The 142,907-nt window shown below is 46.7% G+C and overlaps 4 protein-coding genes and 1 pseudogene across 18 annotated transcripts in view; 3 read left to right on the forward strand and 2 right to left on the reverse strand.

Annotated features, from left to right (window-relative positions):
• The first annotated feature begins 12,690 nt into the window (after positions 1–12,690).
• ABCC8 (ATP binding cassette subfamily C member 8) lies at positions 12,691–89,411 on the forward strand. 7 transcript variants are annotated; one of them, XM_081061793.1, is made up of 39 exons: positions 12,691–12,974; positions 14,246–14,387; positions 18,716–18,837; positions 23,983–24,149; positions 25,749–25,991; positions 26,890–27,078; positions 34,182–34,346; positions 37,424–37,579; positions 41,654–41,788; positions 42,126–42,288; positions 52,449–52,489; positions 53,703–53,848; positions 56,084–56,189; positions 56,324–56,440; positions 56,817–56,892; positions 57,626–57,731; positions 66,964–66,999; positions 68,653–68,688; positions 69,421–69,519; positions 70,601–70,685; positions 71,369–71,449; positions 73,062–73,199; positions 74,632–74,757; positions 75,665–75,764; positions 75,994–76,235; positions 76,325–76,491; positions 77,584–77,653; positions 78,138–78,295; positions 80,829–80,921; positions 83,827–83,929; positions 84,461–84,574; positions 84,968–85,088; positions 85,238–85,368; positions 86,255–86,333; positions 86,540–86,648; positions 87,050–87,153; positions 87,946–88,079; positions 88,567–88,629; positions 89,169–89,411. In XM_081061793.1, the coding sequence occupies exons 1-39, from the start codon at positions 12,827–12,829 to the stop codon at positions 89,304–89,306; spliced, it is 4,749 nt and encodes a 1,582-aa protein (XP_080917919.1). In that variant the 5' UTR covers positions 12,691–12,826; the 3' UTR covers positions 89,307–89,411. The 7 variants fall into 7 exon arrangements, with proteins under 7 accessions (XP_080917919.1, XP_080917921.1, XP_080917920.1 ...); XM_081061795.1 differs by having other exon boundaries at positions 37,430–37,579; XM_081061794.1 differs by having other exon boundaries at positions 26,893–27,078.
• A 3,631-nt stretch (positions 89,412–93,042) lies between these two features.
• Positions 93,043–96,896, forward strand: KCNJ11 (potassium inwardly rectifying channel subfamily J member 11). 2 transcript variants are annotated; one of them, XM_081062803.1, is made up of 2 exons: positions 93,043–93,132; positions 94,149–96,896. In XM_081062803.1, the coding sequence occupies exon 2, from the start codon at positions 94,165–94,167 to the stop codon at positions 95,089–95,091; it is 927 nt and encodes a 308-aa protein (XP_080918929.1). In that variant the 5' UTR covers positions 93,043–93,132; positions 94,149–94,164; the 3' UTR covers positions 95,092–96,896. The 2 variants fall into 2 exon arrangements, with proteins under 2 accessions (XP_080918929.1, XP_080918928.1); XM_081062802.1 differs by lacking the exon at positions 93,043–93,132 and having other exon boundaries at positions 93,525–96,896.
• A 4,082-nt stretch (positions 96,897–100,978) lies between these two features.
• On the reverse strand, positions 100,979–114,842 carry NCR3LG1 (natural killer cell cytotoxicity receptor 3 ligand 1). Of its 2 annotated transcripts, none has more exons than XM_081062266.1 (5): positions 114,139–114,842; positions 112,055–112,402; positions 106,804–107,127; positions 105,211–105,295; positions 100,979–104,334 (listed from the first exon to the last, which is right to left on the reverse strand). In XM_081062266.1, the coding sequence occupies exons 1-5, from the start codon at positions 114,236–114,238 to the stop codon at positions 104,331–104,333; spliced, it is 861 nt and encodes a 286-aa protein (XP_080918392.1). In that variant the 5' UTR covers positions 114,239–114,842; the 3' UTR covers positions 100,979–104,330. The 2 variants fall into 2 exon arrangements, with proteins under 2 accessions (XP_080918392.1, XP_080918393.1); XM_081062267.1 differs by lacking the exon at positions 114,139–114,842 and adding an exon at positions 113,251–113,835.
• Positions 114,840–115,875, forward strand: LOC308503386 (etoposide-induced protein 2.4 homolog; annotated as a pseudogene). The gene has a single exon. The product of its transcript is annotated as an etoposide-induced protein 2.4 homolog (transcript).
• A 7,799-nt stretch (positions 115,876–123,674) lies between these two features.
• The window catches only part of NUCB2 (nucleobindin 2), a 39,976-nt gene continuing 20,743 nt past the window's right edge, over positions 123,675–142,907 (reverse strand). For 5 of the 6 annotated variants that reach the window (XM_081063859.1, XM_081063857.1, XM_081063856.1 and 2 more), the window contains 9 exons: positions 139,255–139,358; positions 136,744–136,929; positions 136,458–136,548; positions 135,831–135,889; positions 135,641–135,733; positions 134,522–134,611; positions 130,147–130,317; positions 129,768–129,855; positions 129,257–129,367 (listed from right to left, as the gene is read on the reverse strand). In XM_081063859.1, the coding sequence (XP_080919985.1) occupies positions 129,360–129,367; positions 129,768–129,855; positions 130,147–130,317; positions 134,522–134,611; positions 135,641–135,733; positions 135,831–135,889; positions 136,458–136,548; positions 136,744–136,929; positions 139,255–139,358 (890 nt within the window). In that variant the 3' untranslated portion in view covers positions 129,257–129,359. Of the gene's footprint in view, positions 125,223–129,256; positions 129,368–129,767; positions 129,856–130,146; positions 130,318–134,521; positions 134,612–135,640; positions 135,734–135,830; positions 135,890–136,457; positions 136,549–136,743; positions 136,930–139,254; positions 139,359–142,907 lie in introns of those variants that run through there. The other variant, XM_081063861.1, reaches the window with a different exon arrangement.

Below are 142,907 nucleotides of genomic sequence, written 5' to 3' on the forward strand. Positions count from 1 at the left end.
CAATTCTCAGTGGAACATCTCAGGTTCTAGGCTACTGGCCGAACAACTCTCCCCACAACTAATGTGCTGCTGTTCGGTGATGGTTACCTCCTCTTGTGACTTAACACATACTGCTGCTGAGGCTTTCAGCTTGTTGATGCCTGGAATCTCACCATTTGAAATTTATCTCCAGCTATTCTTAGTTCTCGGCACCTCAGGGTGAATGAGTTTATCAGTGCTTACCCAGACTTGCTGAGTGAGACAATAAAGAGGGCTCGGAGAGCCTGGTGAGAGGACAGGGGCAGGGATGGTGTGCCACTGGGCAGGGTGGGAAGAGGCAGTGAGGGGAGGCTGGGAATATATGTGCTGTAAGTCCTGAGCCATTAAGGTCACGTAGGGCTGGCAGGGTACAGGGGCTGCAGTGGGCTTCAGCTTCCTTTTTACGAGGCCTAACTCCCTCTTCATTATCATCAAGAAAATCAGTTCTCACATATTGGAAAGTTGTCCTGTGTTAAACCCAAAGTATATAGGTCGCCCCAGCAGACATTGGCATTAACCAGGTAAGAAGTGGAATGGTCCAGAGAATATGTATAAAGGTAAGGCCTATAGCAGTTCATGACCTTTTGTGGGGCGATAAGGGGAGCTGCTGAAGCCAGAGTCCACTGGGGGCCTGGGTCAGACATAGGAATCCTTCAGTACCAACACTGAGTATTCAAGACTGAAACCCACACAAGCAAAGGACAGCCCGTGTTCCACCCATTGGCTCCCACGCGGCATGGCAGACATCACTACTTTAATCCCAGAGCTTTCTCTAACCAGACAACCAGGCAGCCAGTAACAACTGATCAAATCTGGTGCTTCACATGAACCCTGCTTGCTACCTTTGTATCTAACTCCTATCACTGGGTATTCAGAAAATTTGAGGCCAAGCAAGGGGTGCCTTGTCCAGTGTCCCCCTAACTTGGTGTCAGAGCTGTCATTTCTATTGCACTACACAGTGGAAACAAAACCGGAAAAGGCTGCAAATTTAAGGTGCCCTTTGACTCTGAACTTTTTGCATTTTATCCCTTTCGTTGCAGTTGCTTCCCACACGGAGCCAGTCCCTGGTTTGCGGAGCTGGCCTTGAGCCTCTCAGTTCTATGTCTGGAAGTCGGGGACAAGGGCTGGTTGTACAGACTCTGTGCTGCAGACACAGCCCTTTTGGGCCTGTCCAGGGCTAGGACGCTGGTTCTTACCCGATTCCAGCCTAATTCCCAAGCCTGAAATTTGCATAAAAATCTGTTTGCAGAGTTGAACGCCCTTTTCTCCTCTTGTCCCTGCAGCGACCCTTCCCAGCTCCCTGGGGCCCACTCTGGCCATGCTCTGTGAGAACTGGAGGGTGTAGGCACGGCCCCCTGGGAAAGACAGGTGGGGTTGGTGCAGGGAGAGAGCAGAGGGCCTGAGGCCCTGTCACAGCTGTCCTCCTGGGGGCTGGAGGTTGCTGCCCAGGAGCCCACTCAGGGGCCTTGGCAGAAGTAAGAGTGCTACTAACTACTGGGTGTTTACTATGTGTCAAGCACTGTACTGAGCCCTAAACATGTAGTGACATTTAATCGTTACAAGATATTACTAAGAGGTAGACAATGTTATCTTCACAGAGGACGCTCAGGCACCAAGACTTAATATGCTCGAGCTTAAATAGATCGTAAGTGGCAGAGCCAAGGTAGACCTGGACGGGTGGCTCCAAGAGTTCGTACCATTACCCGCCATGCTATACTGCTTAGAGTAGACGAGCAAGACATGATGTATAGACTGTGATTTCAGAAGCACCAGAGGAAACTCCAGCTGTAAAATAACTCCTTTCCGCTTTATGGTATCCTTGCCGCTGCAGAGTGAACCAGCCAAACCCTGGCTCTCCTTGAAACTCTTCAACACCTCCCATGCTGTCCTCAGGACAGAGTCCAAACTCCACAGCCTGGCATCGAAAGTTCTCCATCACCTAACCCCTGACAGCTTCTCCAGCTGATCTCTTGCCAATCACTTCTTTCACTTCAGCCACACGGAACCCTGGTTTCCCGGCTGGCCATGCTCGATCACTTGTCTGTGTCTTTGCACATGTTCACTCTGCCCTGCCCTCCTCATGCTCACGTGAACTTCTACCCATCCTTCATGGCTCTGCTCAATTGTAAAAGGGGAATACTGGATCTGGCAATGAACGGGAGCTCAGTCAGTGTGAGCTGCTGCTCCCTCCTGAGATGGACCTTGGGGTTGTAAGTGACAGAAACCCAATTCAAAATGACCACATAAGTGAAAATTCAGGAGTATTTGATGTCAGGTCTAGCTGGATGTGAGTTAAAACAATGACATCTAGCATCTGTTCTGGCCATCTGTAATTGTTAGGAGGAGGGAGAGGGAAAGAGAGAGAGAGAGAGAGAGAGAGAGAGAGAGAGAGAGAGAGAGAGAGAGAGAGAGAGAGGGAGAAGAGAGAGAGAAAAGAGAGAGAGAGAATTTAAGGATTTGGGTCACACGATTGCAAAGCTTGGCAAGTCCAAAATCTGCAAGGCAGGCCAGCAGGCTGGAGACCCAGGAAGAGCCGATACTGCAGCTCAAGTCTGGAGGCAGTCTGGAGGCAGAATTCCCTCTTCCTCAGGGGACATCGGTCTTGTTTCTATTAAGTCCTTCAACTGATTGGATGAGGCCCACCCACATCGTGGAGCGTAATCTTTACACAAAGTCTACTAATTTAAATGTTAATTTTGTCTGAAAAATACCTTCACGGCAACAACCAGACATGTTTGACCAAATATGTGAGTGCCAGGACCTAGCCGAGTTAACACATCAAGTTACCCATCATGTCATCTCTTGGCTCTACCCATCTCAGGTTGACTTTAATTCTCAGTTGGGCTCTTCCCAGGTGATGCTAAGATGGCCTCCAGTATTCAAATTCTACCAGGTAGTGCTACCCCAGAGGGAAAAGCACACCTCTATCCTAAGAGTTCCTGATTAGCTTGACTTGAGGGGAAAGCCTCCTCCAACTGACCCATGTAGACCCACCAGCACCCCATGGATTGAGTGAAGGGAAAGGGTGGGTTCCAATAGGAAAACTGAGGTGCTGCTACAGAATAAGGAGAAATAGATCTGGGCTGGTCCATGAAAGACCTTGGTCCCCAAACACTGCCTCCCTCCCTTCTTTCCTTCTGTTCTTCCCTTTTCCTCTTCCTGTAATCTATTCTGGGAGGAACCTGGGGCTCAGGAGACCAGGGGCTAACTCCCTTAGCATGTAGGAACCTCATAAACTCTTAGCTGCTGATGCTGGCTGTGCAGCTACCATTTGAAAGGGGGACAAGAAATGCGGAAATGAGGGGTCTGCTATGACCACAGAACTCCCAGGGCTGAGATACAGAGGTTCCAATACTTGTTCCCCAAATATCCCGAGAAATGAAAACTGAAACCTGACCTTGGGCACATTCCTTAATCTCTATCTCTGTTTCTCCAACTATAAAAGGAATGTAAATAGTAACTACTTCCTTCATAGAATGGTGAGAATCTAAAAGAATATAGAAAAAGTGCTTAGAAACAGTTTTTTTATAGATGCTGTAGAAAGAGCAGCTTGGAGTCCATTTCACCCCTCAGGACGGGGCTTCCCAAAGGTGGGCTCAGAGGCTTCCCATACATACAACTATAGCAACTGGGGGAGCTGTCTCACCTCTCTGCATGTAAATGCATAAAGTCTTCCATGACACCTTCTCTTTCTAGGGAGCACTTGCTCCCCCAACAGGCCACCAGCTGAATGCTTGTGTGCATACACATGTGTATACAGGTTGGGTTTTAATATTCATCGTTATTAATTTTATTCTGAATGTGCATATGAGGTATTCCAGAACGAAGACAGATTTCTTATCAATTATCTTACAGTAAATGATAAGCACATCAGCCCCCCGCTCCCCTTCTCAATTGCGCCAGTCCTTTCCCCTGTGGTGATGCAAAGAAAACCAGATGGAAAAATCTCCTACCTGAATGGTGAGATACTCCGTAGGTGAGGTGTAGAAAACAATGGATTGTCTCCACTTACATACTCATACGTGGGAGAGACAGTCATCCTCCTCCCCTCCAGAAAGGGGATTAAAAACAACTTTGCTTCTTTGAGAAGGGATAGAAAGGATCGTGGATTCTCACCCTAAACTTTTGGAATGTGCACACCTAAGGAGATACAGAGCTCTAGTTTCCGTGGCACCTTAGAGCTTAACCTAGGGATCTGGTCCTGGTAGTAATACTATGGCCCTCTTCGGAAGATAAAAGAAGTCTTATTATCCTTTTTTAAAATTGTGGTAAAATACACATAGCAGAACATTTGCCTTCTTAACCATTTTCAGTACACAGGTCGGTGATATTAAGTATGTTCACATTATTGTGTAACCATCACTACCATCCATCTCCAGAACTCTATCACTCAGAATTGAAACTCTATATCCATTTAACACTAATTCCCCATACCCCCCACCCCCAGCCCTTGGCAAACACCATTCTACTTTCTGTCTCTATGAATTTGACTATTCTAGAGACCTTATATGAGTGGAATCATACAATTTTTGTCTTTTTTGATTGGTTTATTTCACTTAGCGCAATGTCCTCAAGGTTTATCAACACTGTAGCATGTGTCAGAATGTCCTTCCTTTTTAAGGCTGAATAATATTCCATTGCATGTATACACCACATTTTGTTTGTCCATTCATCTGTCAGTGGACACTTGGGTTGCTTCCACCTTTGTCTATTGTGAATAATGCTGCTCTGAACATAGGTGTACAGTTATCTTATCAAGATTCTGCTTTCAATTATTTTGGGCATACACCCACAAGTGGAATTGCTGGGTATGTTTTATAATCCTTTTGGATCAGAGCAATTATCTAGACAAATGGCTATATCATCTAGTTCTCATAGTACATAGAGGGCAAAATGCTTCTAGGGCAAGTGAAAGCAAAAATTCTCTATCGTTATATCTTCCACATTTCCAAGTCTCAGGAGTCTAGGGCTTTTTACAGGAGCTCTGAGAAATCCAAGGAAGTTTTATGGCCCCATAATCCATATGCTGGTCACAGGTGGGCAAATAACAGAGGTTCTCAGTGAGTATCACATGCGAGCGAAGAAGGCAGCCACCTCAGAGGAAGAACACTTTTCCCTCTCTGCCTACATGCCACCCAGCTGGCCACTCTGGCCACAGACTCTTCATGGGTCAAGGGCGACCCAGAGACCAGTGAGTCGACTCAGACTCTACTCTTCCAGTCCTATCACTCGCTTGACAGGTACCATGGAGCAAAATTCTGCCTGACATGACTCCAAACCCTCAGCAGAAGCCAACAGATACCCATCTGGCAGCCACCTCAGGCCTGCAGATCCTAACTCAGGGTCCACAGATGGACTTACAGAGGGTTTACAAACCCCAACATTTGAATCTCCTTTTGGAGAAGTGGTCCAAAGCTTTTATCAGATTTTCAAAAGTATCTCTAATCCAAAAGAGGTTACATCCACTCCCAGAAAAGGGTAACAACAACAAAAGCCTTACTAGTGAGCTATTGGGAACTCGCAAAAAATTAAACAGTGAGCTCCTTCGGTACAGGCCCTATCTTCACCACTGTATCTCCTGCACTTAGTAGGCTGCTTAGCACATAGTATGTGCTCATTAAAGATATGCCAACAAATGAATTATGAAGCATCTGTCAAAAGCAAAGAAAATACCCCTCAACGAGATAATGTAAGTCAATGAAAAAGTTGAATCCAATTTATAGATATCAATTTGTCACTTAGCTGAGCAAGTATATAGCTGTTATGTCCATAGGTAAACATTATCACTGATCAATTCATTCATTCATTGGTCCACTCAATCATTCACTTAACTTCAAATATTTATTGAAATTGAGCACCTACTCTGTGACACAACCAAAGGTACATGAGGCAGTCTCCGCCCTCAAGTGGCTCCCAGCCCAGTGCGGCAGACAGACCGGCAACTGAATCATCATGATACTGTGTGATAAGGCAACTGAATCATCATGATACTGGGTGATGAGGAAAGTGACAGGGACTGTATCAAATGCTGGGAGACCCAAGGGAGGGACTACGTTGTGGGAGGGTCAGGGATGGCTTCACCAAGGAAGTGACATTTGAGCCCAGTGCTGAGAAGCAGGTAGTCAGTGGGTGAGGGAGCCTGTTTTCAGCTTCCATTGCCAGGCACTGGGCACATACACAACAGTGTTTCCTAAGTGTGGATTGTCAAATGAATAGTGGCCGTCGATACGGGCAGCTCCTTAGCTAGAAATCTGAGCACACGAGCCACCCAGCAATTATTTCCCATGACTCCTCAGTGTACCCCATCCCAGCATCTGGAAGGTCTTATTCCAGCTTCCCCACCTTTACACACATTGATACCCCTTCCCAGCCATACAGTCTCTCCCCTTCTTCACTCGTACAGGTTGGGCCATCCCTCAACGCAACCTTTCCCCCTAAAGCATCCAGCAGACTCCCTCTCCAAACCCGCTCATCTTTTTCTTGAAAAATAAGTAAATGTACTTTATCTTGCTTTTCCAACCATACTGTAAGCCCCAGAGGGCAGGGACAATCTGTTATTATTCGCTATCAAGAGACGACCATGTAGTAGAGAGCCATGTTTCTCAAACTTGACGTACATCAGCACCGCCTGAAAGACTTGGTAAAATAGATTTCTGAACTCTACTCCAGGATTTCAGGTTTAGTCTGGGTGGGCCAGCGAATTTGCTGTTCTACAAATTCCCAGGTGATGCTACTTTTCTGGGGACCACACTTTAGAAGCACTGGTATGGGAAGCATGCAGGTGAACCTGGGTTTGTTTAGGCCATGCATCTCACTGGCTGTGTGTGCTGGGGTAAGTCCCTTAGCCTCTCTGGGCCTCAGCTTCCTAAGGACACAATAGTACTCACATTGCAGGGTTACAGGGGAACCCAGCTGGCACACAGTGGATACCCAATAAATGCCTGCTCATTGATTGGCTAATTGCCTCAGTTACAGATCTGGGTACCCATTAGCTGAGCCAGGTTATTTCTCTCAATTAGGGGAGCAAGCAACACCTCAAACACCCTCTTCTCCCACCCTCTCCTGCCATGGGATTGGACCAGCAGAGGAATTTGATTTGATTTCTCCAACTCCAATGGAAAAGGTGATGATTTTCTCCAAACCACTGGGTAAAAGGGGTCAAAAGGTACAAACTTCCAGCTATAATATAAAACGCTCTGGGGATGTTATGTATAGCCTGGTGGCAATAGCTAACAATACTTTATTGTATATTTGAAAGCTGCTGAGAGAGTAGATTTTCAGTTATCCCAAGAAAACAATTGTAACTATGTGAGATGATAGTTAACTAAACTTATCGTGGTGATCATTTCCCAATAAATACATGTATCAAATCATTATGTTGTATATCTTAAACTTATATAATGGATACGTCAATTATATCTCAATGAAGCTGGAAAAAATCAGTGTCGGGATTTCGGGCAAGAAGCCCTCAGCTGATTTGAAAATGGAAAAGCCTGACATGAGGTCTTTCTCACACAAATGAGGATCCATTCTTCCTCATATACAGTTGAGGATGAGGGAGATTGACTTACCCAAGGTCACAGCTGTTCAGCGCAGAGCTGGGACCTGAAGTTCCCCAGCGTAGAGTTTGGGTCCAGGCAGCCTCTGCCCAGGGGACAGGAACTGAGGGGCGGTGGGTGTGTGGAAGGCACCCCAGGTGGGGTTCAGCAGCACCTCACCTCACCTGGCCTCAGCCCCAGCTCGGGCAGAGCCCTCCAGGCCCAGACAGCTGAGGCCATGCTGTGCCTGCCAGAGGCACCTGTCAGAGGCCAGGCTGTTCCAGAGAGAGGTGTCCTCTTTCCAAGTCCAGATGGAGATTCTGCTGAGTGCGGCCTCAGGTGGGGAGAGCGGCAGGCCAGCGGGATCCTGCAGCGCTGGGTCAGACCACAAACTGAATCCGTGCAGCTGACATGCAATCATTTCCCTCTGTCACTAATGGGAGTTATCGCCAAAACAAATCACCACAGGGTCATTTGTGTGTCAGCTTCACCCACAGGGTGGGGCCCCAATGAGCAGGGCCTCCTCACTGAAGTCCTCCCATCTGGCCTCCTGACTGATGCCAGGGACCAATGCCACGCCTGGGGCTTTCCTTTGGTTTCTAACACAGAGAAAAGGCAAAATGCACAGATATGCTGGTTTCCCCAAAGGTCTGCTCTTTGGGGCCTGCACTCTCTCCTTAGGAGACAGTCTCGGAGGCATAAAAATCCTCAGTACACCCATCATCCCTTTGGGAAGTGGTTAGCAGCACAGGCTTTGTTGCCAGGCCTAACTGGTTTTACGTCCTTTCTCTACCAATTCCCAGCTGTGTGATCTTGGGAAAGAGCACTCCTCTGAGCCTCAGCTTTCTCTGCTACCAGTAATTACTCGGCAGAGTTACTCTGAGATTTAAAACAAGAAAGGCATATACTAAGCACTCAATAAATGATGGGGAAACAAAACAGAGAAAATCTTATTCTCTCCCCTTCCCCCATTTATAGTTTCAGAAGGAGAGCAGGTTTGAGGATGACCAGCAGCTTGGGAAGGGAAAAAGGGCATACTTGAGAAAGCCTGAGTGGGTATGCAAACTGGAGGTCCATGCTGAATTGCTTTGGGGAATAAAGGGCATGTTTTTCAAAAGAGACTGTGTGGAAAAAAGGAAGAGGAGATATAAGATAATACAAGGGAGAAGTCCTTTGGAGTAGAGAAATAGGAGGATTTTAGTAAGTTCCACCTTTCCACCTTCCTTGAAGAGTTCAGCAAAGCCTCCATTTTTAATCAATACACTGGGGAGTTGGATCTTTGGGGGATGAAATGAGAGGCTGAGTTTGACCTCAAGAGGTCTCAAGGATGTAGAGCATACAAGCCATGCATGGAGTCACCCTTCTGAATTATGTTACTGTAGTGGCGTTGTTCTTGGACCAAAAATTCAGTAGGCAGGAACAAGAACTTTATTTCATTTCTATTTTAAGCTCCCATTCCACCAGGCTGGCAGAAAATGTTAACATGGGCTTTCTTGGAGTCCTTCTCCACCTCCTCAGTTATGTGGTGTAAAGAGACTGGGAAAGGTCCACCTTGTTCCTGCATTTCCACCCATGTGAGTATGGCTGAGGGTCCCTTGCCTCTGTCAGTCTGGTGGCCCTGCCTTGGGGTAAGGGAATCTTTCTTCAAAATAGCCTTTGGGTGGATATTCGTGCACAATGTACAGCCTTTCCCTTGCTAGATGGCTATCCCTTCCCCACCCCCACACACAGACTGCAGTCAAGCAGGGAGGCTGGGCATAGGTTCCTGCTCTCAAGGACTTCTCTCTCCTCTTTCTTCCTCTGGACATAGGACAGGATGAAATGAAAGGGGAAATAACATTTCCCTCCTGGGAAAAGTTCCAGCCATGACATTTTGTCTATAACTCAATCCTCTCTTTTAGTGATTTTACAGTCTTCTAAGTGCCCTCCATGGACACAGGTTTTGGAACTTTCCACCTGGCCACAGTTGACACTCCTCTGCCTGAAAGGGGGCAGGGGTGGGAGAGGAGACATCTTTCTAAGTCAGTACGGAGGGCCCTACTTTATTTTCTGTACGTGTTGCACAGTATTCCATAGCATGGATAATACCATGAGTTTTGTTTTTGCTTTTAACTAGCCCACGATTGCTTGTGGTTATTGCAAGGGTTGATTTCTTGAAATATTAATCCCTTCTATTATGTTACATCACCATTATCATCCTGATGACCTTCTGCGCTATGGTCACTGATACACCTGGTCAGCCAGATAGAGACAGTGCCATAAAGCAGGTACATCATTTATGAAGCTCTGCAGCACGCCCTTGCCTGCACAAAAGAGGGGAGGGGCCCTGACTTAGGCCACACCCACCCAGTGGGCCAGACGTGGGAGGGAATCCAGGTCCCACAAATCCAAGCCAGGCTTTCCCTGCTGTCCGGAGGAAGGCTGAGAATTCTCAAACAGGAGTGAAAAACCAGCTCAGAGCAAGATCCTTGTACCTGCCCTTCTAGCACCCCGCGTCAGAAGCTAGGCATCACTGGAGGCAGGAAAACTCCCCTCAGAGACATTGGTAGTTCCGTGTCTATTTCTTTTGTAGAAACAAATGGTTTTCTGCAGCACAAGCTTGGCTATCTATGTCAGTATATTTATTGTCTACTTTATTTTCTGTACTTGTCTCCCTGTATTCAACAGGATAATACCACATTTGTGTGTTTGTTTTGTTTTCACCAGCCCCCTGTTGATGAACATTTGGGTTGTTTGCGAGATGACAATCCATGCTACAGATTACAATTCATGTCTTTTTGTGCGCCTGACTCCACACTTTTCAAAGTATGGTAACTCTGAGCTCCTCACAGGGGGCGGTGTGCTGGACATCCTCACTATAAAGCTAGGTGCACGGAAGGGTGGGATTTACTCGCAGTCACACAGTAGGTTTGTGCTAGAGATGACAAACGCAGTGTCCCTCTCCATCCTCCAGACCTAACAACACTCTCTTAATCCCATTGATGATCCCTTGAAAGTCCTTTACACTTGGGTCCAGCTTGGGTTGGACTGGGCTCTTTGTCTATTTCAAATGGCCTGGAAAAGGCAAGTGTGTTGGTAGTGCCAGGCACTTCACGCTGAGCGCTAAGGAAGGGAAGGGCCACTAGATAACCTTCACTGATGGAAGGGGTCCCCTGTGTGTGCCCCCCAGGGATGAAGTCGCTTGGACCTTCCTGGCTTACAAAGCACATTTAAACCTGTGATCTCATTTTAATCCTCTGGGGTCAGTATTACTATCTTCCCCATTTAGAAAGGAGGAAATGGAAGCATAGAAGGGTGACTTGTCCAACATCACACAACTAGTAGTGGATGGATGTTGGGGACTTGTTATTTAAAAACACATAAATTATTACTACTAAAAGGAGAAATAGCATTGCTGAAAGTGAAAAACTGAAATGGCAACATGGCAGAAAGTGAAAAAAATTCAGAAACAAACAAAAAACACCTAAAAAGAAACTTGTTAGGTAACTATGGGCATGCCATCTCACCACTCTGAACCTCAGTTGTCTCATTTTTTTACATAAAGAAATTTGCAACTCTGAGCTTCCCAGGCAGGCTTGTATTCAAACATACATATTCAATACGGCTGTAATCATAGGAAACACACAATTTTGTTTCTTCTTTTTTCACCTGATGATATCTCATAAGCTTTTCTCACTTGGCTGCATCAGCAATCCCCTTTTCAGCGGCTGCATTCACCAGATTAATTAACTCCTGCCTCTAGTGCTAAACATTTACTGCCACCAAGTTTTCCCTGTTTTGGCTAACGCTGCAGGAAACATCTTTCAGCTTTGGAGAGACTCCTGAAAGTCAGAGATTGTCTGAGGCCTTGAGACCCTGAGCTCCTGCTCTTCCCAGGCTGTTCACGCAACCCTACCTGCCCACTGCCCTAGTGTCAGGACCCCACAATGTCCTAAGAAGGCTCCAAGCCTGAAAGCAGCCTCAGAACAGGCTCAGAGAAGCTCAGAGAAACACTTGGTGTCCCCCCATTCCCTCCTGAGAACATGCATTTAGGTTCCATACCCCTAACACAGAAAACTCTTCTAAAAGCTAATCTGAACCCCCCTTTCTGTTCTTTCTTCAGAAGATGTAAATTTTGAGGGCCATGGACCTGTGAAATTCTCTCCAAAAAATATGGGAATGCATAACCGTTGTCTACAATTTCACAAGGTGCTCCAACTCCTTAAACTTGTCTGTGTCAGATTAAGAATATAGCCTAGGATGACATTCTCTCTTTCCACCCCTCCTGACTGCCTTCAATTGCTTCAGCTGGGTAGGGTTCCACAGGCAGCCTCTTTTTCAGCGTTGGGCCAGGACCCATTCCACCCATTCACCTGCCAGTCGCTGGGAGGTTTCAGTGTATTAGATGTATGCCTTAAGCAGAAGGGAAGAAGGGTGGGGATCTGAAGAGCTGGGTTCAAGTAATCCCCCCTTATTGGTGGTGAAACTTGGGGTCAGTCATGTAACCTCCCTGAGCCTCAGTTTTCTCATCAGCAAAGAGAGAGAGAGAGAGAGAGAGAGAGAGAGAGAGAGAGAGAGAAATTACAACATGCAAAAGTGTTCGAAGATTCGGTTTGTGAAAGCGGAGGATACGCTGTAAAGCACCTATGAGTGCCCCGCGCCTGGGACCACTTTTGAAAATATTCCAAGCACCCCCCCAAGTTAATGTTCTTCACTGCCTTTGTTATCCATATGGGGTAGGGACTAGCTCCACTCTGCCCCCACCAGAACCCTCCGATCTAACTACATCCACCCACGCGCCCCGCCCAGGTGAGCCCACACCTCAGACCCTGGGCAGTGAGCTCACATTCGAGACCCCGAACGCGCCCACTCGGGACCCATGCGAACCCTCCTCCTCTCTTCTGCACAGCCCCCCACCGTTCTACCCAGACTCGAGTGTGCCCACCCACTCAGCCTGCCTTCTTTATCCCAGCGCACGCGCTCAGCTGGGCACACACAAAGGGTCCCCGAGCACACCTGGGCGCGCGAGGCGCCACCGCGGGAACGCGGGCCCGGCGAGGCCCTGCCGGTCGGGCTACCGGCCGCCCCCGCCCCCCCCACGCCCCCCCCGGGGCCCCGCAGGTGGTGGAGAAGGGCGGGGTGAGGGGCACCCGTGCGCCGGCAGGGCGGGGCGGGGCCCGCGAGGTGGGGGCGCGGGAGCCTGACGGCCCGGCCCGGCAGCCGATCCGCGGGGGACAGAGGCGCGTGGATCAGCCGCAGCCGCGCCCGCGCCCGCGCCCGCCTGCGCCGCCATGCCCTTGGCCTTCTGCGGCAGCGAGAACCACTCGGCCGCCTACCGGGTGGACCAGGGCGTCCTCAACAACGGCTGCTTCGTGGACGCGCTCAACGTGGTGCCGCATGTCTTCCTGCTCTTCATCACTTTCCCCATCCTCTTCATCGGTGAGCTTGCGCGCGGGCAGTCGGAGCGGAGCGGAGCGGAGGGCAGAGGCACCCGGGGAGGAGGGGGCTCCGCGCCGCCGCTCGGTGTCCCTTTCCGGCCCCCGCGACTGCCGCTCGCCCTCCTCCCAGGGTCCCTGTTCTATGTACCCTGTAGTCCCCTCACTCCCCGGAGTTCCCTTGAACCCGCAGCAAACACAGAGGACGCCCCTGACTTAGGGTTCCCCCAAGTTTTGTCATCTCAGGGCCCGGCTGGAATGGAGAAAGGGGAAAGCAGAGCTTTCTGTACGCCCTGGAAAGGTCGGAAGGGGTCGGGCTGCACCCTCTTTGGAGCTGCGTAGGGAGCCGGGTCACCCCTCCCCCAAGGCACCCTCCCAGTCAGCCGCAACTGGGCCCCGGAGAGGTGCAGCCTGCGCCTCAGACGCGGGGATGGAACCCCTGTGTTTCCCTGGGGCTGAGTCACACAGTGGTCAGTAGCCCCTAACAATTACAGGGTCCCGCTGCCCTGGGCTAGGAGAGGCAGGAGCTAGGGATTTGGTCCCCTTCCCCTGCTACCCAATCCGGACTCCAGAGCGCAACTTCTCACGCTCCATGCAGAGCAGCCCCTGACTGTGGACGCCAGCGGCCCCCAGCGCCCCTGCTTGAAAGCCCTCTGCAAAGTTGGGTGCCACTGCCGGGACAATCGTGGGTACCACTTCACTGGGTCCCCTTCATCTTTCTTCAAGACTTTGAATTTCTCAAGCTGGCTAACTCTCCCCTCTCATAGGGTGTCCCCTACCTCCCCATAACGTGTTAATTCACTCTAAGAAAAAAAGCAAATCTTAAAATTCACATACAGATTTTGGGAAGAAAGGACAGATTGTTATAAAATTAAAAAGACAAGGATGCTGCAAAAGCAAAGAGTTGCTAGTTATTGACAAAAACAAGTAGAAATGGGATGGAAACATATGCAATATATGCGCATGTGTGTGTCAAAAATTATACCAGCATTTACACTTCTGTTCTCAAACAAATGGTTTGTTTTCGGAGACGTTGTTATACAAGAGATCAGCATATAAAATGGATACCTGCAAAGATGGTTCTGGGAAGGTCTAGGCTTCATGCTTGGACATTTATTTCATGTGTACCAGACGTGGGCATTTTCACGCACAAATGTTCAAATAGGTACACTTCTCACCGTCACCAAGGACCTAGTACCTAAGCACCCTCCCGGGGTTCATGCACTCTCCTCCCAGTGCACCAGCCATCTCCCCTCTTCCTGTCTCTCTTTCCAGGATGGGGCAGTCAGAGCTCCAAGGTACACATCCACCACAGCACGTGGCTCCACTTTCCTGGGCACGACCTGCGCTGGATCCTGACTTTCATGCTACTCTTCGTCCTGGTGTGTGAGATCGCGGAGGGCATCCTGTCTGATGGGTGAGTTGCCCTCTGAGAACGTAGGAGAGTGGATCTTGTCCAGGGTACTTCCTGAAAGGCTCAGGGAGACCCCCTCTAACCTGCTTTCCATGAGCCAGTATCATTTACTAATGAATTCTGCAACTGTTTACCCAACATCTCCTGTGTGCCAAGCTCTCTGTGCCAGGCACTGGACACAAGTGAGACCCAGGGACTGATGTCAGAGCAGCAGAGTGGAGGGAACCTGGATCTGCATGCCATGACCCAGAGAAATAACCCTAGAGCTTATTAGAGTGCCCTAACTCCTGTGGAAGATGCCCTGCCTCTTCGACAAGCTGCTGGAGTTCCCTTCTTGGGGAAAAAACAACTCTTGTTTAAGATCTTTCCTTGGTTCTCAATTGTATATAAAGTCCCAAGTCCTCAGCCTGGCATCCAGGGTCCTCACAATTAGCTCTTCCTGCCTGTAGGAACAAAGGCACCACCTAGAAAAGGGGGGGCGGGGGGGAATCAGTGCAGCAGGGCTGAAGCATGAATCACAACAGGGGAGTGAGGAGAGCAATGGAGGCCGAGACTTAGAAATTGGGTTAGGGGCATCTCCAGGAGGGCTTCAAATGCCAGGCTGAGTGTTTGGGTTGGATTTTACCAGCAGTTTGGAACAGAAGAGAGATGTAATCAGCACCGCACTTTTAGGTGAGACTCCTAGGCGGTGTCCAGGGCAGGGAGGCAGGAAGAGGCTGAAGGTAGTAACTGCACTTGGGAGGTGATTGCCATAGTCTAGGTGAAAGATAAAAGCAGCCGGAAATGGTGTGTCAGCAGTTAGGGTTGCAGAAGAGGAGGAGGTGAAGCAGCCATGTCACTAAGGAAGAATGAAAGAATCAGTAAGACTCTGCGACTGCTGGGGTGAGGGGGTGGAGGAGGGCGGGGGTATTTGGCTTAAATGTCTAAGGTCCAGCCCCTCTGAACTGGAATCAGACTATGTCCAGGCTCCACTCCTGCCAGGCCTGGCTCCTGCAGCTGGACAGTAGGGGAGTGGGATGCCCCAGCTCTCCACACACTCCCTCACCCTTCCACTCCCAACGTCCCTGCATCCTGGCTTCAGCAGTTATCTCTGCGATGACTGCTTGCCTTGGGACTCCTCCTGATTATCAAAGTCCCCAAACCAGCAAGAAGCCCAGAATGCATACTGCCACATAACTAACAGGTGACAATTCTCCTCCCACCCCCCATCCTCAACACCTCTTCCAGAGCATACAAATTCTAGAAAGGGGAGGATGCCTTGTGAGCCCCCAGGTTAGAAATACTCACTGGGTTATAATTAGCAAATGACAGAGAGGAAGACACTCTGTCTATGGGGAAGGTAGACCTGGATCTTCTGCCAGTGTTTCTGCTACCTACATACCAGCTGTGGGACTTTAGACAAGCTGTCCAGCTCACTTTCTCTACCTAGGAAATGAGCATCATAATCCCTGCCTTGCCTGCTTCACAGTTCTGAAGGGACTGAAATTAGGGCACAGAGGGTGCAGAGTGCGGAGTGGCAGAGCCCTGGGCAGATAGTACATTCCTAGACTGTGGGAGACTAAATCAGTCAAGTCGAACGAAGACTCCTTCCTGTGGCTCTCCAGCAGCCCCTCCTCTGTGGGCTGCACCTGTGTCCCAAACCTCTCCAGCTGAGTGCAAACTGCCATCTCCTCCCCAGCAGGCAGGTCAGCTCCTGAACTGGACACCTGTCACCTGGTCTTTCCTGGCCTCCATCTGTGGGCCCACACCCCTGGACAAGCAAGCATGAGGGAGGGGGAAGGGAGCAGAAGCTACAGACCCTGCCCTGTGGCACCCCAACCCACCCCTGCCTGGTTTGCAGACCACCCTGGAAATCTAGGGGACAGGTGGGAGTGGGGCTGGTTAAAGCAGTAGTCTTCAAACTCCAGTTTAGTTTAGGATTAATTAATCAAGGCATCTTTAACCTGAAGGGCTTCTTGCCTTCCTTTGGGTATTATTTCTGTATGTGATGCCCTGAAGTCAGAACAATCAGAGTGGTATAGGTTAATGAGGAAATATTTTTTAAAAAAATATAACTAGAATGTTTTCCCAGACCACCATACCCTGGATAAAGCCCATATATAATTTTTTGTTTACACTGTATGGCTGGGGTCCCAGACAGAAATAATAGTGATGACTTCTGGCATTTATTGAGTTAGGTAATTTCTTACCTAACTCAGTGCATATTATTCAGTAAAGCAGCCAAAACCTATTTTATGAAGTCATGTCATGAAATGTTTATTTCAATGATGGTTATTCCTCATCTTATTTCATTTTATAAAATGTTTATCATTTCTACCTTCAATTGCAAGAAAAAGAATTTATTTAAACTAGATATAACGTTTTAGATGTTACTTTAAAAATGTGTGAAACGGTATAGAATTTTTCAAAATTATTTCAAAGAGTACAGAGTCAAGACCCCTGGGCAGGGTGCTGATTGCTTCCAGCATCCCCACTAGTGACTCATTGCCTTTTCCTCCTGTATCAGTACTTTGCTGAGAATATCCACTAATCAAATATTAAAGAATATTGACATTTATGGTCTCATTTAACAAGAAATCTGGAGGTCGCCTTTTTCAGTTGGTATGGTGGTTTAGTGATGGCATCAGGGACCCAGCCTCTTCCCATCTTTCTACACCATCCTCTGCATGTCGGCCATATCTTCCCCCATGGTCACAAGATGGCTGCCCAGCTGCGGGTATCACTCAGGCAAGGGCAAAGGGGTCATGCTCCCATATACCTCTTCCTTATGCATGAGATCATCCTCTGCAAGCTTTCCTTTACATCCCAATTGTCCACAATTGGATAATATGACCACCCTTAGACTAATCACTGGCAAAGGGGTATGGAATTGCATGGCAGTTTGAACCAATCAGCATCCATTCCCTGGGGCTTGGTGCATTGCTACTGAAGCAAACTTGTGCAAGGAAGGAGAGGAGCATGCTATTTAGTGAACAGCTCACCCGGCACCCTCCACCATAATCCCACCAGACCACTTGGGGTTCCAACATGGCTCTCCTCAGAGCGATGGCTCTCCTGCTCCGTCTCTGTTGAACTCCTGCTCATCCTTCAAATTCCAGCCTAGTGCTGCCTCCTCTGTGAAGCTTTCCCTGGTTGCCCACCCCCTCCTATGTGTCCTCAGTCTTCTGTCCATCTACTGTATTGTTTCCCTAGACTGTCTGGTCAGATAGTTAAGTCTCAGCTTAGCTGCCCCCTCCCTACTGTCAGCTTCTCAAGGACAGGGACCCTTGGCATGCTGGATAGAAGGAACAGTGCAGGCAAGAGCAGCACTGAGACAGGAGGAGGCATCCCAGCAATGGAGGGAGTCCCAGTGTGGCTTCAGTAGAAAGAGCAAGCTGAGCAGTGCTAGAACAATGGTTTGAGGCCCCATCATTGGACCTTTGGTTCCAGGCTGTGGGTTTTGCTATCTACAGAAGGGAACCTTGGAAAGGTGTGATCAGGGCCAAGTAAGGTAAGATTCCTCACCAGTCGTGGGGAAGCCTGAAATCTGGGAGAGAGCTCTGGCTCCCCATGGGTATTATCAGCCGACCAGAGCTCATGCACCGAGGCCTCTGTAAGTCAAAGTGGGGAGTGGATGAGCTAGTATTGACTGCTTCCATCCCCATCCTGAGGGAGGAAACAAAGACAGTGACCTTGAGCTTGTTGCTTAACCTTTCTATGCCTCAGTTTCCTCAACCACAAAATGAAGAGACCGAGAGTACCGACTTCATGGGACTTTAGGAAGATGAAGTGAGCTAACATACGTCAGTGCTTCAAACAGTGCCTGGTACACTGTAAATGCTCGGTCAATATTGACGGTCAGCATCATTGCACCACCTGGGCAGGGGTGCCAATGCTGACTTATGCCATTCTTGTTAAATGGGACTGTCCCTAAGACAGTGGTGGCATACAGGCTCCTGTACTGCCCAGAGGTCCTCAGGGACAGAGACCCAGCTGTACTCACTCCCAAAGCAGTGGTTCCAGGCCAGAGCCTTTGCAGCTGCAACCAGCAAGGCTGGCTTCCCTATGCCATGTTCTGTAAGCGTGAACCTAGGGAGAGAAGGCCGTGAATCCCAAAGCCTGATCACCAAGCTCTCGAAGCATCTCTGTGTGAACTCCTGGGCCCCTAGTTAACAGGCATGTTTGGGGGTGCTGGGCAGAGTTGCCAACACATGGTGTGGAGCTGCGCATGTGTCCTGGAGGCCCCACTGTGTGCTGAGCCCGCAGCCCGAGGCCTGGGCGGCTCTTATGGGATATTCAGCACATCTACGTCCTGTCTCTCTCTCTGTCTCTGTCTCTTGCTCCCATCTCAGGGTGACTGAATCCCGCCATCTCCACCTATACATGCCGGCCGGGATGGCGTTCATGGCTGCTGTCACCTCCGTGGTCTACTATCACAACATTGAGACCTCCAACTTCCCCAAGCTGCTGATTGGTAGGGGAGGGGTAGAGGTGGGGAGGGGGGAGGGGAGGGATAGGTACCTCCATTCATTCCTTCCGATAATGTTTACTGAGGACTTCCTCTGCGCCAGGCACTCTTCTTAGTGCTAGAGGTTCAGAAGTAGAGAAGAAAAAAATCCCTGCCCCCGTGGACCATAGAGTCTGGTGGAGGAGACAGACAGGCAAAGTCAGTAGATAAACAAACAAACCAACAAGTAGCATGATGCAATGAAGAAAATAAAACCGGGTAACTGGTGGAGTGTGATGGCGATGTTGCTAACAGGAAAGAATGAGCATGCATATATTTGGGGGAAGAATGCTCCACGCAGCTGGAACAGCAAGTGCAAAGGCCTTCTGATAGGAACAGACTTGGCAAAGAGGCCATTGTGCGTGAACCAAATGAGCAAGGGGAAGAAGGATGAGATGAGGCCAGGGGCCAGGAGAGGAGCAACAAAATCTCCTAGGCATTGGGTCTGAGCGCCTGGGCAAATAGTGGTGTTGATAACTGACATGGCAAAGGAGTAGGAATTGGGGTGGAGTGGGGATCCAATTTTCTGTCTGCATGTCGAGTCTGGGGTGTCGCTGAGATGCAACTCAAACATCAAGTGGGCAGTTAAATAAATGAGTCAGACCTCCAGGAGGTCAGGGCTGTAGGTGGTGTCTAAAGCCTGAGCTTGGATGCAGTCACCCGGAGAGAGAAGAGAAAGGCCGCAGGACCAGAACCTGTATTTGCCAATATTTAGAGAGAATCAGTAAAGAATGCCAGCTTAGAGCTTCTGACACTGTATGGCTGGGGTCCCACACAGAAACACTAGTGATGACTTCCGGCATTTATTGAGCACGTACTGAGTGCCAGGCTCGGTGCTAACCTCCTTACGTGCATTATCTCACTTAATTCCCACAATCTCCCTATTGGTACTATTACTATCCCATTTTACAGATGTGGACACTGAAACTCAGGTTAAAAATATTAACAGTGGATACTTGTTTGGCACTTACTGTGTGTCAGATACTGTCCTAAGCACTTTACCTGTATTAACTCATTTGATCCTTACAAAAATGCTGTGAGGCAGGTACCATTATTATTTCCCTTCACAGGTCAGGAAACTGAGGCTCAGAGGTTAAGTGGCTTGCATTAGTCTGCCCGCTAGTCAAGGGCAGAACCAGGTTTACATCCCAGGAGTCTGGCAGCCCAGCAGGCTCTTAACCGTTTCTGAGACGGCACGTCTAAGGATCCTCAGGCTGTGTGCGGGCCAGAGTCGTAAACCCTCAGGTCTGCCTCTGCGTTGGGCTCAGTGTGCATGGCTAAGGACAGGCTGTTCATCTCGCTGTGGTCAGACTGTGATTTTTAGGAGTCACAGGCTCTACTTGACATCTGGAGTTTGGAATACTCTATACTAAGCCAGAGATAGTACAGTGTCATGAGGGGGCAGAGGGTGTTTCCTGAGCTAAGCACAGGTCTACCTTCCCAGATAAGGTGGGAACTGGGTTCCATGAAGATCATCCAGGTGATCCCTCTACCCCAGGGGCCCCATGTGAGTGTGGCTGGGGCACAAGGGGGCAGCAGGTGTGTAGATGTTAAATACAGGCTTCAGAGAGCCTCCCCACTCCGGTTTCTGAAGCAGCTTCTCATGCACAAAGAACCTCTCATTAACCACCAGGGTCACGATGACAGGTGCCCCCAGAAACATCCTGTCTGGGCATCTGGTGAGTTCATTTTCTCATTCTCCAGGAAGCACATAATGTTCTTTCCTTAAAGCACAAATTACTACCCAGGGATGGACCAGTCCTTCTCTAAGGAACAAAGACTAATGCCCTTTATTACCCTTTGATAGAATTTTGCTCTCCACAGAGCCAGAAGTGCTAGAACAGGGAAAAGAGAGGCTATACTTAATGAGCTGCAGGGATAGAGGGCAGTGATCGTGGGGGCATAGCTGGTCCTCTCAGGAGGCTACTGTCTGGTCACAGGTCTAGAGTCCCACGGAAAGGTGGACCACGATGCGGCTTACATTGTCTCACAAAATAACCTTGATTCTGGGGCCCCAGGTGAGATACAGGAAATGTTCTGTGAGAAAGTCATGTTTGAGCTACGAACTGAAGTATAGGTAGGAACTCACTAGGAGGAAAAAGAGAGGAGTGCTTCAGGAGAAGGAATAGCAGGTGCAAAGGCCCTGAGGCAAGAGAGGCAAAGCACATTGGGAAAGCTGGAAGAAAACCAGTGGCTGATGTGCGGAGGAGAAGGGAGCTGAACTTTGAAGGCTGGCGTGGCAGGTGGGGCTTGGACCAGTCAGGGCCTTGGATGCCACATCACCCACATGGGTCTTTATCCCAAGGGCAAGGGGAAACCATTGAGGATTGGGTTTTGTGTGTGAGTGTGTGAGTGTGGGGTAAAATATACATAAAATAAATTTTACCTTTTCAACCATTTTTAAGTACATAGCTCAGTGGAATTAAGTACATTTATAGTGTGCAACCATTACCACAATCCGTCTCCAAAATTTTTCATCTTCCCAAACTGAAGCTCTGTACCCATTAAACAGTGACTCCCATTACCCTCGCCCCCAACCCTTCACAGCCACCATTCTTTCTGTCTCTAGGAATCTGACTACTCTAGGTACTGCATATTAGTGGAATCATACACTATTTTGTCCTTTAGTGACTGATTCATTTAAGTTAGTATCATATCCTCAAAGGTCACCCATGTTTGCAGCATGTGTCGGTTCTTACTTCCTTTTTAAGGCTGAATAATATTCCATTGTGTGTATAGACCACATTTTGTTTGTCCGTTCATCTGTCTGTGGACACTCCAGTTGCTTCCACATTTGGCTATTGTGAATAAATAAAGCTGCTCCGAACAAGAGTGCGTTGAGCTCATAGTTGATCCAGTTGATTGCTTTGTGGAGGTTAGACTGGAGGAGGGGAAGCCACGAAAAGGCTCTCGAGATGGTCCAGGGGAGCCGTGATGGCATCCTGGACCCAGGTGGCCACCGGGACGGAAAGACGTGAATGGATTCAAGGTAGAGGGTAAAATAGACAGATACTGATCATGAGTAGAACATGGGGCTGAGGGAGAGAAAAGGGAGGGAAGAAGCAGGAGAAATGGGAATTCCAAGCTTAAGCCTCCTCAGCAGCCCCTGTTTCCTTTCGCCTTTTGTCAGTCAAGCATGAAACGTTGGCTGGGCTACTGTGTCTGGCAGCAGGCCGAGGGCTTTGCCCTCTAGGATGGGACTGTGGAAATAACTCTGGGCTTAGTCCTGGGTCCACCATGAACTCCCTGTGTGTCCTTAGATAAGACACTCGGGCTCTCAGAGCCTATTTCCCCGTCTGGACAGGAAGAGTAAATCCCTGCCTAAGTCACAGGGTTATTGTGGAGATCAGATCAGACCATGTCTGCTAAGAGTTAAAGGCAGGACCAGTGTGAGGTATATTGTCAAGTCTCTGTCCCAGTAGGTGACCATCACTAACCCAGGTGAGCCTGGGTTACAGTCTGTCTGGGGGAGTGTAGGTGTGGAGGCAGAGGGGTGGCCTCCAGCTGCGGGGTTCCTCATGACCTGGAGAGGTCCTAGCTGAGAGGACATCTTCCCAGTCCTGAGGGCTGGGACCAGAAAGCAGACGTTTCTGCCCTGTCCCAGTGCTCTCACCAGGGACCTGAGATAGAGGGCATTTGCCCCTTTCCGGGCAAGTTCAATGCCTCGACCTAGCTTCCAGCCCAGAGCCAGGCTGGGGCAGACCCCAGCTTTTGTCCCCAAAGATGCCCTGACATCCACATCCAGGCCCACCTAGGGACGGAGGGCAGGGTGAAGGTCTCCTTCCTCTCTGTGATTCCTCTAGAGAGAAACTCTAGGGGATTTGGGTTGACTTCATCTGCAGATGGCTCAAGGCGTGAGGGGGGAAGGAGCTGCCCGTGCTGAAAACCTAGATTTGCATCTTTGTCCAGCTCCTTGCTAGTTCTTTTTCTAAAGGGGGACTTAATGCTGTTTTGTCGTTGTTGCCAGCTGACAGTGGTTTATTAGTGGGTGATGGTGGTGGGAATTGAAAGGATAGACTTTACTGGTAGCTTCTGATGTTTACAATCCCAGGCCTGAAATCTAAAGATAATATAAATTAACAGCTGATGTCCAAAGAGCACTCACTGCATACCAGGCTCCCTGTGCTAATTACTTTCCATGCATTGCTCACCACACTTTAAGGTAGTACTACTATTATCCCCACTTTATGAATGAGGAAACTGAGGCCTAGATGGGTTAAATGATTTACCTAAGGCCACATAACTAGTAAGTCACAGGATCTGAGCCCAGGTTTATCTGGCTGCAGAGCGCAGCTCGAATCACTGTATACACTGCCTCACAGGTCTGTGACTCATTTCCGTGTATCCCCCAGGGCCTCTGGGAAGCATCATCATGCTGTAGTGGGCTCTGGACTGAGGGGCCAGGGACCTAGGCCCTCACCTTCTCTGTTCCTAGCTTGCTGTGACCTTGGGCAGGCCATCTCCTCTCTCTGGGCCTCAGTTTCCTCATCTATAAAATGAAAGGGCTGGGATGAAGGGCCATTAAGATATTCCCAGCTTGGAAATCCACAAGGAAGCCATTGTAGGTTGGAGCCCACGGGCAGCCCTGCCACTTAATAACTATGTGACCTTGGGTCAGTTACCTAATCTTTCTGAGTCTCGATTCCTTTGTTAAATTGAGTGTGTGACATTCTTCTTCCGTCACAAAGTTAATGTAAGGAAGAAATAAGATCGTATGTTTAAAGTGCTTACTTGGCCTAGCACCTACAGCTTAGTTAAATTCAAGAAATAATTTCCCTGTTTTTCTTCTTATTATTTAATTATAAAGGGTTGCCAGCTTGACTTCCGAGATAATGTTTTTGAGCATGCCTATCCTGAATGTTTCAATGTATGTACGGCATCTCACAACTGACATACTCATATAGTCACATACACGCCTCCCTTTACTCAGCAATGTGCACCCTTCCATCTGTACGACTTGCTTGTTCACACACACACCTCGTCTCTGACACACACATTTCCTTGTCTCTCTCCCACACTCTCACACGAGTGCACACACACACACACACACACACACACATAGGAATTGTGCGCACACGTCCTCTGTGTTCTCTCTCTGTCCCTCCTCGGCAGCCCTGCTAGTGTATTGGACCCTGGCCTTTATCACCAAGACCATCAAGTTTGTCAAGTTCTACGACCACAACATCGGCTTCTCGCAGCTGCGCTTCTGCCTCACGGGGCTGCTGGTGGTCCTGTACGGAATGCTGCTGCTGGTGGAGGTGAACGTCATCCGGGTGAGGGTAAGCAGGCCTCTCCTTGGCTGCCACCCGCCTGCCAGCCACCCGGGCCAGAGGGGGCTTGTGACCAGTGTCCTGCCCTGGGGCGTGGGCTGCCACCCTGCTTCTTAACCAAGCCCTAGAAGGAGTCAGCTTTTTCTACCTGACCCCCAAAGGAGAGTTGAGGCCAGTGGGAGAAGTTTAGGGAGAAATATTCCATCTGGCCCAGCGGCCCAGAGGGAGAGGAGGTGAAAGGATATGTTAGCCAAACTTACAGGATTCTGGGTTTAATCCCACAGAGAGAAAATAAAAGCTTTAGGTACTGGCTTCTCTGAGTTTCTTTGATTGGGGGCGGCTTGTGTTTTGTTTTAATGTATTCATTTAGTTGCATATCTACATGAAGAAGTAAATGCGGCTGCATACGTGTCTTTTGTTTTGTTGTTATTTTTGCTTGCCCCCTTTCCCTCTCGCAGGTTTCTACCCTCCTCCCCTGACCTTTTCCTCCCCAGATTAACAACCTAGTATGTGTTCTTCCATTCCTTATTTTTATTACTATAATACCATAAACTTGTATCTATTCGGGTTTTTTTTTTCCCTCAACATATGGGCATACCGTTTTTTCTCTCAATATTTGTTTTATAGGATCACATACACATTTTTGTGCATCTTGCTTTTCTCATCTGACAGATATCTCTTAGGACTCCCTCCAAGTCTGGTACGGCTAATTTAGTTTCCTTAATGGCTGCATAATATTCCATCATGTGGATGAGCCATAATTTATTTAGCTCTTACCCTATTGATGGGGATTCACTTTGTTGCCAAGTTTTTGCCTTCGCAAATAATGGTATATTAAACATACTTGTGTCTTTATGTATTGCTGCTCTTATTTCTATGGGAGAGAGTCCGAGGAGGGGAGTTGCTCATTCAAAGGGTCTGTGTATTTTAAGTTTTAATTAATGTTGCAGGTTGCCTTCCAGAAAAGCAGTAATCTACCAGCAACGAATTAGACAACCCTCCCTTCCTCCAGCCAGCAGTGGGGGTGATAGCCATTTCCAATTCGGGCCAGACTGATGAGTGTGAAATGCTACTTTAATTTGCATTCCTCTGACTCCTCTGCTTTTAGTTGATTTGCAGGGTACAAACGTCTTATACATTCCCTGCCTCAACTGACCCTCGTAGCACCCCTGTGATACAAGTACCATCCCCTTTTTAGATGAGGAAACATTTTAGATGAGATTTGTTCAAAAACACCTTGCTATTACATGGAGGACACAGGATTCGAACCCGGGTCTACATGGCTGTACATGAAACATGGCGGAGTCCTCAGATTTGTGGAGAAGAGGGTATATGGGAGATCTCTGCTCTTCCCCCACCCGACTGGAACACAACCCAATCCAGCCCCGGGCATTTAGAGCAAGCCTCAATGCAGAGTTACAAGTTAGGAGGCCTTAGTGCTGGTGGCCAAGCAGTTTTGATGTTTCTTTTCCTGGAAATAGGCCAACGATGGCCTCATCTGTTAGAGGCCAAGGGTGGGATGTCATAACCCCAGATCTTCACTGGGACAAACTGGAGAATGGCGAAATGTTGCACTTACCCATCCCCAGTGGCCTGTGTGCCCCACAGAGATACGTCTTCTTCAAGACGCCGAGGGAGGTGAAGCCCCCTGAGGACCTGCAGGACCTGGGGGTGCGCTTCCTGCAGCCCTTTGTGAACCTGCTGTCCAAAGGCACCTACTGGTGGATGAACGCCTTCATCAAGACGGCCCACAGGAAGCCCATTGATCTCCGCGCCATCGGCAAGCTGCCCATCGCCATGAGGGCGCTCACCAACTACCAGCGGCTCCGCGAGGCCTTCGATGCCCAAGCGGTCAGTGGGCACAGCCACATGGCCCGTTCCCTGCCCTCTGGTGGAGAGTCACAGATGGGGACCTCAGAGAGCATCGGGTCAAACCCCTGGTGGGACAGGCAGGGAAACTGAGGCCCAAGGTGGGAAGGAGCTTGCCCTAAGTCACACAGTGAACCTGGGACAAGTTCAGGACCAAAGAGTCATCAAGTTGTCACAGCTGCAATGGCTCTTAAGTCATTTGGTCTAACACCCTCATTGTCCAGGTGGGGAAACTGAGGCCCTGAGAAGGGAAGAGACCCCACTGAATTCCCCAGGCCCTGTGCTCACTCTTCTGGAGCTCAGTAACTGTAAAGGTGGGGATTTTCACCCGTTTTAGAGAGCAGGGTCCTTAGTAGCCTGATTCTTACAATAATTCTATGAGTTGGGCCAGGCAAAGATCTCCCTATATCACTGAGGAAGAAACTAAGGCGCCAAGAAAAGCCATGACCTCCCCAGAGCTTGCCCACAGCTAACAGGTGGCAGAGCTGCCCTGACTCCCAGTACAGTGCTCCTTTGCTGCCTCTGCCCTATCACGGTGGGGAAATACTGAGGCAGTTGCAGTGGCAGGTGGTAACAAGTGAGTATGGCCTATGTCACTCCCTCACTACAGTGCTATGCTCATCACATAGTCCCTGAGCAGCTCTGTGACTTCGATCAAGCTCCAGGCCTCAGTTTCCCCATCTGAACCATGTTGGCATTGGTAAGGCCCACCCAACCGTGCCCTTGGGCGCTCCATTTCATCCTGGAGTTCCCCTATTTGCAGTAGACGTGGCCACTGGGTGTCCCCAGGCAGCAGGAGCCAGGGGCTTCCTGGGATACCAGGCCCTGCTCTGAACGAGCCCTCAGCCACTCTGACCTGACTGTGGGTCTCTCTGGGCAGCAGAAGGACACGCAGAGCCCACAGGGGGCCCGGGCCATCTGGCAGGCACTCTGCCATTCCTTTGGGAGGCGCCTGGTCCTCAGCAGCACTTTCCGCATCTTGGCCGACCTGCTGGGCTTCGCGGGGCCTCTGTGCATCTTTGGAATCGTGGACCACCTTGGGAAGGAGAACGGCGTCTTCCAGCCCAAGGTAGGCCACCCAGGAGGAGAACAGGGCATCCTCTGGGAGGTTTTCTCTAGTGAGTGTGAATGTGCCAGAGACTGAAATGTGTGAGCTGTGGCTGCACTGGGGCAGTTCCTTACACACACACAAAGCCCTTGGCAATATCCCCCTCCAAAGATGCTCTGCATCCCGTCAAGAGAAACGCCAAGAGGTGAGCTTGTGCCCCGAGAGGATTTCTGGTGCCCTGCTCTCCTCTCCACACCATTACCACCATCGTACCTCTCCCAGTTATTTAGTCACTGAGAAAGTTGCAGGAAGTGCACTAGCCAGTGTCTAGGGCTTTTGTGTTGTATTGGCTTTTAGGTCCTGTCATCTTCATAGACTCTAAATACCTTTTCAGGGATCTGGCTTCCTCAGTTCTGTATATGCAAGCACTCCACATTCTACAGGGGCATCTTGGGGGTAGGGGACTGGGAAAGCTCCATGCACAGGGCTTTTTCTCCCCCCACTCCAAAATTCATTCAGAGCTGCCCCAGTTTTAATACATTGGACTTTTCATTAAAATGTCCTTTTCGAAAAGAGTTTCATGTCTTAAAAATACTTGAAACTCCCTGGACTAGATGATATCCACTGGCCTTTCCAGCTCTAAAGATGCTACAAACTGAAATTTGTTGGACAAAAGACACAGAAAAATCTTTCTGGGGGTTTATTTTCCCTGCTTGGGGCAATACCATCGACTCTGGGGTGGGGTAGGGTGGGGTACTTAATTCTCTCATCTGTTTCTTTGCTGCCACTTAGGTTTAGATGGTCACAAAATGGAAAACCTTTCATCTCTAATGAGACTCACAGTTTTATTTTCCCAGCAAGAACATCATTATAACCTTTTAACCACAAACAGGGAGTCCAAAAATGAGGCAGAGAATTACTAATTAGGGATCTTAGTAATTTATGATACTCCCTTGTGCAATGTTATCTATCTCATGGGCTTCAGAATCGCAGATAACATTTCATCCTCTGGAGGTTTATATGAATTTTTTTCCTGTGTTATAATTAATCAGCTGTGCACTTTTGGTCAGAAATACGAAACACTCCAAGTCCATTTGATTTATTCAGCAAACATTTCTTGAATCCTACTACTGTATGTGCCAGACCTGGGTTAGGCTGTGGGAATACGGAGGCAATGGTTAGGATAAGGACTATTCACAATAGTAACAACCACTTATTGACTGCTTAATACATGCCTGACTGTGTGCAGGAGTTACCCATGTGTTATCTCATTTAATCTCTGAAACAACCCTTTGGATAAGTTTTATTTGTTTGTACCAGTTTTATTGAGAAGTGATTCACATATCATATAGTTTATAAGGTAGGTACCTTTATTTCTGTTTTACAGATGAGGAATTAGAAGCCCAGAGAGGTTAAGTAACTTTCTATCGGTTCTCTCAGCTAGTTAGTGATAAAGTCAGCATTTGAACCCAAGTGTCTTTCACTCCATAGTCTTACACTTAACAATCATGATGCTAAATTGACTATTATTATTATTATCAAGCCATCACCTCTGGCTCCAAGGATTGTGATATCCAATGGAGGAGATAAAAATCTAAATAAGATATTTTTATATCATGTGTTACATACTACCCTTAGGTATATACAGAGAACTCTGGGAAGAGGAAGTGACTAACTCAGCCATGATAGGTTCGTACAGGAGAGGGTTATTTAAATGGGGCCTTAACAGACGAATAGTAGTTGACCGGGCTAAGATGGGCAGATTTCTTACTTAATCAAGTATGTGAGGACTCTTTTTGCTTATTTAGACATTGATGGCTTTTGAGGCCTTCTCTGGCTTTTGAGTCTGTGAACTTTACCTGGCCCAAAAAGAGAGGGGGAAAAGACCACTTCTTTTTTCCATAAGACTGTTCAACCTTTTAGCTTAAGTCTGACCATAAGTGATCCCAGAATACTCTACATTGGTAATCCCACCGCTTCATGGAGCCAGTTATTAATATTAGGAGGAAGTGACACAGGCTAGAGCCCTCATCTGCTGTCTGCATTGTCTTTTTCATATGTTTCCCAAAAATCTGTGGGATTCTCCTCAGGAGACAGCTCTGAGGCAGGATGTGCCAAAGAGATGTGAGAACAGCACTTAGAATATGTTAATTCCTCTGAATGTTAGCTTTGACTTCTCTTTTTATTTATACAACAACCCTGGGCTTTATTGCCTTCTCACTGGAATGCTCTTGTCCTAGTTACTTGTCAGCACGTAAATCCCCGAGACAGATGGCCCTGCCTCAGTGGCAGCAGGCCTTACCAGATTTAATATTTGTTCCTTGCGGCCCAAATACAATCAGCAAATTACAGACATAGAAACAAGAGTTGAAAGTAAATACAGTCTCTAATATCAGCAACAGAGAATCTTCACTCTTGCAGTTGCCTGGGATATGACTTAATTCTCATTTGGGCTTCTGGGCCCAGAAAATAGGAGAAAGAGGTCATTTATTGAGGTCATTTGGTTGATCCCCCTTCCTCGCAGCAGCTCTACCCCAGAGAGACAGGAGCTATTCTAGTCTACAAGGAGGGGAGGGCTCTAGCTGCACGTTGGTGTTTAACAAGCCTCTTGGTAAGAAAGACCTTCTTTCCACTCAGCCTGTATTTACCCAGCTTCAGGCGGCACAGGCAGGCACCACTGTTTACTTCATCGTCAGTGGCTGCCCTGTCCTCTCTTCCCATTCCAGGACACTGGCAGTTGGCAAGAATCATACCCCCTTGGCATCTGCAAGGACAAACATTTTTCATTTCTTTAATTATTGGAAGTGTCTCATGGCCTGCCAAATCATTGACTCTCCTGTCCCCCTGCCACTCCCCCAGAAAAAGCTGTGACCCAGGCTGGGCACAGCCCAGGATATATCTCTTCCCAGCCTCCAGCCCCGCCCTACCCCCACCCACAACCTTTCACGTGCCACTGACGCCACTGATCTGTCTGAAGGGTGATGAAATTGGAATCACAAAGAGCTGCAGGTGTCTGGAACCTGCCGGCGCTCCTCTAGGCTGTCGCTGAGCAGAGAAAGAAGGAACACTCTGAGTGTGATCTCAGGGCCAAAGCTTTGAACGGCCTCTGAATCTCAGCGGGAAAACGTGTGTAGGGTTGTGAATGTCTGTTTGTTTCTGAATGAGTTCTCCTGGGAACTGCTTATGATTCTGTATATGGATCCTTCTGTTTGTCCCTGTGTCTCTTGGTATGTCTTTTTCCATGTGTGTCCATGTCCCCACTTGGGTGCCTGTATTTGTGACTTTTCCTATGGGTGACTTTGTGAACGTGCATGTATTTCTGTGACTTTGTCATGTCAGTGAGGGGATTCGTCTCTTCATGACAACATCCTGGCAGCTTCTCTGGCCGGGCATGCCTCCCTTTACCTCACTAACCCCTTCTCAGCAACCAAGACTGAGCTCCAATTATGTCACCTCCTCCAGGAAGCCTTCCTCTGCTTGAATTAGATGCGCCGCCTCTGTGCTCCCATAATATCCTATGCTTGTACCATCAAAGCAGCCCTATCTCCTTACTGGACTTGACCCTTAGTCCCCTAAGACAAGAACCGCATTGTCCCACCTCTCTGAGCCCAGCTCCATGCCTGACACCCGGGACGCACAAGAGAAATGATTTTCAACAAATAATGCAGAAGTTAGCGTTTATTGAATGCTTACACTTACGCATTTTTTAAACCTGCACTGTTACATTGAATCTTCACAACAACTCCCTGAAGTAGAAACCCTTCATGGTCTCATTTTACAGTTGAGGAAACTGAGGCTTAGAGAAATTGAGCAGTGACCTAAGGACACCATGGCTAATATATAATGAGTCAGGGCTCTTCCTGAGATATAGGTGCCCTAAAGTCTAGGCGCTATAACACCATGTCAAATGGTTGTAGACAGATGAGTGGGTGGGTGTATCGGTTCATGCATGGTCAAAGATAGTCCTCATTCTTTTCACCCATGGCCATCCAGGTCTGGGACCTATGCGCAGTTCACCTTTTGGCCCCTGCCAAAATTGGAAGCAAGAGCCCAAGGGACCACCTCTCCTTTAAGCTCCAGAGAACAAGGGAAGGGAGTCTTTCCAGTCATACCTCTGGCCAGGGAGGGATATTGGGGGAGCAGAACTGTAGAATCAAGAGCTCAGGTCCTAGTTCTAGGAGCACCTCTGCCACAAACTCGCTTTATACTCCTCAGCAGTCACTTACATTCTGCAGGCCTTGCCTGGCTCAAGTGCAAAATGAGGAAATGTGTAATAATTTCTATAGGAAGTAGATAGGGGATGAAGATCATATGCATTGAGTAATTTAAAAAATACTTACTGAGCACAACTAGGAAATTCCTGGAAAAACAATTTCTTCCCTGAGAAATTATAGAAATATGAGATTAGGGCATCCGATCTTCCAAAGCATTTACCTTCCACCAAATGTCAAGTTGTAAGTCCTTGGACTTTTCTCTTCTGCCAGTGCCCTCCCACCCATTGACAGCTTCCCAGGGCCCTCTTCTCACTAGGCTTCACCCGGGCCTGCCATCCTTGGGCAGCACCCCAACCCTCTTTGGCTAATCTAGTCCCTCTCCTTATTCAAAACTTAACTATATGGACGCCATGCTTTTTAAGCTGTCTCCTTGAAAAGAGATGAGATAACGACCTAATAACTTATACCTGCAAGGAGATTTTTATTTTAACAGGTCACAAAATTGTTGATCCAAAGAAATAAAGTTTCTGACTCTAGGGTATATGTGTTGCAAGGGGAAAGGGTCAAGGCTTTGCCTTTAGAGCTGCAAAAAAAGAATCTGTTGCCTTGTTAAAAATGCACAAATATTGATGAATGTATTTAGCAAATACCATCCATAGCCTAACCAACATTTATGATCCATTGATTTTTCTAGCCCTCATTCTCCAGCCTATGTGTTTTCTGATCATTGTGACACAGCACACATGTGGCATTCCACGCTGCTCAAGAGCTTTCACGATGATCAATGTTCTTGGGTACACAGAATTCCCATGAGTATCGTGGTATACCTGACCATTTCCTATGGTTGGGCATTTACATGGATTTTTGCACTCTGTCCTGCTTTAATCCAAAGGTAAAACATCTTTGAATATGCAGCCATCTCCATGTTATATTATTTCCTTGGGGACGCATTTCCATGATGTACTTTGTTGCTTTAAAATAATGGACTCCATTCTCCAGAGCTGGGCCTCTGCCCAGGACAATAGAGCAGAATTCCAAGGCGAGTTAAACAGGACCAGGTTTTCCCAAGCCCTCATACATTCAGTTTTGACTCAGAACAAGCCAAATGAGCATGTTTCTGTCCCCGACAAGTCACAAGCTTATAGCTGACAGACTCAAGGTCAAAAGGCTGGATGTGGTCTAGGCCGTGGGTCTGGCGTAGAGTTTTGGCCATCACACAGGTTCATGTTCATATAGTCTCCCTGACCAGCATGTGGCCTGGGGCCAGCCACTTAGCTGTGCTGAAACTCCGTTTCCTCGTGTATAAAACTGGGCTAATACTGGTACCCTTCCCACTACGGTTCTATGAGGATAATGTTCTGCACCTGATAAATATTGTGTCCTCCCCTGGTTCCCCCGCAACACTGCAGCCTAATGTTAAGGTCCATTTTGCTGCTTCCAGCCCACTCTTACCCACTACCTTCTCCCTCGGGTACTTTGACAAATGACAAAGAGTTGGGGCCTTCAGGCCTCAGTCAGCCTTCATCTAAGAGTCCCGTGTGTGTCCCTCCATGGTCTCGCTGCTGTCCCCAAAAGGGAGAGACCGCTGTCCCATGGAGCAAGGGAGAGACAGTTGTAAGCAGGACTAGATCCACGGAGCACAGATGGCTGGTTTGCACGACCCTGTTGAACTGAGAGGCAAGATCTTTTCTCCCATCAGGAAGCCCTGTATCCAGGATTCAGGAATTTCTGACTCTAAGAAAAGGGCTCCACTCGGGCTCCTGCCCCCCTCAGCCTGACCATGGTCATGGACATGCCCTCAGCAACTTCTCCTCAGTTTATTCCCACCACTCTTTACCCTGCAGCAGCTCCCACACCTTTCCAAATAGCTTGCAGAGGTCAGGGCAGAGTCTCAGAAAGGGGAGAGTTCTGTCTTCATGGAAATATTGATGGGGCTCTGCTGGGGAGCCATGAACTTAATCAAGATCAAAATTTTCTTGGGAGCTCTTGATGCTGAATTTGGAAACAGTCATGATGCTGTTCCCTGATATCTTTAGCAACGAAGTCAAAATGTTTGTTTTTTCCCACTGCTTATCATCTGAGATCTTGCTGAAGGTGCAGCAAGGGAAACTTAAATTTAATAGGAGGTCCTGGGAGCCCACAAGTCTGGGAGGCTTGAGTCTGAAATCTTTTCAGTTTATTATAGGCTGATAGATGAGTTCCCGTCTCTCTCCCGGAAGCATTACAATGTCCTGTTTTCCACTGGTCTGTTCTGCCCAGAAATTACTACAGAGCAGGCTGTTGATGAGTGTGTGAGGAGTCCTCAGCTGATTCTGATTTTTTTTTAACTTTTATTTATTTTAAGTGTGTTTTTCCAGGACCCATCAGCTCCAAGTCAAGTGGTTGTTTCAACCTAGTTGTGGAGGGCGCAGCTCACAGTGGCCCAGGTGGGGATCAAACTGACAACCTTGTTGTTAAGAGCACTGCGCTCTAACCTACTGAGCTAACCAGCCCTCCCCCCACCCCCGATTCTGTTTTTATGGCAGAGAACACACATCGTGGGATTTGTTCTAGCACTCCTGGTGTTGGCTGCTCTGTGATTCGCTCTATTTATTCTCGTTCCATCCAGAGTGATCTCCCCTGAGCCTGGTGGCCACAATGCAGAAAGTCATGTTTATGAGCGTGAGGTTAGAACTGGGCTGCATTCTGTTCCCCTAGGAGGGATGATGAAGAGGGTATAGGCAGCCCTCCCTGTAATTGAAAGAATGTTTAGTTGGATTTATCAGTCTGATTTTTCACTCCTCAACAATTGCACAAGGCTTTGCAAGCATGAAGGGTCCTATAATAATGGCCGTTATGGCACAGTAAGGGGTATGAATGGTGGTCTTTGTGCTGCAATGACAGCCACCTCTGACCTTCTCTTTCCAACAGACACAATTTCTCGGGGTTTATTTTGTCTCATCCCAAGAGTTCCTTGCTAATGCCTACGTCTTAGCCGTGCTTCTGTTTCTTGCCCTCCTACTGCAAAGGACATTTCTGCAAGCATCCTACTATGTCGCCATTGAAACCGGAATTAACTTAAGAGGAGCAATGCAGGTACTTGGATGATTATTTTTTCACTTCATCATAAGAACCACATGACGTGTCCTCATGGGCACTCAAGAATAATGCTGCTGTGGCTTTATTTTTCTGTGTGGCTCTTTAACTGTGTTTCTGAAACAATGACCATTGACAAAGCAGTGTGGGATGGTGGAAAGCGCCTTGGATTGGACTTGGGAAAGGTAGTTCTAGCCCTGGTTCTGCCTTGGATTACACCCCAGATGTCAGCCCTTAGACCTCCGCATTTTCCAGCCTTGAATGGGACAGACATCACTAATCGATCACAGCACTCTTTCCTGCTGAATGCAAATGCAGCCTCAGGCTCCTTCTCTAGATACTGTTTCAGAGTTCTGCTGCCAGACAGTCTTCTTTGGGTGCACAACAGGAAACATGTTTGACAACCAGGACTGGAGAGAGCCTCTAAGACCTATAGGAGATCTTAAATACTGGGTCATAATGAGCGAGACCTTTCTGGTCTGATAGGTACCTTGGGTCTAGCTTCTTGCTCCTGCCTTCCACAGGTTCCTTCCTTCTCAGAGTCAGTTGGAAGGATGAGCAAAGTCAAGGAGGATTCAGGATGCCTTTACGCAAGGTAGTGATGAGAGTTGTCTAAGTCCCAGTGTTTTTATGAGAATTTTGGTTCAGCTGTTGGAGAGACCCAGTATAATCGTGGTATACATAGGACAGCAGTTTCTTTTTCACAGGGCTGGGATGGCAACTACACAATCATCAGAGACCTTGGTTCTTTCTGCAGTGTTGCTCTGCCAGTCTTCTCACAATTACTTTTGTCTTATGGTTTAAGATGACTATTGAAATTGCCACTGTTGTGTCTGCATTTAAACCAGCAGAAGAAAGATGGGCCAACAGGAGGGAATGCTGCCTTCTTTTAAAATCATAATACAGAAGTTGCACATATTCTCTTCTATGTCATTAATGAGAAATTCTCCACATGGCCCTACCTAGAGAGGTTAAAAGGTGTGTTCTTTATTCTTCACAGCCATATATACCCGCTGGAAATTCCTCTTGTGAAAAGGAGAGATTGGCTATTGGGGGACAACTCCAGATTTCACCGTATCCAGCAATTCCTCTGATGTCAGTAAAACACTAGGAGGTTGTGACTAGATCCCAAAGCCACCTCATTCTTCAGAAATGTTCCTCAGAATCATTAACATTGACTGGTCCTTGGGAGCCAGGATCAGGGGCTTTGCAGAAAAGGGACTGAGAGAAGAAGGGGACAGCCCAAGCTAGGGACAGTGTCAGGACCCAGACTCCGGTTGTCTTGGTGCACTACCTGTGTGTGTATGGATGGCACCCCCTAAAAATATGTAGTGCACAAGCTGTGCAACAGTACGTGACAACACTGCCCATCCTCAGTGGTTTTTTATTGAGAAAGCAGAGCCATTTCCTCAGGAATGTCATCAGGTGAGAATGATGGAAAGAGCCCAGGAAAATCCAAGACCCTCTAAGATTCATAGGGGCTCAGAACTAGGAAGAACCAAGCTATTGCTCAGTTCAGAAAACCTCTCTGAAAATCCCAGCCTCTTGCGCAGACCCCTCCAGTGACAGGCAGGCATGCACCACCACAAACAGCAGCCAATTTTTTAGTCAAACAATTTTGTAATTAAACCTACTTTCGATTTGTAAGTCATCTATAACTCGCACTCTGGCCCAGTATTTTCCAATTATACTAAAAGAGCGAAAAATGGTTTTTTAATGTATTAGCATGTAATTGTTTTTATCAAACTGTCTGAATCTTTTGCATTAATAAGAAAGAGTGATTCATATGCCACCAAAAGGAAATTCTAGCATTAATTATGGAAACGAATTAGAAACCTCTGTTTCAGAGATTTACAGAAAAGTATAGATAAAGGTCTGTGTCTTCGTGAGTTTGAGAATAATCACATTTCTTGCATGAAAAGTTATTAAGCAAAATTTTTGTATGATATATATATATATATACATATATATATATACATATACATATATATATTGACATACCAGCTATCGGATGGTTGTGTATTTCTAGTATCCTGAACTTTAACAATGCTTACTTTGGTAGATTCTATGTTCCTGCTTCACTAGGTTTATTATTCTTTGAAGACCAATTTCACATAACCTAGCATGTGCATGATTTGCCCAAAAATGTTATTGCCATTATTTTAAGCCTTATCTATGGTGTATATAAAATCACAAAAAGACATAGAATAGGTTTATGCTTTAAGCAAATCTGATCCAGAGAAAAGCCTGGGTTTACACAAAAGATGAATTAAGGGCTGGGAATTAGCCTTACAACAGAATGCATGATAAAATTTCATTTGAGAGCAGGCATCCCAAAGACTTTTAAGACAGGGAAGCATTTTAACTTTTTCAAGAGCACTGAAAATTGTCATCTTTCTGGGAGGTACAATCACTCTGCATGTAGAGTTTTTAGGTTCAGAGCTCATGGAGAGCCATTACTATGGTTGTTCCCATCTGCCTGGGGGGAGGCAGAGCAAGGTTCTCAGGATGGCTGGACTCTGGGATGCTGCTGGAGCTGATTGACACACATATGTCATATTTCACATAAGACGATCACAGTGTGAACCTTTGTTTTATTTCAAGGCTCAATTAAGACAGGACTTGGCCTCAGAGCATTCCCCTCCCCCGGTTGGAGATGGCCACACTAAAACAGATGGTTGCCTCACTCCATCATTTTTATGGCTCTGAAGTGTGCTCTCCCCTGGCCTCTGATAAATCAAGAACATGAAAATCTGCTTTTAAGATTTAAGAGCTAATTACGTCCTGTCCCCAAGGGAGAAGTCTTGCTTGTCTGAGAAGAGGCTTGCCATGCTGGCATGGATTCCTCACTTGAAATCTGCCTCTCTGATTTGTCTGACCTGTCATCAAAGCCCTTTATCTCTCCAAGCCTTAGTTACCTCGTTTGTGAAATGGGAACAATAATGCAGGGTTGCTCTGTGCTCCAAAGTGGGAATGTCTGAGAAGCCCTTGACACATAATAGACACATGGCGGGCATCTGGGGTGGTGTTAGGATGACAATCATGACAAATGTAGAACACTCTGTTCTCATTTCTAGACCAAGATTTACAATAAAATTATGCACCTGTCCACCTCCAACCTATCCATGGGAGAAATGACTGCTGGGCAGATCTGTAACCTGGTTGCCATTGACACCAATCAGCTGATGTGGTTTTTCTTCTTGTGCCCAAACCTCTGGGCTATGCCAGTACAGGTAAGGGACATTGCTTTGGTGGGGAGTTGGAGAGGGAACACAAAACCAGAATCTGCTGGTACATGCTCAGTGACTAAGAGTTCACCATCTTCCATTCCATGTCGGCCTGTATCTTCCACTCCCCTGGGGTCTCTGCGGGGAATACCCCTGGGTCCCTATACTGTCTCACACTCTGTAAATATCTAGCCATCTCTCTTGATGATCAGAAAAGACAGTGCCATTAAGACTTTTAAAATGCAGCTTAAACCTTAAAAACCTTTCCAAAAAAAACCACAACAGAATAATCATATGTGGAACACTTTTGCAGACATTAAAAATTATGTTGTAGCAAAGTGCTTAATTACATTGAAAAGTGTTCTGATATATTTTTAAGCAAAAAGTAAATTACAAAATAGTATGTGTAGTGTACTCCCTACTAAATTGGAACATGTGTGTGTGTGTGTGTGTGTGTGTGTGTGTGTGTGTGTGTGTGTGTATACAAATATATATATTTGCACAGGTTTACATAGAAGAAAGAACGGGAAGGTCCCAAGTGATTTTCATTTTCTTTATGCATTTCTAAATTCTCCAACAAGCATGTATTATTTTTGAAAATCAAAAGCATGATTGTTTTTAAAACCAAACAACCTTTGAGACTGGCTCTGAAGAAGATGCATTCTCCTCAGACAATTGTAGGGCACCCTACTATCCATGGTTTACCTGACTCCTGGCCTCAGCTGCCCCAGTTCTCATCTTCCACCAGGGAGTCTGTGTTTCCTGTCCTGTCCTGTAGCTTGGAATAAATCTTCACTCAGGTGCTCAGGCCAGAAGCGGAAATCCCAAACCCGCTCGCAGAGGGCCTGCAGGCTCCTGGGGGGGCTTTCTGGTCTAGAGGAAAGTGTCTGGACCTGGGTAAGACAAGCTGATTCAAATAACCTCTTTGAGCCTCAGTTTCCTCATCTATGAAATATGGATGGTTCCCACCCTCTGAACCCTTGTTTTATTTCAAGGCTCAATTAAGACAGGATGATTCAATTAGATGATGTAAATAAAGCGCTAAGAGAGTGCCGGCCACAGAATGGTCTGTGAATAAGTATATATCAGGTCCCTCTAACTTGCACGCTTATGTGAGTGAGAACTATACCATCCAGAATTTACTACTTCTTGGGGTTCACATTCCATAAAGCTTAATCTCAAGTGACTTTTGTTGGTTCTCCTTACCTGTAAAGCTTATATTTAAAAGACATTAAAGGGAAATAGGAGGAGAAGCTCGCATAGGAGGGCATCTAGACCAAAGACAAGTAGGGCAGAGAATCTGGTTGTCCTTTTTATAGGCTATCCCCCCTTACCACTTAGCCACCCCAGGCCCCTGATCCCCCCTCCACTCTGTCAAGATGGATCAGTGACTATGAAAGCTATAGCATAGTCTGGAGAGCTCATCTAATATAGTCACCAGCCTTTTATCTTTTCTGTTATGTCCCCTTGAACAACCTGTTTCAAAAGATTTTGTCTACCAAGCCTGCTGCATTATTGTCATTACTACTATTTATAATGTTTATTACACATGCACCAGTGTTAATAATGCGAATACTAAGTAATACCTAGTACGCCTTACCCTGTGTCTGGCTCTGCCCCAGCCTTTCTCTCACTTGCGAATTCTCACAACCTCTGTGGGGCGTGGGGGAACGTTTTAGCTCCACCAATGACTCACCTTTGCTTATTTATTATGAAGTGTTATTTGGTTTTCCTTTTTCAATTTCTCAAAGACTATATACCTTTGCCACTTACAGCTTTGATCAGCCCTCAAGACCCAGTGTTACCACCTGGAGTTAACATGATCCCTTTGACCTGGTCAGGATTATGTGTCCCTCCTGCTTGGCCACAAAGTGCAGGAAGCTTTTCATAATGTTGAAGTGAGCTCAGGAGCCCCATTCCTTTGTCCCCAAGGGCTCTCCCTGGTTGGTAATCATTTTTGGTCACATATACTTTTAAAAAAATAACGGTGTTATTGAGATACAATTCACCCATTTAAAATGTACAATTTAATAAGTTGTAGCATATTTACAGAGTTGTACAACCATCATCACAATTTTAGAACATTTTCATCACCCCAGACAGAAACCCATGTCCACTGGCAGTCACTCGTCATCGCCCCCTCCAGCCCTAGGCAACCACTGATCTACATATACTTTTGAAAATCGAATGAAACCTCCTCAGAAAAACAAATGAGCATTCACACATTTTGCCTACAATTTCAGGGCCTTTATGGGCCCCCTGAAGCTTATGGATACCATGTTAAGATATTCAGCCATAGTGGGGACCTCCGTGATTCCTCATACCGTAGGCACCGGAGGCCCAGAGAGGGCAAGGGCATACCCTGGGCCACACAGCAAGCGGGTAGCAGCTCCAAACCCAGGTATCTCCTTTCTCTGGTTCCCTGGTGACAGGGAGGCCTGTTTGTTTGTTTGTTTTTAAGAAAGAGGGTAAGCCACATTGTATTGTTCTCCAACTGTGTGCCGGGTACTAGTCTAGGTACTTGTTATATATGTTCATTTAATCTTCACAACAATCCTCCTAAGTGGGCAGTAAAAGCCCCGCTTTAAAGAAGCTAAGTCATGAAGAAGCTAAGACTCAGAGAAGTTAAGTAACTTGCCCAAGATTGCGTAGTTAGTGCGTGCGGAGACTGCGTTCCAATTCAGGGCTGCAGACTGCAGGAAGTGTCGGGAGGATCTCCTCCTTACTACACTGGGTTGCTTTCCTAACCTGTGAGTAGGAGATCAAACAGCTCTTTGATTCCCCATATTGCTCTGCACACTCAGAATCCCTGGTTTCTGGTATGTTCTCCTGTGGGGTACATTCAGACCCCTGCAGAAGAGAGTAGACAGAAGAGTCTGGGGAGCATGGGGTGGGTTAGGCAGAGTGTAAGGACAGCCTTTGCAGCAGCAGATGCTATATCCCCAGCTGCTGTCCCCAGAGCTGCGGGCACCTGGAGGCAGTGGGGCTGCGGGCTTCAGTCACCAGGCTGCCTGGTGGTGACCTGGAAGTGCTCTGGGAGCTCCTTGGTGTCCTGCTCAACCCTAGCTGCTGAACAACACCCTGATTGTGCCCATCTGAGGACAGCTAAGGAAGACTGGATGCCAGGGATAATTCTCCTGGAGGGTGATGATGGCTGGGCCCCCTAGGAGCAGCAGGGTCCTTCATCTCCTCATGTGCTCCTCTGCCCATCCGTGCCTGTATTTAACATCAGCTAAACACTGGGAGGCAGGTGGTGAACGGGTCACTTACCAGCCCCTAAGAACCTGCTGCTGCAGGAGGCATTCTGTCATTGCGAGAGATTACAGAGCCACCCACTGCTCTGTCCTTGAGATGGTGCAAGGAGCTTCATGCCAATTTGGTGTAGGGCTCACGGGGCACAGGGCCAACCCAAGCAGATGTTTTTTTCTAATTAAGAAAGATAGCACATTTGTTCTTCTAGAACAGTTTTGAAGGCAACCTGAGAAACTGTCATCTTGATGCTTTGGGGACTGGCAAGAGTAACTTAACCTTCTCATAAATATGCAGAAGCAGGCAGTCATTTACGTAAAGCTAGAAGCAGAGACTATCTTCCAGATTTACTGAAAAATGAAAGATGCCGGGAGCATACGAATGAACTCCCAGATCCTGGACTGGTCGTGTCTGGCGTGGATGCAGCAATTTTGCCCCTTTGCTATGTATCACTTTTTTTCAATAAGAGTGAAACGTCAACTTTGGTCACCAGGAAACAGAACAAACGGTGCTGTCACACTCACTGGGCAAACTCAGCTCTGAGACTTCCATCTGGAAAGTAGACTTGGGGAGAGTCGGCGCTTTAGCCAGCCTTGCAGATAAATGCAGTTGGTTTCCAGCTCAGAAATTCTCGGCTTGTGTGACAACCCATAATGTTAATCCTTTTTTCTGAAATTGTGTTGTCACACCTCCTCCTCGGCCCCCCAAGACAATTTAGAAACCTGGAACCAAGGCATGTCCCACTTTAAGAGGCTGGGGTGGGTATTGTCAATACCCTGGGCAGGGCAGCCACCAACTTCAAGGGGACTCATCCCCGTGACTCTCCTTCAGATCATCGTGGGTGTGATTCTCCTTTACTACATCCTTGGAGTCAGTGCCTTAATTGGGGCAGCTGTCATCATTCTGCTGGCCCCTGTCCAGTACTTCGTGGCCACCAAGCTCTCCCAGGCCCAGCGGAGCACCCTGGTAAGTGTCCCAGGTGTGCACCTGCGCCTTTTGCCCGTCCTTCCCCATGAGTCTGCCTGCTCCCTCGCCTCTCATCTGTCTCCTCACTCTTCCCTCAGATGCCACCAAATAGCCCCCACCACCCATCCACACTGTCATTGACTTTAATGACACTTTACCTGTCCAGGACTCAGTTTCTTTGTCTGTGAAATGGGGTTAATGGAGAAGTCAGGGGGCATCCCTGTGGGGACAGGAGCTGGGCATTGTCTGTGAAATGGTGAGAACATTGACTCAGCTCCTTCCTCTTGGGTGAGATGGGAGCAGAGGAAAGCCTTCTCTGACTCCATGACCCCTGCAGGAGTACTCTAATGAGAGGCTGAAGCAGACCAACGAGATGCTCCGTGGTATCAAGCTGCTCAAGCTGTACGCCTGGGAGAACATCTTCCGCGCGCGGGTGGAGATGACCCGCAAGAAGGAGATGACCAGCCTCAGGGCCTTCGCCATCTACACCTCCATCTCCAGTGAGTCCACCCCACCCAGCCAGCGCTGCGTGCTGCTGCCCCTGCGCCAGGATAGGGTATCAGGGCCTGGGAGGGGGTGGGGGTGGCAGAAGCCCTGGGCTTTGGGGTCATCCTCCAACTGTCTTGTGTAAGCAGAGCCCCCAGAAATCACAGTATCCTTCAGTCATTTGTCCAGAAAATGTGTATTGAGAGCGTGTTCTGTGAGCGGCCTCAGGATATTGTGATGAGAAAGAGAGATGGGGTCTTTGATATGTTATCGAGCTGATATGTTAGTGAGAGGCAGCAGGAAACTTAAGTAACAACAGTTTTGAATCTCCTAAGTGTGAGGAGACCGAGCTGCCACTGCCATGGGGAGGATACAAGGAAGCTTCCATTTATCTGGGGCCCTGAGAAGGAGCGTTTGCTTTAAACAATAGGAGCTCAAGTTTGAGGTCCTCACAGGTGTAGTTACACTAACTGAATTTACATCAATCAAGTGGTTTGGGAACCTGAAGCCCAGAAAATAGAGAGAGAAAAAAAAGAAAAAAGACCCAAACTGGTAAAGCTCCTAGGGTGGTCTCAGCAGATACATTTTCCAGAGAGCACAGGGTTCCTGTGGTGAACATTCCTGTTGAACAATGAGCCAATAATAAAGAAATTAAAATCCACCAGAGAAAACTGCACCACCAGAGTGAGTCAGCAAATGCAAAAAATAGGAGAATTACTCCCTCAGTACCTGGAGATGATAGAAATGGAGATGATAGTCTAAAATTAATATGCATAACCATAAAGAAAAAAGAAATCTTATCATTTGCAACAACATGGATGGATCTAGAGAACATTATGTTAAGTGAAATAAGTCAGAAAGAGAAAGACAAGTACCATATGATCTCACTTATATGTGGAATCCAAAGAAAAGAATATGTGTATGAACTAATCAGAAACAGTTTTGGGGACACAAAAAACCGAGAGTTGTTAGATGGGCGGGGGGGAGGGGGTTGGGGATGGAGGGAAGGGTAAAGGGATTGGGGGGCGGCTGGTGACCACAGGATGGCCTCAGGGTTTTTTGAGAATTACTTTGGGGAACTTATTCAATAGTGTTTGGGGATTTTGTTGGGTGTCCGATGGACATGTGTCCTGTTTGGGAGACCACCTCAGGGATGCTGTGGATGTCTGGTCATGGCATTGTACACCAGAGGCTGGACATTAATGAATGCCAACTATAATTTTATGTGTGTAATGTGATGGCTCGGTGTGAGGTCGGGGTGGTGGTGGATGGGGGGAGGGGGGTTCACGGTGTGAGGGATGTAAAAATAAAATAAAATAAAATAAAACTATAAAAAAGAAAAAAAGAAAAAGAAAGACAGAGGGTATATTGTGCTGTAAGACACACACTCAGGATTTTTAAAAGTGTAGTTTCACTTTAGAATCTTTATGACCTTTTTGGGATAGAGAAAATAAGTAAAATAAAGGCATCTTGTTTATAAGCCTCTTTTGAAAATAGGCTAAAGGAAGACTAATTAATATATTATAGAAGGATAGATTAGCCAACAAACACAGTATTGTCCAAGTTTCTTTGAGGATTTGAGAGAATAAAGGACTTTCCATGTGGTCTTGTAATGTAAGTATCTTGGAAGCTTTGATATGAAAAAAATTAAATAAAAATTTGCTAGTGGATGAGATGAAACGTAACAAAAGACAGAGCATAAATCTACAATTGTGAAAGAATCTGGTGGAATACATAACAAATATAACAGCCAGATCAGGGACACATGGAAAAGCAGGCAATATTACTGCATTTAGTGCTCAGAGGTGCTGTAGAAATAGAAACATATTTTCTAATCGGTGATATGAGTATTGCAATGGCTCTTTATCAGAACTATATCTTTTTTGCAATAAAAATCAGATTTACTAGTTGAAAAAAAAATAAAATGAAATTAATATGCATGAAATAATTAAAGAACTGAAGAAGGTATACAACCTACAAGGCAAACCAGGAAAGTATCAGGGGGGAAAGGAAAGCCAAAAGAACTCCTAGAAATTAAAATTTTAGTTATTTGAGATTAACTCAGTAGATAATAGTCCCCAGGTCAGAGTCAAAGCATATGGAGGTCATGTGATCGATGGAGTCCAGGCTCAGGGCTCAGGTTTACCTCTCCGTTGGTCTAGTGGTTCCATGGACCTTGCCCTGCCCCCCGCCCCGCCCCCGTGGTGGTTCCTGCCCAAGTGCATAATTGGGACGTGGATATTTAGCAGCTGGCAGACCTCACACTTGTTCCCTGACCTGTCCAGTTTAAGAGCCATTATGGTAGGAAGGGCCAAGAGGAAGTCCCCAGAGAGGAAAAACAAGGTGGAAACAACTCGGGGCACAGGTTGAATGAAATAACATAGCTGAAGAGAGAATTTATGAATTAAAAGATAGATCTGTGAAAAACACAGAATATGGCAAGGGAGGTAAATGGAAAATGTTTTCTCTAAATTGGGAGAACCGTTTTACAGATGGGAAAGTGAGGCCCAGAGCGGGGTGTCTTCCTGAGGTGAAGGCTCCTCAGGAAAAAGGCTCACGCTCCATCTCCAGAGTCTCTAACTCCCGGTCTTGAAACTGTTTTTCTCATGGAGCTGGAAACCTATGGGGGGTGAAGAAGACTTAGGACCCGATGAGGTACCATTTCCAGGCGAGTTTCTCTTAGTAGAAGAGAAATAACCTAGAATCGGCTCAGAAATGAATGAGAAACAAGGAAGGAAATAAGAAGAGATGGACCAGACTAACCACCTCCACTAGCTGAAATTGGAAGAGACACACCTGGGGGTGGCAGGTAGGGAGCCATCGTGGATGGTGTGCTGGAGGTGTCTCCAGATTGGCTCACAGACAGGGCGAGGATCCCTCAGGTAATTGGTGCGTTCCCTGTGTTCATTCTGCCCAGAGAGGGTCTGGTGTGGCCAGGCAGCCGCCATCCAACCCGAAGGTTCTCACAGGGCATGGCTTGCACTGAGCACCAGGCGTCTTGCCTCCCTGGGTCCAGCCAGACTCTGGTGCCCTGTGCCTCAAGCATGGACCCTGGTCCAGTCAGCGGTGGCCAGGCTATTCACCATATGCAGCACCAGGATTTTTCTGTGGAAAGTCCTGCTAGGATCTGATGTTTTCAGAAGGGAGCTGTGAGCATGGCGGGTAGCCACTGCTTCCTGGATTCCTTGCTAAGACACTTCATAGGACAGATGACACCTTGCTGGTCTCATCCCTTTCCCCTCATCCCTGACCCTGTGGCCTCGGACCCTCCGGCTAAGCACTCCGTAGGACAGCTAGGGAGCTCAGAAATTGGTGTCTGCAGACCCAAATCCTCTTCATCCTTCTCTCTGCCAACTCTGCCTGCCCCTGGGTTTGGTTGTGTTAACAGTAACCCCAAACTGTGTGTATAGCCCTCTGAGGTACAGACACCTGGCTTCCAGGCATGCGGGGGAACAGCTGCTGAGGTGGGAGAGGGCTTCCTGCCACAGCCAGGTGACTTCCTCTCCCAGCAACCACATGGCAGGGTCAGGGTGGGCAGGCTCACTACTGCTGCAGTTGGAAAGCAAGGAAATTGGGGCACTGGGTCCTCAAGATTCCCAGCAGCAAAGTAGGGGCAACCTTGAGTCATGTAGATGGGGGCAGATGGAAGCTGCTTTGCTTCTAGGCGGTGTATGAAGGCTTGACAATTAAGTTTGCGAACTTTCCACTGTGTAATTCCATGGTGGAAAGTTTGGGAACTTATTTGTCAGTATGCTCATTTCCTGCATTCCAAACTACAACCTGGGGTGTGTTTTCCTAGGTGAACATCATCACAAGATGCCTAGGTTCCAGGCTAGCCCACTGACACCTATCTAGTAGGTGTTCTTTGTCCCATGGGGCCCTCAGGAGACAAACCAAGGCTTTGTGAAGGGGCCAGGAGGACCTGGGGAAAGGAGACTCTGTTGTCAAGAGCTGGGGTGTCTCTGGAAGGAGTGAGGGGCTCTGGAGCCAAGAAGGGGTCTGCCCAGGGCCGCCCACCTGTCTAGGACTCAGCGACCTAGAAGAAGAAACAGAGCAGCGCAGGCTGGTCCCTGGAAAAGGCATGAGCGGGGAAGGGGAAAGGCCCTCACTCAGGGAGAGCTCTGAAAGCCACAAGCTGTTTGCTCAGTGTTGGCCCTCCCTGGGACGGGTTTCCTCGTGTTAGTCAGTGAGAGGGGGAGAGACAGGGTGGTGGGTGGAGGCACCTCCTGGCTGCAGGTATATGCATTGAGTGTGCTTTTCATTTATCTCCTCCTGGACTTCCTGCCTTCTGCTCTCTGTCACCAGGGATCAGGACACAGGTCATTAGGCTTGAGGTAATGGGACATCTTTTCTACTCACCCCTGGCGCCAGCCATGGGGTCCTGGCGCCAGCGAGGAGCCCTGGAGTCACATTTCCCGATGGAGCCCATCCTGGGGCTGCCTCCTGGGCTTGCAGTCTGTCATCCTACGCCAGGCAGTCAAACTATCGGTTACCCCCGACACTCTCTCTGACGGGCTCACTGTCAGCATCACTGAGAGCTCCTGTGTATAGAGCCCTGAGCTAGTGCAAGTGTGTGGGGGTGAGGCGTGGGGGTGGGAAGGAAATGGGGGAGTTTCCCTGCTATCAAAATCCAGAATCAAAGAAAAACAGATGTAAGTTACTTGGTGGGTATTGAGTGAGCCCAGCCCAGTGTGATCAGCCCCGTGCTAAGCACTGAGAAGGATACAGGAGACAGTAAGATGTGCTCCCCTTTCTCGAGGAGTTTATACTCTGCTGAATAGTCAGAGCTAACATACATAAAACAGTGTGGCAGGGAGCAGTAAACTGACTGCGCTTAATCCTCATATCACCTTTGTGAGATGTGTAGCTCTAGGGTCCCATTTTACAGCAGGGAAGACTGAGGCTTAGTGACGTGAAATAACTCACTGAGGTCCTCAACCAACAAAAGGCAGAGCACAGAGAAGAAGGAAGACCATGTGGACTGAGAGTTCATGCAGAGCTTCATACAAGAGGAGATTTGGGCCACACCTTGCAAGATGGGCAGGATTTCAATGAGTAAAGTAGGGGAAAAAACAAAGTGGGAAAAAGCTGGAGGGAGGTGCTGGGGCCATTCGCCTTAGAATCCTTACTTGCTTGCAGAAGCAGCATAACCCTAGGTACCCAGCCTGGCCATGTATTTGAGGACAAACTTTGCAGGAGTGACAAAGGGTTCCTAAGCTCTACCAGTCAACCAACCAGCCTGCTGCCCGTTCATTCAGTCCTTTGTGCAGCACCAATTTCAGAGCCTTCTCTTTGTGCTAACCTCCACTGAGGCCGTGGGGGTTAACGGGGAGGTAGGCATGGTCCTCAGCCTCACATCCTTGTGGGAGACCGTGCCATGAACAGTGGCCAAGGATATGGCCAGACCACGGGCTTAGTTCCAAGTGCCCCAATTTCTCTTTTGTGGTACTCACCGGGCCCCAGCTCTTTCATTTCTTTTGTTCACTTATTTAACAATTCTTTACTGAGCACCTGCTACGTGCCAGGACTTGTGCTAAGCCTGGGGACGCAGTGGTGAGAAGAAATATCGGTCCCTGCCTGCAGGTTGCTCACAGTCTAGTAGGGAAACCAGACATAAAACTGTGTCATGAGTGACAGGAACAAAAAGGATGTATTCTAGGCACCCATGAGAGTGGTACCCAGCGTAGTCTTAGGGGCGGTGGGTGTCAAGGAAGCTTTGTCAGAGGTGAGGCCCGTTGCTGATGCCTGAAGAATGGCTACAAGTTAACCAGATGAGGGGAAGAATGTTCCAGGCACATAGGCCTGGACGCGATAGGTGTTAGATTCAAACAGAGTTTGGTGAGGAGAGGGAAACAATCAGACGGGATCATACAGGACCTTGTGCCCTGTGTTCAGGCCCCTGGCTTTTCTCCTGAGGCAGGGGAGCCATGGAAGGAGTTGAAGTCAGGGGAAGATGTGTTTACCATCTCCTCCAGTGTTCTGGGGTCAGGGGTCTTCCCTCTTCCCCGTCTGATCTGAACCACAGACAGGTGGGCTCTCCTTGGATGAATGCGACTGACCTCACCACATCCTGCAAAACAAAACACGAACTCCAAAACCCAGCTTTGCCAAGGGTGGGGGTGGGAGGGTCAAGATGGTGCTGGTGAGACTAAAGCACAGGGCACCTCTTCTTCACAACCTAAGACTTGTGCTCCTTCTGTCCTCCTTGCTGGAGGCCCTGACTCGGAATAGCCAGTGTCAGGGGACAAGGTGACCTCCAGCCCTAACCCCCCTTCCTTCTCCAGGTTCCCTGACATTCTCCCTCAATATCTGCCCTTCCGTTGCTAGCTGGTGCAGCCACCCTGGGTTGCTGAGGCATATCCTGGCCTGCTTGGGCAGGGAGGTGTAGGAGAGAGAGCTGGGCAGGCTCATCAACTAAGGAGGCAGAAATCAGTGTGAATTGCAGGGCCTCCTGGGTGCTCCCAGCACTACCAGAGCCAGACACACCATCATCCTGCTTTCCTTCCCCCTCTGTTGACTTCAGAATGACACCCAGACTGAATGGGAAATAGCCCTGTGCACTTCGACAAACACTTGCCCCGTGGTGCAACCGGCAATTAGGTCTGGACTAAGAGCCTGTAGCTCTTGCTGGTGGAGGTACAAATGATTGGCATGTGGCTTCTGAAATATTTATCAATGCTTTGGAAATAGAAAGCTGCTGGTATTGTGGTGTGTGCTGGCACCCACAAGGCCAGGTAGCATTCCTGAAGCAAAGACAGCCCGGGGAGAGGACATCTGAGCCCAGTTTTGGTTTCTGTTGATTTGTGGTTTTGTTTCGTTCAGGAGGGGGTTAGGAAAGGCTGATACATTGTTCCTTACTGTACCCGCAGGACCCAGCCTCATGCCTAGAACAGAGAAGACCCTCAAAAATAATTTTTGACTGAATACTTCTTAAGGGATATTTTGAGGAGAGGATTAAAACAACACCTACCCACATCTCTACACCATTACAGAAAGGCTTTCGCTTTCAAAAGTAGGGCCTGTTAGGCCTGCCTGCATGCAACTAAACTTTTCCAAAACAGCATCACATTTACACATCATTGTGTCATTTTCTGCTTTCATTTAATGTTACTTAACAGGATTTCTTGCTCCCTAACATTCAAGATTTGTGCATTATCATGTTCTTTTTTTTTTTTTTTTTTTTTTTTTTTTGGCTTTCTTACATCAAATCAAGTGAGTCAGCCTATCCCATGTCAAAGTTGGAGAGAAATCCATTCTTGGTCATATTTTTTTTTTACCCCTCCATCACCTTTCACGTTTTACAGGGCTTTATGTGATTCAGGAAAATGGAGGCAAGGCAACATGTCTTCAACCTATGAGAGATGGGATGCCCAGCTCCCGACCCTCCTCATTAGGGTACAGGGGTGTCTGCTGAGCTCAGAGTGGTGCCAGAGCTTCCCCTGCCTCCCATTTCTGGCACTGACATCCCCAGTTCCAGCCATGACCCAGTGGGGTGATCTTGAGAGAGGCCTTTAAAACATAAGCAGCTGGTGATTCCGTTCCCCCATCCCCCACCCCAAAGGGGACCCAGAGCTCCCTGCACAAAGGCCATCCTTGCAGGAGAAGGTGAGGGAAATGGAAACTTTTATTTTCACGTTTTAGTGTCTCCATACAACAGCCAGAGCAGGGTGGAAATTAGTTATATCACATGTATTCCCCTTGTTACTGCATCAGCTTTGGAATATTCATTTCTAAATTTACTTATAGTTTTTGTCTCATGCCTCAAAGGAGTTCAGGCAGCTATAAGAATACAGACAACAAAATAGAAAAAATATAAATTAAAAAAAAAAAAAATCCCGACCAGGGATTGTATCAATTATCACATATTTCCTGACTGCAGAATCTCCCTGAGAGTTGATGTACCACATTTACTAAAACAGCCCCTCTTGTTGATTGTTGCCAGTTGATTTCGGTTCTGGTGGTTTTGTTGCTGTGGTTGTGGTTTTGTTTTACTGTGACAGTGCTACCACTAACACCATCCTGCCAAGGGATTTGTGCTTTTCTTGAGTGGTTAAGTATTCAAGATAAATTCCCAGGAGAGGGATTACAGGATCAGAAGTCCTAAACTTCGGCGTGACTAGCTACAAAGCACCAGAATGCTTTCCAAGCAGAGTTGTACCGATTTACAATCTAACTCCAAGCCTATTCTTTAGTGGGGGAGTTGAGCTCCAGATTGTATGGGAGAGGGCTTGGCCTGGGGCAGGGGGCCAAGGGGTGGTGCAGGTGCCTTCCCTTGCTTGAATCACTCCTCTTTGGTAATTGATGGGGTGGGCAGGGGAGGAACAGAATTAGGCCCCTGCCCTAGGGAACACTCTGGAATAACTGGCCCTGCAGGGGAGGGGCAAGGCTACCTGTGTTTAGAGCTATATGGTTGGTGATGGTCAAAGGCCCAGGCCTCCTAGGTGTCCTCATCCCCCTCATTCTCCCCAACCAGTGAGGCTGTACTGTGTCCTAAGTCCCAGATCTGGGTCCCTTCTACTGCAGGAAAACCCAATAATGCTTATAGCGCCCCTGCCAGAGGCTACGAGGCACTGCGGCATTGCAGTGGGCACCCGGAGACATGGCGCCCTCTTCAGGAAGGGAACTTAAAGCACCATCATGTGTGAGAGTGGTGTTGATAAAAAGCCCTGTGGTCAGAGAGATTAGCAGTGGCCCAAGAGCTCCAGCCGCATCTCCTCTGTGAGACTGGAAGCTCTGCAATGACAGGGTCTGCGTCCCCCCCGTCAGATTAGGAATCCACCAACTCCCTAGGGACGTGTTCCCTTTCTCCCAGGATATCAGGACCTTCTTGGGAGCATAGTTCGGTCTCCTTCCTCAAACCAGAAGCCCCTGAGGGCAGGGGCCATGTTTTTCACCCACTTGGGGGTTGACATCTCTGGCACACACTGTGTATGGACTAGTTGGTACAGGATTCTTGGAGTAAGTGGAAAGTCAGCTTCTTGGAATAATGTTGGCCATTTGGACTGTTTCGGAATGTCAGAGACTTGGCCTTTCATTAGGCAGGGGCCATGTGCTCAGGCTGTGCCCTTTGCCTCTGGCTCCTGGCTTGTTCTGCTTTCATTTGGCTAATTACAGAACCAGCCTCCTTTCTGGGCTGGCCTGGAAGAAGCTCCTGGAAAGAAGGAGGATGATATGGCAAGCTAAACGGTCATTGCTTACTCTAGAAGGGCTGCTCTCTCTGGAAGTCCAGAACCTCGTGACCAAACTTTAGGCATCTCACATGTTGGGCCAGAGGAGCAGTTACCTGTGGAGCGGGGCTAAGCAAGTAGCTAGTGAGGTATGATACTCAGGGAGCACTTAGGGCTCACAGAGCCTGTTCCCTACATTATCTTCTCTCCCCTCGGAGAGAGCCAGAATGTGCGAACAAGTAAGTACAAGTTTACAAACATCGGATGAAGAAACTGAGGCACAGAGAAAAGAAATGACCTGCCCAGGCTTATAGAACATATACCTAACAGGGATTCCACCCTTCTCTGACTTTAAGTGCAGCTCTCTTTTTTCTCTGGTGTCCCCGTGAAAGGTCTGAGGGCTACACTTTAAACAGAAGAAGAAGGGGACCTCTGTTGCAGCAAACCAATGCCCCACCTGGTATGGACTCTCAGCCTCAGAGCTAAGGGAGACCCTGTTTTAAGCCGTCCTTAGTCACTGATACTTCAGTGTGAATGAATTTGAAATCCTTCCCAAGAGCCATGGGAGATTAGGAAGCCTCAAAGCCTCTGAGAGAAACTAGCTGGGGGGGCGGGAGGGGACATAGAGACCAAAGGCAGAGGAAGGAGTAGGTGCCTGAGACACACAAGCTGTGGACCTCACAGCTGACCACAGGCAGCCAACTCTCCGATCCCTTCTCCCACTACTTTTTCATGGGCTTCTTTCACACTGTTCATCTGGAGCAGAATAGGAGCATTTAAATATTTATTTAAAGGCTTAAGTCTCAGACATAGGAAAAGAGTCCTGAGGGAAACAAGTAAAGAGCTGGAGGTGCCACAGGGCTAGGCTTCTGCCCTTACCTGCCCCAACCCCACACACAAGCTGCGGAAGGGACCCCACCGGCCGCACTGCCTCCAGGCCACTCTGAGCACCTTCATTTTTGGCTGTTTCATCCTCCCACTAAGCTTCCCCTGTGCTTCCTCCACAGTTTTCATGAACACGGCCATCCCCATTGCCGCCGTCCTCATCGTAAGTGTATCCTTCCTCCATCTCCTGGTGGGATGGGCAGGCAAGATGTCTGGAGGGAGAGGCCACCCAGGCTTTGGCCTCTCTGCACATGGACTTCATAAGATGGCTCAGCATTGAGGCTGAAAATTGGGCAATGGATTGAAAGTCAAACTACGAGGCGGGTCCCTCCCCCACTCCAAGCAGACAGGGGCCTCGGCCTCTGGGCCTGGAAGCCGTGAGGCTTAGTCTTTAAAGAAATTAAGCTTTCTTTTTAAAATAGCTATAAAACCTTTAATTTATAAAAGTGAAACATGTTTATTGCAGAAATGTTGGGAAATTCAGAAAGGACTGGCCAGAGAGAATTTAAATCACCCATAATCCCCTGGCAGCATTTTTAATGTGTTTCTTTCCAGTCTCTTTTTAAGGCACATAATGTGACCTTTTTACAAAAAGAGGATTGCGCTGCGCATGCAGTTTTGCAACCTGCCTTTTGAAATGTAAGCATATGGCCCAAACAATTCTCCACGTCATTAACAATTACAGTGGAGGTTTCGTAAAGAGATTTTGACCAAAGCCGTGTGTGAGCTCAGCTGTGGGGGCCAGGAGCGTGCCTCTACAGAAAACCCTGGGCCCTCACGAGCCCATGGCCCCTTCACCCAGGACTCCCATCCCTGAGTCTGTGATGGCTGCAGTTCTTTAAAAAGATGCATTTATTTCCCCTGGCGCCAGTGTCCCTGAACTGTGGCGAGTTCACAGCCCGTCAAGCATACTTGGGAATTCACTTTCGACATGATTTATTGTTCTGGTTCTGGCCTGGCTCTTCCAGGAACTCTGGGTAACACAGGCAGCTGAGCCAGCCAGGTAGTCGGGGGCAAGCACTGTGACCAGGTGGTTAGCAATTCTTGTATTTTCATGTTCCTGACTGAGGACTGCTGTCTGAGAAGGGGCAGAGCTGATCTAAGCTGAGAGCTCCTCCCTGCTCAGTCCTGGCAAGGAGGGGGCAGGACAAGGAGGGAGCAGCCCCCCACTCCCGCCCTCCAGCTTGAAGTCCTGAACACGCTGGGGGCATTGACATGAGATAACTGCGAGGATGGGACAGTGGTCTCTAACTGACAGGTCTCCTTGGGTCCCTTGTTCCAGACCTATTATTTCTCTCCCATGGGCTGAGGGTTTCCAGTGTGGGAGGGGCCCACGCTCTGAGTCACCCCTGTCTTACATATGCCTCTGTCCACAGACCTTCGTGGGCCACGTCAGCTTCTTCAAAGAGGCTGACTTCTCGCCCTCAGTGGCCTTTGCCTCCCTCTCCCTCTTCCACATCCTGGTCACGCCACTGTTCCTGCTGTCTAGTGTGGTCCGGTCTACCGTCAAAGCTCTGGTCAGGTGAGAAGAGGGCCCAGCAGGGCGCTGCATGGGCAGCTCACGTGGCGGCCCTAGGTCTTGCTCTAGTGACCACTGCAACCACACCTGTTTGGTCCCAGGACATGCCTCCCCATTGGTCTGGCCCTCACTGAGCTGGTTGTGGTTGGTCAGAGGGACATAGGCCACGTGTGGCTTCCCTCTGAACCATCCCTTGAGAAAAGACTAGCCAACTTGCTTGCCTACCTCCAAGGAGAGGGAACTCAATGTCACAACCTCCAAGATAACTCTGTAAAAAAAAAAAAAAAAAATCAAATATCGAGCCAAAATTGGTATATTTTTATAAATTCTACCCATTGGTCCTAGTTCCACCCTCCAGAGCCACCAAGAACGAGCACCTCCCCTTTCCCACAAGACAGCCCCTTGGATTTAAGAAGGTATCTACGGAATATTTGTCTTCCCCAGATTGAGCATCTCTTGCTCTTCCCACGGGTCCCAGAACCTTCACAGCCCCCATCAGCTTCTGCCACATGCCTACATATCCTATCCCCGAGTGGCCCATGGCTCTTACAGGCCCCCACTTCCGGGCTCTAGAGCCAAGTGGTGAGTCTGCCACTCTCCCAGAGGCATCACTCTCTTAGGAATAAAAGCCTGAAGGTAGAAGGCTGAGGCTTTAACTGGGGAATACCACAGCTGGCATGTGAAGATCTCCGTAGGCCTCTGAAATGGCTCTTGGAAAGCAATGGCCTGTCATATCTCTTGGGAGAGTTAGTTATGTCCTTTCCCATCACCAATGGGACAGTAATAAATGTCCTCCATACCCAAGCCCCGTCAGCCTTGAGGAAGGTGACACCCCTGTCTCATGGGACCCTTTAGGTACTAGGCAGCTGACAGGGAGGTTGAAATGAAGTAGCTGATAGAAGGAGTAACTTACATGTGGCGGCCCCAGGACTTGCTCTGGTGACCACTGCAACCACACCTGTCTGGTCCTAGGACACACCTCCCCATTGGTCTGGCAGCTCTGGCAGGGTTCAAGGATGGAAGAAGGCATAACTCAGCAAAACTGTTGTCAAGGGAATATCTACTCAGGGAGTAACAGGCCAGAAAAAAATCAATTCCCATTTCTAGGGTTGGCTGCGCTGACTCAGTTTTATTGGCCATAGCATTGTAACACCTAACGATCACATTTCCTTCCCCACAGCCACCCCAGCCCCCGTGATTCTGTGTAGAAACCACAGGTTCAAGATGCTGCACCTATTGGAAATCTCTCGTGCTGATGCAGAAGCATTTCCATATGCAGACTCTCTTAATCTCACTGTCACCAGAGTAGCTGAGGCCTACTTAAAGAGGGAGAACAGACTCCGGGCTAAAGGAGGGAGCAGGACACAAGGCCCGCTCCCCCTTCGCAGTCATTGGCTGTTGAGAGAGGGATGGGTCAAGGAGAGACGGGGGAACAAGGCAGGGGCAGGCTTCTCCTGGTCAGGGAAGAGAGGATCGTGCACAGAACAGAAACCGGGGACTGCAGCCCGTTTAGAGCCCAGACTGTTCTTGCCTTGAGAGTTGGAGGGCTTGTCTGGCTCCAGGCCTGTTGGACATTTAACAAAAGGGAGGAAACAATTTTCAAGCTTCCTCAGATAGCGTCCACACCCCCAGGGATGACAGAGAATGAACAGAAACTTCTGGAGCCTCCTCTGGGTCCATAGGGAAATTCTCTGGTGGGCAGGGCGTTGGGAATAATAACATGAGCTGGGAATAATAACACCTCCCCCACATCTCTCCCAGCAGGGTGAAATTATATGCTTATAAGGCATTTAACACAGTGTCTGGCTTATAGTACATGCTCAATAAATATACATTACCTACTGCTACTAACCAATCTTACTAACCTTAACTAACCTTAACACTGACCAACCTTAACTCTAACAGCAACTGGTAAAGCCCAACTCCAACCACCCTTCAGTCTAACCAACCTTAACATCAAATGAACTCTAAAACTAACCAAATCCACCATAATCCAGACCCCAATCTACTCTACTGACTGACTGACTGACAAATCAACCCTGACAAATCCTGGTAACGTCTATTGCCCCCACCACGGATGCCCCCTGGCTCTGTCCCCCTCCATTGGGGGCTGTGTAGGGGCTGTACCCCAGAACCTGGAACCTTCCCATCGCTGCTCTCTCAGGCTGTGCCCTCTCCCCTCTTCCCTCCCCTCTGCCCCTGGCAGGGGTGAGGGGTGTCTCTGTGCTTCCTCTGCAGTGTGCAAAAGCTGAGTGAGTTCCTGTCCAGCGCAGAGATCCGAGAGGAGCAGTGTGCGCCCCGAGAGCCTGTGCCCCAGGGCCAAGACAGCAAGTACCAGGCGGTGGTGAGTGGCCATCTTTCCCTCGCTATTCGGGCCCTGCTGCGTCCTGCCTCAGCTTTTCCTCACAGGAAAGGGGTCTCCCTTCGCTGAGGAGCTCCCAGCCCCATGGGCCCTCATCTCCTCCTAACTATCCCTAGCCCCTCAAGGTTGTGAACCGCAAGCGTGCAGCCCGGGACGACTGCCAGAGCCTCACGGGCCCACTGCAGAGGCTGGCCCCCAGTGCAGATGGGGATGCTGACAACTGTTGTGTCCACGTGAGTCCTAGACCCTGTACTCCATGTCTGGCCCCCCAGCAGCATGTCCAGGAGGGAGCTCAGCACCGGAAGGGCCAGAGACCTCTGCCCCAAGGTTACCCTGCCTGCCTGTAGGGTCCATAGGAGTCCTGGAGCCAGGGACACGTCTTCCATCTCCACCGAGTTGGGGGGGACCATAGCTGCCCTCTTGGGGAGGGAGCTTCAGTCAAGGGTCGGCCTGAGAAGGCTATTCTCCCACTCCTCTGCCTTGGAGGTGATCCAGGGACAGGAGTCGGTATTTTTTGGCCTTCTTGGGGAAGGGAGGCAAGAGCCTTTCCCACTGCGAATCCAGCTGCCTTTCTGTTCTCTTCCGGGTGGTGGTGTGTGGCTAATGCAGGTCATTGGAGGCTTCTTCACCTGGACCCCAGATGGACTCCCCACACTGTCCAACATCACTATCCGCATCCCCCGAGGTATGGCCCAGCTCACCCCTACCTCATGGTCTGGAGGGGCCCCCTCCAAGTCATGTCTGAAGAGCCCCCTCCCCATGTCCCACCAAATGACATGGAGAGAGAAGGAAAATCCAGCATTCACTGAAACCTGCTTTATGGGCACCCTTAGTGCGTACTCTGGCGTATGAACGCTAGAGAGAGGGCGGGCTTCATCCCTGAGGAGTCCCTGTGCCAGGTGGGAGTGCTGCCGCGAGGATAGGCAAGACAGGGGGGCTTGACGTCAAAACAGCGGTTGCAGAGTTTGGCCGCTTTACAAAAAGATCAGGCCTGAGTGGCCAGGGAAGGCTTTGTGGAAGAGGTGGGGGGTTTTGAGAATGAGCAGGCTCCCTTGGGCCATAAGGCAGGGTGGCCATTTTGGCAGGGGCAGCAGCATGAGCAAAGCATGGAAGGGGGTGGACGTGGGACCCAGGGAGGCATCACTGGGACCATGAGGAGTTGGGTTCACACTGGGGAGCAAAGGAAGGGAGAAACAAGTGCTTAGAAAGGGGGGGGGGTCAGTGATGAGGAAGGACCTGGGGAGCCAGAAGGAGAAAAGAGCTTTCCAGAAGGAAAGGCTCAAAGGGGGAAAGGACTCCCTGAGGATTCTAGGGAGGAGGAAAGCACTGGGCGGGGGATGGGGGGGGACAGCCTGTCTGTCCGTCTTTCTGGGCGGTGGTTGCTCAGACTTCCCATCTGTCGCCCTCCCTTCCTGCAGGCCAGCTGACCATGATTGTGGGACAAGTGGGCTGTGGCAAATCCTCACTCCTCCTTGCCACCCTGGGGGAAATGCAGAAGATCTCAGGGGCCGTCTTCTGGAACAGGTAATAAACACGTCCTCGGGGCTCAGTCAGTGGGGAGAGACTCACCGTGGGCAGGTGGATAGTCCTCCTTTCAATCCTACTGCTCAGTTGAGAATGTGTTGTGCGTGCTGCGTGCTCAGTGAGTACTCAGTAAATGCTGCTAGTTGTTATTCTCGCCATCGTTAGTACTTGCTAAACCTTTACTATGTGCCAGGCACTTTGCTGAGTCCTCTGCACGTGTAAGGCCATTTAATCCTTATGGCAGACAGCAAGGTGGGTGCTGTTCACAGTTCTCATTTTATAGAGGAGGGTTGAACTGTTTGCCCTAATTCACCCAGCTAATCAGTGGCAGAGCTGGAATTCAAACTCAGTTCTGTTTGACTCCAAAGCCCATGCTCGCTCAGTAGCACTGCCTCCCACTGTGGGGAACTGCAACACAAACATTGGTTTCCAGCTTAATCATCAACAAAGCTGGAAGAGACCATCCAGTGGGTGTTTTGTGGAGCCAAAAATAACCCAGATAAACATGGGTTTCTGGGGAAAGATCACTATCCTTAATTAAAGAGTCAGAACCCCAGACTCTATTATTTTTACCCGCCTATTTCCAAACAGCACTTGAAACTAGTTGAGAAAAGATATATAAAAAATAGAAGATGTTTTAAAAAGTAAGAAAAGAGGAACCAAGAAATGAAGAGGTTAGACAAGGTGTTCAGAAACGTGGGCAGAAGACGACTACTGCAGTCAAGACACAGGCTGGCTCGGAGCTCCGCAGTAGCCAAGGGAAAGAGGGACCTGATTGAGGATTGCAGAGCTTGTTCGGGAATAAAGGCTGTCGCCATTTCAGCAGAGGGCAAATTTTCCCCAGCAATCATTCCTAGGGGAAAATTATCATTTAAGGTGTCAGGTTTTTCATAAGCGTGAGTGTGGAACTGAGCAGAGAGAGAGAGTTTGAGCCCAGTATCTGAATACCTGCGTGTACCCCCATTTGCTGATTTTCCAAAATGTCCCTGAATGGTACACCCAATAGGTGGCATGTTTCCCTCCTCAGTGGGGCTATGGCTGGCAGACACTCTCCTTGGGTTTCCCATAAACTCAGTCTCTGGAGCCTTAATTCCATCGGGGACTGTGGTGTGTTTGGGGTCAGAGGGGTCTCTGCCTCCATTCCCCATCTTCTTTGGGAGTTTCTTAACACAGCCTGACTGGGAAAGTCCAGGCATTAGGTTTGAGGTCACGTTGCCAGTCGCTAATGGAGTGAGGAGCCCTTGCCTGTTGGCTGATAGTGTGTGTCTGTGATAGGAAGGCAGGAGCCCACAGTGAACTGTGAACTGAAAAAAGCAACCAGTTTTGATTGGGCACCGGCTATGGGCCAGGCCCTTTGCTCAGCGCATTGCAAGCATGATCTCATTGAGGCTTCCCACTAAACCTGCCACTGGGTATTTCCCCCCATTATACAGAAGTAGAAACTGGGGATAGAGAAGTCGGGTGACTTACAGGTCAGCATGTGGAGCTGGACCCAAGCCCAGGCTCTTTCCCTGGCTCCTGGCTGGTGTCCCATGGGTCCAGTCCCAGGAATTATTCTCCAAGGTCCATGCAGAGGGCAACTTGGATGCAGGCCCACTCTGAGGACAGGCCTTTTCTAGATGGGATTACAGAGCACAGAGGTGGGGGCTACCCATGGATTCCCCTGGCTGTGTCCCACTCCACGTGAGTCAAACCCCTCTGAGCCTGGTCCCTTTGCCACGCTTTCTTCATCTCGTCCCATCCCCTCCCCCTCAGGTGCCCTCACACCAGCATCAGCACCTCTCTGTCCTCTGCAGAGGTGGCAGACAAGCTTAGCAAGGACTCAGCCCTACCTTGGCCCTCACCTCTTCTCCACGCTGTGCCACCCCTCGCTCAGGGTCTGACTGCTGCCTCCTCTCTCTTCAGAAACCTCGGCCCCAGCCCGGGGAGACAAGGGACCTGTCCAGGACACTGGAGCACCTCTGTGAGCCAGGCATTGTGCGAGGCACTTTGTTTATTTCCCTGTCCCAGTCAGTCTTCACCAAACTGTGACGTAGGTATCGTCACCCCCATTTAACATTGAGGAAACTGAGGTGAAGCAAGTTGCCCAAGGCCACCCAGCTCTTAAAATGGCAGAGTGGGATTGCACCCAGTGCACACGTGCATGGGCTTTCCACTGTGTGCTGAGAGAAGGGGCACAAGGGCAACGTGAAGAAATAGCTAGCCTGACAGTCCAGTGGACGGCAGCCCATGTGGCCGTCACTCCACCCTGACCTCCCCGGCACAGCCACCACGTGAGTGCTCACTGCTCTGTCCTCAGCTACACTCTCCTCAGCAGGCAGCCTGCGCCCAGCTCCTGGCTCTGTTCCAGGCTGGGAGAGGGGCAGGTGGTGAAACGGTTCTTACTCTGCCAGGCTCCACTCTGCCATCCTCCGTGGTACAGCTTCCCTCCCAAGCACAGCGAGGCGCATCAGGGTAGCTTGCCACCAACCCGAGGAAGTTATGAGCATTTGTTTGTGACTCAACTCATGTTCCAGTTTCTCTATCTTGATGTATTCACGCACCCCATGTTTACTGAGCACCTACTGTGTGCCAGATCCCGGGCACAGCAATAGGAATGCCACAATGATTAAGGCATGGCCCCTGTGGCTAAGGGAGGGAAAGGAGATCAGTGTCATTGTCGGCAGAACAATGAGCTCTGCGCTCAAGGAGAGAAGGCTCATGTGGGTGGTACTGGAGCCTTGAAGGATGAGTGTGCTTTCCTCAGATGGAAAAGACGGTACCAGAACCATGTACCAGACAGGTGGAAGACAAAGGTGTTCCAGGCAGGACTACCGGCCTGGGCACAGTCCTGCTGATGGAGGTTCTGGTACATGGTTCTGGTACCCAGAGGAGTGGGCATGTGGATGCAGCGGGGGGAGACAGGGCTCAAAAAGTGGGCTGGGCTCTGCTCAGACACTATGTGACGGGTCTGGGACATAAGATTTAGCCTGAAGGCTGTAGAGGAATCGTGCTGGCGATAAAGGGGGGGGGGGAGGAAGAGAGAGGGAGAGAGGGAGAGAGCGAGAGAGAGAGCGAGCGCGCTGCTGCAGGAAGGGAGACCAGTTAGGAACACATCTCCATAGCTGGGATAAGGAGGACAATGGGCAGACATGTCAGGGACTTCACATGCTGTTTGTCTCTCAAAACCCAGGAAATGTACGCAGCTCTGTCCAGCCCTTTTTATCTTAGGCAATGAGTGAAGTGTTGGGCTGTGTGTTGAGGGCCTCCCTCCATCACTCACAGGAGCTCTGTGCCTCAGACACTGCATCACAGGTCTGCAGGGGGATGATGTACTGCGTCGTGAGCCAGAGCCAAGTGGCATTTGAGCTGGCAGCCCCTCCTGTCTGCAGCCAGAGGCAAGGGTGATGCCAGGCTGTTCTGATGCTTTTTCATGCATACCAGGGCCACGGCCTGGTGACCAGGCTGCCAGAAAGAGTTCCAGGAGGCACAAGGCCGGGAGTTGGGGGATTAGGAGGTGCAGAATGGAGAATGCGCTGGGGAGATTGGTTTATTTGTACAACTGTGCATTTATGCCTTCAATGAACAAATGAGCAGTGTGGCTGAGCAAGCTCTGGAGTCAGGCTGCCTGGGATCAAATCTGGGCTCTGTGCTTTGGGAAACTCTGTGACCTTTGTGTACCAGTTTCCCTATATTACCATGGGCTTAACCTAGCATGTGGTAAGTGCCCTATAAATATTACTATAAATAGTACTCTTTGGCAATGTACTCCTATGCCAGGAACAAAATTCTCCAATTGCTCTTTAATTATACTCCAGTCTTTCCCCCAGAGAGATTGTAGTGAGCTCCCTGGGGACAGGGACCATATCTTCTCTGTCTCTCTGTATCCACAGTGCCTTTGCTAAATGAATTCATTTGCTAAATGAGTGAATCAAAACCCGCTTAGAGCCATCAAGAGACTGTCATTACATATGTGGCAATACATCTCTTTCTTTCCTGTGTGCATTTGCCCAAATATTCCCCTACCCCAGAATTCCACCACCCGCCCATCCTCTCCACCAACATTTGCAATAAGTGAATCCTACCAGCACATGTCTCACACTGTACTGTGATTATCTGCAGATGGGTCTGTCTCCCCCACAACATCGAGCTCCTTGAGGACGGGGCTGGAGGATTATTCTATGTTGTACCCCAGTGTACACCGCTGCCCAGCACAGGATACGTATTTTGTGAACCGCTCTGTGCATACTACTATTTAATATTAGAGGAGAAGGCCTGGCCCCTGCCCTCAGGTAGCTCACCAGTCGTGGTGGACAGAAACCTGCAGATAGAGCCCTAGGGTGGGTGTGGAGTGTCCATTGGGTGAGATCCAGCATTCCTGGCAGGAGTTACTGTGGCAGCCCTGAGTGGATCCAGCACATCAGCCACCTAGGCTCAGGTCTCAGGGAGAACCAGGTAGTTCCCAAACATTCACTTTAATAAAAGTCACCTGTCTCTGCCTGGCTCTCTGCTCCAGTGCACTGTCCACCTGGGAATGTTCCAGTGCACAGTCCACTGTCCACCTACAAACTCTCTCCTTAATCTTTAAGAGGAAACTATTTTAATAAAAAGTCCATGTTAACAGATATACTCAAGTGAAATCCTTTCCCTGAAAATAGGGCCATTAATGTCTGCAGTAGAATGATTTTAAACGTCCCCGGGGAGCCAGCAGGAAGCTGGGCCCTGAAGGAAAGCATGGGGTGGGGTGTGTCATGCAGGGACTCTGGTCCTGCTCCACACACAAGAACACAGGACATGGTGAAGACAAAAAGAAACACCCACGGAGCCATAGATAGGGGAGTCATATCACTGTATTCTCACTGGCGGCTGGGTTGGAGACACAGGAGGCAGGAGCCACAGGATCTGCAATCCGCCATCTGTTTCTCTGCCAACCAACCAACCAACGCCCTAGCATAGCCACGACAATTATATTAGTGACTAATGGCTAACCGGTAACAGCTGATGGCCACCCAGCCACTGATGGCCATCTGATTACAGCTGATGGCCATCTAATAACAGAGTCAGCACCATTCCACGTGAGGCTGAGAGCCTGGAAACTGATCTCTGGGACTCTGTCCTCACAGGGAGAAAGGGCCCATCACCCCATGAGGAACCGCAGGTTGGCCTCATTAGAGCTGTCTGCTGCCCCTGCCCCCACCACCTGTTGGGCTTCCACGTGTCAACTATGTATTATTTCCATCTACACACTCAGGAGGCCTGTGCCCTGCTTGTCCCGGGCCTGCCTCAGAAAATTGTGGCCTTGTGGTCGTTGTTGTGAAGCCTGCCTCACAAGACCCCTGATTCCTCAGGGATGAGAAATAGACTCCTCTCAGGAGTACCCTCTTGTCCCATCTGCCCATACAGTTCCTGGGGCCTTTATGCAGTTGGGGTCAGGGACTCAGATGTACCCCAGGTTTCCTGGAGGAGGCAGGTGTGGGGAGATGGTAGACAGATAGGAGAAGGGGCACTGCATGGAGCCAGGCTTGGGAACCAGGTGGTCTGTGGTTGTAGTCTTAACTCTGCCACTCACTAGCTGTGTGACCTTAGGCAGGTTAATTCACCTCTCTGACGCTTAGTTTCCTCATCTGGACAATGAGAAAACCCTTTCCTCACTTAAGAGATTTGGCATTAGGTCCCAGTGACATCAATTGGAAGGGGCACTGTGGGTGAAAAGTAACACTTCAGGGCAGCAACAAGCCTGTCTAGGGCAGGATGAATGGAATGTAGACTTCTAAGTCTTAACTTCTTTTTCCAACCTCAGTTTCCACCTCTTCCCTTTTTATTTATTGCTGGGATCTTCAATGAGTGTTGGGTCTGTTCCATTCCTCTTCTGCCTGCACCTCTGGGACCAAACACTGAGCTGAAAGGATGGTCCCCCCACCCCAGTTCTCCAATTCTATGTCCTTTCCTCCAATCAGCTACAAGCTATATTTACAATATATTTTCCCAGTGTCACTGTGAGATTTGTACCATTATCCCAATTTTATAGATAAGGAAACTGAGGCTCCCTTAAGTAAAGGGACTTGCCTAAGATTTCACAACCTCTGAGCAGAGAAGCCCCTCAGAGACAAACTTTAAAGCCCATGTTCTTCGCACTTCTCCAGGCTGCCTGCACGCTCTGCTGCCTCCTGCCCCAGCAGAGTGTTCCCTGCTCTTCACCTCCGCTTCTCAGGCCTTCCGCATTCAAGGCTCGGCTCAGCTGGAACTTCCTATGAGCCCTTCCTCACCTTCTCAAATTTCTTCCTCCTCCAAACTACTTTTAAAAATTATATTTTTTCTCTGATTCTAAAAGGATGTACGTTAAATTAGAAAAGAGGTACAACTATAAAGAAGATAAAAACCACCTACTATCCCATCACCCAGAAGTTTCCAGTCTTTCCTCTAGGCATTTGCGTATGTGTTTGTGTGTACTTTCCCCCAAATTTTCTATAATATTTTCTCGCCTACTTTTCTTCTGGCCCTTATAACTTTCTGACTTCAGTACCTGTTTGATTCACTCTACCAGACTGTGCGCCCCTGGAGAGCAAGCTCTGAGCCTTGAGTTAGGTTGGTGCATGAACACACACACACACACACACACTCACACAACCTACCTAGAGAGAAGGATGTGGGGTTAGAGAACGGAGAAAAATTGTCCTTTCAGCTCAGTGTTTGGTCCCAAAAATGCAGGCAGAGGAGGGATCAAATGCCGCCAAACTCATTTAAGAGTCCAGCAATCAGAGAGAAAAAGTGTGTGCCACGCGTACAACTCTTTACTTTTCAAATTAAAACATAGACACACAACATCTTGGGGAGGCTCATTCTAGGGAGGCTGGGACTACACGGGAAAGAGAAGATGAACCTGGATTCACACCTCAGCTTCCCCTCTTCCCAGCTCTGTACCATGGGGCACGTTATGCAAACTTTGAGCTTCAGTTTCCCCATCTGTAAAATGGAAATACTAACTTTTTTTATAGGGTTGTTGTGAGGATGAAATGGTGAATACAAAGAATTTCATACAGTGCCTATGTCATACAGGGTCTCAGCTCCCGCTCCCCGCACAAGAACTCAGGATATGGTGAGGCCAAAAAGAAACAGCAATGGAGACATAGATAGGGGAGTCGTACCATTATATTCCCTCTGGCAGCTGGGTTGGAGACACAGAAAGCAGGAACCACACGATGCGCAATCCACCATCCGCTTCTCTGCCAACCAACCAACCAACCAACCCCTTGCTAACTGCAATCCGCGTTTGCCAGCCACCATCCTCTGCTAGCGTAGCCACGGCACTTGTATTATTGGCCAATGGCTCACTGGTTACAGCTGACAGCCAACCAGCCACAGCTGATGGCCATCCGATCACAGTTGACGGCCATTTACTACCCAAGCCAGCACCTTTCCACATGAGGCCGAGAGCCTGGAAACTGCTCTCCTGGCTCTGTCCCCACAGCCTGGCATGAGGACACCCGCATTGTGTGCTAGTTTCCTCCCTCCCTCCCTCCCTCCCTCCCTTCCTTCCTTCCTTCCTTCCTGCCTTCCTGCCTTCCTGCCTTCCTTCCTGCCTTCTTCCCAAATGATTAACATGTTAGTTAACAACCTGCATTTATTACAGATCTGTCATGTGCTCAGCACTGTGGGAGCTGAAAAAAAATGTTCTTCCTGCCTTAAAATCCCACCGGGGATAAAAGACTTACACAGGAGCTGATTAGAGAGAAAAATAGTCCATTATGAGGGCTAATTGAGCAGCTTAGACAATGGTGCAAACTGAGTTAGGGCCGAGAATGCTCATTGTGTGCCTAGGTCCTCAGGGAGGCCGCAGATGCTCTTTTCTCCAGATAAATTACAGCCTTTGCAACTCTGGAAGCTGTTAAGGCAGGAGATTCCACAGATAAGCTTATTTGGGATGTGGGCACAGAGTTGGAATTTGTAAGCTTCGGTTTTTTACATGTCTCACGTTACCAGCTTGTCCATAAATTACAGCTATCTGATGGTTTAGGGAACACAAAGTTAGGTTGAGTTGAGTGAATGAAATGAAACCGCAAAAATTGGAGAACAGGATCAGAGGGGACTAATGATTACGTATCCATCAGGGTCTCCTTTCAGTTCTGCCCCTCGACAGAGGACAGAAAAGAATTTCCTCAGCCTTCATCCATCTCTGTTTTTCTCCATCCTTGTTTTCTGGACAAGAAGGTACTTATAAGAGCTATGTCATGGGCCATAACAGTGAAGAAACATAGCATGGTCATTAAGAGCATGAATCTTGGAGTCAAACAAATGTATTTTCCCTGCTACTTGCTGGCCGTGTGACTTGGGCAAGTTACTTAGCCTCCTTGTGCCTCACTTTTTTTTGTAAAGTGGGGATAATCAAAATAAAACTCTTTCATATGGTTATTTTGAGCTTTCAAATAGGTAATACTATTACAGCGCTTCTCATAGTGCTTCTAAAAGTTCAATAAACGTTAGCTGGTTTAGTATTATTAAACTAAGATCTGTGAAAACTCAGAGTCGATTGTTTTTCCCCAAATGTGCATGTCAGAAGGACACATTTCAGTGGCAGGAGCTGATTCTGGAAGGTTGAGAGGTGGCCTGGCGCAGGAGAAAGAGCACTGGCAAAGTTGCACCAAAATTCAGGTCACCTCACTCAGTGATTTTCAAAAAAATTTTTACTATAATCCACAGTATGAAATGCATTTTACATCACAGTCTACTAAATTCATGCATTCACTGACAGAGAAGAGAAAAATTCCACACAAAAAATACAATCTTGCCCACATGCAATACACACTGTGTGTTCTTGTTCTTTTTCTTTTTTCAGTCCAGTTGCAATTCACTTATTTCAGACTCACTTGATGGGTCCCAATCCACCATTTGAAAACACTATATGAAATGATTATGACCTTGGGAAAGTCACTTTCCCTCTCTGAGCTTTAGTTTTCCCAACTATAAAACAATCTGGACGCCCAACCAGCCTCACTGTTGCTCTGGGTCGTGCCCTTGATTAAGCACTGATCAAGCCCTTGCTATTTGGAAGGTCACCATCCAGGTGCTGCTGGAGGGACAGAGATTGAGAAGAGCAGTTTCTGTCCCTAAGGAAGCTACTTGGGGACACTGGGGATGAATGGGGGTTGAGACTGTGGGGATCGCTTCTTCCCAAAGACCCAGTGTGATGGAGAGAAAGGCAACGGAATGGGAGGTAACTGCTGTTGTTGTTTTCTTTCCCCACGTGTGCCCACAGCAGCCTTCCTGACAGCGAGATGGGAGAAGACCCCAGGTACAGCCTTGGGACTGGGTTGGAAGCGGGTCCTGATAAGGGCTGAGCGTGGGGCCGGGGAGGGGAGACTTGGGGTGAGGATACTGAGTATGGATTCAGGGGTGTGCAGCCTATTTTTCAAGGCATGAGACACAATTTCCAAAGCATGGGACCTTATAATAAGGCATATATTCTCAACAAGGGTAAAACCTTGTTCACGGGGAGAAAAAAACTTAGACATTATAATGATTTGTGGCCCTCCAAAGGGCCATAATATGTAAACGTATGCAGTATATCTGTGGTATTAAAACTTCATGGTGGATAGAGTCAGAAAAGAGATGTGTGTTGCCACCGAGTGATGGGAAGCAAGGGAGTGACTGCGAATGGGTACAGAGTTTCTTGTGGGGGCGATGAATTTGACCAGGATGATGGTTGCACAACTTTGTGAATATTAAAAAACACACACTGAATTGGAAAAGAGATGTGACAAAGAAAGGACCATTAGAGAAAAATTGTCTAAAATGACCCTAGAGGTTGATCATGGGGAAAAAAATATTGAGAAACACAGCTATAAGGAGAGGAGGTGGTTGTCCCCCAGACAGAAAATGTGGTCTTGCTGCTTTATGTTCAATGGGCTTTATGTTCTTATTGTCTGCAAATTGCAAGTGAAACAGATGAATGAGGCTCTGAGACCCTGAACGCCCTCCCTAACCGCATCTCTCCCCAAAACATGTGAAACACATAGGAGGTGGTAGGAGGTCAGGACCGGGGGGTTGGCTCCACTTTGTAAATAAGTTTAAGCTCTGGCCTTCCCTCTCCAACACCAAAGAGGCTGTACTTCCTCGTGTTTTCTCTGCCCTTTCTCCTACCTGTCCCTAAGTGCCAGGGTATGATGACAGGCCCAGCCTCTCTAGCCATAGTGATCATATTTCTTGAGCCAGAAATCAGGCCTCATGGTATGTGACAAGTCTGCATGTGTGGATGACAGTAATGGGACAGAAGAGTTGACACTGAAGCAGCTTAGGTCAGTCCAGGGTACATGGGCACCACAGCTGACTACATCTCTCCTGGCAGATGCCCCAGATTCCTTGGTTGTCTTCCGAGAGGGCCACATGGGGCTGCAAATCATACCTGGAGCGCTTCTTGGCTCTCTAGGTGCCACCAAGTTCCACCAGCTATAGGTTCCCACCCACAAACTGCAGGCGCCGATGTCACCTTGCCTCTGGCCAGAGAGCACTCCCTAGCCAGGCTGTTTGTGCAGCGTGTCAGCCTGAGACCTTGGCCAGTGCATTTGAACCCTGACGCAGAGGCAGGGTCTGGAGAAGCCACATGTTGGGCCTTGCATTCCTCTAATGTGGGAAGATCCACTCCCATGACCTACTCCAATAGTGTCCTCCCCTCCCCCCATCTTCCCTTTTACCTTAACCGGGTCCCCCAGGGGCACTCTTCACACACCCCACATGAATTCTAGACACTACTAGGGTTCAGGCAATGAAGGCTTCTCAGGATGTCTACGCCCCACTCCCACGTCTGTCTATACAGCATTTGTGGCCATAGACTTGGTCACTGATGATAAAGGCATTCATTCTGGGTTCGAGGGAGCTCAGGGTATCTATAGGGAACTTATTCCCCTCACATGAACCCTGAAGGTGCATCTTTCCTCCCCTGCTGCAGCCCAGAGCGGGAGCCAGTGGGCGACTCGGATATCAGGTACTGTGTCCTGGGAAACCTGCCTTCCAGGCAGGCTTCCTCAGAGGGGCTCTCAGGCCAAGGGAGCCACAGAGCTCTGGGGGGAAGTCCCCAGACCCCAGCCCAGCGGCAGGGAGGAGGCCAGGGCGGGCTCTGAGCTCTATGGAGTGCTTCGGAAGCCACTACTGTTTCTGTACATCAGGCTGCTTCCTTAACACCAGCTCATTTTTCTCTGGCGGTCATCTTTGCCTTTAATTTTTTTAATTTGGGGGTAGGGGTTGTCTTCAAAAACTATATCACACCAAATGTGGTTTCCTTGGCTCTCCTTTTTTAAAAAGTCATTTGGAGAGTTACCTGCTAATGTCAAAATTGAGTGGTTTGAGGGCTTCTCAAGGAAGGAGGAAATCTGGGATCGAGTGTTTACTTGGTTTCCTCCTGGGCTCTGGGTTAGAGACTCAGGAAGGAGTATAGAGTGCAAGGATGGGGCAGGTAGGGTGTAGGGCAGGGAGGGGTGGAGGTCCCATCTCCCCCAGTCAGCTAAGACCTGGCACCCAAGCCTGACTCAGGCCCGGAGGAAGGAGAGTCCACCAGGGGCCACACAAAGCTGATTTCTGCCAACTGCACACCCCCCGACCCCCACCCCTGTCTTAGCACTGTCCCACCCCTTGCCCTGGTCTAAGCCATCCTCTTGACAGCTGCCCCTGAGCACGAACCCCTGAGAATACCTCCCTACTCCCTCCCGGCTTTTCCCAGGAAGAGAGGTCCGGTGGCCTATGCTTCTCAGAAACCATGGCTGCTGAATGCCACCGTGGAGGAAAACATCACCTTTGAGAGTCCCTTCAACAAACAACGGTAAAAGCCTCTGGGAGGGAGGCCGGCTGGGGGAGGGGAGAAATTGGTCGTGCGCAGCATTAGCCACCTGCCCCAGTCCCCAAGCCCTAGGCAGCTGGTCTGCCCCACATTGATCTCTCTCACCCGCCATCCTGCTCTCCAGCCCACTTATCTGGATTCTGGCCTGTTCCATATGGTCCATCTGGAAATGCTCCAGATGTGCCTGGGAGTCAGGGCAGTCCGACTCCTGTGGGTGAGCGGGCAAGAGGCAAGGGAGGTGCAGGAGCCCTGCTGCCTTCTCTTGTGGCTGGCAGCAAGGCTGAGCGAGCTCTCCATGATTCTCTGCACTCATGATTCCCTACCCCCAGCTCGGCGACCTGCGCACTATTTTCGCTCCAGTGATAGTAATAACCGCTAACATTGATTGAGCTCTTACCAGGTGCCAGGCTCTATAGATGCGATTTCCTCTAATGCTCACCACAATCCCAGTAGGCAGGTACTATTAGCAATCTCATTTTACAGATGAGGAAACCAAGACTCAGAAAGGTTAGGTAACTTGCCCAAGGCCGCCTAGCCAGTTATTCACAGAGATGGGTCTCAAATCCAAGGCTGTCTGATACCCAAGTACCTATCACCAGGATACTCTGATGCCTCCTCCATGCACCCTGGCTGGCACCTGCCCAGGTGAAGAGCTGGCCAGGGAAGTATGAGAGGAGCAGGCTGGGCAAATATTTGAGCAGCCATTACCATTACTGTGTAAACCAACCAGCAGTAATTTTCCCCGGCAGTGCCCCGAGCTTGGGCTCTGACTGTCGCTTTTCTCACTGCACAGGGCCCATGGGCCCTCTCTTGTCACTTATGTGGCATATTTGCTGCCATCTAACTTCATCCTTCAAATATTTAACTTGCTCCAAGGCCGTGTGAAGTGCCGCCCTCAGCTCTTTTAAAGCTCACGTGGTGTTTGCTAGCACCCAAGCAAGAGGCCCATTAAAGCCATCGCTCACCCTGGGCACAGCTGCCCAGGGCTAATAACCCTCTGCACGTGCTCAGACCCCAGTCTGGCCAGACTGATCCGCTGTGTCCCTGCCCCATCCCACTGCAGGTACAAGATGGTCATCGAAGCCTGCTCCCTGCAGCCAGACATTGACATCCTGCCCCATGGAGACCAGACCCAGATTGGGGAACGGGTTAGTGGAGCCTCCAAGGGGTTTCCTCAAAGCCGAGGCCTTCAACCTCCCCTGCTCCCCACCCATCACCACCACCAGGCCCCGAGATCCTTCTCAGGGAGAGCAGGTACCTGGGAAATGAGAGGATGGAGGCTGCAGAGCTGCCTGCAGTGGGTTCAAAATGATCTCCTTGAGCCCTGGGCTGGTGTCTGTCCTTGACAATCAGCCCTGCTTTGGGCAAAGGTCAGCTACGCGCCTCCCAGGCTGGAGATGACAACACTGCCTTCATTCATGCCCTGAGTGTATGCTGAGAGCCCCCATGGCACTGTGCGAGGCTCAGGTTACTCTCTTCCTGTTCTCTCTCCTGGTGGGGCCCCTGCTCCACAAGCTTAAACAAATAGGATTCTCTGGTGGCTGTCCTCTGTATGTACGATTAAACCCCTGCTTCCTCCGTCTTGGTCTTCACTGGTCAGGTGGTCCCTAGCACCTCCATGATGAATCTTCAAAGACTTGGGGATAATACTCCCCACTTCCCAGTGAATTTAGTAAACATGTACAAGTTCCTTCTCTCTGCAAGGTGACGAGGGACAAAGAAGTGGATAGTGCCATGCCTCTATCCCAAAGAGCTCACAGTTGAGTAGGAGCCACGACAGTCTTTCCTGAAGGGCTATGAGGGCATGACCTTTTCTCCCCTTTGGCAACAGGGCATCAACCTGTCTGGTGGTCAGCGCCAGCGAATCAGTGTGGCCCGAGCCCTCTACCAGCATACCAATGTCGTCTTCTTGGTGAGTGTCCCAACTGGCACCTCCTCTGGCTATCTCCCCTACACCACACACACACACACACACACACACACACACACACACACACACCTCCCTCTCCAGGAGCAAACCTCTTCCGCCAGAGGTATTACCTACTTATTTATGGGAAAACTGAGGCAAGGATAGTGCAAAAGACCCACTGTGGGCTTCACGATGAGCTCTGCAGTAGCCATGAGGGGAGGTAAGTAGTTACAGGCCACTTCCCTGTAGGAGAGCCTCAACCTATCAATGCTTATTTAGCCTGACCCTAAGAATGGCCAGCGCATGGCCTGTGTGCTGCCACTTCCCATCTCATGCCCGAAGCAGACATTGCCAATTGATTCCAGCTTCTTTTCCACGGACACTGAACGTGGCCTCAGAATCCTTCTCAACACAGCATTCCAGGTAACCACTCACAATCAAACATGAGATAAAGCTTAGCCATCCTTTCCCTAGTTCACACCAAGTTCTGTATAACATGCCTTGATATTGAAGAATTCTAAGACCCAGCCTTTGGCCTCAAACACGTAGAGTCTGCTTAGGGAGACAGAGTTCACCCACACTCAAGAGCCACAGCCCAGATGAAAGCCGAACTGCGTGACACAGACCATGAAGGGCCTTGTCCAGGAAGACAACTGGGAGGCCTAGAGAAATCCGGAGGGCTTCCTAGAGGAGGGCCTTGCCATGTGAGTCAGTTAAATAGAAGGAAAGGGGGAGGCCATTTGGACAGAGAGTTGAAAGAAGGAACCTCAGGTCTCTGATCCCAGCTTTATACTCTTTCCCCCACAGCACACACAAACACTCCCTACTAAAAACACTTCATAATATCAGGCCTTAGTCTGTTACCATCTGACACATGCAAAACGCTTGACGAAGTACGAGCTCCTTCATGATCCCATGTGAGCTTTAAACAACCTTGTTCGAGAGAAGCACAGTGGATAATTCAGTTTATTTCAGCAGACTTGTCTTCAGCTCTTACTCTGTCCCAGGCACAGGCACAAGGGGTCTCAATTCTTAGGAGCCTCATGCAAATACTATCAGATCTGGCTTTGTGCAGGGTATGACTGGAGCAGAGAAGAGGGAAGGCTAGGTGCAGGGGCAGGGGTCAGGAAAGGATACAGGAAGAGCTAGTGCTTGGCTGCAGCACTGAAGGATGAGTAGGAGTGCACCACGCACATAAAAGACAGATCAGCACTCCAGGCAGAGAGAACGCCTTAGGCAGAGGCCTGGAACGGCAAGTTCCCTGGAGTAGGGGGCTTGGACAAGATAGATGAGAAGTGAGGCTGGAAAGAAGACTGAGCAGGTTGTAAAGGGCCTGGATTCCCACACTAAGGAATTTAGACTTCATTGACTTTGGGGAACCACGGGAGGGTGAGGAGTCAGGAAGCTTGTGATTAGATCTGTTTGAGAGTGATAATTAATAACAGCCTTATTTTAAAATGAGGCAACTAAGGCCCAGAGAGGTTAGGTACATTGCCCAAGGCCACACAGCTAACTAGCATCAGACCCTAGACCAAAGCTGGTATAACTGGTGGTTTTTACATTCACTGTCATCTCCTCCCCCCATACTTGTCCCTATCTTCTCCCCTCTACCTAGGATGACCCCTTCTCGGCTCTGGACATCCATCTGAGTGACCACCTGATGCAGGCCGGGATCCTTGAGCTACTCCGAGATGATAAGAGGACAGTGGTCCTTGTGACCCACAAGCTACAGTACCTGCCACATGCAGACTGGGTGAGGGGTCATAAGCTGCAGAGGGCTGAGATGGGAGAAGCAGTCTCACATCTCAAAGGAGTCAATCAGACATCTCGTAGCAGTGGCTGAGGGCTACCAAACAGAAGAGATCAGCCCAGGATGGCTTTGTGCAGGCAGGGCAGACTAGGGAAACCTGCGCAGGCCAAGGGTTTGGTATCACCGAGAGCTGCAGATATTGCCTATCCTGGCCTGGGACCCCTGTGTGTAGCACAAGGAGAGAAGCAGACACTCAGTTCCTACCTCCTGTTTCCTGCCAAGATGGATGGCTCGTCCCCTGGCCTTGGGGAGTGCCCATTTGGATGGGAAAACCATCCCCCTGCCCTCAGTGGGTCGGATTCAAGTTAAGACCAGATAGAAAAGATGGAAACAAACAATAGCGGTAGTAATAGAAACTTCCATATTATGAGTGGAATGACATTTTGTGAAACCCAACATGAACTAAATTCCCATACTCCTCAACAGGTAGATATAGTTACTTTTCAATTAATTGGAAAGCACCTAGTTTTTAGGATGGAAATCATGTGACTTGAAATCTGGGCCTTGCCTAATCCCTATAGAAAATTGCTCCTGAAAATTGAGGCCCTCCTGGAGTGTCAGGCCTGTGCTAAAATAGCCCTGCTGACCCCACATAAGTCTCCTTCTATGTGTGGTGATTTCCTCCCTCCACTATGAAAAAGGAAAAAAAATCCATACTGAAAATAAAAGCTATTGAAACAGTTGCAGGCTTATGTCACAGTTTCAGTGGTGACTCTGCAAGACAATCCTTATCCCCCAAAAAGGTACACGCGGAGGTGCCTGGTTCCTTGAGGTGTCAGTGGATAGGACTCCCAGGCACCCCTTCCTAAACCCCAGCATGGGGTCGGTGGGGGAGAGAGAAGCAGGGGTGAGTGTCTGAATTAATGATGAGCCTACCTCAGTGTGAAACACTGAGTGTTTCAAATAAAATGTTTTATTAATTTCAAAGAGGTGTGGCCACACACATTTAGACCAACAGGGGCTTTGCCACACACTGGCAGAACCTCTCAGATCTGCCGTCAGGAGAAGCTAAGGGTAGTGTGCAATTATTCCGTTAAGTGTTTGAACGCAGCGACCATTGATGGAGTTCTTGTGGATAACCAGACAGCTGGACCAGGATGCACTAATTTGCTCTGCAAACTCTCTTATCATCTTATCAACCTTGGGACCATTGAGAATTAACCCCCCCACACCATGTACCATGCTCTAAATCCTGGGAGTGTGTCAGTAAGAGTAGGTTATCACTACCAGCTCACAGCAGTAGGTGATCCAAAGGTCATTTGTGGTGGGGAAAGAATGTGTGCATGTCCATCTCAGACTCCTCAGTCAGGCGAGGTGTGGCCTCCACTTCTCATCCCCAGCCAGCCCTCAGCAGGGTTTATTTCTGCCTTTCCAGATCATCGCTATGAAGGATGGCACCATCCAGAGGGAGGGCACGCTCAAGGACTTCCAGAGGTCTGAGTGCCAGCTCTTTGAGCACTGGAAGACCCTCATGAACCGGCAGGACCAAGAGCTTGAGAAAGTCGGTATATCCTGGGGGCCAGGCAGCCACCCCCTGAGGGGAAGGTTCTTCTAGAACTCAACTCATAAAGGTCTTCCTGCCCTCACTGGGCCCAGGAAACCTCCCAAAGGACAGATATGGGAGCTGGGCATGAACTTACTCCTGCCAGAGGAGAAGCAGTACCTGTGCCAGCTACCCAAGGCACAATCAGATGGATGCCTTCCCTTTATCCTGAAATAGATATCATTTAGTTTACAAAGTTTCAGAAAATCAACTCAAACTGGCTAAACAAATTTTAAAAACATGGTGGGGGTGGGAGTTAAGGATTTATTGGTTCATAAAACCAAAAAGTCCAGGGGTGTCATAGCTTCAGGTGGAGCTGGACCCAGGCAGTCAAACAATGTCATCAAGAATCTATTTCTCCCCATCTCTTGGCTCTGCTCCCCTTAAATTGGCTTCATTCCCACGGTAGCAGTGAGGGCCATTGGCAGTCTCAGGTTTACATTCTCCCAGATCAACAACAGCCAGAAAGAGAGTGCCTCTTTCATGATTTTTAGCAAAAGTCCCAGGGCTCACTCTCATTGGTCCAATTTGGTCATGTGCCCACCCCTAAACAAATAATTATGGCCAGGGATGTGGAATGTGAGAATATGCCCACCCCTGGAGCCAGGGAGAATGACCAGCACACCTGAATCACAGAGAATAAGAATAGGGGAGAGGTGGTCTCCCACAGGGACGCTGTGGTTCTGTTAGCTGATGAAGGGGAAGGAGTAAATTCTGGCAAGACAAACGTGTTCATCTGGACCCTCACCAGGCAAGGGCAATCTGGAAACTGACACTGATCATTACCAGGGGTGCTTGCCCCCCACTCTCCTTTTTCCCCTCTGTGCACCCTGAGGACATTGGCCAGGCCCTATTTGTCTTTCAGGAGACCGTCATGGAGAGAAAAGCCCCAGAGCCACCCCAGGGCCTGCCCTGTGCCATGTCTTCAAGAGATGGCCTCCTGCAAGATGAGGAAGAGGAGGAAGGTACTGACAGCGGGACTGGGAGTGAAATCATGGCCTGGGGTCCAATCGACCACGCAGAGACTAAGGTTTAGGGTCCTGAGGGTGGTAAGATAGTGTGCCATTGATTAAATCCTTTCCCTTCTGTGTGCCTCAGTCTTGCCATCTGTTAAGTGGGGACAACATAGCCCCTGGTTCACCCTGAGAGGGATATGAGCTGTGAAGCCACAGGGTGGGTTCTTGCGGCCTACAGAGGAGGCAGCCGAGAGTGAGGAGGAAGACAATCTGTCATCCGTGCTGCATCAGCGCGCCAAGATCCCGTGGCGAGCCTGCGCCAAGTATCTGTCGTCGGCTGGCATCCTGCTCCTGTCGCTGCTCGTCTTCTCCCAGCTGCTCAAGCACATGGTCTTGGTGGCCATCGACTACTGGCTGGCCAAGTGGACGGACAGCGCCCTGACCCTGAACCCCCTGGCCAGGAACTGTTCCTTCAGCCAGGTGGGGCTGGCAGCCCCAGGGCAGGGGCTGGGGGGAGGGGGCTGAGCCATGGACACCCCCGGGACCTTCCTCGTTCTCTGCCTGGCCAGGAGTGCTCCCTTGACCAGACCGTGTATGCCATGGTGTTTACGGTGCTCTGCAGCCTGGGCATCATGCTGTGCCTGGTCACCTCTGTCACAGTCGAGTGGACAGGGCTGAAGGTGGCCAAGAGATTGCACCGCAGCCTGCTGAACCGGATCATCCTGGCTCCCATGAGGTATGCTGGGAGCCCCCCAGCATAGGAGAGGGCTCCCGGCCATGCTGGGGCTGTGGGCAAGTCACTATTTTGTGACTTGTCCCATTATAAAACGGTGATATCCAATCTCTACAACAAGCTGTCGGATGTGACTCAAGGAGCCCCAAATGTGTTGCAAGTGCCCTGCTCAGTGCAGAAAGCAGAGGGAAACTGGCATGTACTCAGCCAGACGCGGTGCTCGGCATTTGACAGGGTTAGCTCATCTAATTGTCACGACAGTCCAGAGTGAATGTCTGCAGCCTCTGCGTAAATGCTACTGTCTCTTCCCTAGCCGGGTACATCTGCCTGTCTCCGCCCCCGCATGCAATTCTCCCCCTCCTCTTTCGCCTCCCTGCAGGTTCTGACACTGGGGTGGGTCATGGTGTAGCTGTTCATATCTTCTGTAGTAAGATGGATAAAAACCCCAAAAGCCGCTTGGTATGAAAGAAGTCACTGCCCAATGGGCTGGCCTATTTGGTTTAAACACACAACAGGCAAACAGATTATCTGGCCCCGCCCTCATTAATGCCAGGCCTTACCATCTGACTACATTGTTTATTTTTCAGCCTCTTGAGTTCTTTGTGTCCCACAGACATGGCCTCAACGTTTACCTACCCTCTATTTGTCCCAGATTTGTGGTTCTGAAATTCTCTGGTTGGGGTTGGGCCGACTCCGGGTCACAGACAGTGTGAAGGCAGCCAGAGTTCCTCGCAGGGTCAACCAGCTGACAGGCTGTTCCTGGGGCCCTGTTCCCTCTGGCCGGTTGTCCCTCTGGAGAGGACTCTATGTCCCTGGGAGGACAGCTGCTGAGTGAGTCAGGCCAAGCAAGCAGCTGAGAAAGGAGGCAGTGGTTACACACATGGGCTTGAGTGTCACAGAGGCTAATGAGGGACCAGCACCCCTTTGGGCTGCTGTGGGAATTCCCAGGGAAACAGGTCAGATGTCCATAGACCTGCAAAGGCTGTCGTCCCTGGGATGACTCCAGAAATACCAAAATGAAAGAAATAACTACCCTCGTACAATAAACAGAAATGAAATCACTAAGCGAATGAATAACTTCTGGTTACCTCTTAGGTTTTTTGAGACCACGCCCCTTGGAAGCATCCTGAACAGGTTTTCATCTGATTGTAACACCATTGACCAGGTACACAGCACTGTGACCCATTTCCCCAGTTCAGAGAGAGGCCAGGCCCCTGTCTGCTGCTGGCTTCCCCAGACCCAGATCTGGGGAGGAACCCAGTGGGCTCCAGTCTGATTATAATGCTGCCTCAGGGCCTGGGCCCCCCTGTGAGACCCTCATCATAAGGCCGAGAGAAACCACAGCCCTCTGGCTTCCACTGAAGAACCCCCAGCTCACGCCAGTAAGGTTCCAGCATATTCTGAACCAAGTTGACTGATTTTGTGGAGACTATTTATTTTGATTCAGCCTGTGTTTTTTATTTACCATCGTTCTAAGTGGTAAGAAAACAAAGTCCTGACTCTCGCCCTCAGGGAGTCTACAGTGTAGCTGGAGAGATGAAGACATGTGCCTATAATAATGTGAGAGAGAAAAACGTGGTGGCAGGGAACCCACTGAACATCATCAAATACCAATACTTACCTCCCTCTCTCACCTTTTCCTCCCGCAGCATATTCCATCCACGCTGGAGTGCCTGAGCCGTTCCACCCTGCTCTGTGTCTCCGCCCTGGCCGTCATCTCCTATGTCACACCTGTGTTCCTCGTGGCCCTCTTACCCCTGGCCATCGTGTGCTACTTCATCCAGAAGTACTTCCGGGTGGCCTCCAGGTGATGGCAGCATTTGCCAGCCTCCAGGGTTGGGGCTGGGGTGGGGGATGGAAGGGGCTTTGCAATGGGCAGTTGAATACTCTCGTTAGAGTCATTATCATTAAAGTAGTAGAGTCATGCTCCCCAAGAAAAGGAAAATAGACATGAAGGAAATGAAATATTCACATTCCGCTACCCTAACATAACTATCTGTCAGCACACACATGCTGCGTATGCATGTGTTTATGCCCTTCATTCGTTTTGTCATAATACTTCTCAGGAGGGTTGTAGGACTCCAGTGATCAGTGATTGCTGATGCGTGAAGTCAGAGGGCACCCGATGTGAGGGATATTATGATAACCACACCTTCCAGCCCACGTGGGTGCAGAGCAAGGCTGGAAGCCTTGATGCCAGGGAGCCCCTCACTGCCATCTTCATCACATTCACCCTCATGAGCCATGCATACCTCCATGACTCTTTTCCACTCAAACTTTTCTAAGAACATTCTCTAGGAATTTTTTTCTGGGAGTGTGTCATGCAGGGTCTCTGCTCCCACGTCCTGCACAAGAATGCAGGATATGGTGAGGCCAAAAAGGAACCACAACAGAGCCATAGACAGGGGAGTCATACCACTATATTCTCAATGGTGGCTGGTCGAGACACAAAAGCAAACATCCGCCAGGACCCCAACGAGGGGTTTTCCTGTACCCCCATCTCGCTGGCGGCCTGGCAAGACAAGGAAGTAGGATCAACGCAATCGCGATCTGCTTACTAACTGCACTTGCTAGCTGCCATCCACTTCTCTGCCAACCAAGCAACGCCCCAGGGTAGCCACTACAGTTATATCAGGGCTAATGGCTAACCAGTAACAGCTGACGTCCACCCAGCCACAGCGGATGCCATAATTATAGCTGAGGGCCATCTAATAACCGAGCCTGCACCTTTCCACGTGAGGCCGAGAGCCTGGAAACTGCTCTCTGGGACTCTGTCCCCACTGAGTGATTCTGTTAAACTCATAGATTCAAGGAATTATAGGGATAATTGTAATGAACTTCTAGACCAGCATTTCTCAATCTGCCAATTACAACCTCGCTGTGGGTTATGAAATTAATATCATAGACCGCAACCAGTATTTTTTAAAAAACGACATAGAACAAAAAATATCAGACTGTATTCACACAGTAATAGTCAGTGTTGCTTCATGAAACCTTTGTTTGGGTGGTGTAAGGGTATGTGTGTGTGTCATGCAGGGACTCTAGTCCTGCTCCCCTCACAAGAACGCAGGATATGGTGAGGCCAAAAAGGAACACCCACGGAGCCACAGATAGGGGAGTCATACCACGATATTCTCGCTGGCGGCTCAGTTGCAGACACAGGAAACAGGAGCCACACGATCTGCAATCCGCCATCCGCTTCTCAGTCAAGCAAGCAATCAACCAACCCCTTGCTAACTGCAACCCGCGCTTGCTAGCTTAGCCACGGCAGTTATACCAGTGGCCAATGGCTAACTGGTTACAGCTGATGACCAACTAGTCACAGCTGATGGCTGTTACCTGAGCCAACACCTTTCCATGTGAGGCTGAGAGCCTGGAAACTGCTCTCTGGGACTCTGTCCCCACAGTTTGTGTATACTGATTTGTGATATAAAATGTATTTCTTACTGCAGGTTGTGGTCAGAAAGCATAAGTACCTTTCCCAAGTGCACAGAATTGTTTAGAAATGACTCAAGATGCTGATTAGCCCTAACAATAATTAGATTTAGATACATCTTGGCCACAATTATCTTGCGCACGCAAGGATCAAGATTTGTATAGATGGCTTCCTGCCTAGATGATCCAGGATCCCCTGCGACCCACAAGGAACAACGTTGACATTCACAAAATCACAGCAGCTTTTTAAACACTGTACAAGCTGTTCTGCAAAGTTCATTTCTTCTGCCAGAGAAACTGCCCTGTTCCCCTGGCACCCACCCTGGCCCTGGAGACAGTGTGTCCAGGAAAGCTGCTTCCAGGGTCCCAACCTGGCCTCCCCCGGCACTAACACACTTGCTAAGGTGCAGCTGTGGGGAGCAGGAGCAAATCGGTTGCCATAGAAACCACTGGCCTTTTCCCCCTTAAGAAGCCCTTTAGATTCTGGCCTGAGATGTGCTGAAATCTATTGTGATTATTGGGGAGAGGACTGAAAGCTTTGAGTTGGCTTTTCTGTTCCTTTGACCAGCTATCCCAAGGTTCAGGGATAGGGAACTAACACTCACTGCCCAGCCTTAGTGCAGAGCGAGGCTGTGTGGCAAAAGCATGGGGACAGATACAGATGAGTGGTAGGTGACGCCCAGCAACGCAGTCACTGTCCCAGCCTTCCAGTTAAGCACTTCATGTAAACGAGCTGTCCAGTCCGCACAGCTACTTGATGGGGTGGTACCACTGTCTTCCCTTTTTACAGACCTAGAGAGGTGCAGCCATTTGCCACACGGTGGTAGGGGTGGAGCTAGGATTCAGACCCAGGCTGAGCCCTGAGCCTGCCCTCCTCACCATTCCGCTCTGCTCCCCTGGCACAGGGACCTGCAGCAGCTAGATGACACCACCCAGCTCCCACTGCTGTCACACTTTGCTGAAACTGTGGAAGGCCTCACCACCATCCGGGCCTTCAGGTACCATATTCACCCCAGGATGGGGGTGGGCGGGATGGGGGGACCAGGGTCACAGGTCATGAGATTCAATTCTCAGGGTTCCACTTGTGAAGGCCCGGGACACACTTCTCCCAACCCCTCCTCGGTCCCCAAGGCCCAAATGATGTCCACTGGGGGGTCAGACCAGGTGTGCTCTACTGTATGATCCAGAGAGGAAAACCTCAGCCCTGCAGCCGTGCCCAGAGCCTCTGTGAACTAAGGCAGAACATCAAAAGAAACAAGGCTGGGATAAGTTCTCACACACTAATGCTAGAAAGTCCTTACATGTGTGGGCCAGCCCTGAGGCCACCTTTCATTGAGAATCTCCTATGAGCCAAATACTATGCAGTGTATTTTCCATGCCAGCGTCATTCATTCTCAAACCTGTACTCTGAGGTGGTGATTGTGGTTGCACCCTCTTCTCAGACAAGGAAACTGAAGCTCAGCAAGGTTGTACAACTGCTCTGTGTAAGGTCCCACAAAGACCAGACTTGAACCTGCTCATTCATTCAACCTTTACCGACCATTCACCGCATACCGAGTCCCATGCCAGGCTCTAAAAAGAGAGAGATGAGTCAGATGAACTTCTGCCCTGGAGGTATTTACAGTCCAGGCTTTGAACAGGGCAAGACAAGCCCGTGTTACTGAAAGAGAGGGGGACACAGCAAGCATAGAAGGGGAGCAATCATGGAAGGCATCATAGAGAAAGCAGGAGGTGTCATTGGAGCTAGGACTCAAAGGGTAAATAAGAGTTCACCAGGCAGGAGGAATGCTCCGAAAACTTTAGCAGCTTTCCCATCCTCTTGCTACCCTGAGTCATGACGTTGGGCTGGACAGGAGCATTTGAGGCTGCCTGGGGAGTAAGGGTGCTATTGTTCCCTGCCCCAGTCTCCATGTGATGTATTAGGGCATCTCTCCTCTAGCCAGACAGGCCAGACCCCTGACCCAGATACCTGGGCTCTGGTATCTAAGCCTCACTGAGAGAGTGATTTCAGGTTATTTTTAGGATGGCACAGCTGTGCAGGGTGTGACAGTAACCATGCTACACCAATCCCTGTGTCCAGGAGTAACCCTAGGTCTCAAGGACCAATCAAGGGTCCAGGGAGGTTTGAAATCCCCCAACACCCAAAGTCCAGCTGCAGCCCTGGGAGAGGTGCCCAGGTCCCTGGTGCAGCCCTGCAGCCCCTGCTCACACTCTAGGGCATCTGGGGCCAGTGGAAGGTCCTCTTAGGAAGGTCCTCAGAGATCTTCTCTGAGTAAAGAAAGCAAAGCAGAGTCTGCCCCAGCCTTAGCTCTGCTCCCGGGACATCCCCTGCTCCCAAGCAAGCCTGTGGTATCTTCCACAAAGAAGCTCCTTGGAGCCTGGAGTATGACTCAGGGGTCTCCTCAAGCCCACTTCTCTTCTCAAGACTGAACTTCCCCAGTTTCTTCAACCTCCAGGCCCCTCAATACCCCTGGGCCTAGCTCCAAGTTTTGGTGAAGTCTTTCTTATAATTGGTCTCCTGGAGGCCTTCGGGCTGGACCTTAGGGGAGAAATTGTGGCTTTCCTAGAGGAGGCCAGACCCTCTCAGTAGGACCCGAGTGGATCCCAGCATCCTATGACCAGCCCCAGACCAGGCCTGTGGTCGGCCAGCGGAACTGCTATGCAGCGAGCCCTCCCCCACCCTGCACTGACACAGTGGATGGTTTTTAAATGAATGAACTTTTTAATCATCCCTTGGATGTGTTTAATTCATTGGCTTTTGCCCAGCAGCCCTGTTGAAAGCTAAGTAGCATTTATTGATTGCACACTTGCCAAGCGCCAGGCCCCGTGCTAAGTGTTTTTGTTGCATTTAATCCTCACAAAAGCCCCACGACATAGTTACTTTAACCCCCTACTAAAGTGAAGAGAAGAGACCCCCAGAGGCTGAGCAACCAATCTGAGGCCACACAGACAGTGAGAGCTGGTGCCGGGCTGGAACCTAGAGCTGTCTGACCTTGTGCTGTTTCTAAGAGCCCCTGCTTTTCCCCAAAAAATGTTCCAACGGTACCCAGCACTGCAGTATTGGGCTCAGAGCTGTTTCAGTCCATGTAAGAACTATACTATCCCCATTTATTGATGGAAACAGGAAACAGTCTGACACACAGCCAGCAATAGACTGGACTCCAGCCTGGGTCTGCAGGGCCCCAGGGCAGGGGCTCCTTCCACAGTCCTCACACCGTCATGCACCGATCACAGAAGCTCACACACACCCTTCTGCACACTCACCCCTGAGGCCAATCACACACCCCTCAGACCCTCCCGTCACGCACACGTGCACTCACACATTTTTAACACCCACTTAATCAAACCCTTCGCGTGTATGGTTTCACCCTTGCCTCAGACACCTCAGCCACCCACATACATCCACCCTGTGGCCCTGCAATCATGCTTTCTCACACCTCGGAGACTCACTTCACTCTCCTCACACACATAGTTCATGCACAGGCCTTCCACCCAGAAAGAATCAAAGCTGAGCCAACATCTTCCAGGAGCGAAAAGCAAATGCCCAACGAGGCCCTGAGTCCTTTCAGTTGTGTCACTGAGACCAGAACTGGGATGGCTTTCATTTGTTCCATCGTTCGTCCTCAAATGAGAATCCCTACCTCCTCTGGGCCTGGCCCAAGCCCGCCAGGTCTGAGGGGCGGCCAAGGAGAGCGATGGCAGGAGCCCAGGCTGGTCAGACAGAGGAGGCAGATCCACACCTAGTAACTCAGGAGAGAATGTGATGAGGGCACGGGGGTGGGAGAGAGGCCTCCAGAATCCCTTGTACAGAGAGCTACCTTGTACCTTAGAGGGTTAGGGAGGGTTCCCCAGGGACGCGTGGACCAAGATTATTCCCTCAGACCTTCCTCACCCTCCCTCCAGGTACGAGGCCCGCTTCCAGCAGAAGCTCCTTGAGTACACGGACTCCAACAACATCGCCTCTCTCTTCCTCACAGCTGCCAATAGATGGCTAGAAGTCCGCATGGCAAGTGCCACCCACCCCCACTCCGGGCCCCGGGATGGCTTTCTGATAGGGGTGTGGAGCCACAGGAAGGGCCAACATAGACCAGAAGGTGGGAGGAGAGGGTGGAGTACCAGCTCACGTGTGCACAGAGGGTGGGCACAGAGCCCTCGCTTTCCCCAGCCCTCCTGGTATTTGCCCTGAGTCCCATCTTCTCCATATCACTGCCCGGGGGCTGTATATCTGAGGTGTGTGAATAACGAGAATCGTTGTGTGTTTGCCTGTGAGAAGTGTGTGTCTGATACATACGTTACGTACATGTGTGGGCCAGCTGGTGAGGCATGTGTGCAGGTGTGTGGGGAGTAGGGGGAGCCTAAGCTGTGTGCATGTGTTGTCTCCTGGAGTTCCAGACTTCACAGGCCTCCTGCATATGTCCGTGAGTCGTAGGGCTGGAGTTGTCTCCGCTGAGCTACGCTCTGCCCTGAAGACGGGGCTGGGGGGGGACACTGTGGCTTCAACCCCCAAGGGCCCAGGCTAGCCCCCATCCCTCCACAGGAGTACATTGGTGCGTGTGTGGTCCTCATCGCCGCCGTGACCTCCATCTCCAACTCCCTGCACAGGGAGCTCTCTGCTGGCCTGGTGGGCCTGGGCCTCACCTACGCCCTAATGGTGAGTGGCAGCAGGCTGGGGCAGGGGGAGCATCAGGCACCAGCACCCAGGGGATCCCAGGGCACCTTCCCCAAATGAGACTCCACCCCACACCCCGCCCAAGCCTTACCCCAAGCTACTTTGAGTCTGATGCCACAGGGTCCATGGGGCAGGAGGGCTGACTTCAGGGTCCTGGCATTCACCCAGGGCCCAGGGCCCATGCGGGTGGTGGGTGTGGAGGCAAGTTCATTGTAACTCTCTCCATGCCTCCAGGAAGGGCCACCCCAAAACAGCCAGCCAGGGGGCAGCAAAAGACATTAGGGCCCCCGCCCTCCCTCAGCTATAGGAAGAGCATCCTGGTGACCAGGGATAGGACCACACGGTCATTGTCTGTGACCGGCTCACTCCCCACAGGTCTCCAACTACCTCAACTGGATGGTGAGGAACCTGGCGGACATGGAGATCCAGCTGGGGGCCGTGAAACGCATCCACGGGCTCCTGAAAACTGAGGCAGAGAGCTACGAGGGGCTGTTGGGTGAGGGGTACAGGAGGGCTTCTGGGGAGATGGCCAGGAGGAGGGGCGTGTTTGGGTTGAGGGGGACCACAGGGAGCCTGGGGGTAGGGTGGCACCCCCGGTTACAGCTGTGGCCCGTGCCTGCTGGCTGACCCACCCCTGGCCCCCAGAACCATCGCTGATCCCAAAGAACTGGCCGGACCAAGGGAAGATTCAGATCCAAAACCTGAGCGTGCGCTACGACAGCTCCCTGAAGCCCGTGCTGAAGCACGTCAACGCCCTCATCTCCCCAGGACAGAAGGTCAGGGATGGAAGGGCATAGGGCTGGCAGCCTCGCAGGGCTTATGGCCCTCTAGGGCCCTGCACGCCCCACAGCCAGTCTCCTGGCCCTGGGCCACTCACACTGACAGGGCTCGGCCCCCCGCCCGCCTCCCTCCCTCACTCCGTCTCCTCCTGCTGCTCTCACTCAGCCACCAAGGAGACAGGCACCTGACTGGCCTGGTTTGAGGGGCTTTGTAAGCCCCCCACACACACACTGTGTGTGTGGCCAGGACTCCCCCAGAGCACTGCTCCTTGAGCTTCAGAGCAGGGGCCTAGGGGCGCCCTTGTCTTGGGGAGGGAGCCCCTGTCTGGCACTCTGACCTACCTTTCGCATTGATTCCCTCGTCACTCCACCTCTGCTCTCTCTGCCACTGCCCCTCTCGTTCCATCTCTTTGTCGCGATCGTTGGCTCTGTATTGGTCCCGTATTGTCATTTCAGTTGGTACCCAAGGGCCAGGAAGTGATAGGGTCAGAGATGGGTCCAGTTTAAAGTGGGATTCACAGAAACATCCCTGCACACTGCGCGCAGCCACCCCACGCCCTCCTGCCACACAGGCACACGGAACACTAGTGCCCCAACTCCCCTGCAGCCAAGTACCAGGCACAGCCAGGCCCACACCCGCGCTCAGGTACATGGCCGTCTACATTCTGCACCTGCTTGTGGGTCCCCATGGGCGCCCCCTCTGGACCCACTGCAGGAAACAAACTCAACCCAGAGCTCAGCACTGGCCAAAGAGAAGCTGGTCAGAAAACCAGGACAAGAAGACATACTATGGCTTCCCATGCCTGTGCACCCCCAGAGCTAGCCCCAGAGGCTCCCACCCACCCCCAGAGCCCCCACAACATACCTGCCCCTCTCTTTCTAGATCGGGATCTGTGGCCGCACAGGCAGTGGGAAGTCCTCCTTCTCTCTTGCCTTTTTCCGCATGGTGGACATGTTCGAAGGTGCGTGGTACGGTGGGCAACACCACAGGTACCCACAGCTATGAGACGGGACCTCCGTCCTGGCGTATGTTCTGACATTACAGGAGGCCCAGCAATCCCTGTCTCCCCCTGCATCCTCACTGGGGCCCGTGTCCCAGGCTGAACCCATGCCCCAGCACCACCGTTCCCCTCAGCGGTGCCCCACCTGTGACACTGTCTCCATACAGGGCGCATCATCATTGATGGCATTGACATCGCCAAACTCCCACTGCACACCCTGCGCTCTCGTCTCTCCATCATCCTGCAGGATCCTGTCCTCTTCAGCGGCACCATCCGGTGAGTCGCCCTACCCCGTCAGACAACCGCAGCCCCAGACTGGGCTCAGCTCCATGGGATCTGGAGCACAAAGAAGGGGGGTGGGCGAGGCCAGGAGCACTCAGCTGGATACCCACCTCCCTGGGCAGGCAGCCCTGCTCAGGCTCAGGCACGAGGGGCTGGCATGGTTCTCCAGAGGAGTCTCACACTCGTGCCCTTTGCTTTCCCATTAGACTTAGACAGGCACCGGTAGGGTTACCCCAAACCCTCAGGTCTGGGATGCCACCACCTTGGTGCCCCCTCACAGCCAGGCCCCCAAGTCAGTCAGTTCTCATTCACAGCTCACTTTCCCAGCCTCACTCCCTGAAAGTCCCATGGAGATGGAGCCCCTCCCTAAGAGAGCTTTCTGTGTCACCCTCCAGATTTAACCTGGACCCAGAGAAGAAGTGCTCTGACAGCACGCTGTGGGAGGCCCTGGAGATAGCCCAGTTGAAGCTGGTGGTGAAGGCACTGCCAGGAGGCCTTGGTAACTACTGCTGGCTGAGCAACTGGTCAGGCCCCCCTTTAGTGGGAAAACTCACGTCTTAGGTTTTCCCACAGTTTGGAGTCTGGCATCTGGCAGGACTCCAGATACCATTGAGTCCCACCTCTCACCACACAAGAGCTCAGAGAGGTCAACTGACTTGCCCCAGGTCATACAACTAGTCAGTTCAAGGTCTGACCCCTCCTACAGGGAACAGGCGGAGGGGGGTACAGGGCACCTTCCCCAAATGAGACTCCCACAGGAGTCACTGTGAGATGGAACTTGCAAGTGCCTGATATCAGAGCAGTATTTTCAGCCCTGTCCTTCCCTGGCCACCTGCCTGCCCAGTGCTGCTAGAAAGATGAAGAAGAGGAAAGACTGGGAAATCCTGGGCACCAGGCACTCCTCGAGGCTACTAGGAAGACTGTGCCCCCAGCCCAGCGGGCTGCAGAGCCTTGGTGTATTTGCTGCAGCCCCTGTGACAGCAGAGGCTGGCCAAGCCTTGACTTCAGAGAATCAGCCCACCACGGGCCCCACACATGAAGCACGTACACACTCAGTGCACACGCCCAGAGCCCTAGCAGCGTGCAGCTCCAGAGTGTGCTCTTCTCATTGTAATGCATGTAGTCTATGTTGTCATTTAAGGCACAGGAACCCCCCCCCACCCCGCACTCACAACACACACGCACAGATGGGCACCGTACACACATTTCCCTACCCCCCCAAGCCATACCATCTACTCTACTCAACGCAGGAGTCACTCAGCCCTGCTCCTTTCCCTGGGGCTGATTTCAGATGCCATCATCACAGAAGGCGGGGAGAATTTCAGCCAGGGCCAGAGGCAGCTATTCTGCCTGGCAAGGGCCTTCGTGAGAAAGACCAGCATCTTCATTATGGACGAGGCCACGGCTTCCATCGACATGGCTACGGTTGGTCCTGGGCACGTCCACGGGATGGGGGTTTTGGAGAGGGCTTTGTGGGGGTGTTAGGGAGAAGTTTGCACAAAGTGAAGTTCAAGTTGCCTTTAGCATCAAGGGCCATTTCTGGCAGAAAATGCAAAAGGCCGGAAACCCTGACTCCAGCTCATCTTAGGGCCTGTTCATAATCCACATGCACACAAGCTGCACACAGACCCACAGAGACTTCACACCCATCACTCGGCACATAGCACACCCCAGACACACTCACAGCATACATCCATGCACGGAGCTGAGCTCCCAACAGGCTGAATCCGGGCTCTTAGTGCTGGGAACCTAGTCAGTCCTGTGAGGACTAGGGCTGAACAGAGGGAGGGGGTGGAGCTAGGACTGGGGTCAGATGGGAGCTGGGCCGCAAGCCTGGGCCCCACATCCCCAAAGCCAGGCCAGACCCCATCTACCAGGCAGGTGAGCAACAGCTGCTGCTCCTCCCTGGCAGGAAAACATCCTCCAGAAGGTGGTGATGACAGCCTTCGCAGACCGTACGGTGGTCACCATCGCGGTAAGGGGCCCGTTGGTGGGGTGAAGGGGGACACCCAGAGAGAGGGCCAGCCTCCTGAGGCTGTCATCAGAGGGCAGCCCTTGGGATCACTGGGGCCTGGTAATCAAAGGACCCTGGAGCTGGGCAGGGCGAGGAGTCTTGAAGGCTTGCAGGGAGCCTGAATTGCAGGATTTAGGGGAGGGAGGATTTGTACCTGCATGTCCCTCAGACCTCCCCTCTCATTCTCCAGGTTCCAAGGCCACCCCTGTCCCAAGGCCCTGTGAGCTAGGCTAGGGTTACTTCTCCATAGAACATGGGAGGCGGGGGGATCTCTGAGACTTGTAACCTGGAGGTTGGGGCAAAGCTGAGACTTGCTGGGGGGTGAAGGGGTTATTCATGGATGGAGGGCTTGGACTCATAGCCACGCCAGGAAAGGGAAGTCCCCAGAGAGACTGGACATTCTGGCCACATGCCTCCTCCTCCAAGCTGCAGGAGGGGTGCCCTCAGCTGCCCCGCCCGTCCCCCCACCATCCTGACCTGCCCCCTCCTGCCTGGCCCAGCACCGTGTGCACACCATCCTGAGCGCAGACCTGGTGATTGTCCTGAAACGCGGTGCCATCCTGGAGTTTGACAAGCCAGAGAAGCTGCTCAGCCGGAAGGACAGCGTCTTTGCCTCCTTCGTCCATGCAGACAAGTGACCTGCCAGAGCTCAAGTGCCATCCCATGCCCCACTCTGCCCCCACCTCCCATCTGGGCTTTCAAACTGTAAATCACTTATAAATAAAGAGATTGGTTATTTCCTACCTGAGGCCTTGGTTCTGCTGGGCAGGGGCTGCTGTGGGGCCAGTGGAGCCAGCATGACTTTGGCATTAGGCAGACCTGTAGAAGCTGTGAGCGTGGGCACAGGGGATTTCCTTATCTGTGAAATGAGGGTTGTATTAGTCTCGCAGGGCTGCCATAACAAAGTACCAGAGAGTGTGTGGCTTAAATGACAGAAATGTATTTCTGACAGTTCTGAAGGATGGAAGTGCAAGATCACGGTCGCAGATCTGGTTTCTCCCGAGGCCTCTCTCCTTGGTTCTGGATAGCCACCTTCCAGCTGTAGCCTCCCTCACACGGCCTTTCCTCTGTGTGTGGACATCCTGGTGTCTCTTTCTTTATCAGGGTACCAGTCATATTGGATTCGGGCTCCACTCCTATTACCTCATTTAACTTAATTACCTCTTCACAGGACCTAGCTCCAAATATAGTTACATTGGGGGGATTATGAGATTAGGGCATCAACATACGATTTGGGGGCAACACAACTCAATCCATAACAAGAGTTATAGCATTTTTGTGATTATCTCATCAGATAAGGTAGCAGATCTCCATATAGCTTGGCCCCCCCTTTCTTCTCCTTTAATTCTTGGATTAAAAGTGTTGGGCCCCAAGTATCCTGGATTAGCACTATTTCCCTTGCAAATGACAGGAACATAAAACTCCAAGTGGCTTAAACAAAAACTGGAATTTATTGTCATATGTGACTGAGAAGGGCAGGAGGTGTACGACTTCAAGCACGGCTGGATCCAGGTGTTTGACATCCAGGATGTGTCTGTTTCTGGTTTCCATCTTCCTCCATCTTTCCATCTGTTATCTCCCTCCCTGATAACAGATGGCCACTAGCAGCTCCAGCTTATATCCTACCTCTCTGAAAAAAAGATTTTTTTTCCCAATAGTTCCCACAAAAATCTTGGTAGCAAATCTCCATGGACAAAGTTGGGTCATATCCTCACTCCCACCCAATCGTTGTGGTCAGAGAGCTGGAATGTACTGATTGGCTAGGACTGAATCACATGTTCCCGTCTCTTTCCCTTGCATAAGGGCACTCAGAAGTGGGGGAAGGGTGGTCCCTCAGAGGGAAAGCACCGTGCATATACCACAAGCCTGCCAGGTGGTGGCTGGGAGATGCTGGAGTCCAGACACTGGGGAGACCAAAACAACTGTCCTCAGACTCCATCTGCATCATAAAACAGGCGTCCACACCTGCCCTTGCCCAAGAAATGGCAGGTGCTCATTTACATAGCATTTCATGATCATTACATGTCGCTTTCTTTACTTGCTATGCTATACGAGGCCCTGGGGTACAGGCCCAGGAATCTTGGGCCTATGTCCTTTTTGTTTACAAAGGGGTCAGAGCCATGCAACATAAGGAAAACCCACCAATCATTGGAGAGGTGTTCAACACAAAACAAATCCTTATAGATATTCCAGGAGCCAGAGCTCAGGAAGGGAGAGTCCTGTACGGCTGCCTGGGAGAGGCAGGATTTGAGATGGGCGTGGGAAGGGTAGGAATTAGACAGGCAGAGAGTTAGAGAAAAGAGCCCATGGAGGGTGTGTGTGTGGTGGGGGTGGAGGGCATAAGATTAGAGAGCCTTGAATCGCAAGACAAGGAGTCTGGGATAAACCTCTGAACAAAAGGGACGGGAAGAAGTTTTCCGAGTGAGATAGGGGCCTGACAAGTGTGGTGTTTGGAGATGAGTATGAGGAGCAGGATGGAGTGGGGCCGGAGGCTGAACCCTTTGGGTATGGGGGGATTCACCCTCCTGGAAAGGGTGGAACAGGGAATAGCTGAGGCCTCAGGGCCACACTGAGAGGCAGGGCATGGCCTTTCCAGCTCTGAGGTGCCTCTGGGGGCCCAGCAGCTCCCTCCACCGTGGGGCCTCCTAGGAGCAGAGTCTGGGAGGGGGAAGAGGCTTCCCACCCCTCCCATGCCCACCACCCCTCAAGGAATTGAAGGGAAGCAGCAGGGCAGGGCAGGGCAGGGTACACACTGAAGTGTTGAAGGGATGCCCAAGACCAGCTCAGCCCAAACCCCTCCATAGCGTCCCTGATGGTCTGCCAACCTTGACTTGCGTACCCTACTGATGTAAGTTATGTCTGGTTATTAGAACTGACTCTTCTATATGAGAAACCAAAGCCTGCCTCTGTTCCACTCAGTGTCTATACTGGGTCTACACTTGGGGTCACACGAAAGTACTAGTCCACCCTCCTTGGACCCCCGGGGTTTCTGCAATAGTGCCCAAAATCCCTGGGGGGGCTCTTCAAGGCTCCTTTTCTGATGGCTAAACAGCTGCAGTTGCCCCAGAGGTTTCCTGTATAACCCTGCCTCCTTGAGCTCCCCACTCTGCTCATCCTGCTTTCCCCTCCCCACCCTAGGCACTGCACCTCTAGTAATATAGTCCAAGATCACACTTACCCTGAGTAGTAGTGTTCACTATGCCTGCAGGTGGGTATGGGAGAGAAAGGAAAACTCCATATGAAAGTCACACGCTGCCCTACTGTGACCCACATGCCCACTGTCCCTATCTTTCCAGCCCCTGCTTCAAGCCCCACTCCAACAAATAGACACACATAGGTCAGGGGTTTCTCCATAAGGACCTGAGCCCCCAGAGAGGGAGTGGGGCCATTACTGCCACAACAGAGACCAGCAGGCTTTCCCATCAGCTGATAACTGGGGGCTCTCCGTCTGGGGCCCAAGCCCCCAGGGCAGCCCTAGGCGGACGCCTCTAGTAAAAACACCAGTCCTATCCAGGCCAAAAGTTTGGGTTCCCCAGTTCCCGAGCCACCGTCCTCATACAGCGCCTCAGACCCAGCTGCCTCCCATCACCTAAGGTAGAAGAAATCAGGCTGTAGGTGTAAAGCAAGTGTCAGTAGCTCAAACCCTCTTTAAAATGCAGGGGTGGGGTTGCGGGGGGGGGGGGGGCAGTCATGATTGAGAAAATGTAACCACCCAGGCTGCTGGGCTGCTGCCTCCAGCCTCTCTTGTAGTAGCTGCTAGACTGTGTTCCTACATCCTCTAACGCACTATTTTTTCTGGGGAGGGAGACCGGCTTTCACCCCAAAGCAGCCATGACTCAGAAGAGGTGACGAGCGGCCCCAAAGAGAAGGAGCAGTCAGTTGAGGAATCCTCGGGCCTCGTAATGTCCCTGTGCCCCAATTGGTTCCGCGGGCGTCCACACCTGCCCTCCGTGCCTCCTTTCTCTGCCAACCGGCAGAGCCCAGTGCTGCGCCGCCGCCGCCGAGAAGCGGATATTGACCCAACTGAGAATGGAAAATTGGGGAGGGCAGCCAGGGCGACAGGGGCTGCTGTCCCCAGAGTGGCAGGGCAGGTCACGACTCCCCTCACCCCGCTCCTGCCCGAATTTCATAGACCGTGGGCAGGAAGGACCCCTTTTGGTACATCAGCGTGCGCACCCCCCCAGGGCCAGACTGCGAGCCTGGAGAAGTCAGAAGTCAGACCGCGGGAGGGAACGGCGGAGGGCGGGGCTTGCGCCTGCGCCCGCCTCCCCTCAGCTCACAAATAGGTCGGACTCCCCCTGCTGGCCCCCCGCCCCACGCCACTCCTGACACCCCTCGCCTGGGATCCTATGCCCCCGCCTGGCACCACGAAGTCTGTCGCCACGAACCGACAGACGGACGGGAGGACTGCGCGCAGCGGAGGGGGCGGGGAGGCGACGGCTGCAGCTTGAAGAGCAGGAGCAGGTGCCGCGGCGACGAGCGGGCTGGGCAGGGACGGAGCGCGGGGCGGGGGCGCGGCGCCGGCGTGCATGCGTCCGGGGGGAGCCGGGAGCCGGAGGACTCCCCTCGGTAGTGAGCCCAGCCGGGTCGCGCGGGGGCGAGGGTGTCTGGTGGTGAACCGGGGGGGTGGTGACTCTGGAGGGCGCGGGATCCCAAGGAGACAGAAAGGACGAAAGCTGGAGGGGGATCGGCAGAGCGGCGAGCGCTACGGGGTGTGGGGAGGAAGGAGGGGGCATACCGGGAGGTGAGGCTGGGGGGTGGTCACGATATGAAACTGGAGCCTGGAGGGGAGCCGGGGACAGAAATGGGGGCGGCGGGAGACACGGGGGTTGTGTGAGATCTGCTCAGTTGGTAATAATCGGAGGTGTTAAGTTCCAAGGTGGGAGAGGGGTTGAGAAGGAAGGCTGGGTGGGGAGAAGGGGCTTTAGGGCGTGGTCCTGGGATGGTCAGCGGGCAGACGAGGGTTGAGCTGAGAACCAGGGCCAGGTGGGGAATAGGCAGGGTGGGGGGCTCACTAGGCAACGGGCAGGTGGGCTCAGGTGTGAGGCTGGTACAGAGCAGTGAAGCAGGGGCCAGGTGGAGGTGAGGATGAGTCTGGTTGGGGAGACCAGCACAGACTGAGGGTGGTCCCAGAGTGGAAGGGTCCTCAAGGAGGGAGCCCCACAGTGAGGCCCTAGGCTGGTCAGGGGGGCACCCCCCCATGGGGGAAGCCTCTCCCTGGGGGTCGCTGGAGCCATGCTGTCCCGCAAGGGCATCATCCCTGAGGAGTACGTGCTGACACGACTAGCAGAGGACCCTGCGGAGCCCCGGTACCGCGCCCGTGAGCGGAGGGCCCGCTTCGTGTCCAAGAAGGGCAACTGCAACGTGGCCCACAAGAACATCCGGGAGCAGGGCCGCTTCCTGCAGGACGTGTTCACCACGCTGGTGGACCTCAAGTGGCCGCACACGCTGCTCATCTTCACCATGTCCTTCCTGTGCAGCTGGCTGCTCTTCGCCATGGTCTGGTGGCTCATCGCCTTCGCCCACGGTGACCTGGCTCCTGGTGACCTGGCGCCCAGCGATGGCACCACGGTGCCCTGCGTCACCAGCATCCACTCTTTTTCATCTGCCTTCCTTTTCTCCATTGAGGTCCAGGTGACCATTGGTTTCGGCGGGCGCATGGTGACAGAGGAGTGCCCGCTGGCCATCCTGATCCTCATTGTGCAGAACATTGTGGGGCTCATGATCAACGCCATCATGCTGGGCTGCATCTTCATGAAGACGGCCCAGGCCCACCGGCGGGCTGAGACCCTCATCTTCAGCAAGCACGCGGTCATCGCCTTGCGCCACGGCCGCCTCTGCTTCATGCTGCGCGTGGGCGACCTGCGCAAGAGCATGATCATCAGCGCCACCATCCACATGCAGGTGGTGCGCAAGACCACCAGCCCCGAGGGCGAGGTGGTGCCCCTCCACCAGGTGGACATCCCCATGGAGAACGGCATGGGTGGCAACAGCATCTTCCTGGTGGCGCCCCTCATCATCTACCACGTCATCGACGCCAACAGCCCGCTCTATGACCTGGCGCCCGGTGACCTGCACCACCATCAGGACCTAGAGATCATTGTCATCCTGGAAGGTGTGGTGGAAACCACGGGCATCACCACCCAAGCCCGCACCTCCTACCTGGCCGACGAGATCCTGTGGGGCCAGCGCTTTGTACCCATTGTGGCCGAGGAGGATGGCCGCTACTCCGTGGACTACTCCAAGTTTGGCAACACCATCAAAGTGCCCACGCCGCTCTGCACGGCCCACCAACTCGATGAGGACCGCAGCCTGCTGGACGCCCTGACCCTCGCTTCAGCCCGTGGGCCACTGCGCAAGCGTAGCGTGGCCGTGGCCAAGGCCAAGCCCAGGTTTAGCATTGCTCCAGATTCCCTGTCCTGAACCATGGTCCCTTGAGCCCCCACACCCTGTGTGTGCACATGGGCAGTGTGGTGTGGTATGCAGAGTGGACACAGTGTGGGCCTGTGGGCCAGGCCAGGACCTGATGTGAGGCTGGGCTCTTCCGGGCTCAGCCTCCCCCCCTGCTGCTCGTCCAGGGTGCTACAAGGCACTTGTCACTACGCTATTTCTGGCTGCAGCAGGAGCCTATACTGGGTTATTTTTGTCCCTGCTCCTCCCAGCCCCAGCTCAGGACTGGCTGGTCCCCTTCCCCCGACCCAAGGCTGGCGAAGCTGTGGGAAGTGTCAGGCCCTAAAGCTGGGTCTCCAGCTAGTCCTGGATCTCCATGATGGACTGGCCACAAGCTGGGCCGATGGCTGGGGAAGAACACTCCCCAGGTTGGAGGCCTGCTGCTGTGTTTCTGTGGCCCTGAGATGTGCCTGTGGTCAGGCCCTAGAAGCCCTTGTCCCTGAAAACGTGATGAGCTAAAGAGTGGGCCCAGCCACCTGGGAAGGGCAGACAGTGAGGGAGCACATTCCAGCGGACATTGGACTATGTAGAGCCTACACAGACAGGGACAAGCTGAGGCTGGGAGGGCTCCCCTCCATGGGGCAGGCCCAAGCAGGGAGGAAATGGCATGAGGATGCTCAGCTTTGCTGAGTCCTGCTCAGGCACAGGGAAGAGGAAATGGGCCCTGAGCCCTTGCCGTAACACCAAGGCTTTTACCGTGAGGGCTCCATGGGCTGTGGCTGCTGTGCCTGTCTGCTCCCATTTTGTCTCCTACCCTGAGAGGCTAGTGTGGGCTGGGGCAGACATTGGCATGCCCCGCAGAAAGAGGCTGATGAGATGGGGGTCCTTGGTCCACACACTCGGCGGGCCTCCGACCAAACTCTGGTCCTGGCTCCCACCATTAGCTGCCACTCACCACTCACTTTGTCCAGAGGATGACCATGGAGGGCCTTTGGGTTCCTCAGAAAGGAGATGTTGGAAAGTTCAGGATGGTGGGGGTGAGCAAGGTCCCTGAGGCAAAGAGGCCTCTGGCCCTGAAGCGCTTGACCCCAAGCCTGACCTCGCAGAACAGTGCTGTGTGGACTTGCCCAGAATTCTGCCTTTTCCCTTGTCAATAAAGCCTCTCTCTTTCATGACCTAAATGCTGGGCTGTTCTTGCTGGGGAGGCAGGCAGCATACTCATGGAGGGCAGGGGTTGGAGCTGCCAGCCCCTATTCCAGAAGTGCCACAGTCCAGAGGACTGGAAAGAGACCTGAGTCTGGCTCTCTTCCCCAGTTCAGGGGGACTTTCCTGCCTCAGGTAGCCCAACCCTGCCATCCTGCCTTTCAACCTTTGGGCACCCACCAGGCTTATAGCGCAGCCTCCACTTTCAGGAATCTGCTGGAAGGCTGAGGTGCTCAGGGAGAGGGGCGGGGATGTCATATGCGTTAGTGTAGTGATTATAGCATGAGCTCCCAAGCCAGCTGCTTGGGTTCAAGTCCGGGGCCTCCTTGAAGTGCCAGGTTTGAGACTGATGACAAACTCAGCTGTGGTAACGTCTGTGGATTTGGCATCTAGCTCTAAGACCTTGGTCAAGTAACAACCTCTGTGTGCCTCAGTTGTCTCATCTGTAAAGTGGGTATGCTAAGAGTACCTACCTCATAGAATTGTTGCGGGAGTAAATGAAAAACATGTAAAATGCTTAAGTGTCTGGTCCATAATACGTCCTCAATAAATGTTAACTACAGTGATTGCTGTTGCATCAGTCACGTGATGAGACAACTGACCGAGCGAATGTTAAGAGAGAAGGTGTTATTATATTTGCCCTCAGTGATGACGTTCTCTGCCTGGTCTTATCTTCTTCACAATGCCCCCTCCCAGCTGATCACAGGGGCTGTAATCTATTACCTGGTCCTTACAGCAGCTAAGGCCCATTACAGCACCTATGACCTGGTCTTCTTGTCTTCCTCTCACCCCCTCAGTGCATCTGCCATGCAGCCACCATTGGTCTTGTTGAAAGGCTTGTGATCCCCTCCCATGTCAGCAGTTCCCCATCGCCTTCTGGGTCAAAGCTAGATTCCATGGCCAGCCATTTCAGGCTTTGCCTGCTTTCTAGCCTTACAGTTCACAGTTCTCTTGCCGGGACCCTGTGTACCCTCCCACTCCCTGGCTGCTTTCCTATCCCATCCTTGCATATAACATTGGCCCTCCTGCCTCCGAGCCTCGCTTGTTACTCCCTTTGCCTAGACTACCCAGGCCTCATCTCTGCCTGTTGAAATCCACAAAAGTCCAAACCATGCCTCCTTGAGGCCTTCCCTGGTTCCTCTGGAAAGAGATGGTCCCGTCCCTCCCTCTGTTTGTAGGCATTCTACTTTTGCTTGTTGTTTATAGGTCTGTGTCCCCCTCCCCAAGTTCGTGGCTCCTTGAGCTCAGGGACTTTCTGATTTAGCATTGTACCTGGCACTGAGTGAATGCTGAGTGAGTAAGTGAATGAGTGAACGAATGAATGGATGATGGGTGGATGGATGGATGGATGGATGGATGGTGAGCAGGACAAGCCAGAGTTATTGCTGTGTTTGAGGCCTGCAGAGGGCTTTTGCCGGATCCGTGAGAGTTTGTCCCAGGCTAATCCAGAGACAGGGCTAAGGGGCCAGGAAGCTGCTGCTGCGGTTCCAAGCTCTAAGCTGCCCCCTCCCTACACCACACAGTCCCCCAGCATTGATTCCCTTCCTTGCTGAGCTGACCCATTTCTGGTGTAGAGGAAGGGATGAGAAACTACTCAGAGCCAGCCCAGACTTCTTGGGGCAGTGCCTGGCTCTTGGGACTTAGCTTGGCTGTCCTTAAGGCCCGGGGAGGGGCCAGACTCTCTGAGAAACCCCTTGGCAGCACTATCCTTGGGACCCCATCTAGAGTAACCTTCCTCCAGGCCTCACAGACTTTTAGCAGCTGGTAACAGTGACAGCAGAAGTGAGGGCTTAACGCCACCTGCTGGCCACAGTGAAGATCTACTTGATCCCAGGAAATGAGGGCAACTGGTCGTAGGCTTTCCACTCAAGAGCAACACACCCCACGCCACCCGCCCCAGCTTTAAGTCTCAGCTTAGGGAGGAGCTGGAAAGTTCCAGGCATGGAGAGGTAGCTGGACCAAGTCTTCTTTGACCCCTCTGAATGCTCTTGCCGACCGACAGTGCTCCCTCCATCTCAAGGACTCACCTGGCCAAGGAAGTTCCCCTGAGCTCCCCCCTCAGTCCAGCAGAAACGTCCGTGAGAATTTAGTTTCTGGTATTCTGCCTCCAAGACAGCACTGGACATCACATAAGAGCAGACAGAGCAGTCCCTGCCAGTCCACGCAGTGCAGAACTGGCTCTCCTGCAGGCCCCCTGGAAAGGGGACCAACGTACCTTGTCGCGGTGGTCCGGTGCTGAGGGAGGCACTGTTTAGTGGTCCCGTGTTGAAGGAGGTGCTGTTTGCTGAGTTTGCAGATGAGGAAACCGGATCAAAAGTGACATTCACTTGCTGAGATCTCACAGCTAGCTAATGGCAGATCAGGTCCGAAGATCCGGACCTGTGTCTGTCTCAGATTGCTGCACAGTCCCAGTGACCTGAGCTTTTACCAAGGATGCCGCCTTTCCTAAGTGTCAAATCCACCACAGGGAGATAGTTGTCTCTAGATCGAGAACAAGAGGGAAAGTGTAACCTGGGAAGCCCCTTGGCCCCTCTGAGCTCCCAGATATGAGACTGATGACAGACTCAGCTGTGCTGATGCCTATGGATTTGGTATCTCTAGCCAGTCACCGCAGGCCCACCCGTGGCCCTTCTGCTGGAGAGGACTCACCCAGCTTCTACAGGGCCCACTCTCCACAGGTGGCATCCTCCCAGCTCCGTCCTACAATTAAACTCGACAGCTTTCCTTAGGAACTTTCCTAGGGAGTGTGCTACAAGGAGTAGAGTAGCCCCAGCTCCCTATGTGTCTCTGGGCTTGCCTCTGATGTCTCCCCAGGTCCAGGTATTAGACACCCTGTCTTGTTCCAGGACATGCAGAAGACTCTGGGGAAGAAGATACGAATTTTTGCATGCCAAAGTGCTGTTGACCCCACACTGTGGCAGGTATGAAGAACAATAGATCTGTTCCAGCTTGAAAGAAGCCGGGGAAAAGCAGGACAGTGGGGTTCAAGTCAGAACTGGGTTCCAGAGAGGGTGTGTAGAATCTAAATTAGTGGCATCCTCTCTGCCGGGTCCACCTGCCTGGAGCAATTTATATATTCATGGAAAGGGAAGCAGGTGCTACCTACAGCCTATTCTATTTCTACTCTGAAGTGACGCAAAAGGCAGGTCACTTAGGCTAGCCAACTTGGGTACAGGAGTGCAAACCTCTGCCTTCCCTCTGACCTCAGGTCCTTCCAGGCACTGACGCCCAAGAGTGAAAGAGGAATGCAAAATGCATATGCAACTGCAAAATGTATTTCCTTCAGTGGGAGAAGCAAGGATGTATGAGTACAGGTCAGCTCAACAGTACCCAGAAGCTTTCTTTAGCTCGCGTTAGTCATACACCCTCCCTTCATGAAAGGGTATAATTCTTTGCAACACGAATACATCCCAAATGGTCTTTCTCCGCAGACCATTAGCACCCAAACTGAAGCAAACCAGACTTTGGGTAGTCCTGCCTGTGTCCCCTTTACTTCATTGGATCAATTCCAGTTTTTCTCAGAAAGCTATTATTATTGGGGAAGGGAAGTCACTCCAGGGAAACCCAGAGAGAAGTAAATGTACTACAGTTCTGAGGCTTTTTGATTCTTTTGTTAAATTCCTGCTGTGGCCGTGGTTTCCCATCCATCATGGAAGGAGAACAATGAAAATCACCCCAAATTCTGCTCTTTTGTACTTCTCTTCATGTCTCTCAAGGTCTGCCCACCATACTTATCTCAGAGTTTAGTAACTCCTTGATGTCTTTTGTTTTTTTCTACATCATAGATTCTCTTCCAATGAATAATCTCCATTTAATAATCCCCCACATTTTACATCTTTCTAGTACTTTCATCATCCTATAAAAAGATCCCATTTGTGGTTTTCCCATCTAATTGAATTTCATTTTTTCCCTTGTATTTTACTATTCTATCACAAGCTCTACAAAATTACAATTTGTTTCACTAAATTTATAAAATTTCAACTGCCTTACTACTTTGTTCCAAAGGGTGTCATTCTTTCAACCACTCTCTATAAACCACTGTAAACAGCTTTGGACTACTTCATTTGTTCCATAGTCCCAACTGTTGCCATATTCTTCCTTCCAGTTCTCCACTTTGAAATGTATTGGTTCCTCCAATTCTCTTAATAGGCACCAACTAGATGCTGTAATCCCCATGTGCCCCCACAAAAGGGCATTCTAAATCACCTTCATGTGGAAACTTAGCTATGGGGAGTCTAGTCTGTTCTATTCATCTCTCTAAACCAAGAGACTTCCATGTTAAGTTATCCTCGTGTGCTCAGTGCCCCTCCTGAGTGATATCAGAACTGTTTCTCAGAGTCATTACTCCAACTTCCAGTAGAGAAGGGAAAAGGGCTTCTCTGCCCCACAAAGGTCCTGAAATACAACTGCATATCCCTGACAACTGCACTCAGAACCACTGTATCTTACCCCCGACCAACACCTGGCATCACACCCTCCACAGCCGTGTCGACCTCTGTCCTGGATGAGGTACCCATACTTATACCCAATTAGGAATAGCATCAGCCACCTTGATTCACTTACAGAATAAGGCACAGTCCAAACACACCAATCTGTGGTCCCCGCCCCTAAGAGCGGACTAGAACGGTAGAGTGAGCCTCTCCTCTGGACCTAACGGTCAAGCTTCTCCTTCACAGCCCAACCCGACCCTGGCTCTTCCTTGGTGGTATACTGATTACAAACCCAAGCTCCTCCCTCTACTAGCCATGCGACCATGAGGGGGCAAGTCACGTATCTTCTATCAAAGAATAATTCAGAGATATTAAATTTAAAGTGCAAGTCAATGCTTTTATTCACATACTGGATTGTACAGATTGCACTCAATGAACAAAGAAGTAGAATTTGAAATGGAAATGCGACAATCTGAAAACAGTAAGGGTTGCTTTTTTCCTCTCTCTCTCTTTTGAATTGAGGTATAACTGACATATAACATTATATTAGTCGCAGATGTACAACATGAGATGGAATACTTGTATATATTGCAAAATGATCATCAGGTAAAATCCATAAAACCCACACAGTCACAACTGTTTTTCTTGTGATAACTTTTAAGATTTACTCTTAGCAATGTTCAAATATGCAATATAGTATTATAAACTCATCAAGCTATACATTACATCCCCACAACTTCTTTTAAAACTCGAAGTCTGTACCTTTCGACCCTGTTACCATTTCGACCCCTTATCACCCACCTTGTGCAACAATCAATTTCTTCTCTGTATTTATGAGGTTTTTTTGGTTTCGTTTAGATTCCACCTGTGAGGTTATGTATCTGTCTTTCCTGACTTATTTCACTTAAAATACTGCCTTCACAGTCTACCGTGTTGTCATGAATGGCAGTATTTCCTTCCTTTGATGAGAGTAACATGCTATTGTGTATGCAGTCATGCACCACATAATGATATTTTGGTCAACGATAGACTGACTGCATATACAACAGTGGTCCCAGAAACTCCCAGAGCTGAAAAATCCCTACCAGACAGTGACATCACAGGCATCCTAACATGTAGTGCGATGCATTACTCACGTGTTTGTGCAGTTGCTGGTGCTTCCAGTCACACAAAAGTATAGCACATACAGCTACGTATAGTACAATACTTGATAATGAGCATAAATAACTATGTTACTAGCTTACATATTTACTGTGCTACATTTTTATCATTATTTTAGGGTATACTCTTTCTACTTATAAGCTTACATACTGAAAACACTATGCTGGCAGCAGCCTCAAGTTTACTGCATCTCTTGATTGCGTCATTTTCTCTTGTGCTTAATTTAATTTCATATGGTTTTATAAACTTAATGTAGCCTAAGTGTACAGTGAAGTGTACAGTGGTGTACAGAAATGTCGTAGGCCTTCACACTCACTCACCCAGGGCAACTTCCAGTCCTGAAAGCTCCATTCATGGGAAGTGCCCTATACAGGTGGACCATTTTTCATACCACGTTTTTACTGTACTTCTTTTATGTTTAGCTATATACTTACCATATGTTGTAACTGTACAGTATTTAGTACCGTAATATACGGTACAGGTTTACAGCCTAGGAGCAACAGGCTACCCCATACAACCTAGGTGTGTAGTAGGCTGTACCATCTAGGTGTGCGTAAGAGCACTCTATGATGTTCACACAATGACAAAACCGCCTAACGTATTTCTCAGAATGTATCCCCACTGTTAGCGACACATGACTAGATCACATTTGCCTTCTGCATTCATCCATCAGTGGACACTCAGGTTGTTTCCATGTCTTGGTTATTATAAATATGCTGCAATGAACATGGGGCTGAAGATATCTTTTCAAGTTTGTGTCTTCCTTCCCTTCAAATAAATACCTAGAAATGGAATGGCTGGATGATACGGTAGCTCTAATCTCTTGAGGAACCTCCATGCTGTTTTCCATAGTGGCTGCACCAATTTACATTCCCAGTAACAGTGCACAAGGATTCCCTTTTCGCCATATCTTTGCCAATACTTCTTATTTCTTATCTTTTTGATAATAGACATTCGAACAGGAGAGAAATGGTGTTTCACGGTGGCTTCGGTACACATTTCCCTGATGATTAATGGTGGTGAGCACCTTTCCATGTACCTGTTGGCCATGTGTATCTCTTCTCTGGGTAACTGCTGCTTTTTCTTTTTCTTGGATAAACTGATTGGCTGCAGGCTATTAAGGAGAGCAGCTCAAATAGTCTGCTCTCGAGCAAGCTGTCTGGGTCATCAGGAAAAGTAGTTTGAAGTTATTCACACATTCTCTGAGAAACCTTGTGCTGTCTCTCTCTGTAAGAACTGGCAGTGTCCCAGTGTCTCCTGCATCTGAATAAGCCATGAATGTACCATAATGAAAGCACCACGTTATAATTCTTCAGTCACTCCTTGTGTTAGTTTGGGTCTCTGGGAAGCAGTTTTCAGGATGGTGTTAGAGTTCGAGAGAGTCACTGAGGATAATGCCTGTGAAAGATAAAGGGGAGACGGTGCAAACGTAGTTGAGAAAAGCCTTCATACGATGATGTAGGTCTGGTGTCTGTGAAGGAAGGAGTGAGAACTGGGTAGCAAGAGCCTCAGAGTACAATGCAACTCTGAGAAAGTCTCAGCCACTCCAGCAGGGAGCTCCAAAGATTCCTGCTTTGTTCAGCCGCTGACTGGAGCTGCCCAACGAGAGCATGGCATTAAGCTTGAAAAGTGCCACAGGTCCCTGAGATAGCATGTTGGCTGAGTACACTCTTCATAGCAGGCTCTCTCGGAGCGGGGTCTCAGTAGCACATCTCCGTGGCAACCAACCACACGTTTTGGTCAAAACTCAGCTTCCTGAGGAGATGTATCAGTTAGCTTTGGCTGTGTAATGCAGTGGCTTTAAAATAAATTAGTATTTACTGCTCACACATTTGAGAGTTGGTTCTGTTGGCACTGATGATCTCAGCTAAATTTGGTCACATCTCTGGGAGTTGGGTGATTGTCATCTGATCTACAGCAGGTCCTCAAATAATGTGGTTTCATTCTATGTCGTCTCATTATAATGCTGATGAAATGTTGTAGGATCTTAACTCTTGTTTATATCAATTAGCCTCTGATAAAACTGGTTTAATTATACGTCAGTTTGCTTCAAGTTGCAGAACCTATCGACGACATTAAGTGAGGACTTACTGTAGATGGCCTCTGCTAGAGCAACTAGCTCTAGCTTCCAGTGTTTCTTATCCTTCAGCAGGATAGCGTGGACATGCTCTCCTCTCACTAATGCCAGACGCACAAAAGAAAGCAAATGGAAATCCACAAGGCCTCGTGAGGCCTATACCTAGAACTGGCGCTCTTCCACCCTGTCTCATTGTATTGGTCAGGCCAGTCACAAGGTTGAGCCAAATGTTAAGGGACAGCCAATGATTGGATGACAATGCAGTCACATGGCAAAGGATATAGGGAAGGGTGACGGATTGGAGCTGTCCTTGCAAACCATCACAGAATCCAGGCAGGTCATGAAGGCTTTAGTCTCTTTTTTCAATAAGTATCCTTGTCCAATATTCAGCTGCGACGACGTTACCTGGATACCAGAAGCCAGAGGAAGGCAAGAAATGTGAGAACATTCACATTTGAAACATTTGAAAACCACTTTATATCCAGTTTTCACATTGACCTAAGTACAATCAGGAGAACAAGTCCCATGAATCATTTGGACAACTTTAGATAAACAAACAGCCTTTTACCTTGATTAACTGATTATTCTACTTTCCTTAAAGCATTTAAAATGAGATGTATTAGCTACTGCAGATTCTGCCTTGGCTGACCTATAAACAACTGAAGGCAATTTTATTATCTAGAATCATTTTAACCAACATGTTTACACTGATCTCTTGGGCCTGTACAGCCTCTGCTGTTTAATTTGCTGTTTGGACCACAGATAGGGATAAACATGTTTGGAAACATGTCTTAGTTTGGAAACACCTATTGATGATTAGAAATTCTTGGTTCAACTGGTGAAATCTTGTGGTAAGTTATCCCATTGAGCTACTAACAAAGTATGAGCTGCTGGGGGAAGGAATTCCCATCTGAGCCATGGTTTCTATGTGTGAAAATAACAGTGCAGCCCATATATGGTTCAAAGGCATGGTCTGAACTCATAACGTGAGGTTTGGTTCACAATGAGACTGCATATTATGAAGAGGCAGAAGGGCTTTACAATGCATCACTTTAGAATCACAAGGCACCACATAGCGATCAGATGAGAAAGTTCTTCCCCAACACAACATCAGAAAAGCCACATATCATAAACACACGCCACACTTAGAATCTGCCAGCATCAATCCAGAGAACGCCCCAACACCACCCACTGGCTGTGATCCAAAACTCCCAGAGGCAAATCCAAAATACTAAACTTGGGGCTAAAACAAAGAGCTGAACTTTCTTTTGGCACCCTTACCTTTTCCAACAAAAATAAAACAGTCCAATTAAGCTTACTCCACCACAGAGAACAATCAGCAACAAGATAGGTGACTTCTGAGAACCTGCAGAGAGAAAGAAAAGGAAAACGTTAAGAGGAAACCTACTGGCAGGGGCCAATGAGACCCACACGACCGCTGCTAAGAGCTGTGTGGTTGAGTGTCATTTCCCTGTCAGAGACATTATAACCACCAATCCTCTGCTGCATGTCTTGGCACCTTCCACTCAGATCTCACACACCTCCATCCATCAAACAGTGTGTTTAACACTTGCCAGAAACAAACAGCAATACGGAACACCACATATCACATATGCATGCCATGCACATGTTCAAAGCTTCCACACTACACCATCTTACATCACTGTATACCGCTACAGATTGAATGTCTGTGTCCCCCCCCAGATTTATCTATTGAAATCCTAATACTCAATGTGATGGCATTAGAAGGTGGGGCCTTTGGGAGGTCATTAGGTTATGAGGGTGGAGCGCTCATCAATCATTTCAGTGCTCTTATAAGAGACCCTAGAGAGATCCCTCAACCCTTCCACCACGTGAGGACACGATGAGAGGCCTGTGACTCAAAAGAGAGCCCTCACCTGACCATGCTGGCTCTCTGATTTCAGACTTGCAGCCTCCAGAACTGTGAGAAATAAAGTCCTATTGTTTATAAGCCATGCAGTCTGTAGCAATTTGTTGGAGCAGCCCAAACGGACGGAGGCACATGTACGCCACCCAGACAAACCTCTTATACCATATATACATACTGCATATTTCAATGTCATAGTCCCCACGCCCCACACACCTTGCACACCTCCGTGCACTCACCACCCACACACATCCCTGGCCCTTCCTTCCAAGAACAATTCCTCTCCCCCTCCAGGATCATCCCAGCCCCATCTGGCATACCCAAACCACATCCCCAGGGCCTCTAATCAGCACCTGCCTTCCTAACCCGTCAGTACCAGGCAGATGTTCTGACCAGCCGGGTCATCCCCAGGCAGGACCAGAGCCATAACCACAGAAGCCAGGATATAAGATCAGTGACTCCCACCCCACCCGCAGGAGGGGTTGTGTAGTAAGCTGCGTTATCCTCAGCTGAGGACCCATGTGCCTGGGGAGAGCCTCAGTATCTGCAGGACCCCCTACCACGGCCTCACTAGCTTGGGCACAGAACTACCAACCAACCGTTTGCAGTGGACTTGCAGCCTGACCAGAAGAGCTGTTGGCAGGGTGTCTGGTGACTGGCCCCCGATAAAGCCGTATTCTCAGGACACATGGACAGGACGCTAACCCCTTTCTCCTAGCAGCAGGCAAGCTTCCCACTCCAAGGCACACACACCACCCCAATCACTCCAGCTGCCATAAGCTAACAAGTGGCCGTTTCCACTTGAGGACTATTGTCATGTCTCCGCCTCGCAGCCCATGTGCCCTGGCTCAGGGACTCAGTGAGGACGGCTGACATGGGCTGAGCGAGGTCAAACCGCTTTCCCTCCTTCCCCACTGGCCCCGTCTTCCCCCCGACCGCCTGCGAGGCTGACTTGTACGTCAGACGCCCTCAAGGGGGATGCTTACCCATCCCAAGCAGCGTGAGGTTGAACCTCTGGGAGGCAGACAAGGAGATGTGCTTTATCTCACATCGCACGGTCACACTGTGACCCAGACAGGACTTCAGCCTCAGATGGCTAGCGACATCATAGGTGCCATCTTCATTCTCGACGGGTGGACCAGTGACGATGTCCTCAGAAAACTCCATATCCTGGGGATTCTCAGGGCTGCACTTAGTCCACGTTATGTTAATGTCCTTTGGGTAAAACCCACTTGCCTTACACCAAATATGGGTTTCTTCATTATTTTTCACTGTAGCTGGATCCTGAAACAACGTGCTGACTGGCTGAGCTGCCAAGAGAGAGAAGTCCTGCTTTGAGGGTAGGTCGGGACTAGCTTAGTATCAATTCCGTGTCTGACCCATAGCAAGCCTTCAGGAGCGGTGAATGAACCAAATGGGATTCTGCTTAGGCTACATATGCTGCGTACGTTGGTCTCAGTGCCAGCAGGGTGCTGATAGGCCATGACCCGACTGTCACAGCCATTTTGGAAAGCAGTTTCTTCAGCCACTTTGTGTCACAGAAACCTGTGAGAATCTGAGGGAAGCCTTGGAACACTTCTGTGGTAGAGACTGCTCACTGCTACCCATTCCCATTCTCCAGTGACACATTCAAAGCTACATCTCTCAACTTCTACTACAGCTGGGTGTAGCCAGGTGAACTCAGGGTCTAGTAGTTTGAATATAACCACAAGTGGCGAGAGCAACCTCCAGGAAGTATCTTTAAAGAACAGGGTATCTTAAAGAAAAGGACTGTGCCCTTCTCTCCCTCTCCCCTTCTTCCTTCCTATGGAATGGCTGGAATACCATGTGATGGGTTAAGATAGAAAAGCCCTTTCCAAACACAAGGTGGAAGCTACATGTGGAGGATGGCAAAGTGACAAGATAAAAGGATCCCGGGTCCCAGATGATCACAGAACTGCCCTACCTGCCCTAGGTTGGCTACATTTTTCTGAAAGAAAAGTAAACTACCTTTTCAAAAGCCACTGTTGACTTCTGCTTTCCTCTCTGACATGTAAAGACCTTGGAAGTTGCCACTCCTAGCCTCATAATAAGAAAAAAGCCGAACTGAACAAATTGCAAATCAACAACTTTTCTTAGATCCATCAGAGAATTGAGGTGACAGGGCAAACTGCCACCCGAAAACTAGAGAGACAGGCAGATTAAGAGATCATAGTCAAGATCATATTTCCTTAAGCAGAAGCAGAAGGTGCTAGAGCCATAAACTGGTAAAGCACTTAAGAAGCAGCTTTGACATACTGCTAAAGGACGAGGGTGGATTAGCAGGAGAGTAAAATCTCCTGGGGTTCTGTCTTCGGGGGTTTTCACGGGTTTACCTCCAGGAACCCCACAAGGTTCTCACAGTTACAAGAAAAATACCCTCACGTTTTGGGGCGCGGGGAGAGGAAAAGTAAACAGTGCATTCCCCATAACAAAGGATGCTCTCAAAGAATGAGATTTAATAATAAGATAAGACTGCTTCCCTTCCACACCATTTTACCACCACACCAACAGGGCACCAGTATAACAGTAGATTATAAGTAGGAGAGCTGGAAGATACAGACTCTATTTAAGAAGAAGTTCATGGGCAAACTCAAAGAAAATAGGGAAGGGGGAAAAAACACTATAGGAAACTGAAATCCCTGTCACCTATGGCTGTGGCATTGACATTAAACATGGCCCAGCCGCTAGCCAAATGAACAAAGAATCTCACACTAAAAGCCCATTTACCTCAGTTCCTATTACCCCATACGTAATATCTGGCTTTCAACAAAAAATTGCAAAGCGTGCTGGAAAGTGTGAAAAGACAAAACAAGCATCAGAACCAGACTCAGGTATGACACAGATTCTGGAATCATTACATAGGCAATTTAAAATAACTAAAATGTGAAGAGGACTAGTGGAAAGAGCATACAACATGCAAGAACAGATGGATAATGCGAGCAGAAATGGAAACTCTAAGAAACAATCAGAAGGAAATGCTAGGAACCAAAAACACTATAAAAGAAATGAAGGATGCCTTTGACAGGCTCATCAATAGACTTAACACTGCCAAGGACAGAATCAACAAGTTTAAGTACATCAGTAAATCCTCCCAAATTGAATTGCAAAGAGCAAAAAGAATGGGGGAAAAAGAAGGGAACGGAATACTCAAGAACGGTGGGACAATTGCAAAAAGAATAATATACATGTAGTAGAAATACCAGAGGAAGAAAGGAGAAGAAATATTTTGGAAAATAATGGCTGAGAATATTCCAAAATTATTGATAGACACCAAAGCACACATCCAGGAAGCATCAAGTAGGAAAATACCATATCATGCTCAAAATGCACAAAAATATTTGGGGGGGGGGGCGGGGCAGTCAAAAGACAGAGAGAAATTTTTGAAAAAAGAAAGCCAGAGAAAACAAATAACTTATTTATAGAGCAACAAAGTTAAGAATGACACTAGACTGCTTACATGCAAGCAAGAAGAGAGGCCCATGAAATACTTAAAGCATTGAAAGAAATCCACCAATCTAGAATCCTATACACAGAAAAACTATCCTTTAAAAGTGAAATATAAATGCTTTCTCAAACGAAAACTGAAGGAATTTGTTGCCAGCAGATCCGCCTTGCAAGATGTTAAAAGAAGTTCTTTTGAGAGAAGGAGAATGATATGTGTCAGAAACTAGAATCTGTGTAAAGGAAGAGTGTCAGAGAAGGAATAAATGAAGATAAAACAAAACTTTATTTTTCTTATGCTTAATTGATCTAATACATAATTTTTGATTCAAAATAATAATAGCAACAATATATTGGGTGGTATAGCATATGGATAAGTGAAATGAATGACAGTAATGTTGTAAGAGGTGGGAGGGGAGAATTGGGAATATTCTGTTATAAAGTATCTGTACTACCCATAAAGCAGTACAGTGTTATTTCAAAGTAAACTTAGAATAGTTGTAAAAGTACATTGCAGACTCTACAACAACCACTAAAAAAATGTTTAAAGTATAATTGATATGCAAAGAGAGGAGAGAGAAAATGAAATCATGGAATGTTCGTTTAAAACCAGAGAAGGCATAAAAAAAGAGCAAGTGTAGAGAGCTGTATCCTACACAACTAGACTGAGAAACAACGGCTTGAACCAGAGTGGGGTGGAGGGGGAGGCAGAAAAAGGGGGAGAAAAAGGAAAAAAAATATGAAGATCCTAATAGATTAAAATGAAAGGGATTAAGAAAGACATAGCAGGGGCCAGATGCTCCTAACTCCGAAGGCTGCCGGTTCAATTCCCACATGGGCCAGTGGGCTCTCAACCACAAGGTTGCCTGTTCAATTCCTCGAGTCCCACAAGGGATGGTGGGCAGCGCCCCCTGCAACTAAGATTGAACACGGCACCTTGAGCTGAGCTGCCTCCCGGATGGCTCAGTTGGTTGGAACGCAGGCTCTCAACTACAAGGTTGCCTGTTCGACTCCCACAAGGGATGGTGGGCTGCATCCCCTGCAACTAGCAACAGCAACTGGACCTGAAGCTGAGCTGTGCCCTCCACAACTAAGACTGAAAGGACAACAACTTGAAGCTGAACAGTACCCTCCACAATTAAGATTGAAAGGACAACAACTTGACTTGGAAAAAAGGCCTGGAAGTACACACTGTTCCCCTATAAAGTCCTGTTCCCCTTTCCCAATTAAAAAAAAAAAAAGACATAGCATACTAATACTAATTCAAAGAAAGCTGGAGTAGCTCTATGAACTTCAAAGTAGTCTTCAGAACAAGGAAAATTATCAGGGATGTTAGGTAAAAACTAAGGAAATCTGAATAAACAATGCACTTTAATTAATAAGAATGTATCAATACTGGTTCATTAATCATAACAAATATATCATGCTAATGCAAGATCTTAATAGGAAAGTGGTATGCAGAGGCAGCAGTAATATGGGAACTCTATAATCTTTGCAATTTTTCTGTAAATCTAAAACTGTTCTAAAATAAAGTCCATTAATTAAAAAAAATCTTTTATTTTAGGCTTTCTGTCAGTTGCAGAGGAAATGAATCCTAATATACATTGCCATCCCCCAAATTAATATACACAAAACATTCAAAGTCTTAAGTACAATTTTGGAGGGCTCCCAGACACTGCCCCCCGTTACAGGCTGAATTGTGGACCTTGCCCCCAAATTCATGTGTTGAAGTCCTAACCCCAGTCCCTGAGACTGTGACTGTACGTGGAGATAGGGTCTTTATTGAGGTTATTAAGTTAAAATGAGGTCATTAGGTAGGGGCCTAATCTGACTGATGTCCTTATAAGAGGAGGAGACTGGGACATAGACACATGTCCAGAGGGAAGGACCATGTGAAGACACAGGGAGAAGATGGGCATCTACAACCACAGAAGCCTCAGAAGAAACCAACCCTGCTGACACCTCGATCTCAGACTTCTAAACTCCAAAATTGTGAAAAAATAAACTTCTGTTATTTAGGCCACCCAGTCAGTGGTATTTTGTTATGGCAGCCGTAGCAAACTAATACAACCCCCAAGCTCATCCACGTATTATCAGACCTATTTATAATACAAGAAAGTGGAAGTCAAAGAGGTATTTAGGGGATATTGTTATAGGTCTTGACTGAGCACCTACCTCACAACAGCACTCAGCTGGGCATTTCCATACACTGTCTTACGTCATCCTCACAACACTATGAGGCAGGTATGATTTCTCACCCCATTTTGTACAGTGAAACCTTTAAGATCCGAAGATGTTAAATGACTGGCCCAACCACCCAGTTTGGAAGCAGCAAAGGTGGAACAGGATTCAGATCTGTGGAGCCAGAGCATAGCATCTCTCTCCTTTCCCAGCTACCTTTCAGATGCACCTCTTCATTGAACAAAATGCCCACCCACTAGGTAAATTATGGCTATCTTTTACTGAGCACTAATAATAGGCCAAACACTATGTGTATGCTAAGCATTTTACCTGCATTTTTTGTACTCTTCCCTACAACCAATCCTCTTAGGTAGGTACTATGACATTTGTTTAGAGCGAAGGGCATGGAGGTTCAGCGTGATTGATAACTTGCCCAAAGTTGTCCAGATGTTTATGGAAGCCCAGGACTCAAACCCATGTCTGTGTGACTCCTAAGCCCATGCTGTAAACCCTCTGCTCCTCTTGGCCCACCCACATCTCTACCCCATGCCCCATCACCATGGGAACCACAGGGCACTGCCATCAGGCACTCACCTAAAACCTGTAGCCAGACTGTTCCCTGTAACTTATTGGGGGTGATCACCACCTCACATCGGTACTGTCCTGCTTCCCTTAGCTTGACTCCAGGCAGCTGTAGTGAGGCGTCCCCCATCGTCAGGTTCGGTAGAAACACAGTGGCTCCTGGTCGGAATGCCTCTCGGTGGTTTCCAAAAAACTCAAACACCTTGACCTCTGTTTCCTTCACCTGACTCCTCCAAAACCAGGTAACACCCATAGTACTGATGTCCAGTTGTAGGGAACCAGAAAACTTGCAGACAATGATGGCATCGTCATTCTGGAACACTCTCTGAGTTCTCCCTGCCATCTCCACTTCCGGGAAAGCTGTGACAGTAAGAGAACTCAGTTATGGGAAATCCTTGAAAAAAATATAGGCCTTGTACTCTCAAACACTACCATGTAATTGAAAACAAATTCCTTTTTTTTGGGGGGGGGGGGATGTCTCGTGTACAGAAGTTTTGTGCTCCTCTTGTTAAAATTTATTCCCAAGAATTTTATTCTTTTTGATGGTACTGTAAATAGAATTGTTTTCTTAATTTTATTTTCGGATTGTTCATTGCAAGTGTATTAGGTTGGCGCAAAAGCAACTGCCAGTTTAAAGGTTAAAAACAATTGCAGAGCCGGCCCGGTGGCTCAGGTGGTTGGAGCTCTGTGCTCCTAACTCCAAAGGTTGCCGGTTCGATTCCCACATGGGCCAGTGGGCTCTCAACCACAAGGTTGCTGGTTCAACTTCTCAAGTCCCACAAGGGATAATGGGCTCTGCCCCCTGCAACTAAGATTGAACACAGCACCTTGAGCTGAGCTGCCTCCCGGATGGCTCAGTTGGTTGGAGCGCCAGTTGGTTGGAGCACATCCTCTCAACCACAAGGTTGCCGTTCGACTCCCACAAGGGATGGTGGGCTGCGCCCCCTGCAACTAGCAATGGCCACTGGACCTGGAGCTGAGCTGTGCCCTCCACAACTAAGACCGAAAGGACAACGACTTGAAGCTGAATGGCACCCTCCACAACTAAGATTGAAAGGACAACAACTTGACTTGGGAAAACAAAACAAAAAAAAGGCCTGGAAGTACACACTGCTCCCCAATAAAGTCCTGTTCCCCTTCCCCAATAAAATCTTTAAAAAAAACAACCAAACAAAAAAAACACCTCTTGTTTTGTTTCTCAAACTTACAGAAATGGTATTAAGTTACATGTCATTGTTTCCCCTCTTGGCACTATGCTTTCCAGATGGTTCCACATTGCGATGTGTACAGCTAGTCCTTTACTTGACGTTGCTGCCCAGTTCTCCATGGTGAGCGTCCACATGTGGCTGACTTACAGCCCCGCTGATGGACGCCCAGAGGGTGTCCTAGATTCCCACATCTCCACCAGCACCACTCGGCATTCCCCAGCCTATTCTGGCCAGTCTCATAAATGTCAAGTGAAAGCTTAGTGCTTTAACTTCTATTCTCTGGTTAGTAATGAGTTTAAATATTTCTTCAAATGACTTTCAGGCTTTTGGTTTCCTGTTGGATAATTAGAAACATGTCCATCAGTGTTCTCAGAAAAGGGAAAAAGAATATTTCAATATCACCATTCAGTCTCAATAAAGACTGTAGTAAAAATCTAAATGCTTCATTGATGGGAAGGTGGAGTATTTTTCTTATTTCACCCCCTCCCTGTACTTCTCAGTTCCAGCATCTAGGATGATGAAATTTAGGCGGAGCACGCGGAGCACAAAATTCAAAGAGCCACTGAGTCTTAGGTTCCTACAAGTGCCTACTCTACACACAGAGGGCGTCGATACATAATTGTTGAATGGATAGATGAATCCAATTTCACAAAGGAGAGCTCAGAGTCTGGGATCTTTAAAGCACAGCACAGGGCCTTTGGCAGGACGCCCGAGAGAGTGACTACCCCACCCCCACCCCCCACCCCCGCCCCGCCGGCCTCCCCGCGGCCCCCATCCCCACCACAACCCCCACCCCTGCCTCCCACTGCCTCCCCGCCCCCCAGCCTCCAACCTCACCACCAGCACCCACCCCCGCCTCCCCGCCCCCAAACTCCGCCACAGTCCCACCTGCCGAGGGCAGCGCGCGCCACAGGACCAGAGCGAGAACCAGAACCAGCAGCGTTGGCAGGAAGCCCCACGACACGCGGCCTACGGGATCCAGAGCCATGACCAGTTTGGGCCGCCTCACTCGGGACCGTGCCTGGCAAGCTGCCACGAAGAGCGGCGTTGGATCCGAAGACGCAGCTGGCGGAAGGAACCCCCTTCTGTGCGGTGACGCAACTTGTAGAAAGTTATCTCAATGACGTACTCCTCCGTCGGTAGGCCTTTTCCGCAATCTAGGACTTCACTTCCTTTCCTCCGTGTAGACCTCCTAACAACCCTCCAGACACGGGGAGAAATATAGGCGCTCGGCGGCGCAGGGGCGGAGCGGACGAGCCCGCGGCCCTTTCAACGGGAGGCAGCCCTGGGCCGGCACCGATGAGGATGCTTTCTAAAGATGCTGCCAGTCAGGGAATGCCATAGGAGAGCACTACCGCAGGGGATGGCGGTCATGGTTCCTACCACCCACAGCATAAACTTACATTACTGAGGTTTTAAACGAGCAGGGCGGCTGCGCTCAGACCCAGGGCTTCCCACCGCCGGGCGGCCCGGCGCATGCCCAGTGTGGCGCAGGGGCCTCCGCACTCAGGCGCCCAGGAGGGAGCCGTGGGGACAGGGCGGGGCCGGCGGGGCCGGAGAATGACGCCCACGGTGCCAGGTCTTTCACGATGAAAAAGATTTTAAGATGCTTCTCTCTCCTCTGTGTAGTTGGTAGTTTAGGTGCTGAAGAGATGGCTAACAGTGTCAAAACCTTTCTCCAGGACCTTGCCAGGGGAATCAAAGACTCCATTTGGGGAATTTCTACCATCTCCAAGCTAGATGCTGGAATTCCGCAAAGGAGAGAGGAGCGTGGAAGGAGGGCAAGTAGTGTCCTGGCACAGAGGAGAGCCCAGAGCACAGAGGAAGCAAGAGAGTGAGCCACGTGTTAGAATTTTCCACTGCTGCGCTTGGAATGGCAGAGTATTCTCACTCGGTGTCCTCTTGTTTTATCCAGTGTTTATTCCTGTGCTTCAGTCAGTAACTGCCCAAGTTATTGGTGATCCATCACTCCATGGAGATGTTTGGTCGTGACTGGAATTCTTCATCACATCAATTTTCAGTGCTCTTGGTAGTTCCCGTTTGTGCTTAGCAAAGCTGTGAATGCCATTTGGTTTCAAGACAGCTGATGTGGCATTCGGGTACCATGGAGGAAGCCTCATCCATTCCCAGTGCCAGCAACATCATTGCTGACACGCTTTTCAGCCTTCTGTCTGCAGGCTCTTTTCCTCATCCTGAGGATGTTTGTGAGTCTCTTTCCTATCCGTCTTGGTCCGCTGGTTAGTCTCCCTCATATGTCCCTTGTCTACTCACTATCCTGCTTTGAATATCGTTGGTTCAATAAAGGAATTGAAATGCACCAGCAGTTGTCAAACGTGCAGAGGAATTGGCCTTACTACTTTGGATTTGGTTTGGCTTTCCTCACAGCAATGCAGTCCTCCTACATTATCAGTGGCTGCCTCTTCTCATTCTTTTTCCTTTATTCATTATCAGCACCAATGAAGCAAAGACACCTGGCAAAGCGTACCTTTTCCAGTTGCTCCTCTTTTCCTTGTGGTTTTCTTAAGCAACACACTCTTCCACAAGATGGTCTACCTGCAGTCTGTCCTGAGTACCTCCACCTCTGCAGAGAAGGTCCCTTCACGGAATCAACCTCCTGCCAACTGAAAGCTGCTGCAGGCCCCTGAGTCACCTGCCACCTAAAGGGGCTGAGTGGGATTGAAAGGAAGCTGTGCAGCTCTTTCCTTGTTAACCTCTCCCACCAGGGAAGGCAGGACCCACTATGCCAAGGGCCCTCTGCATATTCCTTTCTCTCTGAGGAATTGGGATTTTTGTCTCTTGTGCACGTAAGGCACAATCTTCCTGACACCAGCATGTAGATTTTTAACATCTGTGAGTCTGAAAGGACCACAAGTTTTTCTGGGGCTCTTTTCTAGCATTTGCCAGCCCCAGGACTGGACTGATTTGAATATTTTTTCTCACTGTGCCATTTACCCTCCTACCTCCCCTTCCTGCCTTCCACCGTCCTTCAAATGAATAGATTTTGTAATTCTAGCTGTTGTATTTTGTGGACCTGTTGTTTTTGTTATTTTTGTAAAGTACATATATTGGATATGGGAGGTAAAGGAATATTTCAATTGCTCCTGGTCACTCCCATTATAGACCTCGCTGCCTTGTTTCTTGTAACTCAGGTTAAATTTTGGTCTCTCCTGCTCCACCACACACACAAAAAAAACAAGCCTGAAGAGATGGAAAAGAAGATCTCAGCCAGATCTGCTGGGTTTTAAAGAGTAATTTTTTTCTTCCCCTTGAAGGGGAAAAAGCTTTTTTCACTGGTACATTTAAAGTTCCCCAACTACAGGGAGGTACCAATTTTGGACAAGTGCCACTACAACACAGAATGCTCAGAGAACCTGAACTTTTAAATTCTGGAGGTGTGAAATTTACTGTCGGCCACTGTTGATTCTGTGTTTCAAAAGAATATTGGGTGCTGCAAATAGGAACTGAAGGGGTAAACTTATTAAACCCATTAAAACTGTGATTGGTTGGTGTTTTCCTTGTATTTTAAAGGATTAAATATGGGGGGAGCAGATGTCAAAACACTTGTACAATTTTAAAATGTCACAATTAAATATGAGCTGGTTTCCCCCCCCAAAAGCTTATGTGACTTCAGCCGAAAGCTAAATTTATTTTTTCCAGGAAGCTTCGGTCACACATCTGAAAGCAGTCCCTAATTTCCCCTCCTTTTACTAACCAAAAGGTGGCTTGTGACCTTGTCAAGCAAAAACCCAAAATTTTCATTCACAAATCAAGCTTTACCACCTCTAGACCAGTTTTATAATCAGTTTAACTACAAAGTTCAGAACACAAGTGGCACTGCTATTATTATCAATGCACCCTCCTCTTTCCCTAGCATCTTGCATTTCAGTAGTCTCATTGATCCTACTTAATTTCTTGCTCACATCATTAAAAAAGTGTAATCTACAGAAAACCACAGGAAGACCTAGACTCAAATGCCAGGTATGTCATCTGACGATTGTGGGACAGTGGGCAAGTTACCTCACACCCCTGCCTCAGTTTCCCTTCTCTAAAAGCGAAAGTAAAATCTTCCCTGAAAAGCTGTTGTAAGACTTAAGAATCAGGTAGGGTGTAGAGCAAATCCCCAATATAGAGTAGTCTTATTGGCATAGTGAATTTAGAGTTAGTGGAACTGGCAGTCACTAAGCAAATACTTACATTCTTACTTACCTGCAAACAAACACCATGCATAGTGGAAAGACACAGAACTGGTTGATAAGTGGGTGCCCACAGTGACATAGACTAGCTGAGGGACCTTCAGAAGGTCACAGTTTCTGGGCTACAGTTTTAACAAGTAGAGCTCTGCAAGTTTAGGTCCAGCTATAGATTTCTAAAATGCTAAATTATACCTCTTCTCAACTGCTACGTCTTCCAGGGAGCCTTACTCTAAGAGAATCCTCTTCTGCTATTACTGACTCATTAAATCATATCCCCAGTAGAAATACAGGATGAATCTCTATACTTGCCCAGAATGGTAATTCACAAAGTTGTGGCACATACATATCATCACCCTGTAGGAAATCAAAGAAAGTACAAAAAAAAAAAAAAAAGTAAAATTAGCAGGTTTTAGCATTTATATTAACATTTAAAGATAAAATGTTAAATACTTATGTTATCATTTTTACCAATTTTGCATCTATTGAATTCCTGTAAACATGCAAGAAAACATATCTTATAATACTTTTGCCAATTTTCTATTCAACCCCAAAGCACACAGCAGAAGCTTCACAAGTGCTTCTCAAACAAATGAATATATATTTTTAGGGGTTTATGGAAGTCTGACTTTGCATGTCCTTTACAGCTGCATAGCATTGAGACATAGTACTCAAATGCTGGTTAACACTGAGGTTATTTATATATGACACGTTATGTCCAGCTTGCTTTTGGGGTGTCACATACAATTTGGAACCATATTTAAGTACATGAAAACATCCAACAAGTAATCAGAATGGTGAAGAAGAGACATACTACACAATGGCATGCATACAAGGAGAATAGAGCAAAGATGGTAGATATTGTCAACGAGTATCTGTTTCCCTTAAAAAAGCCACCAATTTCTTCCTGACCCCAGGGATCTCCAAGGTTAAAGATGTATTTCCAAGCCTCTCTTGGAGCTAATTGTGGCATTATGATCAAGTTCTGACCAAAGTAATAAAAATGAAAGTGTTTTGTGTTACTTCTGGGAACTGTCCTTAAAGGGAGGGATGTGTTCTTTCCCCCTTCTTTCTTCTGCTGGCATGAATGCAGCTGTAATAGCTAGAGCAGACATCTTGGACCATAGTATAGAAGTTACACATTGAGGACAATGGGACAGCAACAAAGAGGGGTGCTGGGTCTCTGATGACTTGTAAAACTTCCTACCAACCCAGAATGGTACCTCTGACCTTGTAGAACATAAGAAACAAAGTCAATAATCCACTCTTACCTGAGGTGTTCTCATTTTCAGCAGAACTTAATCTTAATCACTACAAATCGAAAAGGAATGGAGCCAGTTTTGCTTGGAGTATGCTGGGGATTGGAGACCCAGTATCGGTCTTTGAATCTCTGAGAAGCTAGCACCTAAATATGTATAAGTAGACATGTTAAATGATGGTTTTGAAGGCAAAAGTCAGGTTCCTGTGTGGCATTCATGGAGAGACAGATTTTGACTCAGCGTTAAGATAAATCTTCTCTAACGAGGAAAAGGGTCATTTCAAGTCCTCCCACAGCAACATTTACTGAATTCTGCCTAGTAGGGTCTAAGTGTCATGGATTCAGAGGTGACTAAAGCATAGTCCTTGGCCTCGAAAAGCTTATTTAGACCAGTGCTGTTCAAAATAGTTGTGATGAAGGACCCTTTTTAAAGAAAATGTCCAACCCATTTAAGACTGACACTTTGTAAAATACAATAAACATGAATTCTTAGAAAATGAAATCAAAAGACAAAAATATAAGGCCCCAATTTGTATTAAACGGATATAAAATTATATCCAAAGGCACAAGTTATTTCAATTTCTATGCTGACTCCTCACTGTGGGTAACACTGATGTGTAGACCAGCTCAATTAAAAAAAAAGTATACAGAGAGAGAGCTCTAGCGTCAATGTGGCAAGATGCTAACAATTGATAAATCTAAGGGCATACTAGAATTAGTGGTACTATTGTTGTAATTTTTTTAATAGGTTTGATTTTTTTTTCCCCCCAAAGTGAACAGATACACATATACACATACAACTAAATGCAGTGTGTGATCCCGGGTTAGTTCTTGGCCTAGGAAAAGTATGTTAGTGGGAAAATTGGAAAAATTTGCAGATTATTTAGTAGAAGTGTATTAATATTTGTTGCTTAATTTTAATAACTTTGTAAGATATTACCATTTGGGGAAACTAGGTGAAGGGCAATATGGAAATTCTTTGTACTATTTTTGCAATTTTTTTGTAAATCTGAAATAATTTCAAATTGAAAATTTAGAACAAAATTAAACCCTCACAGTCCAGAACTCCTAAACTATTTTCTCTAGACTCTAAAAAAAAATCATATACAGTTGGCCCTTAAACAATGCAAGGGGCGCCAACACTCTGCACAGTTGAAAATCCGCATATAACTTTTGATTCCCCAAAAACTTAACTATTAATACTAATAGCCTATTGTAGACTGGAAGCCTTACCAATAACATGAACAGTCGATTAACACATATTTTGGATGTTCTATGTGTTATATACTGTATTCTTACAACAGAGTAAGCTAGATAAAATGTTATTAAGAAAATCATTAAAAAAATACATTTACAGTATTTATTGGAAAAAAATCCACATATAAGTGGACCTGCACAGTTCAAACCCGTGTTGTTTAAGGATCAACTCTAGTTAGAAAACGACAGACCCAGAGTCCTAACACCCAGTCCCTACTACTTTCTGCGACACCATCATTACAGATTCTCTGCCACTGTGATATCTTCTCTTACACGGTTCTTGAATGTAAGTGGAAATAAATGTTTCCTACATAGTACACAAGCACGAGTGCGTGCATGTGTGTAGCTATAAATCCTCTGAAGTGACCTCTGAATGTTTATAGAAGAACCTTTCTATCATCAGTCAGGTTTCCTCCACATTGTAGATTCTCTAATCTTAAAAAAGTTTGATATGGTTTTCCACACGATTTACCAGCACTTCCCAAATTTGTCCAGATGTTAGAATTACCTGGAGATCTTTTGAAAATTTCAAAGCCCAGACCACATTACAGAAGAATGAAATCACAATCTATGGAGATGGGACCAAGGCATCTGTAATTTTTGAAGCTCTTAGGTGATTCCAACATGCAGACAAGCCTGAAAACCACTGTGATTTCCACTTTAGTGCTATCACTAGAAGACCGAAAGCAGGGACTGGATAAAGCGTCTCCTGGGAAATGCTAGTTCCTTCATTGATCTCTCAGGCCCCGATTCTATGATTTTATAACGTTAGTGTTTTGCAAATATTGTCAAATTTATCTTTTTCTCCAGAAAATTATTTAAAATTACATATTTTTCTAATTTTACATTTAATGTAATTAAAAATGACCTGTACAAATGACTAGAATATTTTCCAACAAATATTGCACTGAAAGAATTTTCACAACAAATAGTCAAAAAATTCAAATATAACAAATTTGTATAAAGTCTCTATGTCTTCCTGATATCATATTAAAATCCAATTATTTCATTGTAGTTTTAAAAATAGTCCAATTATTTAAATAAACCAAGAAGAATTAAATCTAAGTACACTCCAGACTAATAAAATTTCTTTCCAAAGTTTAAAATTAACAAAACATTTTTGGCCACACATTTATAAAAGGTTAAATTTTTAATTCAACATGTAAATTGAAAAATTTTCAAAATGCCCCAAAGTAGTAATAATAAATAAAATAAATGGTCCTTAAAATCCCAACTTTAAAATAGGATGTATAAACCATCATTATTAAATGTTTTTTAAACATAATAAATATTGATAAATATTTATTGGTTTTATTTAATAAATAAATATTTATTTATCAATAAATATGTACTGGTTTCCTTCATGAAAAGGAAAAGCAATAAAGAAAAAAATATTTTTTTCATGTTTTAATTCCAGAAGACGTGGAATAACTAATCATCTTTCCTCCAGACCTATTTTAGGCACAAGCTTATGTATAAACACATATGAGGTGTGATCAAACAATACAATGAATGTTTAAATTAAAAAAAAATTATTACAATAAAACGCACATTGCCATTAATCCCCCTCAAAATACTCCTCCTGGCTTTGAAAACATTTATCCCATCATTCTTGCCATTTTCTGAAGCAGTTCTGGAAGTCCTCTTTCGTGAGTGTTCTTACGTCATCCTCCATCATGACAATGCTCCATATCACACAGTGCTTCTGGTACAGCAATTTCTGTCAAATAAAAACATTATGGTGTGTTCTCATCTGCCTTATTCACTGGATCTGGCACTGTGCGATTTCTGGCTTTTTCCCAAAGTCAAAATGACCGTGAAAGGAAAATGTTTTGAATTCATTCAGGACATAGAGGCAGCCACAACAGTGCAACTAAAGACACTCATGAAAGAGAATTTCCAGAACTGCTTCAGAAAGTGGCAAGAATGATGGGATAAGTGTGTTCGAAGTGAGGGGAAGTATTTTGAAGGGGGTTAATTGCAATGTGTCTTTTATTGTAATATTTTTTAAATTTAAACAGACACCATATTTTTTGATCACATGTATTTCTTCCAAAAATATGGTATTTCAATTAGAGGCTATGTAAATTGGTACATAGATACCTTGAAAGTTGCAAGAGCTTATAACTTTTATGTGTGCTAATAGATCCTAGACTAATAGCTTCAGAGAAAAAAGCCCCCTATACTAAAAAGGGGCTCCTTTCTCCACCTTGGCTACATACAGTATTTCAGCCTCCAGGTCTCTTCCATTCTTAGGCTCTGAAACTGGATAGAGAGATGCAGATAAAACTATCCCAGAAGTCACCAGAGCCACCACAAAAGAATGCAACAGTCACTCTGAGCATTAACTGGCTTCAAATTATTGTCCTTAAAGTAAAATTCTTACCCTGTATTTTATCTTTTATATAAATCTTTTGGAAATTAATCCTGTTTTAATAAAGTCACCTCTTCATCTTAATTTGTAATACAACAGACTCTCTTAGAGAAAAGATGGATAGTTTGGGATTGTGAGGAAAGGAGAGAATTCATTTGAAAGGCCTGATAATAAACTTCATGAAGCTGGTGGCTATGAAACTTTAAAACAGCTGACAATAGTGCTGCAATATTCTAAATCCCTCCAAGTTTTCTCTGGTGATGGGGAGGTGCATTAGAAATACAATAATGGAAAAGTCAATACAAAAGTAGGAAAAATGGGAGAGTACATAGAGAGGAAACAACTAGAGTACATAGAGAGGAAACAACTTCATTAAAACTCATATCATCCAGGCAAAAGTAATGAAGAAACAATAAATGACGCTACTTCTCTTCTAATCAGAGATTGCCAAATTCTTGTATTGGTCTTTCTATTCCAAAAAATATTTTTTCCCTTGAACAACTGTAAGACAGAAAATGTCTGCTGGGGTGCACAATGTACTTTTCAAACTATTAATATTTAATAAGGAGGGTACAAAAAAGCTGAAGAATTGCACAAGGGATATTCATCAAAGTTTGGTTCATTCTGTCAGAGAATGAGTTAGGATTCAGGGACTCTACTCCTGAGTCAAGAATTTCCTTCCAGGGTTAAAAGCACTCTCCACAGTTCAGAAACCACTAGGAATGACTGCCGGCTTGCCAAACTAGCTCTAGAAAAGCTGACTTTTCTGCAAACTTTTTTTTAGGCCAAGCTCAACCTTGAATATAAATGAAACATACTATGATATCAAAGAGTGTGGGGGCGTCCAGATGGCTCAGTTGGTTAGAGCGGGAGCTCTTAACGACAGGTTGCGGGTTCAATTCCTGCATGGCATGGTGAGCTGCACCGCCCCTCCACCGCAACTAAGATTGAAAATGACAACTGGACTTGGAGCTGAGCTGCGCCCTCCACAGTTAGATTAAAGGACAACAACTTGACTTGGAGCTGATGGTTCTGGAAAAACACATTGTTCCCCAATTAAAATTAAAATGTATATATATATGTATATATACACACACACACACACACACACACACACACACACGTGTGTATATATATATACGTATATATACGTGTATATATATAAATATATATGTATATATAATATACATATATATCAATGAGTGTGAAAAGACATACACATCAAAGGAAACAAGAAATGCATTCAGGGTTAGAACTGAGAGCTAGAAAAAAAATTAAGATACAAATTCTATGATACCGTACTCAAAGCTATAGAATAAGATGGAATCACTACACAAATAGGACGGAAGTTTTAAATTGTTTGATAAAAATGCTTCAATACTATCATGAAAATGTTTAAAACATCAAGGGGCATGGCAAGTATGTTTTTAAAAGGAAATAATCTATAAGCCATCACTACTCCAAAATAAGAAATTATTTACGAAGTATCAATCCCAAGAACAGAAAGGGGGAGGGGGGGATTCAAAAGTAAAGTAAATTGAAACCAGTTTAACAATTGCAGGGTAATAGTGGACGGCAAAACAGGTAAAGCAACATGGTACAAAACAAATACAGCACAGGCTTCACATGTGTTTCACACTCCTCACACGGGGAATCTAAAGTGAGGGCAAGGATTTAATTAAGTGACAAATACTCTCATATCACTAAAAGTGAACATTTAAAATGGACTAAAATTAAACCAAAAAAAAAAAACATTTTAATACAATGATTTATGGGGGATGGTAAAGAGAACTAGAAGAAGGTTTACTTTTTCTCTCTCGATTTTAAAGTACTCAGGCAAGTCTTAACTTTAAAATCATGTGGAAAATAAATTATTACTCATTTTTAAAGTCCATGGAGTAGCAAAATTATAAGAATTGTAAAATAAAATACTTTAACATTTTAATTACAAGATATGTAATATATTCATAATATACTTATTCCTAAGGATATATACTTATTCCTAAGAATAAAACAAAAGGGGGTAAGAAAATTTGCACAGGAAAAGTCAAATCTATTGCTTACAATAGATTATAAACAAATTACAAACAAAAGAAAATTTGTTTACAGGCATGCAGAGTTTTGAAGGCAACCGGAAGGGTGAGCATATAAGGAAACACACAGTCAAGGGCTGGCGAACAATCAAGCTGGTACATGACATTCATCAAGAACATCTCTGACATCATATACTGAAAACTCTGCAGTAAAAACTGTAGATAATCTGTTGACATGAAAGATAGTTGTTTTTTTTCTACCCAATTCCATAGGCCATATTTCAACAACAAAAAAAAATCTAAATTCCTAAATCAAGTCAAAGTTTTCATTGGTTTCAGTTTGCTTTGCTTTTGTCTGAATAGACAGGTTGGCAGTGCTGGTGACCATACATCCTAATTTTTCAATTTGGTTTCTTCACCATTTGCTGTGGTTGATTGTTCTGGCTCAGTTCTTGGATTCTCTAAGGAACAGTTACTAACGCATAGCTAACTATTCATTTAAATAATAAATTAAAACATAAGTAGGGAAAGATTGGAATCCCATTAATGATAGTGTTAAAAAAGTTTTTTTTAAAGCAAGGAAAAGATCTAATTTCCTTCAAATCTCACACCTTGAAAGCAAGTTGTTATTAATCTTCCATTATATCACCCACAAGGAACGAAAGAGTAAACTTTGCATTTAGTTAATACACTTTAGTCTCTCGATTCCAACAAGTATGAAGTTAGAGGCACCAGTGGTGGAGGGTGACAGCAGACTTCTCTAGCACCTTCTTCAGGGGATAAAAATCTTGGATGAAAATGATGAAGCTCATTATCTAACTTTGGCTCTTTTTCAATTTCTTCTTGATTGTACTGCACAGCTGTAACACAAAGATTGAATGTTAGGCACTAACCAGAACTGGGTTTATCAAAATTTCACCCTAAATACTTTTCTCACCCCCTCTCTTATTAGGTTAGCTATCTTGAAAATTACATTATTACAACACATTAAAATTTTCTTTATATTTTCCTCAGGTGAAAACCAGATTTGTATTTAGGCTTATGGTGATACAAATCTGTCCAATTTGCAATAAAAAATAATGCTGTTGTGAACAAATCTTGGTAAAAAATATGTATAGCTATGTCTCACAGGATTTTTACCACTATTTGTAAACTGCAGTTCTCTTTAGTGAGAGTTACATATTATAGAAAACCATCTTTTAAAATAAAATTTTAATTATATAGACCTAAGTATTTTATAAAATTTACATGCTTCATGAAAATTCACATATGAAACAAAACCCCAAATTACTAATACATACTACTAAGTCAGCTAAATCAAAGACTATTTAACATCTAAAGAAATATGAAGAATGGTATAAATTAACCACAGGACCAATGCTTTCTAACAGAACTGGAAAGAGTACTATTACCACTCTCTCAGAAATAATATTCACTCATAAATACCCAATACTCACAAGAACTGGAATTCCTTAAGTCCATAAATAATTTGAAACAAACAATTCTTTTTAAAATTATAATAAATTATAATACTTTGCTGGATACTGTTTGTTTGGATTAACATCCATCATTTATTCATGCCAAGAAAAGCATTTTAAGGAATTTTTCTAAGTTCTCCTCCAATTACTTTCCGATTTAACACACCTAACATCTCAAGGGGTTTACCCTAGGAGAATCCCTGTTTTATCACAATTTCTGGTCACAAATAGAGTAATCAATAAAAGGATATTCCAGACCATTTTTGCATGTCTCCTACAATTCGAACAATAAAGATAGGGATACTTCTCCATCTCTAAAGAAACATAGTATTACTCTGTTGAGTGACTTTTATGGGTTTGGTTTTGTTTTTAAAGCTGAATATAAGCAGAACTTTTCTAGGTTGGCATCTTTAATTTTGGGATCCATGATTTAAGAAAAAAATCTGAAGTCTGTTTGGAGGAATATGCAATGATTGTTTAAAAATTTATAAAATGAGGACTGAGTTTTAAAAAATTATTGATGTTGAGAAACAATGCAAAATTATGAGGTGTTACATTGGATTGGTTCACTCAAAAGCTTCAAACATGCATTCCTGTACTACAGAAAGTTAAACACTACTATTTCCTAACCTCCCTTGCAGCTAGGGTTCCAGGTATGGTTGGTCCAACAATCAGATGCACTCACTTGAGACTTTCACTGAGAATCGAGTTACATGGGGAAAGAGACAGGACACGAGATATCCATTTTTGCCGACACAAAGCACAGCAGTGGTGGTATGGTTCTGGAGCTGGCGACTGTTCACATCTTCCTAATCCAGCAGGCAGAGTCTCAATATGGTAAGTAGCTTCTTGATTGTTCCCAAAGTAGTCTTCGCTTGTGTAGTTCCTACCCTGTTTCCCCGAAAATAAGACCTAACCGGAAAATCAGTGCTAGCATGATTTTTCAGGATGACATCCCATGAACATAAACCCTAATGCATCTTTTGAAGCAAGAATTAATATAAGACCCGGTCTTATTTTTGGGGAAACACAGTAGAAGCTCAGCCTGCATTCTGTGTTTTCAGCTCTCTCAAAGGTTCTGTGAGCTATCTATACCCCTTAATCCTATTCCGTTTAACAGCTAAAGAAGATTCCATTACCTACAACCAAGAATCTTGACCTATACAGAATATGGTAGCTAGAAGTAAGGTACAGCAAGAAAAAGGATCTTAAACATGAAGTGGGCTGAATTAAGGATGTAGGGCTTTGGGCCATGAGATCTCATATCAACTGAAGTTAAGGTATCAGAGAAAGTGGTGGAAGTATTTCAGAATGATACATGTGTGGGCTGCCTCTTGCCTCTTTCAGCAAAGTCCTACAAGAGAGATGTGACTCAGGCTAAGGTTAATAAGTCTACAGAGATGGAAGGATATATAGCTTTGCTGAAGGAATTGCTCTCTACCTACGAAATAAATTGACCAAGTCCCAGATCTGGAGCCCTGAAGAATTGAAAAAGTCAACTACCACAGTACTCCAAACTTAAACGATTATTAGGTTCTGAGGAGGCTGTTAAAGCTTCCTTAACCTTTTTAAAGAACCTTCCCTTAAGAATTTTCTGCCAAGTAATGGGAACCATCCTAAGAAAAAAGATCAGATAAAGACTGTTGCCATCCCATCCAAGCCTATAGTTTAAAATGATTTCAAGTAAGTACCATTCATTTAAGACCCCAGGGGAGAGCGAGAACACAGAGGCCAGCAAGTAAAGACGAGGTTCTTTGTTAAAAACTATGTCTAAACAAGACCTTTGTGGTTCCTTAAGGTAATAATTAAAGAAAACAGACCAGAAACTTATTAAGTTTTTAGGGAACTGTTTTGCCAAAAAAAAAAAAACCAAACAAACACCTAAACCTGTCCTGTAATGACCTGTAAGTATCTAAAACAATCCTGAACCCCCAAACCCAAAATAACAGGAAGTGAAGTGTTAAGCCTGTCTGGCCTCCAACTAGGGCACCCTTTCCAATCCTCACTCAGATGTGTCCTTAAAAATTAATTGACAATAAAAACTTCCCTGAGGGCAATGCCCTGAGGACATTAGACAAGGTACTTCTCCAGAAAGTTAAAACTATCAGGAGGTTGCCTGAGGGAAAAACCAGGGAATGTGTACTAATGCGCATAGCAGAGATACCTTGCTATCTTTAGCAAGCAGTATTTTTATTGTTATGAGTCAGTGAGTGCTATGTTTCCGGTTTCCCCTTTTCAAGAAGGCTGATTTGATTGCAGTAATACTGTACCTGTCCCAGCATTATAGATATGTTGTTCATGGGGCAGACACCTTGCTGTTATGGCCAGAACATAAGAAATCACATCCTAACCTGGTGGAGGGGACCATACTCAGATATCACGGTCTTTGAGGTCTATGCAATAATGGATTGGATTTGGGTGGTTTCCTTTTGGGTGGGGAAAGTGAGTGTTTTCTATGTTTCAGAAAAGTATACAAAGATATGTAGGCAGCCAACAAGGCTGATTGGGTTAAAATTAAAAGTTGTCTACCAAACATTCCCTCCTCCCATCTTCCTTAGTTAAAGAATCCTAACTTTTAGCTAGTCACAATGCCACAAGGATTTCTCATCTTCCCTAGCAGGTAGATGGCCATGTGACTCAGTTTAGGCCAATGAGATGTAAGTTCAAATGCTGTGTGGCTCTCCAGGAAAATTGCCTCAAGGAAGCAGAGTTACCTGGAGAAAGTTCCTTTTCTTGCACTTCTCCTGCCTACAAAAGCAATCTTGGGGCAGTGAGGATGAGATAACTTGAGAATAAAAACCATGCACTGAGGATAGCAGAGCAGAAAGATAAGGAACCTGGACACCACCTACTTACAGATTTCTTTTATGTAAAAGGGAAACACTCCTGTTTAAACCACTGTTATCTTTGGTTTTTCTGTTTTATGTAGCAGAACCTGATATTAAATGATCACGTATAAAGCAAAAACATGAATGAAAAATGACCCGAAGTGGTAGCAAAAGCTTTTCAGTAGAATCTCTGGCAGTTAAGGATGCTAAAAGTAGGAAAAACATACCAAGGAACACTGGGGAATACTGTGGTCTTTTCAGGAGAAGAATTATTAATATCAAAAAGAGTTTTACTGACAGAGGGGAGGATAGGCACCCATAAAAAAAAATCTATCTTTATGAGTAAAGGAGAGCAATTTATTTTAAGAGCAGTAGACAGAGATTTCTTAAATAGTTACTGATAGTTTCACTAAATTATGGCTTTAGGCCACTTAATTTAAGTCGTTAGAGGAGAACAAAGTAAAAAGAAAGGAGGTATGAAAGCGAGAGCAGACACTGTGTTTTCTTCCTGGTTCCAGTCCTTAAGTATCTATGTCCAAAAAAAAAATATGTTCTCATTTAAAAAGTATCTTCCTTTATTCCATAATATGCTTTAAAATATTTATTGAGTAGAGAAAAATGAAGGGAGATAAAAAGATGACACATATGTTGACTTGACAGTTTTCTTCCAAGTTCTGGTGGACTTCGGACTTTAAATGACTGTTTAAAAAAAAACGAAATTCATTTTAACAGTATCTTCCTTTATTCTGAATCTTCTTTTATATATAGCATTTTTAAAACATGCTTAGCTAATCATAGATTACAAGTTAAAAACCATGTTATCTGATAATATCAATAATTGATTGGAAAGAATTATGAATGTTGAAATAAAGCATTTCATCATAAACATGGTATTAAATGATAGAGCTTTTGAAATGTACAGATGAATAAAAATTTTAGAGGCCATTTCATTTTTCTGTAATATAAGGTGCTCTATTTCCATAAATGTATAGAAAATAGCATAAATATTAATAACTTGAATTATATTTATAAAAAAATGTGGATTTTAATTATTCCATTTTTTATTTCCTTAAACAAATAAGCAAACGAAATTACATACGTGGCTCGAACTCAAACTTCGATTCTCCGCCAGGCACTGATGGAGAAATTTCTTGTTGTAATTTTTTTTGTTCCATCTGCTGTATGACCTAATGAATGGAAAAAGAATGTTTTAAAATGAAGTATTATTTGATTTTTTTTTTCTGATATGTGTGACCTTTGACAAATCACAACAAACTAACTGAAAATTGTTTTCCAAAATGAGATATTAAAATTTTTAAATTTAGATTAATATTCAACAAAGGACTTTTTAAAAATACCAAAATTTAAAATATTATAGGTAATAGCAGTACACTGAAGTATTACATTCCAAAAACACAGGCTGTTAGCAAAGCACCTAAAATCCTTTTTAATGCCACAATCCGTTTACAAAATCCCACCTGATGATATTCCAGCTTCTGAGCCTCCAGTTGGTCATGCTGACGCTGTAGCTCTTCTTTTTGTTTTTGCAGCTCATCTGCCTTTTTCTTAAGTTCATTTTCTTGTAAGGAGATGAGATTTTCATATTCTTTCAGTTCTTCCTCTGTAAAGAACTGTTGCTGATCCAATGTCTAAAAGAAAGAAAAATGAGGGAGAAACAATTTTAGAAACATAACAATAAGGTCTGTTTCAGCTTTAAAATTCTATGATTAGCAAAGTATAATAGAATATAGCATTATACCTTTTGGGTGAAAACGAAAGGAAAATAAGAAAATATGTATTTATATACCTATCTGAGCAAAAGGGAAAACCGGAACAAAAACCTACAGACTAATGAAATTGTTTACCTACAGAACAAGGAAGAGAACTGGGTAAAAAGGACAAAGGGAATGAGAGAAAGGAAATCATACTCATCTGAATACACCTTTTTTGTACAGATTTAACTTTTGGAAACACGTCAATGCTTCACATACTCAAAAAGAAAAAAAGAAAACGAAAGAAAATCCACAAGAACAGAAAAATTCCTCAAATTCCCCAAATTGAATACAAACAGAAGCAAATAAACAATACTTTTCTTTTAATAAAATAACTAACAGAAATGGAGGGAAAAAAAGAACTAACCCAAGAAACTTTTGATTTCAGTATTTGAACTATGTGCCCTCGTTAAAAACAAACAAAAAATCTGAACAAATATTAACAAATTTATTTTATTGCATACATTAGCAATCCTGAAACTCTTTGTACATCCTACGACTGAGCAACTAAGCGGAATATTGTGGAAAATGGGAGCCAGGTTTTGTATGAAATATGGAAGAAGGAAAAGATAAGATGCTGTATTGGAATTGAAAGTGTCGGATTGAAATATAAGGAGATCGTGTGAACCCATGAGTTGTAATACGTATTGATAGCTAAATATATAAAAATGAATATAAATGTGTGTAAATGTATGTGTGAGTATGTGTATGTATAGGTATGTACATATACATAATATAAATAAAAATGTATTTTAAAAAATTTTTAATTCCCCAACTCTGTTATCTGACAAGGCCTACAAGTAATGACACTTCAGTAGCAAACAGCACATCCCGCGCCCAGATCCTGGTCTGTAATAGCAATATTCACTGAAAAAAAACCAAACAGTGTTCCTCAGAAAAACGTCTGATTACAGAGGTGGGACAGAGAAAGAACAAGATAAGATTTGAACATCTTGTTATGCTAAAAAGTAAGAAAGTCATGAAAGAATAATGGGGACATGCCAGAAGGCCACAAAAACCAGTAGGAGGAAACTCCCACTAGGCAAATTTGGGACAATGTGAACACTAAAATAAATCATAGTAAGGATTCGAGCTTATTGAATAAAATGAGAAGCCATGAGTCGATACTGAGAGAAATGGATAGAGGAGGGGGGAGGGACAGCTTTTCCTTACAGTAGAAAGGCAAGTAATAAATGTAGAAGAATGATGATGAGAAAAATCACCATTTGTCAACAATCACAGTAACAACTGGTTCTGACCAGAATCATCAGTGGATGCTAAAACTAGTAGATAATGAGCCTCAAAGTATATCCTTAAAGATACATTAAAAAAAAACAAAACAGAACATTAATTTCTTATTAGTATACATTTAAATGAGTACACTTCTTTAAAAGCACTTTTACAAAATATATCAACAGCCTTAAAAATATTCCCTTGGTTCTGGTAATGCTACATTGAGAATCAATCCTATAAAATAGCCCCAAACACATAGTTTTATATAAAAATGTGTTTATAGCAATACTTTTTAACATAACATAATGTCTCACCCTGCGAGAACAGTTAAGCACTGCATAGCTGTTACAATAATGCTTACAAATAGTATTTGGAAATACTTTTGATATAATGTCGAGCGATTTAAAAAAAGAAAAAGCTGACTTCTGATTCTGGCAACATGGTGAGATTGACAAGATACTTTTTAAATTACAAAAGTTAAAATAGGAACTTTATAGTGAGGAAACCTGGTAGACACCACATGAACCAAATAATCCAAGTTACCATTACCAGTTATGAGAATAATCAGCAACATATGCCTCCTGACACATCACTTCAGTGATATTCCCACCAAGAGTAGGAATCACAAGGAAACAACAGACACACTCAAACTGAAGGATATTCTACAAAATAACTGGTCTGGACTCTTTGGAAATAGCAATGCCATAAGGTACAAAGACTCAGTGACTATTTCAGACAAAAGGAGAATAAAAAGATATTACAACGAAGTTCAATGCATTATCTTGGGTTTTCTTTTGCTATACAAGACAATACCAGGAAAATTGACAAAAATCTCAATAAAGTCTAGAGAAGAGTATTGTGTGTATAGAATTTATAATTTTACTGTGATTATGTAAGATAAATCCTTGTTTGCAATAAATACACATTCAAGTATTTGAAGTTAAAGCAGTATCATGTGCAACCTACTCAAAAATAATTATTTGTTTTATATATATATATATATATATATATATATATATATATATATATACACACACACATATACACAGATTAAAAATAGAGAAAGGAAAAGAGAGGGAGAGAAAGTAAATGTAGTAAAATGGGAAATCTAGGAAAAGGGTATTCAGGAATTCCTTTTCTATTCCTGCAACTTTTTTTTTTTTTTTAAGGTGAATAAAAATACAACTGTATTTTATGTAAAAAAAAAAAAAAGAGAGAGAGATAAGTGATAAAAATCTTTTAGTTTTCTTTTGCCTCTGTGCCATTGAATCTCAGGCTTTTTAATATAACCATAAAACATTTAATCTATGTAAGAGAAGCAACAGAACATAGTGGTTTCAACTGTCTAAGAGTAGACATTCCTTTGTTGAATTCCATGAATTCCTGCAACTTTTTTATAAATCTGAAATTATATCAAATGAAAAAGTATATAATTATCTATTAATATAGTTCACCAGAAGCACTAAAGGGAATGCATGTTCAAATAATTTTAAAATTCTGCTTCACCAAAGTCCAGAAATATTTCAAATGTTAAACAAAAACTTACAACAAAATGAAGCTGATTTCTTTAATCTCAAACTAAGATGACCAAGTGTTTCAATTTGCCCAGGACTGTCCTAATTTTAGCACCAAAAAGTTCCACATCCTGGGAAACTCTTCAGGCCTGGGTAAGCCAGGACAATTAGTCACCCTATCTCAAACTATTTTCTGGACAATTAAAACTAATTAAAATGGTAATCATTTTATTTTCTTTCTTCAATCTAGTGTGTTTGGTAATTTTCAACCACTCTTAAAGATATGTACGCACTCACTTATACATAGTAAGCTATGGCACAGATTGGTACACCTTTCTGGAGCAATTTGACGGATATATTTAGAAACTAAAAAATGTTCATGAACTCTGAGAATAGTTCTATTCCTAGGAACTAATCCCAGGAAAATCATCATAAATGCCAAAAATGTAGGAACAAATGGACAGTTATAATAGTGTTATTTATTATAGCAAAAACAAAAAAAATGGAATTGACCCAGAATGTCTAAATCTGGAAGAATGGTTAAAAAACTTATGCTACAAACACACAACTGCAAGCTAAGTAGTCATTTTTTAAATCATTTTTTTTGAGAAATGGCATTGCAAAATGTCCATGAAATACTGATAAATTAAAAAAAAATTCACAAACATACAAAGCATTTATACAGTATAAAGCCATTTTCAAAAATATATACCATGTTTTCCTGAAAATAAGACCTAATCAGAAAATAAGCCCTTGCATTATTTTTCAGGATGACATCCCTTGAACATAAGCCCTAACGTGTCTTTTGGAGTAAAAATTAATATAAGACCAGGTCTTATTTTTGGGGAAAGACAGTAGGTATGAATTTAGGTATATATGTAAATTAAAAATGGGACAATACATTAAATACTATATGCTATATATGCATATACTAAATACGCAAATATGCTATATATGCATATTCTATTTAAATTTGCAAAACACAATGCATAATTTAAGTGTCTACCTCTGGGTGGTAGAATTATAGGCAACTTTTTTTTGTAACTTCTAATTTATTCTTTCAATGTGTCTATATTTCTAATTTTCAAGAATGAACATTATTTTACTTAGAAAAAAACTTCTAATTATATGGAATGTGATTACAAATGAGAGACCAATTGCCACAAGTTTTCCAAGAAATCAAGTTCATTATTTTAAAGTGATACTTTTATATGAAAAGCCAACATGGTAAGATTACATACATGCAAACATAACGGAAAAGAAAAGTTAAAAGTAGAATAATCTGATGTAGAATTTATTGAACCACACACCCCATTTCAAATAGGTTCTATTACCTCCCAGCTATCTGGCTCCAAGAATTCCTTTTTTTCTGTAGCTTTCAAAAACTCTTCTAGAGTCACCAGTCGGTCTTTGTTAGCATCAACCTGATGAAACAAAAATGTGTATTTAAAATAAACAATTCTCATATTAGTTAAACACTAGAAACTGTCTTTTAATAGATGCTACTCCATAAACATACAGGAATTAGGGCTAGCCTAACATCTACAGAAGCTGGGGGTTGGGGAACAGAATACTCAACGTTATACTAGAATTAGAAAATAGGTATCTTTCTCTTCTATATAATTCAAATTTGAAAATACAATAAGATGTCGATATACCTGACACCGCCAGAGATCTCCAAGTTTGAGTCTGCTGATCTGACTAGTATTGTCTTCCTCCCTCACCATACCATGTAAAATCCCTCTTGAAGCCTAGTGTTTGGGCAAGAAAAATAACCTTTCCAGCAAGAGGACTGTTTTAGATAAGAGTAAAGGAGTTTAAATTAAAATGGTCTCAACATTTTGTCTTAAAAGCAAACAACTGAGTAAATTAAAGCTAAAGTTGACAACCTCTCCAAACCCTACAATGGCTCTTATATAGAAAATGGCAAGTTCAGTTACAAAAGTGAACTCTGTAATGGCTAAAGAAATTCATTTGATACTTGGGATGCCAACAGTCAAAAGAAATCCCAATTCATCCATATGAGGTGAAAATCACTGAAGCAAAACAGTGGGCTTTAGTTACCATGTCTACCAAGAGTTTTCAGCTTAGTAACATGAACCAGAAGTAAATATTTGTTGTTATGCACCATTTAGGAATTGGGTTTTGGGATTTTCTTAGCAAAACTAAAATGGCCTTTTAAAAGATCTAATATTAGGCTACATCATTTTTTACTTCTAAATGGATATTTTATAGCTGATATGCAGCAACATCTTAACTTGTTAAAATATTTTAAAGTAGTTACAAAATAATTTTATTCACACTAAGGGAACCTACAGAATATTCTGGATCAAAAATGAAAAATCCTATCAAGTACATATTCTGCATATGTATTTTCCATTTTATGACAAAAATTTATTGCAACAACTTGAATAATCCACAGAAGTAACGTATATCAAACTTTTAAAACATACCTCATTCATTACATGTTCCCTCATTCTTAGCCTTTCTTCTTCCATTTCTACCATATCATCCTCTTCATTTTTGGGGTCATATACTTTCTCCAACTAAAATGAAAAATGTAAGACCAACATGAAAGAAAGGAAAACAATAGAAGGAAAAAAGAGAGAGCAAAAACACTAAATATTTAATGAACTCATTTACCTCTTTAGTAAATAGGGCCTCTAATTCTTGTTCATCAAGGAAGCCATCATTATTGACATCTAAAGTTATCAATGCAAAAAATTGATTTTAATGCCTTAAAAATAATTAAAATACAACTACATAAAAATGATTTGAAAAATACTGACACAACGCATCAATATGCTACAGAAAAAGGTCTCTTCTTTTTTATGAAGCCTCAGATCAGTCCAACTGATAACAATTCACTACCTATATAGAATTCATCATGGATTTTTAGAAAAATACATGTTAAACAATCCTTTCCAAAAATCTAAAGTAAAGCAATATGCTATGAGCAAAAGTAAATTTCATAAATACCATTAGATATAACCTACCTAGTCACAGAAATACCTTCATTTTACGGAGAATCTTGTTTTAAGTCATATGACTTAACAGTGAAAGCAGGTATAAAGACACAGCTAATAACCTAAAATATTTTATACTGCAGATCAGCAGTAAAGACTATGGTATTACCCTAGAGAAAAACTTTAAACATTTACTTTCAATAGAACTCAATAGCAGACCTTGGCAGAAATCAATCAAGAGTAAAGCAACTATAATTTTTCAAACAACAGATAAAAATATTAATATGTGTATCAAATCTGTTACCATGTAATTTGAAAAACGTCTTGGGGTCAAAGTCGTTAGGATCCAATCCATCAGTCTCTTCCCATACCTCTTTTAGTTGATCTTTGCTTCCCTGTGAATCGATTTATAAAAAACACTCAAAACAAAATGTAATCTGTGTATATGCTCAAAATAAAATATGAATTTGAGGAACTTTGGAGAATTAGGAATCAAGATTTAAGAACTAATAACTCATGATAAAATTCTACTATCCGATACAAAGAAGTATTTTCATCTAATTATGGTTTCATAAAGTTATAATCCTTACTGGATGATTAATTTTGGGATGATTTTCATGCTTTTTCTTCATTTCTTCAAATTTAGATTCTTCTTCTTTTCTCTTTTCTTCATTCAGTGTTTTTAAATATTCTCTCCTTTCATGTTCCTTCATCATTTCATATTTTTTAAACTCTTCATGTCGAGTCTTATCATAGTGTTCCAGATCACTTGTAGCCTAAAACACAGTATTTAAAGTCAACAAAAAGATGTGTTTGAAAAATAGAAACAATGTCATTATTGTATACAGCATATTTTCTAACAGAAGATAGTATAGAAGGGCCCTAAAATACTGGGCTCCTCTTTTTAAATTCTACCAATATATTTTAGTCATTATTATTAGCAGAAATGGAGGCATTCAAAGAAGCCTAAAGTTTACGAAGTTCCTCATAAGCAAGTAATATATAAGTTTGTTTGAAAAGAAAGAGGAAGGGACAGTATCAAATCTGTACAATATAGAAAACTAGATTGGTTTCTAACAACTTCACTAAATCTAATAACACCCAGGCAAGAGCATCTAGTTTGGTAACTGTACAATATAACACGAGGGGTATACAAACTCTTAGAATCCCTGAGGCCAGATGTGTTTCAGAACTTTCTATTGACAAACATTTGACAAAGGAGCCAAGAATACTCAATGGAGAAGACAGTCTCTTCAATAAATGGTGCTGGGGAAATTGGATATTCACCTGTAAAAGAATGAAACTAAATCCCTATCTTACACTACTCACAAAAATTAACTCTAAGTGGATTAAAGACTTAAAAAAAGTAAGATCTGAAACCATAAAACTCTTAGAAGAAAACATAGGGAAAAACTTTCTTGACATGGGTCTTGGCAATGATTTTTATAAAATATGACACCTAAAGCATAAGCAACAAAATGAAAAAAAAAAAACAAGTGGATTAAATCAAACTAAAAAGTTTCTGCACAACAAAAGAAACAATAAACAAAATGAAAAGAAAACCTATGGAATGGGAGAAAATATTTGCAAATCATGTATCTGATAAGGGGCTAATATCTAAAATATATAAAGAACTCATATAACTAACTCACCAGCAAAAAAAAACCAAATAATCCAATTAAAAAATGGGCAAGCGACCCAAATAAACATTTTTCCAAAGACAATATTCAAATACCCAATAGGTACATGAAAAAGCGCTCAACATCACTAATCATTAGGGAAGTGCAAACCAAAAACACAATGAGATATTAATTACCTCATGCCTGTTAGAATGGCTATCATCAAAAAAAACAAAACAAAAAAAACAAGAGATAAATGCTGGTGAGGATATGGAGAAAAAGGAACCCTCATGCATTGCTGGTGAAAATGCAGACCCTATAGAATGCAGTATGGAGGTTCCTCAAAAACTTAAAAATAGAAAGATGATATAATCCAACAATTCTACTTCTGGGTGTATATCCAAAGGAAACAAAATCACGATTTCAAAGAGATATCTACATCCCCATGTTCACTGTAGCATTGTTTACAATAGCCAAGAGATGGAAACAACCTAAGTGTCCATCGATAGATGAATCGATAAAAAAAAAGTGGTATATCCATACACAATACACACACACACACACACACACACACACAGTGAAACTCTATTCAGCCATAAAAAAAAATAAAAATATCCTGCCATTTTCAACAACATGGTCGGACCTTGAGGTCATTATGCTAAGCGAAATAAATCAGACAAAGACAAATACTGTATGGTCTCACTCATGTGGAATCTTAAAACAAAACAAAAAGCTAATCTCATAGAAAAAGAGATCAGATTTATGGTTACCAGAGGTAGGGGGTACGGGGTGGCGAAATTGGGTGAAGATATTCGTAAAGTATAAACTTCAGTTATAAAACAAGTAAATCCTGGGGATATAATGTACAACATGATCACTATAGTTAACAATGCTGTAATGTATATTTGAAAGTTGCTGCAAAAGTAGAACCAAAAAGTTCTCATCACAAGAAAAAAAAATTTTGTAACAATGGGAGATAATGGATGTTAACTAAACTTATTTTGGTAATCATTTTCCAATATATATGTATGGGAAGTCATTATGTTGTACACCGTAAACAGGTTTGTACGTCAACTATATCTCAATAAAACTAGACGCAAAAAAAAAAGTTTATTAGATTTTTAGAAAGGGAATATGGCACATATGCCACATTATGAAGTATCTCTGGAGAGTCTGTAATCAAACAGATTAGAACTTTTAAAGCAAATTCTGTGAATACTCACACTCAGTAGGCTAAATAAAAACTATAGATAGCCTTACTATAATTCAAGCCAAGTTTTTGTTTTTGAACTTTGGAATGTGGGTAAGAGTTACAGACCTGTATGTCCAAATTATTATCTGTACTACAAAGGTTAAGCTATCTGCCTCTGAAGACACTCTCTAGAGTTAGAAAAGTTATATTACCACTTCATTGAGTTTACTTGTCAAATTACAAAACCTCAAAGGTACAACAAAGACATTATTTTTTGGAATTATTCTCACCGCTTTGATTAGCATATCTAAATCTGTAGATTCAAACTTGTCAGGATTCAGATGGTTTAGGTGATCAAATTGTTTTAGAAGAGCATGGTGGTCTATGCCTGTATCTGAAAGAAAAGGAGAAAACTATAAATGACAAATTACCAGAAGATAGAAACATTAATATCAATGATATATAAGAATAAGCATTCGTATTTTTTCTTATAGGGATTTATAAGAAAATACAAAGTTTTAGATTAAGGGTTCATATTTTCTTTTAGGATATTGTACATATAGTTATTCTAGGCAAAGGTAATATCCTTGAATCTAGAATGTAATACAATTTAATGTGTACATTTTAATATTATTTCTAGAAAGACTAGTTGACCATCAGTATAATTAATAGCAAAAATTTTTATCATAAAACTACCAAACTTCCTACTTTTCACTAAATTCCAATATACTGCCCTCATCAAAGGTCTAAGTAGATTTTCTAAAGAGAATTGCTCTAAAATTTCTATGAAAGAATTCTTTATATGCTGCTCCAATGAATCTTTTAGACAACATAAGTCTAATTCAGGTAAATTCATTTGAATAATGACTTATTTTTAAAGGAACATCAATTATTTTTCTTTGCAAAAATTTTTTTAAAAACAAGCTACACTAGTATATTGTAGTTGAATGGGTGAAGTGGTTCTGGCTATTTCAGTTGTATTACAGAACTGAACAAAATAGGTACATGTGTTGATTTGTTAGAAGTCAGGGTTCCCACTTAGCAAAAATATACAAATATGAAGTGATGGAAGAAAAGAAAGAAACCCATGGAAATGGATGGGAATTAATACTGCCTGTATGAATTTATTATTTCTAAAATAAGTATGTGTACATGTATATGCATGCATATTTCATGTGTACATGCATGTGTGTGTACATATATACATTTATATATACTGAGGGTGCCAAAAAATATATACACATTTTAAGAGATGTTATCTATGCTCAAGCAGTAGTTTGCCATAATCAGAGTATCTGGATGCTGATGGTAACCACTTTGAGCACCTCTTGTAATTGCAGAAGTCAAACGTGACTTGTATTCATCTTTCGTTATCGATATATATTGAGCATTACAATTAATACAGTTTTTCCTTTCTTAAAATGTGTATACATTTTTTGGCACCCTCTATATATACATAAATGTGTGTACACATATAAGTGTATAAACATGCATGTATTTCCTACCTCTGTCTAATGAAAGTACCAAGAAGGAAATACATTCCAGAAGCAATGAGCATAGCTAGTGTCAGGCCTCAATCTGTAATATCATTTCCCACTAAAAAGAACCAGAAACGCTCAGAGAAATGGATGATTCCAGGACTGGGCAGAATAGGTACAAGATGAGCCTGGAACATTTTGTTATATTAGAAAGTGAGAAACTGCTAAATTTAGTTCAACTATGCTTTCACTGAATTTTTAGTATGGCACTGTACTAGGAGTTTACTTACAAAGAAAAGATTTGTTATAAGACTTAGCCCTAAAGGATATGACCAGACAGTGAAATATATGAAAAGATGCTTAACCTCACTCAGAATAAGAGAAATACATATTAAAACTTCACTAGTATACCATCTAACAGAATGGCAAAACTCCTAAAGTTTGAAGATACATACTATTAGCAAGGCTGTGAGAAAGTATTGCTGGTGGGAATGCATATTGATACAGTCTCTGTGAAGGTGGAATTATCTATCAAAATTACAAATACACTGTAATTTTGTTATCTTTTGCTTTAACAATTTCACAGTGGGGAACTTATCCTACATGTAATCTTACACAGATACCTAGGATATATTTACAAAAATGTTCACTAGGGCTGGCCCAGTGGCTCAGGCGGTTGGAGCTCTGTGCTCCTAACTCCAAAGGCTGCTGGTTCGATTCTCACATGGGCCAATGGGCTCTCAACCACAAGGTTGCCGGTTCAACTCCTCGAGTCCCGCAAGGGATGGTGGGCTCTGTCCCCTGCAACTAAGGTTGAACACAGCACCTTGAGCTGAGCTGCCTCCCGGATGGCTCAGTTGGTTAGAGCGCGGGCTCTCAACAACAAGGTTGCCAGTTTGATTCCTCCACTCCTGCAAGGGATGGTGGGCTGCACCCCCTGCAACTAGCAACGGCAAGTGGACCTGGAGCTGAGCTGCGCCCTCCACAACTAAGGATGAAAGGACAACAACTTGAAGCTGAACAGCACTCTCCACAACTAACATTGAAAGGACAAGGACAGCAACTTGACTTTGAAAAAAAAAAAAAGTGTTCACTAGAAATAACTCAAATGTCCATCAACAGGGGCCTAGTTAAATAAATTATGGTATCACCATATGATGGAAATCTATGCAGCTGTTTTAAAAAAAAATGAAGATGGTCTCTATTACAAATACAGAAAATTCTCCAAAATATATTGTTAAAGAAAAAATACTAGACAAAAAAAAATGTGTATGGTATGCTATCTTTTATATAAAAAAGGGGAGGAAAAATAAGAACTTTTATTTGTATTTGCTCATATAATAAAGAAACTCAGGAAGGAGAGTGTTAGGGGGCAGAGGGAACTGGCAGGGTACAAAAATATCAAGGAGCTTTATGCTATATACCTACCTGTACTTTCTTGGTTTAAACCATGTTAATGTACTTTAAAAATTAAATCCCCCCCCCCAAAATTAAGACCCTTTGAATCCTTCTTCAAATTATCAAAAATTTCAATTCATAAATTCTGAATCAATAAGAAAATATTCATGTTTTCTAAGCATATCAGACTGCTTTCTTTAGATAATGAAATTCAGTCTCTATCTTGGAATAAAGGAAATATTGCCAAGATTGAGGGAATGAAGGTTGTCTAAGGGGAAAGAAATCTCAAAACATCTTCAGCCTAGCTTCAAGAATAGAATTACCTTGTGTGTCTGGCCACCTGAAGTAGTAAGATATGAGTAAGATATCAGTTTATCTCTTACTGATATCCTTACGTTCAGGATAATGAGTATTTGGTACTTGTTTTCTAAGTCTATTCACCAGCACAGTGTTTAATGCTCTACACAAGAATTTCTCCAATATAATCCATTGACCCAGAGGTACATGTTTAAAATTCAGGCTACTCATCCCCAGAATCAGAATATCTGGAGGTGAGATTCAGTAATCTGCATTTTTAACTAGCTTCCCAGGTGGTTCTTATGCAATGTGAAGTGCAAGAACTACTATTCCACCAAGAGTAAATGTTCAGATTCTATTAATCACAATGCACCACCCAAAGAACCAAATATAGGGAAGTCACAAGGACACAGGAACCTGCTTGAAGAGTCTCACATATCCCAAATCTGGTCCCTTGATTTTGATTCATTATTAGAAAGGCCATTCCAAGATAATACAGGAATTCACCTATGTTTTCATCTAGTGCTGTCATGGATTTATTTTCGACACTTAAATCTATGATTTATTTGAACTTACCTGGATGTATACGAGATACAGAACTAACTGTACATTTTTCCAAGCGGCTACCCAATTATACCAACACTATCTCTTTTTAAAAAAAAATCTATCCCACTAAAAATAAGATACTACCTTTGACTTGAACTAAATTTTGTGAGTATTTAATTTTAATTCTGGAATTTCTATTCTGTTCCACTGGTCTTCCTACTTGT

The sequence above is a fragment of the Rhinolophus hipposideros genome, assembly GCF_964194185.1.
Source record: "Rhinolophus hipposideros genome assembly, chromosome: 10".
Classification (NCBI taxonomy): domain Eukaryota; kingdom Metazoa; phylum Chordata; class Mammalia; order Chiroptera; family Rhinolophidae; genus Rhinolophus; species Rhinolophus hipposideros.

Bases quoted from the DNA above. Each gene is read 5' to 3' on its own strand.
- ABCC8 (XM_081061793.1), top strand. From the start codon at position 12,827: ATGCCCTTGGCCTTCTGCGGCAGCGAGAACCACTCGGCCGCCTACCGG. The intron at 34,347-37,423 runs GTACTTGGATGA...TCTCATTTCTAG, and splicing joins ACTTAAGAGGAGCAATGCAG to ACCAAGATTTACAATAAAAT. The intron at 56,441-56,816 runs GTGAGTCCTAGA...TGGCTAATGCAG, and splicing joins CTGACAACTGTTGTGTCCAC to GTCATTGGAGGCTTCTTCAC.
- KCNJ11 (XM_081062802.1), top strand. From the start codon at position 93,904: ATGCTGTCCCGCAAGGGCATCATCCCTGAGGAGTACGTGCTGACACGA.
- NCR3LG1 (XM_081062266.1), bottom strand. From the start codon at position 114,238: ATGGCTCTGGATCCCGTAGGCCGCGTGTCGTGGGGCTTCCTGCCAACG. The intron at 112,403-114,138 runs GTGGGACTGTGG...TTACTGTCACAG, and splicing joins GCGCGCGCTGCCCTCGGCAG to CTTTCCCGGAAGTGGAGATG. The intron at 105,296-106,803 runs GTAAGCATCCCC...TTCTCTCTGCAG, and splicing joins CCTCACGCTGCTTGGGATGG to GTTCTCAGAAGTCACCTATC.